At 48.8% G+C, this 144,179-nt stretch overlaps 5 protein-coding genes across 9 annotated transcripts; 2 read left to right on the top strand and 3 right to left on the bottom strand.

The window, feature by feature from the left end:
* Window positions 1-26,940: 26,940 nt before the first annotated feature.
* LOC136620326 (golgin subfamily A member 6-like protein 22) lies at window positions 26,941-28,899 on the bottom strand. Its single transcript, XM_066595024.1, has 3 exons — window positions 28,874-28,899; window positions 27,372-28,581; window positions 26,941-26,961 (listed from the first exon to the last, which is right to left on the bottom strand). Exons 1-3 carry the CDS (start codon window positions 28,897-28,899, stop codon window positions 26,941-26,943), a joined length of 1,257 nt encoding a protein of 418 aa, XP_066451121.1.
* Window positions 28,900-66,630: 37,731 nt separating this feature from the next.
* On the top strand, window positions 66,631-88,021 carry LOC136622014 (uncharacterized). 3 transcript variants are annotated; one of them, XM_066597975.1, is made up of 5 exons: window positions 66,631-66,908; window positions 83,156-83,530; window positions 83,904-84,161; window positions 85,796-85,959; window positions 87,066-88,021. In XM_066597975.1, exons 1-5 carry the CDS (start codon window positions 66,854-66,856, stop codon window positions 87,108-87,110), a joined length of 897 nt encoding a protein of 298 aa, XP_066454072.1. In that variant the 5' UTR covers window positions 66,631-66,853; the 3' UTR covers window positions 87,111-88,021. The 3 variants fall into 3 exon arrangements, with proteins under 3 accessions (XP_066454072.1, XP_066454073.1, XP_066454074.1); XM_066597976.1 differs by lacking the exon at window positions 66,631-66,908 and adding an exon at window positions 69,414-69,555; XM_066597977.1 differs by lacking the exon at window positions 66,631-66,908 and adding an exon at window positions 71,368-71,566.
* Window positions 88,022-99,633: 11,612 nt separating this feature from the next.
* Window positions 99,634-104,184, bottom strand: MMACHC (metabolism of cobalamin associated C). 2 transcript variants are annotated; one of them, XM_066597973.1, is made up of 4 exons: window positions 104,067-104,184; window positions 103,160-103,354; window positions 101,777-101,929; window positions 99,634-100,880 (listed from the first exon to the last, which is right to left on the bottom strand). In XM_066597973.1, the coding sequence occupies exons 1-4, from the start codon at window positions 104,142-104,144 to the stop codon at window positions 100,569-100,571; spliced, it is 738 nt and encodes a 245-aa protein (XP_066454070.1). In that variant the 5' UTR covers window positions 104,145-104,184; the 3' UTR covers window positions 99,634-100,568. The 2 variants fall into 2 exon arrangements, with proteins under 2 accessions (XP_066454070.1, XP_066454071.1); XM_066597974.1 differs by lacking the exon at window positions 104,067-104,184 and adding an exon at window positions 103,790-103,850.
* Window positions 104,185-104,293: 109 nt separating this feature from the next.
* CCDC159 (coiled-coil domain containing 159) lies at window positions 104,294-115,786 on the top strand. Its single transcript, XM_066597972.1, has 12 exons — window positions 104,294-104,435; window positions 105,125-105,228; window positions 106,142-106,175; window positions 107,597-107,760; window positions 110,006-110,087; window positions 110,646-110,841; window positions 111,226-111,293; window positions 111,370-111,446; window positions 111,522-111,622; window positions 111,846-111,928; window positions 112,932-113,075; window positions 113,512-115,786. Exons 2-12 carry the CDS (start codon window positions 105,163-105,165, stop codon window positions 113,628-113,630), a joined length of 1,134 nt encoding a protein of 377 aa, XP_066454069.1. The 5' UTR covers window positions 104,294-104,435; window positions 105,125-105,162; the 3' UTR covers window positions 113,631-115,786.
* Window positions 115,787-119,078: 3,292 nt separating this feature from the next.
* PRDX1 (peroxiredoxin 1) lies at window positions 119,079-126,972 on the bottom strand. 2 transcript variants are annotated; one of them, XM_066597969.1, is made up of 6 exons: window positions 126,867-126,972; window positions 123,601-123,717; window positions 122,802-122,955; window positions 121,598-121,720; window positions 121,293-121,423; window positions 119,079-119,372 (listed from the first exon to the last, which is right to left on the bottom strand). In XM_066597969.1, exons 2-6 carry the CDS (start codon window positions 123,704-123,706, stop codon window positions 119,287-119,289), a joined length of 600 nt encoding a protein of 199 aa, XP_066454066.1. In that variant the 5' UTR covers window positions 123,707-123,717; window positions 126,867-126,972; the 3' UTR covers window positions 119,079-119,286. The 2 variants fall into 2 exon arrangements, with proteins under 2 accessions (XP_066454066.1, XP_066454067.1); XM_066597970.1 differs by lacking the exon at window positions 126,867-126,972 and adding an exon at window positions 125,467-125,593.
* Between the last annotated feature and the right edge of the window lie 17,207 nt (window positions 126,973-144,179).

Genomic DNA, 144,179 nt, shown 5'->3' with positions numbered 1-144,179 from the left:
GTTCCTCCACCCTCAACACAGACCAGCCTAGGAGAGAAGTATACGTCTAGTAATTACTAATAATTAATGCTGTTTGAAGTCTGAATGTTTTAGTTGCTTATTAATATCTTAGCTACTGTTCTGTTTCATAGAGATAAAATTCAGTGTCATAGAAAGGAAGAAAGACGCTGATGAAATAAGAAACTTGTAATGAATTATGTGAATTATACGGTCTTAAAATAGAGAACATAGGGATTTTAGGATATATTTTTGCTTTTTTGGGTAAATGTCAGTTCTGTAATTGGTTGGACGTCTATATCACTGCTAAATGCTGTTAGTACTGCACTGTCTCTGAGAGAATGTTCTGTAGGAGAGACATGCAGACGACCAGCATCAAGGGGTGGAGCTAGATAATGTAAAAGTAGGTAATGTTTCATCCTTCTTTTGTCTACAAAAGGAGGGGGTGAGGAGCTTGGGCAGTTAGGAAATTTTTTTCTTCTTAAATTTGATGAGACATTGCAGGCAGGATCAGATTAATAATGAATTTGCTTAAAGAATATCATATTCCAATATGAATACATGTTTGTGGATTATTCTGCCTTGTTGTAATTCATGTCTGTTATTTGTACTAATATCTTACAAGCCTTATCTGCATCCATCAAATTTTCACCGGATGGATCGGTACGGGTTGAGACCTCAAATGACAGTTCAGAGGAGGTTTTGTAAACTAACTGCTCTCTTGGTAGATCCGGCTCATGCATTTGTCTTGATAGCTACTGCAGAAACTCAGCTTTCCGCAGGTCCTGACAAATAGTAAGCCACCTCCAAGACAAACTCCAATTCCTGAGTCATTGCTTAGCACAAGGAACTGGATATCTGACATAGGTGATCCAGGTATTGCAGGTCAGCAATTTCAAAATTTTTAAATTTAATTTTTATATATTTTTTTTTTTGCAACAAGGTTCTGATCTATTTTAATAGAATACCAGCTTGATTATCTAGCAGTAATTGGTGCAAGGGGTTTCAGGAATGCCAATTCAGCTGGCAGAAACTGAACCACTAGAGGTAATGTTTAAAGGGTCATGATGCCTCATGCGCTTCCTTGTGCTGGAAAGTCCTGAAAGCATATTGGGAACCGAAATGATGGGATCCTTGGGATCTTGTATCGAACTTCACTCGTCCGGTGAGGCTCGTATACACCCCAGGTCTGAAAGTCACCCGACCTTCGGTCGGATGGCAGCAGACCTAGCGACACCTTTCCCTGTCTTCACTTTTACGCACGCAGAGAAACAAGTTCTTAGTGTCGTTCCTTCGAGCCTTTGGGCTACCAGTCAGACGGACCTCGACAGACTGTCTGTATTTGTTTGTATTTAATTTCAGAGGGAAGCAGTACTGTTGGATAGTGCTGCCACAAGGGGCACAGTATAGCCCAATACCAGTTCACCAGATTCATGAAACTGGTATTAGACGCCTGGCCAATTCGCGAGGGCACCGCCCTCTTGTAATATGTTGATGATTTGTTTTTATTTTCTTTTATGTACTGCTGACACAAATAGTTACCTCAATGCATCACTAAGCCTTTTGTGTTTCCTCCATCAGAGTAGAATGGCTGCAAAGCCAGCAAAGAGAAACTTCTTAGATCACACCATGGTGATCTACACCCCACATGACATACATGGTATCCTGACACAGGTAAGCCGTAGACATCTGTCTCTTGCTAGACGGATCAAAATGGAACTTGCATTTACACTCTTCATCCAATGTCTCATTTCAACGTTGCACCACTTTGAATCCGGCCACCTTATTGCCATTAGGTGACACTGATTCAAATGGGGGAGTAAGTACAGAGGACCAGCTCTTTGCAAATTCTCTGACTGATGATGAAGAGGAGGCCTTTGACGCAGAACACCAGCATGATTGTGACAGCTGGGTTCGCACATGTCACTGACAAACCCCTCCTAAACCCCCACCTTGAAATGTTTGTGGATGGATCTAGATACCTGAATGACAAAGGAAGGTTTGTAACAGGTTTTGAAGTAGTCACACTGAATGAGATGCTTGTACAAAAGCCACTGCCGCCATACATGTCAGCGCAGGAACTGAGGCCTGTACGATTGAAAAATATACTACTACTAATATCTACACTGATTCCAGGCTCGTCTTTGGTACTGCACACGATTATGGACCCATTTGGCGGTCCAGGAGCTTTCTCACGGCACAAGGCAAGCCCATTAAGCTATCATGTTGCCAGGACAGGTGGCCATAATAAAGGTTAAAGCACACACGCAGGGGCAGTCACCAGAGAACAAGGGGATAGGGCAGCCAAGGCTGCAGCTCTCCTAGGACAGGACGCAAGACCCCTTGTGCTGTAAATTGGATCTTGGTCCCACCACTCTTGTTGATTTGGGATTTGGCGTCCTACGGGACGTAGATGATGTACCAGCGGCTGCCTACACCCACCTCGCCGTCCTAGCTCACGGGAAAGTGCATGCCTCTCGGAATGCCATGGTTTCTGTTATGGACAAGGTATGGTATGCTCCAGGGTTGGACAGGTTGGCGAAGGCATATATGAAGGCATGTGAAGTGACCACTGTATCCTATTCAGAGATTACAAATCGATTACATCCAGCTTCCCAAATCAGGCAGGTATGAGTACGTCCTTGTGTGCGTGGACCTGTTCAAAGCCACCGCACAATGTACAGTGGCTAAACTTGTGTCAGAACTTGTATGTAGATTTGGGGTACTAGAGACAATTGAGAGTGACAGAGGTACACAATTTACAGGTTAAGTGATGCGAGAGGTGATGTCAGCCTTGGGGTGGAACAAGCGTTTTACACTCCATACCACCCGCAGAGTTTAGACAAAGTTGAAAGAACTGAAATGATATGCTTAAGTTAAAAGAAGTGTTTGGCTCTATGCCAAGATTAGGCCTGTACCATCCACAGGCCCTACAGCAGGGGTGTGATAAGGTTATTGAATATGTACAAGAATTATGTCGTAAACGGAAAATAACACCCGATCTAGTGTTTTCCCCAATTCCAGACCCTGACAACCTAGAGGGGACTCATTTCTTGCCACCTGGAGATTGGGTGGTCGCAAAAAGACACGTAATAAAGGCCTTGGACCCAAAGTTTGACGACCATACCAAGTTCTGTTGTCAACGCCTACTTCTGTAAAAGTGGATACATGCCTCCCACTGCAAGAAAGTTCCCGAGCCAGAGGAAAAGTGATGGGTGGGATCCCGGCGTTGTTTGGGTGGGGGAGGTAATGGACATTTTGATTTTGACTTCTGCATTTGTCTTATTGGACTGTCTTCTTATTGGGAAACACCACTACGAACGATCCACATGGAGAAGCGATGGACTGGATGGGCAAATATTTCCCACACGTGTATGCCCAACCTCAGGAGTGGAGAGGACATTTTGCGGACTTGTCTATTATCTGTCCCTACTCCTGTAGAGACTTTTTGAGACATACCCAAAAATACACCCCTTTAAGTGTCTAATATGACAATGACGATATTGATGTTGATAAATCTAAGATTACTGTATTGTAAACTTGATTGACTTGCAATATTTGATATTATGTCTTCATATCTTGATGGACATAGAGTGCACCATTCCTACCTGGGAACCCGGCACCTATGGGTGACAGAACCAGGAGATAATGGTGGCTCTGATGTCCAAATGGGGGAATGATAGGGGTCAATCATTATTAATCAATAACCTAACATAAGAAAGATAAGGAAACAGTGTAATAAATGTGACATTAGTTATTTGGTTATATAATGTTATGTATTATATGTAAAACATTCCGGAAGTTGCTAGTAGAATTTGGATATAGAATCATATGTAAAAAGGTATATTCAAGCGTTTATTTGAATATTGATTTTAAAATACTAAATGTATGATTAATTAGATTTTATTCAGCTATCTTACTGAATACCAACTTACCAACTTTGTGCTGACTCCCAGTAGGTGGCTGGACCAGTTTTGTCTATGTGAAAAGTAGAAACAATGTCCCCTCTTTTGATGTGCAAATTGTTGATGGATCTTTAAGATTACATTCTGTTTAAGTAGGTACTCAGCCAGCCAGGAGACAACCTTTATTATCACATATAATTGTTTTATGTATAGTTCAAACAGCTTTGTTGATACCTTTTGTTTAAAAGGCTTTTGATTTACAGCCCTATTGTAATCTGTTGGAATGAGGGTTTGGTCAGCAAAAGTAGAATGAAACTAGGTATTGGAAACGCCTTCTTTCCAACTTACATATAAACTAGCAATGTACAACAATAAACAGGATTCATTCTGATTTACTAAGTCTGTGTATAGTGGGTCATTATGGTTCTCAACTATGAGTACTCTATATAATATTTCCTCTTAATTTGGATACAGGCAACATTCGCATTACGGTCTGCGTTCCAGACCCCCCACAATAGATAGGAGATAGATAGATAGGAGATAGATAGATAGATAGGAGATAGATAGATAGGAGATAGATAGATAGATAGATAGATAGATAGACAGATAGGAGATAGATAGATAGGAGATAGATAGATAGATATGAGATGGATAGATAGATAGATAGATAGATAGATAGATAGATAGATAGATATGAGATAGATAGGAGATAGATAGATAGGAGATAGATAGATAGGAGATAGATAGATAGATAGATAGATAGATAGATAGATAGATAGATAGATAGATAGGAGATAGATAGATAGGAGATAGATAGGAGATAGATAGATAGATAGATAGGAGATAGATAGATAGATAGATAGGAGATAGATAGATAGGAGATAGATAGATAGATAGATAGATAGATAGATAGATATGAGATCTATTCTATATAAAGAATAGATCTCATATCTATCTATATCTAAAATAGCGCAGTCCGCAGCAAATCGTGGAGATGAGCACCCTTAGATTGTGCCGGCAATATTTGTATTGTAAACCCGCCTGCTTTAGTAAATCCTCGCAGCCGTAAAGTAACAATTCTATTCTGCAGGATGTAACATTGTAGCAATAATCAGCTGCAGTCACAACACAGAGCTGCTACGGGGCTGACAACTGCGAGCCTGAGAATCGCAGACCTCCTTCACCTGGATTGGGGGTCTCTCACCCCACTCTGTCCGTGTGCGTATCTGCCGCAGGAGCGCGCAGCGAGTACGCAATAACCACATACTTGCTGCGTGCCGACAACCCCCACACACTATCTTGGTTTGCGTGCCGCATTACTTTTTGCATGTGCAATTCGTGCGCCATGTCTGAGATGCAAAATTTCAAGTCAGGGCTCCTTCACGCAGGCAAAAACGTAATCACGCTTCCCAGTGGAGGCGTTCATTGCGCTCTATATGGAGCCCCATCCCGTCTTCTGGAGAGCGGATCCACGCTCCTTGCTGCACTTTCCCCGCTGCTGACCCTGTTCACATCGGCACGGGACACATACACACCATAATGAGTAGGCGGGCCAGCCTAATTAGTCGCTGATGTTATCGATTAATACGGCAAAATTGTATTGTGAATAGCGTAACTTCGTTCGGAACAGGTACGCACCGCACAGACGCCTATGGAGCCTCGGGTGCGCAAATACAGGCAAAAATAGAGCATGTCGGGTATTTTCATGTCCGGTAAAAATGCACCACAGAGATTAAGCCAATATCAGTGAAATCATGGAAACCTACGAGATTTTATAGTTGCGGTTTCTGCATCCTATGTTCTGCGTGCAAAAAACGTGCGCAAAATCGCCCATATGAAGGGGCCCTTAATGTGAGATTGGTGCTGCGTATTAGGCCAGGCTCAGATGGACGGACGCAGTTGCGCAGGCATTGAAAGGCGTGTACTTTAGCTGTTTTTGTACACTTGTGGATAAAAACTGCGTATTCTGCGAGAGGAAAAAATACACAGCATGCTCTATTTTGCCACGGACGGCCTCCCGCATACGGAATATGGTTCACCCATGGAAGCCCAGCCTTACGTGATAAAATACACTCATGTGTGAAAAGTCATAACGCGGGGAAGAGAATTGACTTTAATGGGTTCATTTGCACTTTTTTCGGGGGGGGGGGGGGGGTGCAAATAAATAGGACCTGCCCTAACTTGTGCATGTTTGCCCACCAAAGAGCCCCATAGGGGAGGCATGCACACACATATCTGCCCTTTCGGGTATGCGCTAAACGCTGCCTATAACCGCGATTACTGGCACCATAAGAAGCTAATTAGCTTTTGAAATCAGGGCAGGGTGATTGTCCGGCCCGTCTAAACAAATATTGTCTGAGCAAATGCGCTCTGTATTTTTGCGCAGGAATGAACCCTAAATATACTCGTTCATTGCAAAAAAATAGCGTATTGCCTAACATGCTTGTCTGTAAAAGCCGTGGCAAAGTCTGGCTACAAAACGTATGTGAGGCCCGTGGTCTCCAATGGGTTCTTGTAGCCTGAGTTCACATGGGACAGAATTGCTGTGGTATTTCCATGCGGCGATTCCGCCCACGGCTGCTGATCCCGGGATTAGCCAGCCAGGTGGACGGGGCAGCCTATCCGTTGCGGAAAAGCCGGGCAGAAACCGACATAAGGCACGGAATTCAATTCTTTATAGGGAGAGAAAGCCACAGCGGAATACCGGCAGCCAAGCTGCTCCAAGCGAAATGCCACGAGTTTTGAAGCTGCGTCTCTCCCACGGAATTCTCACGGAATTTGGGTGCAGTCATTCCGTGAGAATTCCACCGGCAATCCGCCCCTTGTGAACCCAGCCTTATAGTGTCAGACTGTGAAAGGGGGCTCAGCCTATTGTAGCTAAACAGTTACATGGGGGCACAAAGACCCAACATGCCCTGAACAAGGTCAATGACAAAAGACAAAGCAGATAATCACATAAGGAACCATCAGAGCAAGGAGCGGAGTAGAAGGGAGGTCAGATAACCCCATGTGTATCGCTAGTGGCGTCAGATAACCCCATGTGTATCACTAGTGGCGTCCCGGCTTCCCCTTATGTGCTTACTTCTGTATATAAGATGATGTATCTCTGGGAACTCCTAGTTTAGATATCTCAGGGAACATGCATGTATAATCGGCGGTGTTATCTCCACCTTTGTACTGCGGGGTGATTGCTTTATTATTTGGACTCCTTCTATATTGTAGGATTGGGTTGGAGCAGGCGGCCCTCATCATGGGGGTGACCTGGGAATATGGGATGTATTCAGTATCATCCTTTGTGGGGGATATTATTTTGCTTTGTTCATGCGCTGAAATAAGATTTGACTAAAATTTTAACATACTAAGGCCCCCTGTCCACGGCCGTTGCGGAATATCGCCAGCGATGTTCTGCCGCGGGGGACAAGGTGGGAGCGCTGACAGGTCTCAGCAGTGAGCCTATCTAACAGGCTGACTTCGGAGGATTGCAGCAAATCACGGCATGCCGCGATTTAGATCCTGCAAGCGAAGAATCACTATGATTCTCTGCTCGTGGACACCGCAGCTACACTTTCGATAGCAAACCTATGGAAAGCTTCACACAGCGTGATCCGCAGATTCATGCCTGTGGACATGCAGCCTTATTGAAGTAGTGGATATTATTGCATCTTGTCACCACCAGCAGAATGGGTGGAGAGCTAGAGATGGGCTGTATACGCTCAGTGCACACCCATACGCTGCTGATTGGCAGTGTGCAGCTAGTGATGGGCTGTATCCGCCCAGTGCACACCCATACGCTGCTGATTGGCAGTGTGCAGCTAGTGATGGCCTGTCTCTGCCCAGTGCATGCCCACACGCTGCTGATTGGCTCTGTGCAGTTAGTGATGGCCTGTCTCCGCCCAATGCACGCCCATACACTGCTGATTGGCTGTGTGCAGCAAGGTCCTAGCAGCGTGGGGATTTACTTAATACTGGGATGGAGGCTTAGGGTTAGGGCTTGTTTCTGTGTTGGGGTTACCTTATTAGGTATAAATCCTTCTATGTTACAGTGGCCCCCTGAAATTAAAGGGGTTGTCTCGCGAAACCAAGTGGGGTTCAGCACTTCTGTATGGCCATATTAATGCACTTTGTAATATACATCGTGCATTAAATATGAGCCATACAGAAGTTATTCCACTTACCTGCTCCGTTGCTAGCGTCCTCGTCTCCATGGTTCCGTCTAAATTCGCTGGCAGCTTGCTTTTTTAGACGCGCTTGCGCAGTCCGGTCTTCTCCTTCCAGCAGGAGCCGCTTCAGTGTGCTCCCCGCTACAGCTCTTCTGCGCATGCGCAGACGAGCTGTCACTGCTCGGGAGCGCGCTGGAGCGGCCATTCTGTGCCTTCCTCTGTTAGAGGAAGGTGCAGAGCTGCCGAGCTGTCCGGAGAAGCCGCCCAGCTGTCCCGCCGTCCAGCTGTCCTGGTAAGTGATGGGCCGGGGGGGCTGCCGCTGCGCCGGGCTGCGCCGGGGGGGGGGGGCTGCCGCTGCGATGGGGGGGGCTGTCGCTGCGCCGGGGGAACTAGCGCTGGGCCGGGGGAACTAGCGCTGGGCCGGGGGAACTAGCGCTGGGCCGGGGGAACTAGCGCTGGGCCGGGGGGGGCTGCCGCTGTGATGGGGGGGGCTGCGCCGGTTACCTTCTGCCTGGCGGTGGGTGACTGGTCGGCCGTGTTCACTCCAGGGGTCCGGTCGGCGGCTGCGGGGCGTCTGGTTGCCATGGAGACACAGCTGGTAGCGTCTCGGGAGCGCGCACGTCGGGCTACAGCAAGCGATGCGAAAAGAGCTGGCGGCCATCTTGGGAAAAAGTTTTATAAGTTGCTGAAACGCTGGAACGGTAAGTAGAAACCAGCTAGGAAAGTCATTTACAGGGGTAATTAGTAATGTATGTTTAATTAGGGGGACTGGGCAAAAAAAAAAATTCACTGCTTCCTCGAGACATCTCCTTTAAGCAGGGCATGCGCGCATGAAAAATACAGTAAAATACGCACAGGCGTGCGCAAGAACGCTACATGCATCGTGCAAATACACAGTAAATACACCCATGTGAAGCTCGTCTTACATGGGTTCCCCTATCAACAGGATAAGGAATAACTTGCTGATAAGTGAGGATCTCACTGCTGAGACCCCCACGGACTGAGAATGGGACTCCTGTTTCCCACTCTACCTGTCACTGGGGGGGGGTTCTTTCTCCAACCCCCCACCCGCGCAGTGAAGTCATTGTGAAAGGAGCCCTGACCAAGTATACGTGGTTGGCCCTGCGTAGCTCAGGACCCGACCTCGTTACTGCAAGGTGAGATCACAAAGGGGTGATTACCTGTAGTCCTGCTTGTCACGTGTGTTAGCCGTGAGACCCGTGTAGATAGGGGATAACGTGTAATTGTGGTACCATCTCTTTACGTATACAGTTGGACTGAAAGGCACAGTTCACTCCACATTTCCATAGAGTAGAGGTAACTGTATATAGAGCTATACTGGCCAAGTGTCTGCCAAAGGGACCCTCTTCTGGCATTAAGTCAGGATTCATATACAGTATATACATGCCAATGACAACTATGCACCCAGACTTGGAGGGGATTGAGCCTTAGGCTGTTTATAGCTGCATATTAAATTGTTATCATTATCATATTAGTTTGCTATCTCCTATCTATCTATCTATCTCCTATCTATCTATCTCCTATCTATCTATCTATCTATCTATCTATCTATCTATCTATCTATCTATCTATCTCATATCTATCTATCTATCTCCTATCTATCTATCTATCTATCTATCTATCTATCTATCTATCTATCTATCTATCTATCTCCTATCTATCTATCTATCTATCTATCTATCTATCTCCTATCTATCTATCTCCTATCTATCTATCTCCTATCTATGTATCTATCTATCTATCTATCTATCTATCTCCTATCTATCTCCTATCTATCTATCTATCTATCTATCTATCTATCTATCTATCTATCTATCTCATATCTATCTATCTATCTCCTATCTATCTATCTATCTATCTATCTATCTCCTATCTATCTATCTATCTATCTATCTCTCTATCTCCTATCTATCTATCTATCTATCTATCTATCTATCTCCTATCTATCTATCTATCTCCTATCTATCTCCTATCTATCTATCTATCTATCTATCTCCTATCTATCTATCTCCTATCTATCTATCTCCTATCTCTCTATCTCCTATCTATCTATCTATCTATCTATCTATCTATCTATCTATCTATCTATCTATCTATCTCATATCTATCTATCTATCTATCTATCTATCTATCTCCTATCTATCTCCTATCTATCTATCTATCTCATATCTATCTATCTATCTCTCTATCTCCTATCTATCTATCTATCCATCTATCTATCCATCTATCTCCTATCTATCTATCTATCTCATATCTATCTATCTATCTCCTATCTATCTATCTATCTATCTATCTATCTATCTATCTATCTATCTATCTATCTATCTCCTATCTATCTCCTATCTATCTATCTATCTATCTCATATCTATCTATCTATCTATCTATCTATCTATCTCCTATCTATCTATCTATCTATCTCATATCTATCTATCTATCGATCTATCTCCTATCTATCTATCTATCTATCTATCTATCTCCTATCTATCTATCTATCTATCTATCTATCTATCTATCTATCTATCTATCTCATATCTATCTCATATCTATCTATTTCATATCTATCTATCTATCTATCTATCTATCTATCTCCTATCTATCTATCTCCTATCTATCTATCTCCTATCTATGTATCTATCTATCTATCTATCTATCTATCTATCTCCTATCTATCTATCTATCTATCTATCTCATATCTATCTATCTATCTCCTATCTATCTATCTATCTATCTATCTATCTATCTATCTATCTCTCTATCTCCTATCTATCTATCTATCTATCTATCTATCTCCTATCTATCTATCTATCTATCTCCTATCTATCTCCTATCTATCTATCTATCTCCTATCTATCTATCTCATATCTATCTATCTCCTATCTCTCTATCTCCTATCTATCTATCTATCTATCTATCTATCTATCTATCTCATATCTATCTATCTATCTATCTATCTATCTATCTATCTCCTATCTATCTCCTATCTATCTATCTATCTCATATCTATCTATCTATCTCTCTATCTCCTATCTATCTATCTATCTATCCATCCATCTATCTCCTATCTATCTATCTCATATCTATCTATCTATCTCCTATCTATCTATCTATCTATCTATCTATCTATCTATCTATCTCCTATCTATCTCCTATCTATCTATCTATCTATCTATCTCATATCTATCTATCTCATATCTATCTATCTATCTATCTCATATCTATCTATCTATCTCCTATCTCTCTATCTCCTATCTATCTATCTATCTATCTATCTATCTATCTATCTATCTATCTATCTCATATCTATCTATCTATCTATCTATCTCCTATCTATCTCCTATCTATCTATCTATCTATCTATCTATCTATCTATCTATCTATCTCCTATCTATCTATCTATCTATCTCATATCTATCTATCTATCTATCTATCTATCTCCTATCTATCTATCTATCTATCTATCTATCTCCTATCTATCTCCTATCTATCTATCTATCTATCTATCTCATATCTATCTCCTATCTATCTATCTATCTCCTATCTATCTATGTATCTATCTATCTCCTATCTATCTATCTATCTATCTATCTATCTATCTATCTATCTATCTATCTATCTATCTCATATCTATCTATCTATCCATCTCCTATCTATCTCCTATCTATCTATCTATCTATCTATCTCATATCTATCTATCTATCTATCTATCTATCTATCTCCTATCTATCTATCTATCTATCTATCTATCTATCTATCTATCTATCTCTCTATCTCCTATCTATCTATCTATCTATCTATCTATCTATCTATCTATCTCCTATCTATCTATCTATCTCCTATCTATCTCCTATCTATCTATCTATCTATCTATCTATCTCCTATCTATCTATCTCATATCTATCTATCTCCTATCTCTCTATCTCCTATCTATCTATCTATCTATCTATCTCATATCTATCTATCTATCTATCTATCTATCTATCTATCTATCTATCTCCTATCTATCTCCTATCTATCTATCTATCTCATATCTATCTATCTATCTCTCTATCTCCTATCTATCTATCTATCCATCTATCTATCCATCTATCTCCTATCTATCTATCTATCTCATATCTATCTATCTATCTCCTATCTATCTATCTATCTATCTATCTATCTCCTATCTATCTCCTATCTATCTATCTATCTCATATCTATCTATCTATCTATCTATCTCCTATCTATCTATCTATCTATCTATCTATCTCATATCTATCTATCTATCTCCTATCTATCTATCTATCTATCTATCTATCTCCTATCTATCTATCTATCTATCTATCTATCTATCTATCTCATATCTATCTCATATCTATCTATTTCATATCTATCTATCTATCTATCTATCTCCTATCTATCTATCTCCTATCTATCTATCTCCTATCTATGTATCTATCTATCTATCTATCTATCTATCTATCTCCTATCTATCTCCTATCTATCTATCTATCTATCTATCTATCTATCTCATATCTATCTATCTATCTCCTATCTATCTATCTATCTATCTATCTCTCTATCTCCTATCTATCTATCTATCTATCTATCTATCTATCTATCTATCTATCTCCTATCTATCTATCTATCTATCTCCTATCTATCTCCTATCTATCTATCTCCTATCTATCTATCTCATATCTATCTATCTCCTATCTCTCTATCTCCTATCTATCTATCTATCTATCTATCTATCTATCTATCTATCTATCTCATATCTATCTATCTATCTATCTATCTCCTATCTATCTCCTATCTATCTATCTATCTCATATCTATCTATCTATCTCTCTATCTCCTATCTATCTATCTATCCATCTATCTATCCATCTATCTCCTATCTATCTATCTATCTCATATCTATCTATCTATCTCCTATCTATCTATCTATCTATCTATCTATCTATCTATCTCCTATCTATCTCCTATCTATCTATCTATCTATCTCATATCTATCTATCTCATATCTATCTATCTATCTCATATCTATCTATCTATCTCCTATCTCTCTATCTCCTATCTATCTATCTATCTATCTATCTATCTATCTATCTATCTATCTCATATCTATCTATCTATCTATCTATCTCCTATCTATCTCCTATCTATCTATCTATCTATCTATCTATCTATCTCCTATCTATCTATCTATCTATCTATCTCATATCTATCTATCTATCTATCTATCTATCTATCTATCTCCTATCTATCTATCTATCTATCTCCTATCTATCTCCTATCTATCTATCTATCTATCTATCTCATATCTATCTCCTATCTATCTATCTATCTCCTATCTATCTATGTATCTATCTATCTCCTATCTATCTATCTATCTATCTATCTATCTATCTATCTATCTATCTATCTATCTATCTATCTATCTATCTATTGTAGCAGTGCAGTATCAGAATGGCCTATAGAGGGTGCTACACAGGCATTCTAAAATCTGCAAAAGCAATAGAGAGGGTTAATACCTGATGGGTGTAGCAGGAATTGGTTGCATATAAGTCAGTTCCTGCTAGAAGCAAGGGGAGAAGTGACAGCTTGACAGTGCTGGGCAGGCTGTAAGCTAGGGTCCATTGACTCGGACAGGGACGGCAACCCCCGACTCAGACCCGGGTGGGGTGCGGACAGTATGGGCTTTATGTTAGACTGTTGTATGCGGTGTCTACATTTATGCTGATGAACAAATGCTGGCAGGCACCAGATAAAGAGAATCAATGTTTCCTGAGAGTTCCTGCCTGGTTGGTGGCCATTCCAGTCCAAGAGGTTGGCGATCCAGTGACAAGTGAGCCCCTGCTTCGCTGCACTATCTATCCTATATCCATAGAAGCAGTGAGACCTTTTAGAAATGACCACTTAAAATCACATTGATAAAGGGTCTTCTGGAGGGGCGTTCCCCCGAGACCAAAGCCCAATACACATAGATTTTCAATGACCATATATCCTATCACCATTTTCAGTAGCAAACCTCTAATTAACCCTTCCATGGCTGTATTCTTAATTTAGAAGGAATGGCTATAGATGTTGAACACGGGGATTTCACAGCCGGACTTCCCTGTAATAGTTAATAGAAGAGGATGGAGAATATTGGAACATATGACCTAGAATGAAATCCCTGACCGAGTCCTATCATATGACTTTTCTGTGGTGTCTCGGAGTTTTATAATATCTCTCCCTGGTATTTATATATAAAGTCCGGTGATAGTTCCTGCAAAATATTCAGCATCTGTAGTTCTCAAGAACACAACATGATATATAACGGAACAGACATAAAAGGATATTGCCTGTCTGCCTGTCTGTCCATCCTGATGCATTAGTCCTTCCTGTTAGTAAGTGAGGACTTCTCTCCACGCGATGCTGGAAGGACCCCTCATGGTAACTCCTGCAGATGACAGTTGGATTATTCCCAATAAATGGACAATTCCTTGCATCCCGGTATCTTCTAGATGAATGAAGATTCGGACACAGAACTCCATTCATGCTGACATCCAGGAAGATGGACCTGCCTTTAGTCATGTGCAGGGATGAGCTGATCTCCTCTGAAGAGTCAGTCCTGGAAGGAGGAGAAGACATCTCCAGGGCATCCATCCTGGAATCAGTGCAGACTCGCCCCGCTCAGGTCCTGATAGCAGCTGAACTACTTGTCTACGGAGGTGTGTGAGTCAGAGATGGGCTCCGCTCCTATCTGCTGCCTGCTGATCCTCCCCCAAGGGTGCTGATCCCCCTGATCAGTAACGTGTTGATCCTCCCCCAAGTGTGCTGACCCCCCTGATCAGTAACGTGCTGATCCTCCCCCAAGTGTGCTGATCCCCCTGATCAGTAACGTGCTGATCCTCCCCCAAGGGTGCTGATCCCCCTGATCAGTAACGCTATGCAGCCCCCTACTCTACTCTTCCCACTGCTACTACTGTAGTCCCCTATTACCAGACAGCATCAGGCTGTTACTACTTGTATCCAGTATGCAAAATAAAGAAAGCCAGAATTGTAACAATTGTTTCATTTATTTGGAAAAGCAAACAAACAAATCCAGGGTTAAACGATGATGTATAGAGTGTGTGCGCCACCTAGTGGTCAGAAAGTGGGGATTTCCAATCACTGTTTCTGAAATAGAGAATTCCTGTAGAATGTGAATCAGTGTTAGGCCGCCTGCAGACGAGCGGGTCGGATCCGGCAGCGAGAATTCTCACCGCGGGACCCGACCTGAGAGCCTGCAGGGACGAGCGCGTACTCACCCGCGCCTGGCGGCCCCGGCTCTCTCATGTGCCGGCTGCCGCGCAGCCGGCGCATGCGCAGACCGGAGCCGGCGTCCGGGTGAGTGCATGCCCCGCACAAAAATAGGACATGCCGCGGTTTGTTTGCCGCGCGAGATTTCGCGCGGCCAAACCGTGGCCGTCTGCATAGGAGTGCGTATTGTAATGCACTCCTATGCAAACTTTCAGTGGCGGAAATCCCGCGGCGGGATTTCCGCCCGTGTGCAGGCGGCCTAAGTCTATGTTGTGGGAATGTCTATACCTATATACCATGTATGTGCATTCCCATTCCTCTCTATGAGAGTTTGCGGCCATCGCTGCATCCAATCTGACGTGACTGCAGGTGGGAGACGCATCCCCACAGTGACAGAAGAGGGGGATGTGGGACCCTAGTTCTCCAGAATTGTGGTGGTCTCAGCATTGAGCCCCCATCAGACTTTTATCAATTTAGCCCAAAGTCCTGCAGTTTCCCATTTCCCACAGTGTGTCATTCCAGTACTCCGTCCTCCCTTTGGGATACTACTTCATATTTCACTGCCATGTTTGCATTAATGCCCTCCAGGTCTGCAGTCGTCTGATTGAGAACCACAATGACCAAGTGTTGTCATGTTCTGGAGAGATTATGACAAGACCAAACTCAATGCAAGAAACCAAAGTTGTCAGACTTAAAGGGAAAAGAGGAAGCAGATGATCATAAGAGAAGGCTGAAGAGGTCACGGACAAAGCTGGTCCATCTCAGGGGCAAAGTTGGTGCAACCCCCAGGGCTTGGCTGGCATCAGCACCTGGCTAACCCGGACAGCTGCTGGGACTCCCTGTCTCTGGGGGCCACTCAAGGGAGGGATTGATCCTGTCTTTATTCTTCTAAGTTAATTGTTGCCATGTCTTTAAGGTCTCATGCCCACGGCCGGGTCGGATTCCTGCTGCAAGATTCAAGCAGCGGGATGTGACCCGTGCCCTGGCATTGACCTCATACTTACCCGTCCGGCGTCTTCTCCTCCGCTCTGCGATGTGACGGCTGTCGCACAACTGTGCATGCACAGATCGGAGTCGTGCGTCAGCGGTGACATTTCTGTGCTGGTTTCTGCGAGGCCCGCACAGAAATAGAACATGTTGCGATTTCTTTACCATGCGGATTTTCTTGCGGTCAAATCGCGGCTATGAGCATAGGATTGCATAAACTAATGCAACCCTACGTACAGCGTGCCACGGCGGAAATTCAGCGCGAAAAACTGACATGGAATTCCGTCTGTGGGCATTGGGCCTAAGACACAGATACAATTCACTATGCAAGCAGCACTACAATAAGCCACGCACTTCCTGTTCCGCTGCTCGGTGTCTTCTCTGTCACACCGGGTACGAAGATTTCATCATGCTGCCTGTGGCATTCCACATGAGCTTGGACAAAAGAGGCCAACACAGAGGATGGGGGATGCCGTATGATGGTGATGGAGGTGAGTGGGCCTATAAATAACTTGGGGGGCACAATGGGGCCTTATTAATGACTCAGGTTATGGAATGGGGTCTATAAATTAAGGTGGCCCACTGAGACTTTGTTGCCCAAAGGCCCATGTGAACCTAGAGCCGCCCTGGCCAAGGGTCTGGTTCTCTCCCCTTGTGCACTCATGCTGCAAGAGTCCAGTACAAGTCCATCCATTTTTTAATGTTTTTATTGGGTAGAGCGTTATGGAGGTGGGGGACAGGAGGAAGATTGGGGAACAGAGCCGCTGCACTGCAAGGAATGGATTAACATTTGTTCAATGTTGTTTCAGTCATGACTGCCCCTTGCCTCTCATCACGCACTCCACCAAACGTGCCCCCAGGATTGGCGACCCCACGTCACGTGCCAGCGCCCCAATAAGGACAAGCAGAGTTGCAGACAGCACAACCTTAACCCCATAAGGGATGAACTGGTAAATTGCAATCGCCGCAAGGAAATGCATCCAAATAATTTCCAAAGTAATCCAAGTATGTAGAGAAAACAGCAAACCAGGTGCAGATAAAGGATGCAGAGCGTTATTCCTCCACAAGTCACAGATACAGGACGTTTCGACACAAAGTCTTTTTCAAATGCAATGAAAGCCAAGGTACAACAGGGTATATATGCAGTCAAACAGCCAATCAGTTGTTAATTGCAAATTAGTACCTCATGTGGAGGGTTCAGAATTAGAGATGAGCGAGCGTACTCGTAAAAGCACTACTCGCTCAAGTAATTTGCTTTATCCGAGTATCGCTGTGCTCGGGTCTGAAGATTCGGGTGCCGCTGCGGCTGACAGGTGAGTCGCAGCGGGGAGCAGGGGAGAGCGGGCGGGAGAGAGGGAGAGAAAGATCTCCCCTCCGTTCCTCCCCGCTCTCCCCTGCAGCTCCCAGCTCCGTGCCGGCACCCGAATCTTCAGGGACGAGCACAGCGATACTCGGATAAAGCAAATTACTCGAGCGAGTGGTGCTTTTCCGAGTACGCTCGCTCATCTCTATTCAGAATCAATGCATGGATGCTTGTGGGCACGTCCGGCATCAGGCGTCGTCATGGAGAAAGTCATGTGATAGAACGTCATGATGTCACGACGTACCACGCATAGGGGCCTCATACAGCGTGTCTACACTGTCACGTGAACACACGTCATCGAATGCGCCACATGTGCGCATCAGAATAAGCGCTTCCAAATAGGGCGCATAAATTAATCGCAAATTTGTGAAAAAGGGCCTGCGTGTCAAAATGTGCGTTCCCAAGCGGGACGCATAAATACTACGTATTCAACGCGAAAAAAGGTCGAAAAAAGCCGAAAGTGTCAACAAGAGTCCGTGCATTAATTAGTCAAATACAAGAAATAATACAAACAGTACGGGAGGAACAAGGGCAAAACACAGAGCAAACATCCAAATATGGCAATGTATGGAAACATAGCAGATATAACAGCTGGGATCAGTGGCACCAAGAAAAGGATGCAGAATATACAAACCACTACAAACCGCGGTATATGAATATGTACAGAATGTGTTTGCTAATAAAGGATGTAAGTCCCCATGTGGGGCTCCAAGTTCACTCCGGTAGATTCCAATATCCAACATCTCAAACGAATACATATTTCACCACTATAACAGAAGAAAAAAGTATAAATAAGCAAAAATATGACAAACATATCAAAATAAATACCAAATACAAGAAATGCAAAAGTAAAAGTAAGACAGATCCGGTGAGGATCAGCAGCACTATAGATATGGCCTGATATTGTAATCTATATTGAGGCCATGTGGTGTCAGTGTCTAAAGTATGGATCCAGCGGAGTGCTTTTTTAAGGAGAGTTTTTTCCCGATCGCCCCCACGTGAGAGAGGGGGCACACAGTCGATCACCCTAAATTGTAGTTGACCGACCGTGTGACCGCTCTCCACAAAATGGCGCGAAACAGGTAATGACAGGTTCTTGGTACGAATAGAGCTTTTGTGTCCATTAATTCTAGTACGAACTTCAAGCGTTGTTTCTCCCACGTACTGCAGTCCACATGGACAACACAAAAGGTGAATTACTTAAGAAGAGGAACACGTGAATAAACCTTCAATCGAGAAAGCGGCACCCGTTGATGAATGGTGAAATGTATCACCCTTAAGCATATTATTGCAGCAAGAGCACCCAAGGCACGGGACATTACCCGGGCGGCGGGGTGCTAATAATGTTTGCTGTAATCCTGATTTCTTTTCATACAATGAGTGTACCAAGATGTCTCGCAAGTTCTTACCCCTTTTGTAGGACATCATGGGGGGATTAACAAACTCCTCAATGTTATTGTCGGCCATGCGTAGCAATGACCAATGTTTTCTGAGAATAGCAGATAGTCGTGTACTTACAGGATTGTATACCGATACAAAAGGGATCCGTTTTGGACCCTCCACCCTGGATCTAGGGGACAACAAATCGGCACGTTGAACATTATTCAGGGAGAGGTAGTAGTGATTGAATGCATTTGTTTGCAAGATGAGGACAGTTGCATCATACGCGTTATCTCCTGGTGTGAACGGTGTGCATCCTAGTGCAATGTATCCGCAATTTCCTGAACTCTGTAACGGCACAAACATTGTGTGTGTGGTGAATCATAGGCATTTGAATGAGAGAGACAGACTTGACCGCATGGATGGATGAGAGTTAATGACCCGTGTTCAGACTGTGATGAATGTAAGATGTGTGATGCAGATATTGACTGGGGATACAATTTCCCCTCCTCCCCCCCTGCATATGCAGACTGTAAATTTTCAATGTGGATAGATGTTTGTAGAATATTCATGTCTCTGTTATTGGCACTGATATCTTACAGGCCTTATCTGCATCCATCAAATTCCCACCGGATAGATCGGTACGGGTTGAGACCTCAGGTGCCAGTTCAGAGGAGTCTTGTAAACTAACTGCTCCAACAAACACCCCTCTTCTTCCAGTCCAGAAAAGACGCTGAAGGGTCAGCCAGACACCTACCGCATGTAGGCGCTGTGTGCTGTCGGCACTGTGTGATGTAGGTGCTGTGTGCTGATGAGGTGTCAGTCAGACACCTACGGCATGTCGGCGCTGTGTGCTGATAATTTGGAAGCCTACCAACAGGCCACAATTTCACTGTTAATTTTTCTTGCAGAAAATGTCTGTAAAGCCTCTAAGGACAAACTCCAGTCCTGCAAAATAAAGGTTGTTCTCCAGGGTCATTGTTTAGGCCAAGGAACTGGACATCTGACATAGGAACAAAAAGCTGCTGTCCAGGCCATACCTGTATCTACATCTGTTGCCAAACTCCGCACCTTTCTGGGCCTTGTTTCATACTGCTGCCCATGAATCCCCTCGGTTTCCTCTCTCATGCAACCACTCCATGACTGTCTTTCAATTATTCTTTTCTCTCTCACCTCTGAAGCAGCTTTCTAGTCTTGGGTATTCCCAACTACTCTTTACCCTTTACTCTTTTCTGTACTGAACTTTCTAGCCATGTGATGGCAGTGTTGACACAAAAGCACGGAGGACAACCACGGCCACTTGGATACTACTCCATGAGGCTGGATCCAGTTGCTCGAGGAGCTCCCTCATGTGTTTGTGCGGTGGCAGCAGTACAGGCAATGGTTGACAAACCTTCTGAGTTGGTATTGAACTACACCCCCTTCCCCCCCCCGCCCCCCCATTCCTTAGTGGTCCTCACCCCTCATGTCATTCGGAGCATACTCACGCAAGTGCAACCCAAGCACTTATCTCTGGTCTGTCAGATCCGGCTACAATGTGCTCTTTTGAACCTGGCTACTCTTCTTTTAATTGAGTATCCTGGTTCACAGGGGGGAGGAGAAGGCATAGGTGATCTAGGTATGGCAGATCAGCTATTTTTAAATTGTTTGCAACAAGGTTCTGATCTATTTGAAATAGAATATCAGCATGATTGTCTAGCAGTGATGCAACAAGAAAATGTAAGTTTTAAGAGGTTACTGAAGCCCCTGTTAACAATGCATATTTTGAGTTGTTTTTTAAAGATGGTCCCAGGGTGAGGATGGACGACTCCACATCGGATATACACAACAAGATGTCCTAAAAGCAGAATGCCTCTGCATGTTTCAGGACAAGAAGCGGTACTGAAGGCCCTCACTGGGGCGTGTAGAGTGGTAGAAGGTAAGATGGCAACCTTTTACACTGACTCCCGGTATGCATTTGGCATAGCTCATGATTACGGCCCAATATGGAAGGCCAGACAGTTTTTTACCTCAGCAGGACAGCCAATTAAGAATGATGCAGCGGTGCAGAGCCTCATGGAGGCCCTACTACTACCTGACAAAGTGGAAAGCTCACACCAATTCCTACACCGGAGAAGCAAGAGGCAACGCCATCACAGGCCACACAGCAAAGGCAGCGGCCCTCAAGCCGTGGAAGAAAAGAAGAATTTGACAAAAATCTTGGACTTTGATAAAAACTTTGGACTTTGATAAAAACTTTGGACTTTGATAAAAACTTTGGACATTGATATGCTAAGGACTTTACAGTTACAAGCCAGCAATGAAGAAAAAAGACAAATGGACTAAATATGGGAGCAACAGAACAGGGCGGCGTATGGCGGACAGTCAACAGCACTTGCCTACCACGGTCTCTGTGCCCCATGATGGCCCAGCTGATGCACAGAAAGACGCACCTCTCAAAGCAGCAATGATTTCGGCGCTTGAACGAGGACGGATGGCTCCTGGGTTTTCTGTAGCTGCTGCATCATTTGTCCAGTTTTGCATGATCTTTGCCGTAAGCAACAGGGCAGAAGTAAAATTTGCCACATAACACTTGCCTAGACCACTCTACCCATTTCAGGGATTGCAATTTGGCTACATTCAGCTCCCACTTGTTGGGAAGCATGAATATGTGCTTGTTGTTGTTGATGTTTTATATATATTACAACCAGCAGGGGTTCGTGAGCTATACAAGAGATGCACTTTAGGGGCTTGCTGATCAGTTGGGCCCCACAGCCACCATGGCTTTCCGGAACCGAGTGGCTCTGGATATGATGCTAGCCGAGAAAGGTGGTGTTTGTAAAATGATTGGTGAGACTTGCTGAACGTATATTCCAGATAACACAGGGCCCTACAGGTAAAGTGACTATCGCAATAAAGAAATTGGCCACATTGTCAGAAGAGCTGAAGCGTAATTCTGGGATAACTAACCCCTGGGATGAGTGGTTTGCATTGACCGGACAATGGAAACAATTCTTGATGCAGATAGGAATAGGGATTCTGGTTACTCTTATCATACTCCTGCTACTTTCTGTCTGTATTGTGCCCTGCATAAAACGCTCCTGTGCTAAGCTTACAGACCAGATGGTACCTGTCGCCCCCATATACGTAGATGTAGAGACCCCAGGCGATGGCTATATGCCTATAATACAACAGAGCGATTTGTCCCCTTATGGAGCTGTCTCAGCAGAAGCAGGGGTGACCACTCTAGTTTCCCAGCCATTAGAATAGAGTAGCATGTGTGTTGTAGATCCCTTCTGTGTCTATTAGGTCTTCGTGTTTAGTTAGTTAGGATTAGTTGTCGGGGAAGGGATTAGCCCTTGGACAGCTGACCAACAATGATAGGTAGGGCATAGATCATAAACTAGAGATAGGGAAAGCAAACTTTACCCCGCCCTGTAGAAGTTATAAGGTATTGTTTATTTTGAGACAGTTTCTAGGGGGGTTTGAGAAGGTACAGGTCCATAAAATGGAAGAATCTGTCTCAAAATGGCCGCTAGATACAAAATGGAGCATTATAAGATGTTAATAAGCTTGTGTGTAGTGAAACAATAATTCAAGTAGAAATAACTTTAGAGCATGAGATTCGGTGCAATGTGTAATGATTTTTTCTATTCATCCGAGAACATTTGCCTGGTACAGTCGCTATCAGAAGAGACTGCCCCACGTCCTGAGCTTTGGGAAAAGAGCAAATCGTGCTGATAAGATGCTGCGATCATCCAAACTCACAAGGGAGGAATAATCATTTGAAGGACATTTCCCATAGATATTCTCACTACGCTGATTGTTGAACAATACACGATTCTTGATGTTTTTTCTAACCCAATAAGATTAACCCCATGACTAATAACGTATTCCTTTCCTGTATTAGAACTATACCAAGTGAATAAACTTTAAGTGTACGCGCCTTAAGCAGAGTGGGCTGTATACTTGCCGCTGCTCATCTCTACGTATCTGTGGGAACTAATTACTATAAATCATATAGTTTTTGGCCTCTCTGATGCATTCCGGTTACAAACTAATTTGGAACCCAAGGCTTGAAAGGTTAATGTGACCGGTCATGTGTAACGGTCCTTAACACCCTCCACCCTGGATCTAGGGGACAACAAATCGGCACGTTGAACATTATTCAGTTTTTGTGTGGCCATAGTGATTACATTGTGAGGATATCCACGTGATAGGAATTTAGTGCACATCTGTGAAAAACGAGTATCAAGTTTGTGGTCAATGGTAATTCGTTTAACCCTAGTTAACTGGCTCCACGGTAGAGACCTTACCATGGAGCGAGGGCGAAAGCTATTGTATTCTAGTAGACTATTACGGTCCGTTTCTTTAACATAAAGATCGGTTTCCAATCTACCACCAACATTGGTTACTAGAACGTCCAAAAATGCAATTTCGTTTCTTGAATATTTCAAAGTGAATTGGAGTTCTGGCCAAATGCCATTTAACTCCGAGTGGAATGACATCAAGTCCCTCTCATTGCCACACCAAGAATATGTCATCAATATAGCGGTGCCAGGAGACCACCATGGGCCAGAATGCAGACGCATACACAAATTCTTCCTCGAATCTGTTCATGTAAATATTTGCGTAGGTAGGCGCTCCGTTCGATCCCATGGCGGTCCCCCGGCACTGCCTGTAGTATTTGCCTGCAAAAAGAAGATAATTTTTGGACAGAATAAGTTCAAGTAAAGATAGAACAACATGTTCGCATTCGGGAGATATGTCAGACGATGCTAGTTTGTATCTCACTGCCTCTAATCCCTTCTCATGGGTAATTGACGTGTACAACGATGTCACGTCAAATGAGGGCAGAATCACATCGCCTGAAATAGTCATTTTACTCAGGATCGTTAAAAAATCACTGGTGTCTTTAACATAAGAGGCACCCGAGGTAGCAAACCTATGCAGTACCTTGTCCAAAAAAATAGATGTGTGATTAAATAATGATCCCCTCCCCGAGACGATCGGGCGTCCGGGGGGTTTACAAGAGATTTGTGGATCTTAGGTAATGTATAAATAGTTGGCACCACTGGTGTGATTACGTACAAGAAATCATAAAGGGCTTCATCTATGTTGCCCTCCATGACGGCGTCAAACAAAATGTTCCGTAAAAGAGTCTGATACTGACTGGTGGGGTTGTTAGATAACGGTTCATATACGCTGAGATCTGCTAGCTGTCGATACATTTCAGCCTCATACTGGATCGAGTCCATCACCACCACGGCTCCACCTTTATCGGCGGGCTTGATGGTGATGGACTCGTCACTTGACAGCGCTCTGAGCGCCCGACGCTCCTCACCAGAAAGGTTAGATACAGATTTGTAGGATACATTACGCCTGCGTAATTTATTAATATCAGCATACACCAGGGAGATGTATGTCTCAACAATGTGGTTAGTATCCGGTGGCTGAAATTTGCTCTTATTGTAAATGCCACACTTGCGTAAGGTGAAAGGTACTTGTCCAATAGGGTGAGAGTCACCATTATTGTTAGAAGTGTCCCCATTCGATTGTTGAGAGAAGAAGGATTTAAGGCGCAGTCTCCTTAAGAAGCCCCATAGACTCAAATCAATCTCAAACTAGTCTATTTGAGGGGTTGGACAATAGGACAAACCTTTTGATAGAACTGTGGTTTCGACCTCCGAGAGTGTCCTAGATGAGATGTTTACCACTAGGTGAGTTGCATCGTCGCCTTTTTGTTGCTGGACCGTGTGGTCCTGCTTAGTGACCCTTTTTCTCCATCTTGCGTGTTTTCTTCCACCTCTGCGAACCGATTTGTAGTGGCATTTTTCATTCTCCCACGATTGGAAGATCCCGATCCTAAAAAATGAACTGATCTATTAGAGCCCTGTGAGGATTCATCGGTAGATTCGGAACCGGCCGAGGAAAAACCAAATGTAGACTGCCTAAATTGCTTTCTTCTAGATGCATATCGACCACGTCTAGGTGTACGCATATTACGTTCACTTTTAGTCATGCGCCAACTATATATGCAACCCTTTTCGTAATCGTCAAGGTCGCGAAACTACTTCGTCCGTTTAACTGACTCCATGTCCTCTTTACATTTGTGCAGTGACCCATCAATCTTTTTAGGCCCTGTAGTCCCCTGTGCAGCGGATATCTCGGTGGTGATCTGTTGTTCCTCAATGCTCACAATGTTGTTCAAACATGTAGTAGCTTCATGACGTCATCACGCACTCCACCATACGTGCCCCCGGGACTAGCGACCCCACGCAACGTGGGAGCGCGGTGACGCACGGGAACGTTTAGAGACGTCATTACGTCACCTACACCTCCCCTCTCCTCTTTCTTCTTTTAAGGATGAAAAAAACGTCAGAACGCAGCGCGAGCGCACAATATCATCGATGACACAGGGATGAATTGGCTAAGAGTGAATGAGGTCATTTTTTAAACTTTAATTATAAAATGTCAATGGAACTTCGGAAGTGAACGCCCAAAGAGGGGGCGGTACAATATTGATTTCCCTGCCCCCTCCTTGTCTATTCACTATAAATACAGGTATATGTTGACACAACATGTATGCTTAAAAAAGGCTTAAGAATAAGCCGAAACGCGTTGCAATAAATCCACTGGGATTTTGGGATGGGGATGGGGGACCGGAGGCAATTGGGATAGGGAAAGATTTATGGTGTGGGAGAGGGGAGAGGGTTATGTGGGTGGGGTGGGGGGGAGGGGGATTAGGGGAGGCAGGTAGCTTCAGCTGTCCTCAGATGTTTTGCAGGTTCGGCAGGAAAATAGTTGTCGGAAGGCTCTAAAGGAAGAAGAAAACAAGTGTGAGTCACTGGGAAATACTGGAGGATGGAGCCAAAGCCTGCCTTCCATGAACAACAAAGAAGAAACCTCTAAGACTGAATGAATGAATGAATGAATGAATCTTGTATTCACCTCCTAAATCTCTTCCATCTGCCCGGCGTTGTGCTGTTGGAGAAAAATATACATGATGAGAAACGAAATGTCCAAAAACAAAACTAAGTCATTATATTCGGTGGCGTCCATGACGGACCATGAACTACTGATGTCATGTGTTGCAATGATTGAATGATGGTGTGGTGGTGCAATGAGTGCTGCTGGTGGAGGGGCACAATGGCAGCTGCTGGTGGAGGGGCACAATGGCAGCTGCTGGTGGAGGGGCACAATGGCAGCTGCTGGTGGAGGGGCACAATGGCAGCTGCTGATGGGCCTCTGTGTACATTGTCACTAGATTATCCCCGGGATGACTGTCAGCGCCTCTGAGCCCAACAACCGTCCGATATAAAAGGGCCGTTTGGTATAATGTGTGCAGATCATCTGCTCCTTGTCCCAGAATTCACACTCACCTGTTCCGCTGCTCCTGCCGTCTCCTGTGTTGTTCTTCCTCTATAGCCTGGATTCTTCTCAGCTGCTGTTGTACTTTAAGCTCTTGTTTCAGTCTTTCTATTTCTTCTTCTTTCTCTCTCCTCTCTTGTTTAAACTTTTTTCTAATGAACATAAAACATAAAACTCCTGATATACCAATAAAGTCACATTTTATAATGGAGACGTTCATTATAAAGGGCTCTTGGTCCAGCAGCATTGAGGTTGAGGGACCCGGGACTCCAGCAGTGGAGAACCTCATACACTTACATCGCCTCCGCCTCCTCTTTTGTGACTTTTATAAGTTCTGTCGTCCTACAATAGAAAATATAGTGGTGGTTAACTGGAAGCCCCCAACACTTCAACCCGTACACCCCTCATGTCACTCCCATAATCCCCCACATCTGCACCTATATACCCGTCATCTCTAACGCTAAAGAAATAAGGTGGTTATTCTGTGCTTACCATGCGTAAGGCTCCTCCTCACGGGCTGAATACCACGTTCTAATGGAAGAATGAGAGGACAAGTATTACTTATACAGGTTATGGCAATCCTTCTGAACACAAATCATACAATTGGGCCTCATTTGCACGGTCTACAGCAACCAATCAGATCACTACTTTTATTTTCCTATAACTCCTTGAGAATGAGGAGTCCAGGAGGATGACCGCCATATATTGGGGTTATTGGACAACATACAAATTATTGTAGAGAGAGATACGTACGTTACTTCTACAAAGTATTCTTGCTCTTCTTTCTTGTTCTCCTCCAGATGTTTATGCTTATCTTGCTCCTCCACCGTCTCCTCCTCCTTCACCACATCCTCCTCCTTCTCCAACACTTCCTCCTCCTTCTTCTCCACCTCCTCCTCCTTCTCTTCCACCTCCTGCTCCTTCTCATCCTCCTCCTCCGCCTTCTTCTCCTTCTTCTCCTCCTCCTTCTCCTCCAGTTGTTGCCTCTTCTCCTCCTCCTCCAGTTGTTGTCTCTTCTCCTCCACTTCCTCCGTCTCCTCCTCCTTCTTCTCCTCCTCCTCTGTCTCCTCCCTCTTCTCCTCCAGTTGTTGTCCTCCTCCTCTCTCCTCCTTCTCCTCCTCCTCCTCCTCCTTCTCCTCCTCCAGTTGTTGTCTCTTCTCCTCCTCCTCCTCCATCTCCTCCTCCTCCTCCTCTGTCTCTTCCATCTCCTCCTCCAGTTGTTGTCCTCCTCCTCTCTCCTCCTTCTCCTCCTCCTCCTTCTCCTTCTCCTCCTCCAGTTGTTGTCTCTTCTCCTCCTCCTCCTCTGTCTCCTCCCTCTTCTCCTCCAGTTGTTGTCCTCCTCCTCTCTCCTCCTTCTCCTCCTCCTCCTCCTTCTCCTTCTCCTTCTCCTCCTCCAGTTGTTGTCTCTTCTCCTCCTCCTCCTCCATCTCCTCCTCCTCCTCCTCCTCTGTCTCTTCCATCTCCTCCTCCAGTTGTTGTCCTCCTCCTCTCTCCTCCTTCTCCTCCTCCTCCTTCTCCTTCTCCTCCTCCAGTTGTTGTCTCTTCTCCTCCTCCTCCTCCATCTCCTCCTCCTCCTCCTCTGTCTCCTCCCTCTTCTCCTCCAGTTGTTGTCCTCCTCCTCTCTCCTCCTTCTCCTTCTCCTCCTCCACTTGTTGTCTCTTCTCCTCCTCCTCCTCCATCTCCTCCTCCGCCTCCTCTGTCTCCTCCATCTCCTCCTCCAGTTGTTGTCCTCCTCCTCTCTCCTCCTTCTCCTTCTCCTTCTCCTCCTCCAGTTGTTGTCTCTTCTCCTCCTCCTCCTCCATCTCCTCCTCCGCCTCCTCTGTCTCCTCCATCTCCTCCTCCAGTTGTTGTCCTCCTCCTCTCTCCTCCTTCTCCTCCTCCTCCTCCTTCTCCTTCTCCTTCTCCTCCTCCAGTTGTTGTCTCTTCTCCTCCTCCTCCTCCATCTCCTCCTCCGCCTCCTCTGTCTCCTCCATCTCCTCCTCCAGTTGTTGTCCTCCTCCTCTCTTCTTCTTCTCCTCCTCCTCCTCCAGTTGTTGTCTCTTCTCCTCCACCTCCTCCTCCTCCTCCTCCTTCTCCTTCTCCTCCTTCTCCTCCACCACCTCCTCCTCCAGATGTTGCCTCTCTGCCTCTCTCACTATCACCTCCAATACTCTGTAAATAAATTAGGAGTTTAAAAAACAGAAATAAACTTTTCTCATTTAGACAAGATCTATCTACAATTTGTAGCCGCATCTCAAAACCTGTAATTATTTGCCATGTCTAATCTATACCGGCTTTAGAGCTGCAAACTCTTATTCCCCTATACCCCTTACTGGTCATTGTCCCCACCTTATATGGCCACTGAGGACCTCATTGTTATCTGCACCCCAAATTGACCTTTTGGGGTGATGGTTCCCTCTTGTCTATGACCAGCTATAGGATAACATGTATGCGATGTACTTACCTCAGACTCGCCAATACACTGCCCATCTCTAAATATATATATAACTCTTGAACAAACTGAGAAGAAAATAAAGCAGAGCGTTACTTAAGTGTTTTCTTGTTTCATCAGATGCTGAGACATCTGACATCACTGAGGAACCAGTTTTAAGCCTCCTACAAAGCGGTTTCTGTTTCAGTTAATAATTATATTTCAACCTACATATGAAAATGATGATTATTATCAGCGGTTTGGTGTAATTGGTTAATTGTATAATCTTGCAAAATCCCTGTTTTTGGAGATAAGGGCGGCCGCACCGAATATTGATGGGATTACATTTCTCTTTTGTTCAGTCACTTTGAATTTTGTTAATTGACCAAAATAAACTATTCACATTTCTATTTTTGAAATCATTCTTACTTTGCAGCATTTTTTCCTCACCTGCCTAAAACGTTTGCACAGCACTGTATGTTTTATTGCAAAATCCGCTGCGTTTCAGAAAAAAACATCCTTAGAAGGTTTACTGGGAGCTCCGAGTCTAAGAGGTGGTCGGCTCCGGGCTCCCCCTGTCTGCAGCATCACGACTAACAGCCTTACCCTTATATACAAGCAGGGAGTAGAGCTGGGGAGAGCCCGAGCCCCCAACTGGAGAGCTCTGCGAGTAGAACCCTAAGTCAATGATTTATGTGTGTTTTTTTCTGAAAATCAGGGTAAAAAACTAAAAGACACATGGGCCAAATGGTCATATCTGTCCCAGGGTTGATGCTGCTGGTGGTCCGGACACCGTGGAGCTGGTGACACTTTTTCTTTAATTACTGTAGCAAAGTATCACCAACTAAGGGGAGCAGAGAAATAAAATGGCTCGATGGATAGCCTAGGTGTAAGTGTAGGGGCTGCAAAGGGTGCGATCACACCTGGGCCCAGGAACATAGTAACATAGTTCGTAAGGCTGAATGAAGACAATGTCCATCTAGTCCAGCCTGTCTAGCCTCCTGTTTTGTTGATCCAGAGGAAGGCAAAAAAACCCAAGAGCAGAAGCCAATTAGCCCTTTTGGGGGAAAAAATTCCTTCCCGACTCCCTAATGGCAATCAGACTGTTCCCTGGACCAACCCCTAAGGCCTCCTTCCCACGAACGGATTTCCGCCGCGTAATTCGCGGCGAAAATCCGCTGCGTTGCCCGCAGCTATTAGGTTCTATTGAACCTAATAGCACAATGCTCACGATGCGTAATTCCACCGCGGAATTACGCACCGCGATTTCTCCCGTCCTCACTCGCAGCATGCTCTATTTTCTGCGGGTGAGGACGGGCTGTACGCACTGACGGCTTCCATTGCAGTCAATGGAAGCCGTCCATTCACGCTATCTCCCGCTGTAACCAGCGGGAGATAGCGTGAAAAAACGCTTTCCCGCCCACCGCCGAGCGTCATATGACGCCAAATGACGCGGTCCGGCCGCGTCACGTGACACGGCCGGCCGTGCACGTGACACGGCTGGTGACGCGAGGGCGGTGGGCGGTGACGGGCGGTGACGCGCGGCGGTGGGCGGGGAAGCGATTTCACGCTATCTCCCGCAGGTAAGTATAGGGGCTCTGGGGGGCGCCGTGACGGGCTTCACAGCGGAATATTACGCTGCGGAGCCCGTCACGCTCGTGGGAAGGAGGCCTAATAGTTCCCACCTGCCTGTATACCCGGATTAACAATTAACCTAAGATTTATAACCTATAATGTCCTTCCTCTCCAGAAAGACATCAAGTCCCTCTTAAACTCCTCTATGGATCCTGCCATCACCACGTCCTCAGGCAGAGAGTTCCACAGTCTAACTGCTCTTACAGTAAAGAATCCCTTTCTATGTTGGTGATGAAACCTGCTTTCTTCTAGACATAGCGGATGCCCTCTTGTTACCGTCGCAGTCCTGGGAATAAACAGATCCTGGGAGAGATCCTTGTGTGGGCCCTAAGGGACCCATAAATTCTCTTCCCCATATTGCAAACCACTAATATCAATGAAGCTTTATAGTGGGGGGCCCAGTTCCAGATTTTGCAGTGGGGCCCCGCAGCTTCAAGGTAAGCCTCTTGGTGGGATGGATGATGGGTGAGCAGCTGATGATCTACTCAAATTTACACCAAGAAGAACAGATGTCTCGCCTCTCACTGGACTTTTCAAAAGAGTCTAGAAAAGGGGGCGGAGTCGAGTGGAGGGAGGTTCTGGTTTGTTGCTGGCGGAGTTGTATTATTTAATGGTAACCTACCATATAATGTATTGGAAGTCTTTTAAAAAGGTCTAAATGGGCCGAAATGGGGAAAAAGAAACTTAACTGCACCATTTACGTGGGAGAATGGGTGGGGAAGCGGGAAGGGGGGTGGGGGGAGATAAAAGGTGTTCCCAGTGCAGTAAAAATGACACAGAACTGACAGCAGCATTTAAAGGGTTAACAGCCATGATCACCGCGCTCTCTGCTGCAGGCGGTTGTTGGCTGTTAGAGACAGCTGATACCCGCCGTGCATGCAGTCGGTTGGGCTCCCAACTTCCTCCATACATGGCATGCGCTGCGGACAGCTATTTACATCCTAACTGCACATTGTATGTAAACTGTCAGATGTGTGTCAGGATGGGGTTAAAGATGCAACAAATGTATCAACATCAAATTTGACACATTTGTTTCATATTTAAACTGAAGGAGGGAAAAAACTGCTGGAAAAAATAGAGTAAAAAGAATCCCTGATGATAAATTCCCTCCAATGAAAGTTCAGATATGAAAGAAGGGAAGATAATGAGGAGGACGGAGAAGTCAGACTGACGGACATTGTCCGAGGGAACATAAGAGGAGCAAAAGACTGGGTGCACTTACCTCTCTCTACCACTAACTGAAAACGCTCTAGTGAGTGTCAGCTCTGCGGATCCTTATATATGTGCGTGATGTCATAATACGTGATGTCATAATAATGATGTTATAATATGAAGATCGGAATCAGATCACACTGCAGCAGCTTTTTTTGTTTGTTTGTTTCAATAATCTTTATTTAAATTTTTACTTTTCGGAACAAAATACAGCAAATTAAATAGCAGGTTAGCGATCTATATATATAAAGGTGAAAGCCCTCACTGACTGACTCTCCACTAATTCTCTAACTTCCCGTTGTCGTACAAACATGAAATTTAGCATGACCTTTGTTTAGGTCTTAAATAGGAAAAGTAAAGGGGGCACAACTTGATCCGATGCTAAGTGCAAAAGTGTTGGCGCCCCTGTGTAATGGACCAAAACATCGCTAATGTGAAGAAACCCATTGGAAAACATAGGTTTCACAAATGTGCGTTTTGTAGCGCTGTCGCATCGCCGGGACAATCGCCTAAGGCTGCTGTCACGGCTGCGTTAGGGGCAGATCAGGGTTTCCGTCTCTCTGCACCATTTTTAGGGGAGAGAAACTGAAATAAAATGCATCCGTTTTTTTCCCCATTGATTTCAATGGGGTTTCCAAAAAAGTGGGAAGAAACAGAAAGGCTTCTGTTTGTTTCCATCCCATCAAGTAGCCATTTGTTTGGATGGAAATGTAGCGCAGTCTGCAGCATTATTTAAAAAAAAGGAAATCTGACGGAATGGAAGCAAATAGAAGGCTTAACCAGGATTCCTCCAGCAGTCCGCCGAACAATTGGGGTGTATCATACTGTCGGGGTGCGATCCTCATTAAAGTCCTACATTTAGGTGCTCTGTGGGTCGGAGATGGAGCTGCTTCCCCTCTTTATCACTACATGTTTAGGCCAACTCTTTCTCGCACTCTCTTTTTTGGAAGTTAGCACGATAATGTAATAAAGTATGTAGAGGCGTTAACCCTTTCATTTCTTTGTAGACTGTTTTGAATACAGTTGGGCTACCCTTGAATAATAAAAGTTTATGCAAAATAAGAAAATGTTGTACTTGTTGCAATTGTTCCCTGATAGTGAGATCTTATCTGTTCGAATGGGACAAGAGATTCCTCCAGCAATAAGTCTGCAAGATTAGAAGTAAGGAGCGAGTTCCACTTTGATATATTCAAGTACGGGAAAGCATATTGAAGCAAACCTAAAGAAATGTAACCCTTTGGAAGGGCACTCTGGGGTTTCCCATAACCATGGCATTTTTTTCCATGGCTTGAAGGATGTTACTTAAGGAAATTACAAGTGGAGTCTTGGTTGAAGCGGTAGAGCCTGGATAATGCTCTATATGGACCATGTTTCTGGGTATCGGACCTCCGCCGTGGAGCTAGTGGGGGATGTGTGTGGCTAGATAATAATCTTGTAGGTCTGGCAGGTCTAGACCCCCAAACCAACTATCTCTAGAGAGAATTGTCTGAGCCACGCGAGGTCTGTGTTGGGCCCAGACAAACAGCGACAAGATCTTACTCCCATCTATAAAGAAACGTTATGACAGTTGGATGGGGAGTCTGCGGAAGAGATCTAGTAGTTTGGGCAATTAAAGCATTTTAAAAGAAGCCGTTCTTCCCACCCACGAAATCCCAAATTTAGATCATCTGTGGGATTCTTCCATTTTTAGCAAGTTGTAGTGATAGTTTTTTGTGTGACGCGGATATAGTTATACCCAAGTATCTTATACCCTCACGCTGCCAGTCGAAGGAGCGCTTGTTTTGTAGATAAGGTAATAGGTCTTTAGAGATATTCATAGGCAAGATGTGAGACTTCTGTCTGCTGATCTTGTAATAAGAGGTTTGTCCAGACTCTTCTATTACCTCTGTTTTCTGGAGAAGATATGGAGTCTGCAAAATAATATCATCTGCATATAGCAAGATTAACTGAGAGCATCTCCAATCTGTATGTCTTTGATTAAAGTACTATCCCCAAGGGCTTGCACCAAGGTTCTAGGGACAGTATAAATATCATCGAGGACAATGGACAGCCTTGCCTGGTACCATTTGTAATATTTGTTGGATGATTGGATACAAGGCTTGAAGGATACAACGTATTTATAAGAAACAGACCTAAGAAAAGGGGAGGAGGTGTTGTGTTGTATGTTAGGAGAACATTCATCTCCACAGAGATTCAAGCTTCAGAGCTGGGAGTTCTGTAGAAACTGTTTGGGGAAGAATACAAGGAGAGAACAACAGAAAGGACACCATTGTAGGCATTTACTATAGGCCGCCTGGACAAGCAGAAGATATGGAGGAACTCTTTCTACATCAGATGGCCAAGCTCTCAAAGAAGCCCAACATAGTGATCATGGGAGATTTTACCCATCCAGACATTTGTTGGGAATCTCTCAGGTAAAAGTAATGGATCCAACAGATTCTTATCCGCTCTTGCTGACAACTTTATCTTCCAGAAGGCAGAAGAGAAAACAAGGGGATCTGCTATCTTGGACCTAATTCTTACCAACAGGGAGGGAATGGTTGAGGGAGTAAGGGTGGCCGGGACCTTAGGAGGCAGTGATCATGATATCCTTGGATGTTGGATAACAAGGGGAGGAAGACCTGAGAAGACTCAGACCTCAAGGTTGGATTTCAGAAAGGCGGATTTTAATGGACTCAGAAAGAGGAGAGGAAGAATCCAATGGCTGGATGTTCTTAAGGACAGAAATGTCCAAGAAGGTTGGGAAATATTGCAAAATGAGATTCTCAAAGCACAATCGTTACCAATCCCTAAAAGAAGGAAGAATGGGAAGCATTTAAAGAGACCCGGATGGATGAACACAGAACTTGTACACATGTTAAAGAGGAAGAGAAATATGTTTATCAAATGGGAAGAGGGGGAATATCTAAAGAAGAATATAATGTGGTCTGCAGAAACTGTAGGGCAAGTGTCAGAAAAGCTAAAGCTAATAATGAATTGAGGCTTTTAACAGAGGCCAAAAGCAATAAAAAGGATTTTGTGGGGTCAAAAGCAAAAGAAAAGTCCAAGATGCTATTCAGTGCTTACAAGATGAAAATGGTGAATTGGTTAAGAATGATGCTGAGAAGGAAGAACTTTTAAATTCCTATTTTGTATCTGTTTTCTCTCAGAAAGTAGATGGAACATCAGCTGATCTTCCCCGTAATATTGGGGGAATAAAAGAATGCAGGCTATCTATAAGCAGAGAGATGGTGAGGGAAAACGTAGCTGACTTACATGAATTCAAGTCTCAAGGTCCAGATGAATTACATTCTAGGATACTAAAGGAAGTAGCAGAGGTGATTGCTGAACCACTCGCCATAATCTGTGAAAATTCCTGGAGAATTCCTGGCACCTCAGCCAATCACATTCAGTTATTTCAGCAGACAGGGATTTAAAATCCCCGGCTGCGGATAGATCAGCAACACAGTGCAGAGGACAGCAGGAGAAGACACGGCTGTGCCCCGGCAGCTGAAGGGAGGTGAGTATCTTTTTTTTTTTTTTTTTTTTTTTTTAAACAATTTTTACTTTCAGGGAAGGGCTTATATTTAAAGCCTTTCCCTGAAATCAATTGCCGGCAGCAGAATCCTCTACCGCAACTGACATGTGTGACAGCTGCAGTAGAGAATTGAAGAATTCCTCTGCTGCACCTGTCACAGATGTGGCAGAGGTAGCAGCAGGGAATTCTTTTAACTAGCAGGGATGAAGGAAACAACTGCCGCATGCGGCAGATGTGTTCTTCATCCCCGCGGGGGACACAGCAGCGGCACAGAGGTAAGTATATTTTTTATTTATTTATTTTATACACTAAAATCCTTCTTTTTCAGGGAAGGGCTTATATGTAAAGCCCTTCCCTGAAAAAGAATGCAGGGGAGCTGGCAGAGGTATTCTTTCCAATGGAGCCACCGGCAGCAGCTGCAGCTTTATTGAAAACAATGTGTGCATTCCCTATTGTGCACGCACGTCCTATCTTTGCAGGAACAATGCATGTAAAGCACGGACATGTGAACACAACATAGGGAATGCATTGTTGCAAATAGAAGCGTGCTTTTGTGCGTGCGTGAAGCCACCCTTGACAAGGAGAAATGCAAAGTCCTACATCTGGGCAAGAAAAATGAAAAAAGCGCATACAGAATGGGGGGGATTGGGCTAAGCAGCAGCACATGTGAAAAAGACTTGGGTATACTAATAGATCATAAACTGAACATGAGTCAACAATGTGATGCAGCAGCCAAAAAGGCAAACGCAATTCTGGGATGTATTAAGAGAAGCATAGAGTCTAGATCACGTGAGGTCATTATCCCCTCTACTCTTCCTTAGTCAGACCCCATCTGGAATACTGGGTCCAGTTCTGGGCACCCCACTTTATAACAGACATAGACAAACTGGAGCAAGTTCAGAGAAGAGTTACCAAGATGGTGAGCGGTCTGCAAATCATGTCCTATGAGGAACGGTTAAAGGATCTGGGAATGATTAGCTTGCAGAAGAGAAGGCTGAGAGGAGACTTAATAGCTGTCTACAAATATCTGAAGGGCTGTCACAGTGCAGAGGGATCAGCCCTATTCTCATCTGCACAAGGAAAGACTAGAAGCAATAGGAGGAAACTGAGAGGGAGGGGACACAGATTAGATATTAGACAGTGAGGGGGATCAATGAGTGGAACAGGTTGCCACTTTATTTGAGCCCCCCATCTAGTAGCGAGTCGGACCTCCTTTGGCAGCAATATCCTATAGCGTAGATTCTACTAGGTCTTAAAATCGATCTGCAGGAATATCGGCCCCTGCGGACAGGGAGCTGCTTGTAGTTGCTGCAAATTAGATGGCAGTGCTGACATGTTCTGTACAGGAAGGGGTCATCGATTCATGCCGCTTGCGCAAAATTCTGACCTCCCATCAGCAACAGAAATCTGGATTCATCTGACCAGGTGATGTTTTTCCGCTGCTCAGTGATATATGTTTTGACCCCCTGGAGTCTCACCTATCTGTTTCTCTTAGACACAATGGCGCTGGAACTGGTCGCCCGCTGTTATACTATCCGTGCTCCTAGGTGTCAGAATGATAGAGACCCCACAAATGACCCTATTTGAAAAACTACACCCCGACATGAATTGCCGGACACATGCAAAGGAGCCAGGGAGCCCAGGAAATGTAAAATCTTCTTGCTCCTGACGACCAACGGTCCCTGAGAGCCTGGAGCAGTGGCCTCATTGAGCGGTCCCCGGTCACGTGATAAAAAGGTAGTGATCTACCTTAGGCCAGTCTCACAGTAATACATGGGTCAATCAAATGCATTGGATTACACAATTCCACTCACATTAGCAGTTCGGAAATATGTAATCCACTCGCAGAAAAGAGAAGGCAGCAAGTTCTATTTTACCGTGGATATCAACAACATAGAGCCCATTGTGCTCCATGGTCACAGATATACCCGCAGCATTGGAAAGACGGAGGCCAGACAGTTTGTGCAGGACAAAACTTTTGCCTGAGGCCACATGGTAGGTATAATGCTCCTGCAACACTTGGGCCTGAGGCCACATGATAGGTATAATGCTCCTGCAACACTTGGGCCTGAGGCCACATGGTAGGTATAATGCTCCTGCAAGACTTGGGTCTGAGGCCACATGGTAGGTATAATGCTCCTGCAACACTTGGGCCTGAGGCCACATGATAGGTATAATGCCCCTGCAACACTTGGGCCTGAGGCCACATGATAGGTATAATGCTCCTGCAACACTTGGGCCTGAGGCCACATGGTAGGTATAATGCTCCTGCCAGACTTGGGCCTGAGGCCACATGATAGGTATAATGCCCCTGCCAGACTTGGGCCTGAGGCCACATGGTAGGTATAATGCTCCTGCCAGACTTGGGCCTGAGGCCACATGATAGGTATAATGCCCCTGCCAGACTTGGGCCTGAGGCCACATGATAGGTATAATGCCCCTGCCAGACTTGGGCCTGAGGCCACATGGTAGGTATAATGCTCCTGCCAGACTTGGGCCTGAGGCCACATGATAGGTATAATGCCCCTGCCAGACTTGGGCCTGAGGCCACATGATAGGTATAATGCTCCTGCCAGACTTGGGCCTGAGGCCACATGATAGGTATAATGCCCCTGCCAGACTTGGGCCTGAGGCCACATGATAGGTATAATGCTCCTGCCAGACTTGGGCCTGAGGCCACATGATAGGTATAATGCCCCTGCCAGACTTGGGCCTGAGGCCACATGGTAGGTATAATGCTCCTGCAACACTTGGGCCTGAGGCCATATGATAGGTATAATGCTCCTGCAAGCCTTGGGCCTGAGGCCACATGATAGGTATAATGCTCCTGCACGACTTGGGCCTGAGGCCGCTCTCACGCAGGACGCTTTTTACGCTGTAAATCGCCTCCATTGGGGCTTCTCAGATGAGTTTTTAAGGCACCATATCACCCATTGTAATGATGGGGTGAGTTAAAAACACGTTATAATGCAGCATTTAGGACGCAGCCTTCTACCATACGCCTGTGTGAGTGTAACCTCACAGTCCTGAACATGACGACACACATGACCCCGTGCCCAGCCAACCCTTTCATTCTTTCCTCTTCCTGTAGTCAGTAGTTTTTCAAACTGCACAAAATTTAAGTGTTTCAAAAAATGTTGCATTTCACAAAACTTGACCCACTTGAGCGCGATAGCCGAACCCAGGACCTTGCCAAGTGGTGGGAAACCAGGATTCAATTGGCTGCCCACAATTTATTAGTATGCCGGTTCTCCCAATTTCTATCCTCGTTGGTGATACTCCGGATGTACAAGGCATTAGGAAAGTCTTCAGACTCTTCACTTTGAATGTTCGCTATATTGTGGCCCCGTCTGTCCCCATCATTCTGCACTCTGTACTACATAATGACAAAATGAAGACAGAATGTCACAAATCTTCCCAGTTTTCTTTTAAATGAAGAACTCCCATTTAGCATTGCCATAAGTATTCACACCCCGCACCCAGTACTTTGTTGGCGCACCATTGGCAGTGATTACAGCCTTCGGTCTGCCTGGGTATGATGCCACAAGGTTTGCACACCTAGATTGGGGGATTTTCTGCTATTCTTCCCTGCAGATCCTCTCAAGCTGTCAGGGTGGATGGGGGCCGTCTGTGGACGGACTTTTTCAGGTCTCTCCAGAGATATTTGATGGGTTCAAGTCAGGGATCTGGCTGGGACACTGAAGTGCATTGACAGATTTGTCCCTAAACCACTTCTGCATCGTCTTGGCTGGGTGCTTGGGGTCATTGTCTTGTTGGAGGGGGAACCTTCTGCCCAGTCTGAGGTCCTTTGCATTCTGCATCAGATCTCCATTAAGAATCTCTCTGTACTTTGCTTCATTTAGTTTTCCAACAACCCAGACCGGTCTCCAATTCCCAACTGCTGAAAAATGTTCCCACAGCATTAATCTGCCACCACCTTGCTTCACTGTAGGGATGGCATTGGGCAAGTAGTGAGCAGTGAGACCAAGAAGATCACCCTTGGTTTAATCAAACCAGAGAATATTGTTTTTCAGTCTGAGGGTCCTTTATGCCCCTCTCCCCAGATTAGTTAATTTGGTGCGTCGGCCAGCTATAGGAAGGGTCCGGTTGTTCCATAGTTCCTGCATGTAAGATGTATGGAGGCTGCTGCGCTCTGGGGAGCTTCCAGTGCAGCAGAAATTGTGTTGTAGTCTTCTCTTGGCAGTTCTTTCCTTCTTGTGGCTTGGTTTTGGCTCTGATATGCATTGTGAGCTGTAAGACCTTATATATACAGGGGTGTGTCTCGGACTCCAATTAAGGTGTAGAAACATATCGAAGATGATCAACAGAAATGAGAGGCTCCAGAGCTAAATGTCAAGTGTCGTTCCAAAGGGGGCGAATACATAAATGCCAAATGTTAGTCTTTCATTTTCTCTTTATTACAAAGGTTTCTAGCATTCTATTTTCACTTTGTCATTATGGGGTATTAAGTGCAGAATTTGGGGGGAAACTTGATTTTTTCTAAAGTTGCACAAGGCCTCAACATAACAAAAGGTTAAAAACATGAAATGGTCTTAAGATTTTGATTATCGAAGTAGATCCTCAAACGTGTTCTGCGTCTCCAAATCACTGCAGACCAGAAAGCTTTCCTCCAGATCTTCATCACGGTCATAAAGGTAGAAAGTCGTCACTTGGGTCGTCTGTGGTAGTTCTAGTTTCTTCCATAGTTTCTTGATAGGAATGTCCTTTGTCTTACCGGCTGTTGTCAGGACCGGCGCACCTCTGGTCCTATCACCCGGGCTGCGGCACATGGGGGCCCCGGTTTTTGTGACCTTCCCTCGTCACCGTAATCCTGGATGATGGCTCCGGGCACGCACTCCCGTGCACAGGGAATGGGCGCCTAGGTAGCCGGGTAGCTGGGGACACGGCGGGTGCCATCCCTTGCCATGACACCCGAGCACACTTGCTCTGTCTCTGCCTGACTTTAGCATGCGCTGGGGGGCTGTTTCTCCCAGCATCCCGTGATTGTGTCCTGCTGCTGTCAGGCTCCCCGCCCCAATCAGCTGCTCGGGGGTTCTGACAGCATTTAAACTGCTCAGTTCCCTTCTGACCTTGCCAGTGTTTGTTTGGTCTCCAGCTACACCCGCGTACCCTGAATTAACCCTTTGTTTTTGACTCGCTTGCTTTAGACCTGACTTTGACCTCGCCTGACCCCTTGTACCGCGTTCTCTCCAGTCTCTGACCGGATTGCCTGACCTGCTTTGTGTTTGTTTGTTTCCCTGTATTTGTCTGTTAGTCTGACTCCTGCCCCGCATCCCTGGTGAGCCCAGGGACTGTCGCCCAGTTGTCGCCCTAGGGCCTAGCCTAGGGGGGCAAGCAGGTAGGCACAGGGGGTTGTGGGTAGGACTAGGGATTTCCACCTGCCCGGACTCCAGTCGTGACAGCTGTACTTCTTTCAAGCACATGTTGCTCCGGTACAGGAGACAATAGAGAGATCTCTTCCTTGCCCGGTGTAAGGGCCGACTAAATGGACCATCTGGCCTTATTCTGCCGTCAATTTTCTGTTTTTCTGTTTGCATCAGTAACGTTTTAGGAAACATTTGTGAACATAAGTTCTTCTTTCAGAGTTCTTCAATCTTCATGGTAGAAATCTGTATTAGTACAAAGTGGATGAAGCTTGTACAATGTGGACCATGTACTTCTAGAACCATCTGCTTCAGGTTGTCTCCATATTAGCCAGTTTGGATGAGGCAATGGGAACTTCTCCTGGACGGCTGATGATGGAGACACTTCTTCCAGCGGGATGTAAATCCCTGTACAAACAGCAGATGGAAAGAATTAAAAAGTATCATTTCTGTTCCGTTTTTTCATAAATTCACAGACGTTTTGTTGAACATTTACAGATAAAATAGGGAAAGTACCTTGAAATCCCGATACTTCCAGGAATGAAGACATTTTATTATGGACCACCATGAGGAATGGGATACGATGATTACAGCTGCTCACAAACACCTGAAGGTTCTATTACGAGGCACCGATCCTATTCCACACCCTAATGGAGACACATTATGGAGATACCGAACCTCTTGTATCCTTGATTCTCGCTATTTATCACAAGAGGAATAAACCCCCCGGGCTTCATCGCTGAAGAATGGGCAAACATATAAGATGTTCTTAGACAGTTTGGGACAAAGGTACCTAATGAGGGCGCACCTGAGATGCTCTGCCACGGGGTTGGTCTCACAGACTGAATACCAATGTGGGCTCTGATATATTGGCTATAATGGACAGGGGTCATAGGTCACATAGGGGGGATTGTAACCAATGATAACTGAGATCACTGAGAATAACATGAAGCATTTAGCCGCCTCCTATTACCGCACAGCCTAGAATGGAGCGACCACAAGTGATGGACAAGGGGTTAAACTGACCTGCTAATAAGGAGAGATCTGCACAAAGTGATGGATGTTCTGAAATACGTCCGTGAGGTCCGTCCAATACACCAAATTAAAGCATCAAACCGGCTCTACTGCGGGATCTTAGAGAAAAGAAGGCGTTTTACCATCAGATAGTTTTAGTGGGATTTGTCATATACATATATATTAATCAACGACACAAAATACATTTCATAGGACACAAACTTGGTCCCCATCCCCCACACCGTAACCCCATCTTCCCTTATAAAGATATGAAGAAGGTGCATCACTATACTTACTGGAATATTTGGGGCTCTTGTCCCTGTTGACCCATCCCCTGGATCGTACCTATGGCTTCTGGAGTCTCTACATGTATACTTGTACAGATGGAATCAGGGTTGGTTCTGCTTTAAAGGGCCCCAACAGTGAAGACACATTTTCCATCATTGCATCCCTCACCTCATTGTCTGCTACACTCTAGAACATGTATCTACTTCCATGCAGTGCAGCCTCCTGTTTGATACACATCAGGCACCATCTTGATGTTTAGCTTTCTCTTGCCCCATGCTACCAATCCCATGATGCATCAGCACATTATCAATATTACCTTTATTTAAAGGGTCCATGAGACCAGATAAAAAGATGATGATGAAGATGATGACCGTAGAAAGCCGAGGTCTTTAACAACTTCTGCCGGCATTCTGCATTCTTGCAGCGGTATCGTCTGAATGCTCTCCTGTTCCTGTCAGGATTGTACCAGCACAGCGATGGGATCGCTCGGATGACGGATGACGAAAGGTTTCATCAAAAGTGAGCAATTTACCCTGACATTACATGGGGCGTCACGGATGTCAGTTAGTGGCTGAATGTAATGTAATGTAATATAATGCTCCCACAACATCAGCCAAGGAGCAGGGAGGCAGTAAGCAGCCCACTACCCGGGCAAATGTAGATGGTTGTAAATGACAGACACCAACACGACGGCTCGTTAGTGCCCGTCTCATCCGCTGAGCCGCTGTGTTCGTCATGGATCAGTACTAAATTCTGTTCAGGAAATAGATAATTAGATCATTTCTGGCAAAAGGCCCGGACGCCAGTGGGGTTGTGAAGAATGTTACCATGGCTAGAGATGTACCCCGGCAGGTGAAGGCCCCGCTCATCATTGGGTTTTCAGGATGGTTTCTTCGTGCCTGTGACTTGGGTTGCGCATGGGTTAAATATGTTAATTCTATGAAATTACATTATTCTGTAGTTCCCAAAAAAATTGCAAAAGAAAGAGAAGAAGGTGAAGTAGTGCAAAGAGAAATCCCTGAAGGGGGGATGAGGCATTATTTGGTTGACTTTTTGCATGTAGGTCCTCCTATAGGCAGATTATGTAGAGGTTTTAAAGGGTTTTTGCTGAACAATGGAATTTTTTGGTGTCCCCCTGGCACATGAGAAAACGCCCCCCATTTATCAGATGGAATTCCTGGGTATTGTAATTGATAGCTATGCTATGGAATTAGTTACCACAAGATAAATGAAGTCATTTATACACAGCCACTGAAAACGGCCCAAAACGTACTGACTCAGGAGGGCAAACGTGCAACACCTCAGCATGCGGGCAGCAAACTGCCAAATGAGGGAGCCAATTACACCTGTGAGGGACACCGATGAGACGGCCACTCGCACAGCCTCCTAATATATAATAATAATCTGTATTTGTATAGCGCCAACATATCCTGCAGCGCTTACATAGACAGGGGGATACAGAAAGACAAAAGTACAAACATTACAGAACCAGGGATACATAGTAATCGGCTGATGGAGACAATGGGGTGAGACTCCTGCTTACAGAAAGTAAAGGGCTAGAGATGTACACAGTATGGCGGGGTGGAGTCTGAGGGATGCTATACATATAAACAATGGTCAGACATTTAGCCGTGTGATGGCAGAATCGGTATGACTGCAGGGGCTGTTGATGGTGGCTAGCAGGGATTGCAGTCAGTAGGTCAGGGAGCATGTTATCAGGCGGAGTACAGAGGGGTTTGTTTAGGGGATGCGGTATGCCTCCCTGAAGAGGTGCATTTTTAGAGCACGCCTGAAGTTCTGCAAGTCCTGGATTGCTCGGGTAGCCTTTGGTAGTGCGTTCCAGAAGACCGGTGCTGCTCTGGAGAAGTCTTGGAGGCGGGAATGAGAAGTTCGAATTAGAGGGGCGCTCAGTCTAGTTTCATTAGCAGAGCGGAGAGCCCGGGCTGGGTGATGGATTGAGATGAGGGAGGCGATATAGGGGGGGCGCTGCGCTGTGGATGAGGGATACAATATAGGGGGCGCTGCGCTGTGGATGAGGAATACAATATAGGGGGCGCTGCGCTGTGGAGGGCTTTGTGGATGAAGGTAGTGAGCTTAAATTGAATTCTGTATTTAACAGGCAGCCGCTGCAGTGACCGGCACAGGGCAGAGGCGTCCGAGTAGCGGCTGGACAGGAAGATGAGCCTGGCTGCCGCACTCAGGATGGACTGGAGAGGGTAGAGTCTGGTGCGGGGGGGCGATCAGCAACGAGTTGTAATAATCGAGCCGGGAGTGGATGAGGGCGACAGTGAGCGTTTTTAGCGAGTCCACAGTGAGAAAAGAGCGGATTCTTGAGAAGTTCTTGAGGTGCGGCTGACATGTTCGGGCCAGAGATTGGATGTACGGGGTAAAGGAGAGATCAGAGTCATATATAACCCCAAGGCAGTGGGCATGCTGGGAGTTATGGTGCCACACACTGAGATGGAGATGTCAGGATGAGGTCGGTTAGTGGAGGGTGGAAATACCAGCAGGTTAGTTTTAGAGAGGTTCAGTTTTAGGTAGAGAGAGGACATGGTGTTAGAGACAGCGGACAGACAGTCGGTGGCGTTCTAGAGGACCGGTGCTGTGATGTCATGAGAAGAGGTGTATAACCGGGTGTCATCAGCATAGAGGTGGTATTGGATGCCAAAACTCCTGATTAGAGATGAGCGAGCATACTGATCCGAGTTTCATGCTCGTCCGAGGATTAGGGTACTCGAGATGCTCGTTACTCGAGACGAACACCACGCGGTATTCGAGCCAATTCCATTTCCTTCCCTGCTTGTTTAGCGCCATTTTCTAGCCAATAGACATGCAGGGAAGGCATTACAACTTCCTCCTGTGACGTGCCAGCCCTATCCCACCCCCCTGCAGTGAGTGGCTGGCGAAATCAAGTGACCGCCGAGTACTTAAAGCGGTCCCGCCCGCGGCTCGCCACAGACACACACTGGGAGAGATAAGGGAAAGTGCCGCTGAGGGGAAAGTGTTAGTGTAGGATCCTGTCCTCAAGAACCCCAAAGGTCCTTCTTAGGGCCACATCTGACCGTGTGCATTACTGTTGTGGTTGGCTGGGAGCAGTAGTGCACAATTCTTTTTTTTTCATCTCGGGCTGTGCAGGCCATTACAGCTATAGCGTTCTCAGTCTGCAGTCAATTATACAGAGTATAGGGGCAGTACTGGTGAGGCAGGGACAGTGGTAGTGTAGGATCCTGTCTACAAGAACCCCAACGGTCCTTCTTAGGGCTACCTCTGACGGTGTACATTTTACTGGGTGGCTGCTGGGAGTTGTAGTGCTTCAGTATTACGCAGCTAGGCCTGTTTGCAGCCTTCCGTATAATTTTTTTCTGGCTGCAGTTTGCGTTACAATATCGCTGTCAGTGTGAAAGTGTACACAAATAATTCCATAATTATTTATACCATTCTGTGTCTGCAGTGCATTAGACAGAGGTCTCACCGCTAAACAGTACTGTAATATTTCCTGGGCCACTGCAAAGTATTTCAGCTTTGCCGCTGTGCAGAGCATCCCACAATACCCTTTCCTTGGTGGGGTTGAGATCGCCGCAGTTACCAGCACTATCCACTGGCTTTACAGTCTTCTCCCACTCCACACAGCCTCTATTATCTACAAGTCTCTGCGAGCAGTAAATTACCCCTAGGTATCAGCGCAAGACAGCGGGTTAATCTTTCCTAGTCACAGCATAGAGCCTCCGCTATCTACAAGTCTCTGTGTGCAGTGAATTAAGGCCCAGTTGTCAGTGCTGTACAGTGGGGTAATGTATTTGGTCCTGCTCTATTCGTAATCCGCCATGATGAGGGGTAGGGGTAAGGGTCCAGGACGCGGAGGTCCAAGTGAGGGTGTGGGCACAGGCCGAGTTCCTGGTCCAGGTGAATCGCAGCCGGCTGCTGCGGGATTAGGAGAGAGGCACGTTTCTGGGGTCCCCAGCTTCATATCACAATTTACGGGTCCACGTGGTAGACCTTTATTACAAACAGAGCAGTGCGAGCAGGTCCTGTCGTGGATGGCAGAAAACGCGTCCAGCAATGTATCGACCACCCAGTCTTCTACGACGTCCACTGCTGCAACTCTGAATCCTCTGGCTGCTGCTCCTCCTTCCTCCCAGCCTCCTCACTCCATGAAAATGACATATTCTGAGCAGGCAGACTCCCAGGAACTGTTCTCGGGTCCCTGCCATGAGTGGGGAAAAACGGTTCCTCTCTCACCTGAGGAGTTTGTCGTGACCAATGCCCAACCTTTAGAAAGTTCCCAGGCTCCAGGTGATGAGGCTGAGGACTTCCGGCAACTGTCTCAAGAGCTTTCAGTGGGTGAGGAGGACGAGGATGATGAGACACAGTTGTCTATCAGTGCGGTAGTAGTAAGGGCAGTAAGTCCGGGGGAGGAGCGCACAGAGGATTCGGAGGAAGAGCAGCAGGACGATGAGGTGACTGACCCCACCTGGAGTGATAAGCCAACTGAGGACAGGTCTTCAGAGGGGGAGGCAAGTGCAGCAGCAGGGCAGGTTGGAAGAGGCAGTGCGGTGTCCAGGGGTAGAGGCAGGGCCAGAGCGAAGAATCCCCCAACTGTTTCCCAAAGCGCCCCCCTCGCGCCAAGCCTCCGTGCAGAGGGCTAGGTGTTCAAAGGTGTGGATGTTTTTCAGTGAGAGCGCGGACGACCGAAGAACAGTGGTGTGCAACCTGTGTCGCGCCAAGATCAGCCGGGGAGCCACCACCACCAGCATGCGCAGGCATATGATGCCCAAGCACCACACAAGGTGGGACGAAGGCCGTTCACCACCTCCGGGTCACACCACTGCCTCTCCCCCTGTGCCCCAACCTGCCACTGAGATCCAACCCCCCTCTTAGGACACAGGCACTACCGTCTCCCGACCTGCACCCACACTCTCACCTCCACTGTCCTCGACCCCATCCAGCAATGTCTCTCAGCGCAGCGTCCAGCTGTCGCTAGCGCAAGCGTTGGAGCGAAAGTGCAAATACGCCGCCACGCACCCGCACGCTCAAGCTTTAAATGTCCACATAGCCAAATTGATCAGCCTGGAGATGCTGCCATACAGGCTTGTGGAAACGGAGGCTTTCAAAAACATGATGGCGGCGGCGGTCCCGCGCTACTTGGTCCCCAGTCGCCACTATTTTTCCCGGTGTGCCGTCCCCGCCCTACACCAGCACGTCTCCCGCAACATAAATCCTGCCCTCACCAATGCGGTTACTGGGAAGGTCCACTTAACCACGGACACGTGGACAAGTACTGGCGGGCAGGGCCACTATATCTCCCTGACGGCACATTGGGTGAATTTGGTGGAGGCTGGGACCGAGTCAGAGCCTGGGACCGCACACATCCTACCCACCCCCAGAATAGCAGGTCCTTCCTCGGTGCTGGTATCTGCGGCGGTCTATGCCACCTCCTCTAAACCCTTCCCCTCCTCCTCCTCCTACGCAACCTCTACCTCTCAATTAAGAAGTGTGAGCAGCACGTCGCCAGCAGTCGGTGTGGCGCGGCGCGGCAGCACAGCGGTGGGCAAGCGTCAGCAGGCCGTGCTGAAACTACTCAGCTTAGGAGAGAAGAGGCACACGGCCCACGAACTGTTGCAGGGTCTGATAGAGCAGACCGACCGCTGGCTTTCGCCGCTGAGCCTCCAACCGGGAATAGTCGTGTGTGACAACGGCCGTAACCTGGTGGCGGCTCTGCAGCTCGGCAGCCTCACACACGTGCCATGCCTGGCCCACGTCTTCAATCTGGTGGTTCAGCGGTTTCTAAAAAACTACCCACATTTATCTGACCTGCTCGGCAAGGTGCGCCACATGTGCGCACATTTCCGCAAGTCCACCACGGACGCTGCCACCCTGAGGACCCTGCAACATCGGTTTAATCTGCCAGAGCAACGACTGCTGTGCGACGTGCCCACACGGTGGAACTCTACGCTGCACATGTTGGCCAGGCTCTATGAGCAGCATAGAGCTATAGTGGAATACCAACTCTAACTTGGGCGGCGTAGTGGTAGTCAGCCTCCCCAATTCTTTACCAAAGAGTGGGCCTGGATGGCAGACAAACTTTGAGGAGTCTACCCAGATGGTGAGCAACGACGCTGCAATCATTAGCGTTACCAGCCCGCTGCTATGCCTGCTGAGAAGTTCGCTGCAAGGCATAAAGGCCGACTCTTCAGGGTTGCAACAGGAGACGGGGGATGACAGTATGTCGCTTGATAGCCAGACCACCCTCATGTCTATATCTCAGCGCGTTTTGGAGGAGAAGAGGGAGGAGCAGGAGGAGGGGAAAGAGACAGCTGGGCCCACTGCAGAGGGTACCCATGCTGCTTGCCTCTCATCTGTTCAGCGTGTATGGGTTGTGGAGGAGGATCCTGAAAGTCATCTTCTCAGCGAGGACAGCCATGTCTTGCGCACTGGCACCCTGGCACACATGGCTGACTTCATGTTAGGCTGCCTTTCTCGTGACCCTCGTGTTAGACGCATTCTGGCCAACAGGGATTACTGGGTGCACACCCTTCTCGACCCACGGTACAAGGAGAACTTTTCCACTCTCATTCCCGAAGAGGAAAGGGGTACGAGAGTGATGCAATACCACAGGGCCCTGGTGGACAAAGTGATGCTTAACTTCCCATCTGACAGTGCTAGCGGCAGAAGGCGCAGTTCCGAGGGCCAAGTAGCAGGGGAGGCGCGGAGATCAGGCAGCATGTTCAGCGCAGGAAGGGGAACACTCTCCAAGGCCTTTGCCAGTTTTATGGCTCCCCAGCAAGACTGCGTCACCACTCCCCAGTCAAGGCTGAGTCGGAGGGAGCACTGTAAAAAGATGGTGAGGGAGTACGTAGCCGATCGTACCACCGTCCTCCGTGATGCCTCTGCTCCATACAACTATTGGGTGTCAAAGCTGGATACGTGACATGAACTTGCGCTGTATGCCCTGGAGGTGCTGGCTTGCCCTGCCGCTAGCGTCTTGTCAGAGAGGGTGTTTAGTGCAGCTGGGGGAATCATCACGTATAAGTGTACCCGTCTGTCAACTGCCAGTGCCGACATGCTTACACTCATAAAGATGAACAAAGCCTGCATTTCCCCAGACTTCTCTTCTCCACAGGCGGAGAGCAGCAGAAGCTAAAGATTCTTTTCGCTGCAACCGCAGATAAAAGCACTTTTTTCTATCACCGGAAAAATTGGGCATTTAGCTTTGTCAATCTGTCTCTGACATTACTCCTCCTCCTGCTACTCTTCCTCCAGAAACATGTCATCGCGCTGAACTACCAATTTTTTTGCAGCCCAAAAGGCTCATCTAACAATTTTTTTACAATTTTTAAAAGTTTCAAAAGTATTGATACTTTAACATGAACCAATTTTTTTAACAGGGCTGCTTCCAGGCTCTGTTACAAATTAAGCAACAGTGAGCTGTATCCTTCAAAAAATATTTCTGGGTTTCACCTGCCCTCTCGGTTGAGCAATTTTGCAGGGGTGCACTTGTATTCTTGGTACACTAATTTTTCTGGCCCTCACCTATACTCTTATCCAACTAATTTTTCCGGCCTTCGCCTACACTCATGGTACCCCAATGTTTCAGGGGTTGGCCTATACTCTTGCTACAGAAATTTTACTGGGGTCTGCCTGCCTATACTTCTGCCATATTAATGTTACAGGGGTCTGCCTATACTTCTGCCATGTAAATGTTACAGGGGTCTGCCTATACTTCTGCTACAGAAATGTTACATGGCTCTGCCTATACTTCTGCCACGTAAATGTTACAGGGGTCTGCCTATATGTCTGCCACGTAAATGTTACAGGGCTCTGCCTATACGTCTACTACAGAAATGGTACTGGGGTCTGCCTATACTGCTGCTACAAAAATGTTACAGGGGTCTGCCTATACTTCAGCCACATGAATGTTACAGAGGTCTGCCTATACCTCTGCTACAAAAATGTTACAGAGGTCTGCCTATACCTCTGCCACGTAAATGTTACAGGCATCTGCCTATACTTCTGCCACATAATTGTTACAGGGGTCTGCCTATACTGCTGCTACAGAAATGATACTGGGGTCTGCCTTTACTGCTGCTACATAAATGTTACAGGGGTCTGTCTAGACTTCTGCTACAGAAATGTTACATGGGTCTACCTATACTTCTACTACAGAAATGTTACTGGGGTCTGCCTATACTTCTACTGCAGAAATGGTGCTGGGGTCTGCCTATACTGCTGCTACAGAAATGATACTGGGGTCTGCCTATACTGCTGCTACATAAATGTTACTGGGGTCCGCCTATACTTCTACTACAGAAGTGGTGCTGGGGTCTGCCTATACTGCTGCTACAGAAATGATACTGGGGTCTACCTATACTGCTGCTACATAAATGTTAGAGGGGTCTGCCTATACTTCTCCTACAGAAATGGTACTGGGGTCTGCCTATACTCCTGCTACCGAAATGTTACAGGGGTCTGCCTATACTTCTGCCACATAAATGTTACAGGTGTCTGCCTATACTTCTGCTACAGAAATGTTACAGGGATCTGCCTATACTTCTGCTACAGAAATGTTACAGGGGTCTGCCTATACTTCTGCTACAGAAATGTTACAGGGGTCTGCCTATACTTCTGCTACCGAAATGTTACAGGGATCTGCCTATACTTCTACTACAGAAATGGTACAGGGGTCTGCCTATACTTTTGCTACCAAAATGTTACAGGGATCTGCCTATACTTCTACTGCAGAAATGGTGCTGGGGTCTGCCTATACTGCTGCTACAGAAATGATACTGGGGTCTGCCTATACTGCTGCTACATAAATGTTACTGGGGTCTGCCTATACTTCTACTACAGAAATGGTGCTGGGGTCTGCCTATACTGCTGCTACAGAAATGATACTGGGGTCAGCCTATACTGCTGCTACATAAATGTTAGAGGGGTCTGCCTATACTTCTCCTACAGAAATGTTACAGGGGTCTGCCTATACTTCTGATACAGAAATGTTACAGGGGTCTGCCTATACTTCTGCTACAGAAATGTTACAGGGGTCTGCCTATACTTCTGCTACCGAAATGTTACAGGGATCTGCCTATACTTCTACTACAGAAATGTTACAGGGGTCTGCCTATACTTCTGCTACCGAAATGTTACTGGGGTCTGCTTATACCTTTTCCACTGTAATGTTACAGGGGTCTGTTTATACTATGGGTGCACTAAGTCTTCCCATCAGGGTGTTTTACCTATCTGGCCCAAAAACACTGACTGACTAGGGCATGAATTGTGGGCCGAGGCCAATATGTATTTTCTCTGGCGTTACCCCAGTTATCCGGGGTACTGCTTTGGCCCAAACAAGAAAAGCGATACTACACAAATGAGACGTTCAGAGCTGCACTAGCATCGGAGTCCGCTCTATGCCCACGATTGCTGAGGGTTTGTGCAGAGGCCTATGTCCTCGGCGCTGTGAAAGTCTGCCATGTTTGGGCACTCTGATTTCTTCATGGTTCATGTCTTGGGTTGCCTAGGACCCACCTATGCTGTGGGTGCACAAAGACTTCCCATGGCGGTGATTTACCTGTCGGGCACAAAGTCACTGACTGACGTGGGTAGGGGGCAGAGTGCAGATGACTTTCCCCTTGCGATGTTGATTGAGCAGTGCGACACCTACACAGAATGAATAGTGTGAGGGGACCCGGATTGCCCATTGCTATGTCAGTCGCGGCACCTTGGGTCACACAGTGTGTTTGCTGGGACCGAGCCTGACCAAGGGCCCACTCACATACTTCCCACACAGACTACAGCGGGTCCTGGTCATGGTGTCTTGGCCTTGTAAGGCCACCTCCTCCTCCTGCTTGGGGTCAGGGGATCATCACTGGGCATCATGTATTTGCTCTCGTGTTACCACAGTTATCTGAGACACTGGTTTGGGCCAAAGAAGAGGAGCGTTACTGCATTAATGAGACGTTCAATGCTGTACTAGCATCGGAGTCCGCTTCAGGCCCGCGATTGCTAAGGTTGTGGGCCGAGGCCTATGTCCCGGGGGAACTGCAACTGCTCCAGGTTGGGCCTGCGGAACTTTTTCCTGGCTAATGCAGTCTTTGGAGCGGTGAAAGAAAACGTAAGTGATTTACTGAGACATTCACAGCTGTACTAGCATCGGAGTCCGCTCTATGCCCGCGATCGCTGAGGGTTTGTGCAGAGGCCCATGTCCTCGGCACAGTGAAAGTCTGCCATGTTTGGGCACTCTGATTTCTTTATATGTACTGCCTTTAAGTTCCTTGGACCCACCCATGCTGCGGGTGCACACAGACTTCCCATAGAGGTGTTTTACCTGTCTGTCCCCAAAACACTGACAGACTCGGGTAGGGGGCAGAGTGCAGATGGCTTTCCGCTTGCGGTGTCGATGAGGTATCCGACACCCAAACAGAATGAGTAGTGTGTGGACACCTGGAGTCCCCATTGCTATGTCACTCGCAGCAGCTTGGGCCACACAAGGTGTTTGTTGGGACCGAGCCTGACCCTGGGCCCGCTCACATACTTCCCACACATTGCTGCATTGTGGAGATGTGTAGAAGTGCTGGGCTGGCACCTGAGTCCCCTTTATGCCCACGTTTGCGGCTCGTGACATTTTTGCGGGAATGATGATCGTACGTCAATTTATCATCGATTCTCTACAGCATTGTGGGCTATCACCTACCCCTTTAGAAGAGGGTCGCTGCCTGGCCCTGCCAACCCTCTGCAGTGTGTGCCTCCGGTTCCTCCTCATTGCAGACACACTTATAAATAGACATGAGGGTGGTGTGGCTATGGGGCCAGCGTGTGGCATGAGGGCAGCTGAGGGCTGCGCAGGGACACTTTTGTGTGCGCTGCGGACGCAGGGTTGTGCGGGGGATTGGACAGCATGTAACCCTGGAGAAGAGGCAGCAGTGTGTCCCGCAGTCAGTGATTGTGCTTTGTTGGAGGTAGTGTGGTGCTTAGCTAAGGTGTGCCTTGCTAATGACGGTTTGACCGAAGTAAAAATTGTTAGGGGGGGGGGCACTCTTGCCCCTATTGTGGCTTAATAGTGGGACCTGGGAACCTGAGATGCAGCCATGCATGCTACCCCTGCCCTTCCCTATCGGTTTCTGTGGTGTTTCCATGACTTTTGGATGTTTTCTGGATTTTCACAAGTGAAGACCTATGCGGAGCATGGGTCATATACAAAAATGCTTGAGTCACCCATTGACCTCAATGGGGTTCGTTACTCGAAACGAGCTCTCGAGCATCGTGGAAAGTTCGACTCGAGCAACGAGCACCCGAGCATTTTGGTGCTCGCTCATCTCTACTCCTGATGGTCTGTCCAATAGGGGCTGTGTAGATGGAGAAGAGGAGGGGGATGAGGACCGAGCCCTGGGGGACCCCAACAGCAAGGGGAAGAGGAGGGGAGGTAGAGCCAGCAAAGGAGACGCTGAAGGAGCAGTCAGATAGGTAGGAGGAGAACTAGGAGAGGGCAGTGTCCTTTAGGCCGATGGAGCAAAGCATAGTGAGGAGGAGTTTGTGGTCAACAGTATTGAATGCTGCGAAGAGGTCGAGGAGGATCAGTAGGGAGTAATCGCCCCTTGATTATATCTTGGTGCGACTGACTGTCACCATCTATGGCATTTTTGGCGGTTGTCACTGTTGACCAGTCAGGATCCTGGGAGGCTTCTCCATTTCTTGCTATATTTGGAGCTGAGGAAATAGAAAGAGAAAAACTTTCAATTATCTGGAGCTGAACTAGGAGAAGACAGACACGGGGCTTCCCAGCGCGGCCCGCCGCAGACTTACAAGACGTGGAATACAAAATTTATTGACAGAAGCCACATTCAGTGACAATGACATGTCTCAGTGCTGAACTAATGACTTCCTCAGGCACATTCTGCATCTGTCTTCTCCTCACACCTTTGTGTGAGCAGCGCTGGCCACCACCTATGAGCGCAAGTTTCAATTACCGTATATACTCGAGTATAAGCCGACCCGAATATAAGCCGAGGCACCAAGTATTTCCCCAAAAACTGGGAAAACGTATTGACTCGAGTATAAGCCTAGGGTGGGTTTATACTCAAGTGAGGTCCGTGCACCATTGCTTTCAATGGGGCTGCTGCTGCTGCCGGCAGCCCCATTGAAAGCAATAGGCTACATGCAGTGATTTTCGGGGAAGGGCTTTAAATATAAGCCCTTCCATGAAAATCATCCGTAACATTTGTAAAAACTACAAAAAAAGAAATACTCGCCTCTCCGCCGCTGTCGGCTCAGGTGTGTCCAGCCGCTTGGTCCTCCGCCAGTGAAATGAAGTTCTTTCAGCAGGCAGGGATTTAAAATCCCAGCCTGCTGAAAGGGCTGTATCTGATTGGCTGAGTGATCAGCCAATCACAGGCAGCAATTAGCCATTCATTATATGACAGCTGAGCGCTGCTGTGATTTGTCACAGCGCTCATCCAATCACAGGTAGCGCTTGGCCATTCATTGAATTCAATGAATGGCCAAGTGCTACCTGTAATTGGCTGAGTGCTCAGCCAATCAGATACAGCCCTTTCAGCAGCCAGGGATTTTAAATTTCTGCCTGCTGAAAGAACTTCATTACACTGTGGGGAGAACAAGCGGCTAGATGAGACGAGCCCCGACAGCGCGGACATCACCTGTGTTGATGATGAGATGACTGCTGAAAAGTTTGCTCTGCTGAACAGTAAATGTCAGACTATAATGAGGCTCACAGTGTGAATTACAAGATGTTATTGTTCCTTCCACAGGTAACGCCCAGAGTCTCGGGATTGGCTGATCAATAGGGCCAACCTCCAAGTAGGCGTGGCCTAGGGCTACTTAAATGGGTGGTTTTCAGACGGCTCTTCATTCCCTTGCCTACCATCAAGGCGATGGGACCTCTCTTTGTTATTTTGACATTCTAAAGCCTGCTATTATGCTTAGGGAAACGATCTATGCTATATACCTCGCTCCTCTAGACCTTTTGACTGGGGTGATTGGGCCTTTAAAGACACCAGCTTTTACCTACAGATTCTATCTGGGCAGTTTGGCACTTTAGGAGGATTGACTCTAGGCGTATATAGCCTTTGGTGCTAGCCAACGAGTGTTAGAATTGACTCCCAGACTTCCAAGCTATTTTTTGACAATTGCATAAATGGAATGCTTAAGTCTGTGAGAGTGAGATAATCCGATTGGTCTCAGCTTATATACTGGATCGGTTTCCCCCAAAAGGAGACTTTGGCTTGTTGCATCTTTTTCTAGAAGCCGTCTTACCTTTTGTTCATAGGCACAAGCATGAGCATATATTGCATCTAGGACTCATAACTTTGGTATACATCACTTGGCTCTTCACCTTGATCACAGTGATTCACCTTTGCAAACTATACGACTTATTTAGTACTATCACTCCTGATGATCCACATTTACGAGCGTCGAGATTATAGTACGATGCAATAATCCGAGACCAAAAGTGTGATGCAATAAACCTAAGAACAGTGTACCTAATGAGAAAACTCTGTAGTTCTTGCACTAAGACGCGCAAGTCCTTACTAAGTATTTTGTTACGTTAGCTACATATGGAGACGTGACCGGGACACTATCTGAGCAAAGAGTGTATGATCATCTTATCCTCTGGTTGAGGATTTATCATTCCCATACAGTGACACCATCCATAGTTCTAGTCCCAATAAGTATATCTCTCTAAGGGCGCCCACCCACTGGCGTTTTTTTTCACTGCGAAATTCGCAGGTTTTTACCGCGATATCGCGATTTTGCGCGATCGCGATTTTAGCTTTGCATGTCCCATAGCCCAAAGACCCCTGCAGAAAAAAAAAATGCTGCGAATTTCGCAGTAAAAAAACGCTAGTGGGTGGGCACCCTAACAAGAGTATTTTTGTAGCGGACGACGTCTTGTCCTAGGTTGGTCGGAGGCGCTGCCACCTGGTGGCTTGACCACCCTTGAGTGGCTGCAACATCCTTCCCAACTCTTTGTTTTGTGTTGTGTCTCTTTTTAAATTATTCTAATAAAGATTATTATTTTAGCATAAGTCTTTCCTGTGAATAGGGCTGAATATTATTGGATAACAGCGATCATGTGAAGTAAAAAAAAGTGTAAAAGACGCTTAAAAAGTTTAAGTTTCATCTCCCCTCATGGATCATATGTGGGTAGATAAAATGATGCACCTAAGGCCACCGGATTTATCCGCGGACCTTACCCCAGCTTCTGCACACACGCCCGTTGCCGTAATGGCAGACTCATGCACAAGATCCATGGATTATGGGGGAATTTAAAATCTCCCTGCTCCTGTCTACCAAGCGTAGCCGAGAGCCTGGGCACTTCACAGGGGGCCGCGGCCTCTGGTCATCTTTATCCGCGAACCTTTCCCTAGTTTTGGCGCATGCACCCATCAGTAAAGTGGAGGACGCAAGTGCAGGAGCCGGGGAGGGCCCGGGAAATCTCAAATCTCCTTCCTCCTGGCTACTAGAGGAGCAGTGACCGAGGGCCGCGACGAGCGGTCTCCAAACACATTATCGCCGTTATCCAATGAATAATGGTGTTTACGTAAAAGTTATAAAAACATTGAAATTTATGCGATCGGTGAGGGGAGATAAAACTTCATACCGGAGGACACCGCATTTGAAACCCAATGCGATTCCCCTCCACGGATCTTCCCCAGCTTCTGTGCATAAACCTACTGGCAAAATGCCGAACACATGCGCAAGAGCTGGGGAGGGCCCGAGAAATTTAAAATTTCCTTGCTCCGAGAGCCTGGAGCGACCGGCAGCCTCGTCCAGCGGTCCCCGGTCACATGATAAAAAGGTAGCGATCTACCTTAGGCCGGTCTCATGCGACCAGATAGTTACTGCAGATTCCGCATGCGTGTGAACCCCAGTGATACGCGGATCAATCGAATGCATAGATTACACGATTCCGCTCACATTAGCGGGTCGGCATTCCATAATCCACTCGCAGAAAACAGAATGCAGCAGGCTCTATTTTACTGCAGATATCAGCAATATAGAGCTCATTGTGCTCCATGGTGACAGATATACCCACAGCCCATATGTGACTACATTGTATACGGGCTGCGGGTACCGGGTCATCGCTAAGCGACGGCGCGGGAAATACAAACAAAAAGAGGTGTACTGCGCATGACCGCCTGTGTGAGTACCCAGTTATGTGCAGTACATTACACGGCCGTACGCAGGGCCACCGCGGGCTCACAGCTGGGATCCACTGCCGGCCTTCACAAGCGGATTACATATCCGGCCGATATGATGGGATGTGCTGCAGAGACAATGACAGGAGAAGAACTCTGCATCCAGAAAAGCTCTTTATTAGACATATTCTCAAGCCGTACATAAAGGAGGCACAGGACAAAACCCCGCCGGGCAGCAGCCAATACTCCAAAACTTCCCCAATAACTTGGCTGAACCCCACAGCTCCACCAGTTCATGGATCCTCGGAACATACAATAAATATTACCAGAAAAATATCTCAATATGCAGAAAAAGAGAAAAAGGAAAGGACATCACAAAAATCCCATGGACTGAATGAGGGGTGGAGGGCTGTAAGGCATATTAAGACCCCTGGGCTGCAGCACATCCAATTCAAGACCCACTTCATCTCGAGTGGCTTTACATCCCCCCCCCCCCCCCCCCCTCAATTTGAGGGGTACTGCATCAATGACACAATATTTCAATTGGCTAATCGAGCGGCCGGTATCAGCGAAGTGTTCAGCCACCGGAAGATCCAATTTGCGTGTTCTAATCGTACTTGTATGTCCAGTTATCCTACATCTCACCGCTGTAGATGTTTCACCGATGTGACCATGTAGACGGCAAATCTCGTATTACATGAATACCGCCCCTCAGGAAGCTTACGGAGCCTCACAGAGCGCCACTACTTACACCCCATCCCTGCCGCTGAGGTCCAGAGATACCCCCCAAAAAAGTGTTGGGTTTACAGCAAGCATGGGGGGAGAAGTGATACCCGGATGATTGCCCCATGTGCCCATCCAAGCAGGCCTCCATAATTACCCGTCTTCAGACATACCACACAGTTTGTATTATTACTTTTAACTAAGATTTAGGAAATGCAAAAAGGAAGGGAGTGGATTTTTTTTCTGCGCAAGTGAGTGATTGGGCCTGGAATGTGTTCAGTTTTCCCCTCATTACAGGCCTGGCGATGTGCCCTGTCAGTAGATTGGGGCCACAATGCGTATGTTTCTGAACACAGGACAGAGGGGGATCCATTTTGGGGTGAAGGTCTTTATTCCTGTGTACACTGTACAAGAAAACTGTTTTTAAAATGATACAATTGCAAAAAAGATGAAAATCGTGGTTTGTTCCTTCTGCTTTGCTTAGATTCATTCAAAAACTGTGGGGTCAAAATACACAGTGCGCCCCTAGAGGAATGCGTTAAGGGGTCTAGTGTTCAAAATGCGGTCATTTGTGAGAGTTCTTCATCGTTATGGCCGCTCAAGAGCTCTACGAGAGGGCAATATCCCGATTTTGGCGCTTTTAATAAATATACACAAATTGAATCGGTCTATTTTAGCCTGATATCTATCTATCTATCTATCTATCTATCTCCTATCTATCTATCTATCTATCTATCTATCTCCTATCTATCTATCTATCTATCTATCTAGCTCATATCTATCTATCTATCTATCTATCTATCTATCTCCTATCTATCTCCTATCTATCTATCTCCTATCTATCCATCTTCTATCTATCTCATATCTATCTATCTATCTATCTATATAGCTCATATCTATCTATCTATCTATCTATCTATCTCATATCTATCTATCTATCTATCTATCTCCTATCTATCTCATATCTATCTATCTATCTATCTATCTCCTATCTATCTATCTATCTATCTCCTATCTATCTATCTCCTATCTATCTATCTATCTATCTATCTATCTATCTATCTCATATCTATCTATCTATCTATCTATCTCTTATCTATCTATCTATCTATCTATCTCCTATCTATCTATCTCCTATCTATCTATCTATCTCATCTATCTATCCATCTCATATCTATCTCCTATCTATCTATCTATCTATCTATCTATCTATCTATCTATCTCCTATCTATCTATCTCCTATCTATCCATCTTCTATCTATCTCATATCTATCTATCTATCTATCTATCTCATATCTATCTATCTATCTATATAGCTCATATCTATCTATCTATCTATCTCATATCTATCTATCTATCTATCTATCTATCTCCTATCTATCTATCTCCTATCTATCTATCTATCTATCTATCTATCTATCTATCTATCTCCTATCTATCTATCTATCTATCTCCTATCTATCTATCTATCTATCTATCTCCTATCTATCTATCTATCTATCTATCTATCTATCTATCTATCTATCTATCTATCTATCTCCTATCTATCTATCTCCTATCTATCTATCTCCTATCTATCTATCTCCTATCTATCTATCTCCTATCTATCTATCTATCTCCTATCTATCTATCTATCTATCTCCTATCTATCTATCTCCTATCTATCTATCTATCTATCTATCTCCTATCTATCTATCTATCTATCTCATATCTGTCCATCTATCTATTCCATATAAAAACCCGCCTGCTTTAGTAAATCCTCGCAGCCGTAAAGTAACGATTCTATTCTGCAGGATGTAACATTGTAGCAATAATCAGCTGCAGTCACAACACAGAGCTGCTACGGGGCTGAGAACTGCAGACCTCCTTCACCTGGATTGGGGGTCTCTCACCCCACGCTGTCCGTGTGCGTATCTGCAGCAGGAGCGCGCAGCGAGTACGCAATAACCACATACTTGCTGCGTGCCGACAACCCCCACACACCGCCTATGGGTTTTACTAGTAACGGTTGCTTCTACCTATTCTCTGCTCACAAAATCACCCGTATGAAAGCACCCTTAGGCCTCAGTCAGACGGGCGTTTTTTCGCGCGATTTGCGCATGCGTCCGGCAATTTTATAGAACCATTGCTTTGCCATGGTATCGGACACATGAGCGCTTTTTATGCGCTCGTCCGATAAATTATAGAACAGAAGTCGCAGATCGCACCTATCTGCGATTCCTGTTCTCTTCTCTATATGCGCTCAATGGGGCCGGCGGCAGCAGCGCCGACCCCATTGAGAACATATAGAAGACAAATCATGCTCCTCTGCCACAGCTGTGACAGCTGTGGCAGAGAAGAACGATGTTTGCCCATTGAATTCAATGGAGCTGGCAATACAGCCAGCTCTATTGAAAGCAATGGGCTGCCGGCGAGCGCGGGATGAATTTTCGGGAAGGGCTTAAACATATAAGCCCTTCCCTGCAATTCATCCAGAAATGTGTAAAAAAAAAATATATATATATATATATACTCACCTGGTCCCGGCAGACGGAGTTCAGCCGCGGCGGCCGGCAGTTCTCCTGAACTGCTCTGAGTAGTATTCAGCAGCCAGGGCTTTAAAATCCCCGCCTGCTGAATGAGCTGCCTCTGATTGGTCACAGCCTCACCAATCAGAGGCAGCTCTCAGCTGTCAATCAGAGGCAGCACTCACTCACCCATTCATGAATTCATGAATGGGTAAGTGAGAGCTGCCTCTGATTGGTGAGGCTGTGACCAATCAGAGGCAGCTCATTCAGCAGGCGGGGATTTTAAATCCCCGGCTGCTGAATACTACTCAGAGCAGTTCAGGAGAACTGCCGGCCGCCACGGCTGAACTCTGTCTGCCGGGACCAGGTGAGTATATATATATTTTTTTCATTTTTACACATTTCTGGATGAATTTCTGGGAAGGGCTTATATATTTAAGCCCTTCCCGCAAATTCATCGTGAGATCGCCCGCAGTGCATTGCTTTCAATGGAGCCGGCTGTATTGCCAGCTCCATTGAATTGAATGCACTGGACAGCTCCAGCCCGTTTCTAATGAAACACGGCTAGGAGCAGTTTTTTCGGGCGATTCTTCGGCCCCGATCACGCGATTTGCGGATGCGCATCCGTCAGGCGATCCGCAAATCGTGGCAAAAAACGCCCGTCTGACTAAGGCCTTAATGTCAGATTGGTGCTGCGTATTAGGCCAGGCTCAGACCGACAGGGCTGAATTGCGCAGGCATTGAAAGGTGTGTACTTTAGCTTTTTTCATTCACACATTTGAATATGAATTGCGTATTAAGTGAGAGTAAAAAAAATCGTAACATCACTCAGCGATGAAATACAAACATTGAAAATAACAAACTGTACTGCGCATGATGGATGGGGAGCCGCCTCTATCTGTCTATCTATATTTCATAGAGGCGCTGCGGAATACATTGGCGCTATACAAATAAAGATTATTATTATATATACCTATACATAGCTATTAGAGCGCCCCCTTGCTACAGTCCTGGGTATAATAGATGATGGAAGAGATCTCTGTCCTGACCCCTGATATATTATACATAGTTATTAGAGCGCCCCCTTGTTACAGTCCTGGGTATAATAGATGATAGGAGAGATCTCTGTACTGACCCCTGATATATTTACACATAGTTATTAGAGCGTCCCCTTGTTACGGTCCTTGGTATAATAGATGATGGGAGAGATCTCTGTACTGTCCCCTGATATATCTATACATAGTTATTAGAGCCCCCCCTTGTTACAGTCCTGGGTATAATAGATGATGGGAGAGATCTCTGTACTGACCCCTGATATATCTATACATAGTTATTAGAGCGCCCCCTTGTTACAGTCCTGGGTATAATAGATGATGGGAGAGATCTCTGTACTGACCCCTGATATATCTATACATAGTTATTAGAGCGCCCCCTTGTTACAGTCCTGGGTATAATAGATGATGGGAGAGATCTCTGTACTGACCCCTGATATACTATACATAGTTATTAGAGCGCCCCCTTGTTCCAGTCCTGGGTATAATAGATGATGGGAGAGATCTCTGTATTGTCCCCTGATATATTATACATAGTTATTAGAGCGCCGCCTTGTTACAGTCCTGGGTATAATAGATGATGGGAGAGATCTCTGTCCTGACCCCTGATATATTATATATAGTTATTAGAGCGCCCCCTTGTTACAGTCCTGGGTATAATAGATGATGGGAGAGATCTCTGTCCTGACCCCTGATATATCATACATAGTTATTAGAGCGCCCCCTTGTTACAGTCCTGGGTATAATAGATGATGGGAGAGATCTCTGTACTGACCCCTGATATATCTATACATAGTTATTAGAGCGCCCCCTTGTTACAGTCCTGGGTATAATAGATGATGGGAGAGATCTCTGTACTGACCCCTGATATATCTATACATAGTTATTAGAGCGCCCCCTTGTTACAGTCCTGGGTATAATAGATGATGGGAGAGATCTCTGTACTGACCCCTGATATACTATACATAGTTATTAGAGCACCCCCTTGTTCCAGTCCTGGGTATAATAGATGATGGGAGAGATCTCTGTATTGTCCCCTGATATATTATACATAGTTATTAGAGCGCCGCCTTGTTACAGTCCTGGGTATAATAGATGATGGGAGAGATCTCTGTCCTGACCCCTGATATATCATACATAGTTATTAGAGCGCCCCCTTGTTACAGTCCTGGGTATAATAGATGATGGGAGACATCTCTGTACTGACCCCTGATATATTTACACATAGTTATTAGAGCGTCCCCTTGTTACGGTCCTGGGTATAATAGATGATGGGAGAGATCTCTGTACTGTCCCCTGATATATCTATACATAGTTATTAAAGCGCCCCCTTGTTACAGTCCTGGGTATAATAGATGATGGGAGAGATCTCTGTACTGACCCCTGTTATATCTGTGCATAGTTATTAGAGCGCCCCCTTGTTACAGTCCTGGGTATAATAGTTGATGGGAGAGATCTCTGTACTGACCCCTGATATATCTGTACATAGTTATTAGAGCGCCCCCTTGTTACGGTCCTGGATATAACAGATGATGGGAGAGATCTCTGTACTGACCCCTGATATATCTACACATAGTTATTAGAGCGCCCCCTTGTTACGGTCCTCGGTATAATAGATGATGCGTGAGATCTCTGTACTGACCCCTGATATATTATATATAGTTATTAAAACACCCTGTTGTGACAGTCCTAGGTATAATAGATGATGGGAGAGATCTCTATATTGTCCCCTGATATATTATACATAGTTATTAGAGCGCCCCCTTGTTACAGTCCTGGGTATAATAGATGATGTTAGAAATCGCCTTATTGTCATCTGATATATTATACATAGTTATTAGAGCGCCCTCTTGTTACAGTCCTGGGTATAATAGATGATGGGAGAGATCTCTGTACTGACCCCTGATATATCTATACATAGTTATTAGAGCGCTCCCTTGTTACAGTCCTGGGTATAATAGATGATGTTAGAAATCGCCTTATTGTCATCTGATATATTATACATAGTTATTAGAGCGCCCTCTTGTTACAGTCCTGGGTATAATAGATGATGGGAGAGATCTTTGTACTGACCCCTGATATATTATACATAGTTATTAGAGCACCCCCTTGTTACAGTCCTGGGTATAATAGATGATGGGAGAGATCTCTGTACTGACCCCTGATATATTATACATAGTTATTAGAACGCCCCTTGTTACAGTCCTGGGTATAATAGAGGATTATAGAGATCTCTGTACTGAACCCTGATATATCTATACATAGTTATTAGAGCGCCCCCTTGTTACAATCCTTGGTATAATAGAGGATTATAGAGATCTCTGTACTGAACCCTGATATATTATACATGGTTATTAGTGCGCCCCCTTGTTACAATCCTGGTTATAATAGATGATGGGAGAGATCTCTGTACTGACCCCTGATATATCTACACATAGTTATTAGAGCGCCCACTTGTTACAGTCCTGGGCATAAAGGATGATGGGAGAGATCTCTGTATTGTCTCCTGATATATTATACATAGTTATTAGAGCACCCCCTTCTTAAAGTCCTGGGTATAATAGATGATGGGAGAGATCTCTGTACTGACTCCGGATATATCTATACATAGTTATTAGAGCGCCCCCTTGTTACAGTTCTGGGTATAATAAATGATGGGAGAGATCTCTGTACTGACCCCTGACATATCTATACATAGTTATTAGAGCGCCCCCCTCTTACAGTCCTGGGTATAATAGATGATGGAGAGATCTCTGTACTGACCCCTGATATATCTATACATAGTTATTAGAGCGCCCCCTTGTTACAGTTCTGGGTATAATAAATGATGGGAGAGATCTCTGTATGACCCCTGATATATCTATACATAGTTATTAGAGTGCCCCCCTCTTACAGTCCTGGGTATAATAGATGATGGAGAGATCTCTGTACTGACCCCTGATATATCCATACATAGTTGTTAGAGCGCCCCTTTGTTACAGTCCTGGGTATAATAGATGATGGTAGAGATCTCTGTACTGACCCCTGATATATCTATACATAGTTATTAGAGCGCCTCCTTGTTACAGTCCAGGGTATAATAGATGATGGGAGAGATCTCTGTACTGACCCCTGATATATTATACATAGTTATTAGAGCGCCCCCTTGTTACAGTCCTGGGTATAATAGATGATGGGAGAGATCTCTGTACTGACCCCTGATATATCTATACATAGTTATTAGAGCGCCCCCTTGTTACAGTCCTGGGTATAATAGATGATGGGAGAGATCTCTGTACTGACCCCTGATATATCTATACATAGTTATTAGAGCGCCCCCTTGTTACAGTACTGGGTATAATAGATGATGGGAGAGATCTCTGTACTGACCCCTGATATATTATACATAGTTATTAGAGCACCCCCTTGTTACAGTCCTGGGTATAATAGATGATGGGAGAGATCTCTGTACTGACCCCTGATACATCTATACATAGTTATTAGAGCGCCCCCTTGTTACAGTCCTGGGTATAATAGATGATGGGAGAGATCTCTGTACTGACCCCTGATATATTATACATAGTTATTAGAGCGCCCCCTTGTTACAGTCCTTGGTATAATAGATGATGGGAGAGATCTCTGTACTGACCCCTGATATGTCTATATATAGTTATCAGAGCGCCCCCTTGTTACAGTCCTGGGTATATTAGATGATGGGAGAGATCTCTGTACTGACCCCTGATATGTCTATATATAGTTATTAGAGCGCCCCCTTGTTACAGTCCTGGGTATAATAGATGATGGGAGAGATCTCTGTACTGACTATTATACTTCGTTAATAGAGCGCCCCCATGTTACAGTCCTAGGTATAATAGATGATGGGAGAGATCTCTGTACTGACCCCTGATATATTATACATAGTTATTAGAGCGCCCCTCAGCCTTCTTTTTCTTAAACTTAATAACCCCCAGTATGATAACCTCTCTGGGTATTGTAGTCCACCCATTCCATTTATTACTTTAGTTGCCCCCTTTGTACCCGCTCTGGCTTGATATGTGCATCTTGAGTACCAGCGCCCAAAACTGTCCACAATATTCCATGTGTGGTCTGACCAGTGACTTGTACAGAGGAAGAACAATGTGGCCGTACTTGGTCATTTTTCTCTAGCGCCGCTCTGGGTTTCCAATCCGCCATGAACATGGGCCCCGGCGATTAGCATTGATGCTTTGGTGATCTAGTGATTTTTATTGAGGACCCAGCGATCCAGTGATCTGTAGTGAGGCTCTGGTGATCTAGTGATCTATAGTGAGGATCCAGTGATCTGTATTGAGGCTCCAGTGATCTAGTGATCTGTATTGAGGCTCTGGTGATCTAGTAATTTGTAGTGAGGCTCTGGTGATCTAGTGATCTGTAGTAAGGCTCCGGTGATCTAATGATCTATATTGAAGCTCCGGTGATCTGTAGCAAGGCTCTGATGATCTAGTGATTTGTAGTGAGGCTCCAGTGATCTGTATTGAGGCTGCGGTGATCTAGTGATCTGTATTGAGGCTCCGGTGATCTGTAGTGAGGCTCTGGTGATCTAGTGATCTATAGTGAGGCTCCAGTGATCTGTATTGAGGATCCAGTGATCTAGTGATTTGTAGTGAGGTTCTGGTGATCTAGTTATCTGTATTGAGGCTCCGGTGATCTAGTGATCTGTAGTGAGGTTCCAGTGATCTAGTGATCTGTATCGAGGCTCCGGTGATCTAGTGATCTGTAGTGAGGCTCCGGTGATCTAGTGATCTGTATCGAGGCTCCGGTGATCTAGTGATCTGTAGTGAGGCTCCGGTGATCTAGTGATCTGTATCGAGGCTCCGGTGATCTAGTGATCTGTATCGAGGCTCCGGTGATCTAGTGATCTGTATCGAGGCTCCGGTGATCTAGTGATCTGTATCGAGGCTCCGGTGATCTAGTGATCTGTATCGGGGCTCCGGTGATCTAGTGATCTGTATCGAGGCTCCGGTGATCTAGTGATCTGTATCGAGGCTCCAGTGATCTAGTGATCTGTAGTGAGGTTCCGGTGATCTAGTGATCTGTATCGAGGCTCCGGTGATCTAGTGATCTGTATCGAGGCTCCGGTGATCTAGTGATCTGTATCGAGGCTCCGGTGATCTAGTGATCTGTAGTGAGGCTCCGGTCCTGCTCATCCGGTAGTTTCTGTCTCGGACTCTCTGGGACGTTTCTCACTTTGCTTTTGCTCCCTATAATAAATCCACCAATCAGGCGGCCGGGTGGGGCAGTGGGCGGGTCTGCCGTGGTGCTTCGTCCTATCAGCGTGGAGTGGGCGGGGCCAGACAGAGCAGTCTTTAGTCGCCGTTGGTACCGTTCACACTGGAGCGAAGCGGCGGCCGTGACGTCACGCAGGGCCGGCATCAGCGTGACGTCACACTCGGGTCGGAAGGAGGCTCCTGTAATACGTAACTGGAGTGCAAACTGCGCCCTGACGTCATAGTCGAGGGGATTTCGTGACGTCACAGCAGCCTCCCGGACACACGTGGCGGCTCCTCAGCTGTGATGGGAGGCCGGAGGGTGAGCGCGCTGCTGCTGGGGCTCCTCAGCCTGATCTCCGGTGAGTGTGGCATGTGAGGGGTGTAAGGGGTTAACAGTGGGGGCTGGAGTATAACGGGTTAATGAGGTCAGACCTACCAGGATACCGATGTGGCATGCAAGGGGTTACTGCTGCGTGGTGTACAAGGGGTTAACCAGCAGTGACAGCAGTCACATGACCGCTCTGCTCCGCTGCAGCACTCAGAGGGTTAATGATTCGGCTGCTTTGTGGTCCTGACAGGGTTAATTTATACTTGGCAGGAAAAGGGGAGAGAAGTCATGAAGCTCCGCCCTCTGTCCGCACGAACTACAAGCCTCAGCATGGCCAATCTGGGCAGCAGCTTATATCAGAGTGGGGATGCTGGGAGTTGTAGTCCCCTGACGCACTGCAATCATCAGCCTCGCGATTAACCCCTTCAGTGGTAACAGAAGGGCTCTAGAGGGAAGCCCCCCCCCCCCACACGCAACTTTCACTGTTTGTGTCCCATTAACCCCTTATCCGCCAGCCTCAGTATCTGGGAAAGCCGGTGACAACCAATATGGCGGACTCTGCGGCTGCCACTAAGCGGTTGTCAGGTGGGACGGATTGGTCTGATTTCCGGTTTGCGGCGCCCGTTAACCCTTCGTCACTGACATATTGCAGTAAAAGTTGCGTTTCGTCACATAAAGAGCCGCGGCCCCGAGTCTGCGGACATCGAGAAGTCGTCATCGTCGGTTTATGTCAACGATGCAACCGCATAAACGTCCGCGGGGGATGGGAGAGACAGATGGCGCACCGAGAGGCATCGGGCGTGAGAGGGTTAACATGTCAGAGACCGCGGGACACCGAGGGGCATCGGTAGGGAGAGGGTTAACATGTCAGAGACCGCGGGACACCGAGGGGCATCGGTAGGGAGAGGGTTAACATGTCAGAGACCGCGGGACACCGAGGGGCATCGGTAGGGAGAGGGTTAACATGTCAGACCGCGGGGCATCGGTAGGGAGAGGGTTAACATGTCAGACCGCAGGACACCGAGAGGCATCGGTAGGGAGAGGGTTAACATGTCAGAGACCGCGGGACACCGAGAGGCATCGGGCGTTAGAGGGTTAACATGTCAGAGACCGCGGGACACCGAGGGGCATCGGGCGTGAGAGGGTTAACATGTCAGAGACCGCGGGACACCGAGGGGCATCGGGCGTGTGCGAACCTGCAGCCCGAACCCTGACACAACCGCAACTATGTATCCAGAGAGCGATACTAATTATAGCAACAACCTCCTCCATGCTTTACACTGCAGCTCTGATCCATTAGGACCAAGCTGTGATTAGTGATTCTGGCTCCTCTACAATCCCCTCCGGCCTCATCAGCGGCTCCGGCTGCTGACCCTCCCTTCTCCCTACTTTGCACTGCAGCTCTGCTCCTTTAGGACCAAGCTGTGATTAGTTACCCCGGCTCCACTACATTATCTTCCCTTTGTTTCCCTCTGCTTTACATTGCAGCTCCTCTCCATTAAAGATTGTTTCATACGGCCAAGCGCGATATCGGATAATGAAACTCGGCCCGATGTCGCGTTCGTGCGCCGTCCCCGCGGGTGCGAGGCATTTGTGTCAGACGCCTCCCATAACTGCTTTCGGCCCGTGTTTCCCCTTGTTGTGTGATGAGGGTTCCGGCGCCGTTGACAACGATGCGTTCTGAGGGAACAAGCCGCCATTTTTTTTTCTGCGCCACAATGCTGGATATGACTTCATTCAAAAGAATGGCGATCGTATTCGCATGAGATTTGTGCGTCTCGCAACAACCAGATTGTGTGAATCCGAGGTAAGACCTGGAGTCTGACATGTCCCTCCTGACCCTCCCCTGTTACTTTATACTGCAGCTTTGCTCAGTTACCCCAGCTCCACTGCATGGGCTGCTGGAGTCTGACATGTCCCTCATACTTTGCACTGCAGCTCTGCTTGTTCAGATTGCCTGCTGTGCATAGGCAGAAGCTCAGGAGAAAGGGGGAGGAGCTTTAGTGACAGGGAGGAGCCTGGCAGCATCCCTGTAGATTGCCCTGCTGCTCCTGCAGATGTGGAACTACAAGTCTCAGCATGGTGTGCTCCAGTGACTGTGGATGATGGGACTTGTAGTTCTCCAGTGGCTGCTGTAGGATGTTATGCTGCCCCCCTGTATCTCACGTAGGAGCCCCGTCCCTCTACGGCTCCGGGCCCCGCCATCTGCTGTGGGGCCCCTTCTCATTGTTGCGGGGGTGAATCTTTTTGTGCCCCGCAGAGGTCTGTTAATGTCTGACACTGGAGAAGACGTGTGGGATGACCGCAGCGACTTCCCACAATCCATCACTCCTGGAGTCGCCCCCTACAGCCGGGTGGTCTCCCGTGATATTAGCAGTCTAGGCCGGTCGGTTGCTTCCGTCGCCCTCGCACCATATTTGTCGTGTCGCAGGTTTCCTGCTCGTCCGAGTCCCAACCTGCCGGGATAATCGTGTCTCCGCCGCCGCCGGGCGAGAAGTCTGCGTGTTCTTACAAGGAGGCTTCTCGCCCCTCTCTTCCCCCCGTCATGGCCGCCGACGCTTCCATGACATATCGGGAGGTTTGTGGTGTGAAGGTTTAGTTCACACCTCCCTGCCAAAGCTGCAAGACGAGCGTTCAGAGATCCCGAGAGGCTTCTATATGGATGAGAAGGACGAAAGGTGACAGCGAGGCGCAGCCGCCACATGTCCGAAATGTCACCAAGTAGCCTCCAGGATGGTCACCTTACCTGTTCTGTGGAAGACAGCCGAGCCGTGTATCTAATCCTATCCTGTGTGATACTGTCTGCTGAGCCGTGTATCTAATCCTCTCCTGTGTGATACCGTCTGCTGAGCCGTGTATCTAATCCTAACCTGTGTGATACTGTCTGCTGAGCCATGTATCTAATCCTATCCTGTGTGATACTGTCTGCTGAGCCATGTATCTAATCCTATCCTGTGTGATACTGTCTGCTGATCTGTGTATCTAATCCTATCCTGTGTGATACTGTCTGCTGATCTGTGTATCTAATCCTCTCCTGTGTGATACTGTCTGCTGAGCCGTGTATCTAATCCTATCCTGTGTGATACCGTCAGCTGAGCCGTGTATCTAATCCTCTCCTGTGTGATACTGCCTGCTGAGTCATGTATCTAATCCTATCCTGTATGATACTGTCTGCTGAGCCGTGTATCTAATCCTATCCTGTGTGATACTGTCTGCTGAGCCGTGTATCTAATCCTCTCCTGTGTGATACTGTCTGCTGAGCCGTGTATCTAATCCTCACGTGTGATACTGTCTGCTGAGCCGTGTATCTAATCCTCTCCTGTGTGATACTGTCTGCTGAGCCGTGTATCTAATCCTATCCTGTGTGATACTGTCTGCTGATCTGTGTATCTAATCCTCTCCTGTGTGATACTGTCTGCTGAGCCGTGTATCTAATCCTCTCCTGTGTGATACTGTCTGCTGAGCCATGTATCTAATCCTATCCTGTGTGATACTGTCTGCTGATCTGTGTATCTAATCCTATCCTGTGTGATACTGTCTGCTGAGCTGTGTATCTAATCCTATCCGGTGTGATACTGTCTGCTGAGTCGTGTATCTAATCCTATCCTGTGTGATACTGTCTGCTGTATCTAATCCTCTCCTGTGTGATGCCGTGTATCTAATCCTATCCTGTGTGATACCGTCTGCTGAGCCGTGTATCTAATCCTCTCCTGTGTGATACTGTCTGCTGAGCTGTGTATCTAATCCTATCCTGTGTGATACTGTCTGCTGAGCCGTGTATCTAATCCTATCCTGTGTGATACTGTCTGCTGAGCCATGTATCTAATCCTATCCTGTGTGATACTGTCTGCTGAGCTGTGTATCTAATCCCATCCTGTGTGATACTGTCTGCTGTATCTAATCCCCTCCTGTGTGATACTGTCTGCTGAGCCGTGTATCTAATCCTCTCCTGTGTGATACTGTCTGCTGAGCCGTGTATCTAATCCTCTCCTGTGTGATACTGTCTGCTGAGCCGTGTATCTAATCCTATCCTGTGTGATACTGTCTGCTGAGCCGTGTATCTAATCCTCTCCTGTGTGATACTGTCTGCTGTATCTAATCCTCTCCTGTGTGATACTGTCTGCTGAGCCGTGTATCTAATCCTCTCCTGTGTGATACTGTCTGCTGAGCCGTGTATCTAATCCTCTCCTGTGTGATACTGTCTGCTGAGCCGTGTATCTAATCCCCTCCTGTGTGATACTGTCTGCTGAGCCGTGTATCTAATCCCCTCCTGTGTGATACTGTCTGCTGAGCCGTGTATCTAATCCCCTCCTGTGTGATACTGTCTGCTGTATCTAATCCTCTCCTGTGTGATACTGTCTGCTGAGCTGTGTATCTAATCCCCTCCTGTGTGATACTCTGGTTGTCCTGACCTGTCCGTCTTCTCTCATACTGAGGTATATTCCTTTTCTCGCCCTTTAAGTGCGGTTTCTGCCCGTTGCCGCGGAGATTTGCCCCGGTTTGAGGCTGATACATTATTTATGGGCTGACGTGAGATGGACATTGGAAGTGACAGCGTTCGCAGGAGCGGAGCAGCGCTCCCGTCGTGTGTCCCTGAGGAAGGCGGCGTTGGGTTGGCGCAGTGCACCTCCCAGGAATGGCATCCGCTTCCAGCTCGTTGACGCCGCGCCAAATCCATGGTGCAAGGAGGTGAGAGGTCTCTGGTGTCCTCCTGAACTGGGTCACGGTACAAAGGATCCGTGTAAAATCCAGGTCATGGAAATGCGTCACGTATGAGACCGGCGCTAATTCTCCAAGATTTCAATACAATCTCATTTAAAGGGCCAGCCCCAACAACCCCTCCCCCACTCTGCCCGATCTTCCGTCGCGCTTTATAAACCTCACGGAATCCCTAGATGATAGAAAATAACCCCTAAATTATAGAAACTCTGGGACGGCGGCCATGGAGGTGATAAGATTGTCAGCTCCGCAGGCTGGGAACAACTATATGTTCAGAGAGCACCGTGGGTGAAGAGGGCAGCACTGAGTCTGATAAGTAATGTCATGGTATGTGATATCAGCCGCTCCTCTTATAACGCTCCAGTACTGATAGAACCTCCTGAGACATCATATATGTGATATCAGCTGCTGCTGGATAACAAGGGGAGGAAGACCTGAGAAGACTAAGACCTCAAGGTTGGATTTCAGAAAGGCAGATTTTAATGATCTCAGAAAGAGGGAGAATCCAATGGCCGGATGTTCGTAAGGACAGAAATGTCCAAGAAGGTTGGGAAATATTGTGGAATGAGATTCTCAAAGGACAATCATTACCAATCCCTAAAAGAAGGAAGAATGGGAAGCATTTAAAGACACCAGGATGGATGAACACAGAACTTGTACACATGTTAAAGAGGAGGAAAAATATGTTTATCAAATGGAAAGAGGGGGAATATCTAAAGAAGAATATAATGGGGTCTGCAGAAACTGTAGGGCAAGTGTCAGAAAAGATAAAGGTGATAATGAATTGAGGCTTGTAAGAGAGGCCAAAAGCAATAAAAAAGGATTTGGGGGTCAAAACCAAAAGTAAAGTCCAAGCAGCTGTTGAATCCTTACAGGATGAAAATGGTGAATTGGTTAAAGGGGTTCTGACATGAAAAAAAAAAAATGTACTCACCTTGCCTGGCCAGGACCGATCACCAGGCATGTCCCCTCCATCTGGCATCTTCATCTGCGGCTTGTAGAAGCAGAGCAGGAGCGGTCAAAATGACCGCTTCCTGCTCTGTTCCGTCCGTCAGCCACTTCCGAGGTGAACGGACGGGCCGCTCACAGCAAGCACGTCACAAGCAGTGCTTGCTGTGGGCGCCCCGTCCATCCTGGCTGAACTCGGAGATTCTGCGCGTGCGCAGTGGAGACTTGGCCCGTCCTGACTCCTGTCAGAGGGCACCTCTCCACTACGCATGCGCGCAATCCCGGTATTATTGACTGAGGGGCCGGAGTGACAGACACTGTTATGGGCCGGCCGCAGAGTGCAGAAGAACACGGCGGCGGCCTTCCCCCCCCCCTCCACCTCTGCGGAATTTCCTGGTGGTGGCGGAGAAGCGCACTCAAGCTCTCACTGGAGGACCAGCCGCCAGGAATCTGACAGTGCCGGCGGAGGAGCAGAAGCGCGGAGCTGGCAGCGGGAGAGCAACAGCAATAGAGCAGAAGCGCGGAGAACGGCAGCTCTGAGCGGGGCAGCGGCCAACAGCGGCATCTATGAGCGGGGGACCTCACGGTAAGCCTTACATTACTTTGTTGCAATACTCTATCCCATTGTAATGCTGCCATGTTACAGTGCTAGCATGGCAGCATTTTTGCAGGACCTTGGTGCAGGAAGAAGAGAGCCTGCTGGGAGATGACCTCCCTGATGACAACAACAACAGAACACAAGGTAAGTATCATGTTTTTATGTTTTAACAGCCAAAAATCGTGGGTTCCCTGTGTCCATTAGGCAGACCAGGGAACAACGGCTGTTAAAGCATAAAAAAATGTTTTATGTCAGAACCCCTTTAAGAATGATGTTGAGAAGGGTGGACTTTTACATTTCTATTTTGTATCTGTTTTCTCTCAGAAAGTAGATTTAGCATCAGCTGATCCTCCCTGTGCTATTGGGGGAATAAAAGAATGCAGGCTATCTGTAAGCAGAGAGATGGTGAGGGAACACTTAGCTAACTTACATGAATCCAAGTCTCAGGGTCCAGATGAATTACATCCTAGGATACTAAAGGAAGCAGCGAAGGTAATTGCTGAACCACTCGCCATAATCTTTGAAAATTCCTGGGGAACAGGAGAAGTCCCAGAAGATTGGAAAAGGGCAAATGTTGCCCTTATCTTCAAAAAAGGAAGAAGGTGGATCCAGGAAACTACAGGCCTGTGAGCCTGACTTCTATACCGGGAAAGATCTTTGAACAGATTATTAAACAGCATGTGTGCAAGTACTTGGATGAGAATGGAGTAATTAACCAGAGCCAGCATGGGGTTGTAACAAACAAGTCATGTCAGACGAATCTAATTTCCTTCTATGACAGAATCACCGACTGGGTTGATCAGGGAAATGCGGTGGATATAGTATATCTTGACCTTAGTAAAGCATTTGACAAAGTATCTCATACCATACTAATTGAAAAAATGACCAAATCTGGGATTGACAAGGCAACTGTTAGGTGGATCCACAACTGGCTGAGTGATCGTACTCAAAGAGGGGTCATAAAGGGCTGCACATCCAAGTGGAAGAATGTATCAAGTGGGGACCACAAGGCTCTGTCCGAGGCCCAGTGTTGGCCAACATGTTTATAAATGATCTGGAGGAGGGAATTGATGGGAAACTGATCAAATCTGCTGACGACACAAAGCGAGGAGGGATAGCTAACACTAGGGAAGAGAGAGAGGATTCAAAAAGATCTAGAAAAGCCTGAACAGTGGTCAGCGACTAACAGAATGGTATTTAACAAGGAGAAATGCAAAGTCCTACATCTGGGCAAGAAAAATGAAAAAAAAGCACATACAGAATGGCAGATGTGAAAAAGACTTGGGTATACTAATAGATCATAGACTGAACATGAGTCAACAGTGTGATGCAGCAGCCAAAAAGGCAAACACAATTCTGGGATGTATTAGGAGAAGCATAGAGTCTAGATCACGTGAGGTCATTATCCCCTCTACTCTTCCTTAGTCAGACCTCATCTGGAATACTGGGTCCAGTTCTGGGCACCCCACTTTATAAAAGACATAGACAAACTGCAGCAAGTTCAGAGAAGAGTTACCAAGATGATGAGCGTTCTGCAAATCATGTCCTATGAGGAACAGTTAAAGGTTCTGGGAGTGTTTAGCAGAAGAGAAGGCTGAGAGGAGACTTAATAGCGGTCTACAAATATCTGAAGGGCTGTCACAGTGCAGAGGGATCAGCCCTATTCTCATCTGCACAAGGAAAGACTAGAAGCAATGGGATGAAACTGAAAGGGAGGAGACACAGATTAGATATTAGACAGTGAGGGGATCAATGAGTGGAACGGGTTGCCACGGGAGGTGAGGAGTTCTCCTTCAATGGAAGTCTTCAGAGGCCGGACACACATCTGTCTGGGATGATTTAGTGAATCCTGCACTGAGCAGGGGGTTGAACCCGATGACCCCGGAGGACCCGATGACCCCAGAGGACCTGATGACCCCGGAGGTCCCTTCCAACTCTACAATTGTATGGCATCATATATGTGCTATCAGCTGCTCCTCTTATAACCTCCAGAGATTACATATATGGACTGATGTATTTGGGGGTCCTTCAGGGCATCCATGAGATAAGTTATTCCCAGAAGGGGCCTGTCCCATTTCTGTAACCCTGGCAGCAGACGGCCCCCCGGTGTCGCGGGGTTTGGTGTCGGTTTTTTCTCTGTCTGTCTAGATCCAGACTTGTCTTTGATCTGCCTGTACAAATATTTATATCGTCTTCTCGGCGTGCGTCACACAGGAGCGCTGGGCTCTTCCTATTAGGGTCTGGAGCAGCGGCTGCGGCGCGGCCCTTCCTGGGAATCTGCTTCCATATGTGACTTGGCGCTCGCTGGAGCTCCCCGCCTCGGTCACACGACCGCCGAGGTGCAAATTATATAAGGATGTGTGTGAAGTTCGCGGCTCGGCGCGTTTATCTTCTGCTGCAGAAACCTCTTCACACCTCAGATTTTTATAGGCAGTGATACATTCCTGAGGTGACACCGGCTCCTGCGCCGCCTCCACTCTGCTACATCCGTGCAGCTTCTCTTTTTATCAGTTAATTATACGTTTTTAAACGTACACGGCGCTCGCCGTCTCATCACAAGCGCCGGTCCTCCCGTGTACAGGCTCCGCCTACAACATCCACACCCACTGTCCTGACATCCTCCGTGCTGCGGGGGCTCAGCTCCTACTACCTCGTGGCGCTCGGTCTGAGACGGCCCATAAGATCTACACCTCCATCTGCTGAAGTGCTCGGCGCTGCTGGGGGATCCCGTTCCTCCCACATGGTTTGGACATCCTGAAATCCTCTGCGCTGCCGGCACGCGCCTCCTTCCACTATGCACCTCTTAGGGCTCATGTCCACCACCAAGATCCCACCATGTATTACGTGTGCGTCGCACGGCTGCGGGGTGAATGAAGTCGATGGACTCTTATTGTTCCATGCACATTTGCGGGTGGATACGCACGAGAAATGGATCACGGCATGCGTCCTACACATCGCCATACGCTGCGATACACTGGCCATACGTGATACATTGTGTAAGGGCGCCATTTTCAGACGCATCCCCGTTCTTATTTTATAAGAAATTAAAAACGGTCAATATTAAGACCGGCTCCTACGGCCGTAAGCGTAAAATGTGCCGCCGTCACGCAGTGTTTTTTCGCTATGGAATCGACAGTGACACGGACTATCGCCGTGTATTGCAGCGTATCTCGTGCGCGCTGTCATGCGCACGGCAGCGTATTTTGCGCACGTATCTCGCGCACGCTGTCATGCGCACGGCAGCGTATCTCGCGCACGCTGTCATGCGCTGGCCACCAGTATTTTGTTTTTATTTTCTGCGCCAGAAAACGTATGCTCCTAGGAGCGCATGAATGAGGGGCGGCAGAGTGTTAGATCATACGAGTCTGAATACCGCAAGCGAAATCTGCCGCCATTAATATAAGAAACTAACAAAGAAGAACCGAAAATATTCAAGACGTTCCGAACAAAAACCAGTTTGAGGCAGAATTCCGCGATCTTGTATAATTTGCGCCGTTCGTTATACACACCTCGTTGTATTATTATTGGCCGTATATTCTGCTCGTGGCATTCTGACTCGTCTGTATTTCCTCCGCCTGCAGCCCTTCATTCATGCGTTCTTTGAGTGTCCGTTTTTTGAGGCCGTTACACGTTCCGCGGTGGTTTAGCCCTAATCTCTATCTTTCGGCCTGGCGATCGGCGTTTGTGACACGTCTGTAGAGATCTTATTCTTCGTTATGATGGAGCAAAAAAGAAGAAAGACCCAACATCTTCTCTATCTTTGACTTACTGGCGCGCTTTACGGACATTCTGAAGGAGCCGCGGCCTCGAAATGCGTTAATATGGACTGTGTTACACCCAGTTGGAAGACGTCTTGTGTGCGGGTTGTGCCTCTCAGGCCACATTTCTTACATTTCCGTCTGCGACGTCCCATAAGATCCGTCCTCCCCTGACATCCTCTGCGCTGCGGGGGTCGTGTTCCTGCCACTAGGGGCTTTACTCCTGACATCCTCTGCACTGCGGGGGTCATGTTCCTGCCACTAGGGGCTTTACTCTTGACATCCTCAGTGCTGCGAGGGTTGTGTTCCTGCCACTAGGGGCTTTACTCCTGAAATACTCCGTGCCGGTAGGAAGGAATCTCGGACCCTCCATAAGATCATGCTGGTCCTGAAATATCCCTCATAAATACAGGATCCGCCCGCTGTGTAGCTCGTAGGGCAGTATCACACGGGCGGAGACGTATTTGTGCATCGAGTGCGGAATTCCGTGCGCTACGGCATTTTTACGATACAAGTCTTGCACAATTGCGCGTATAGAAGGATCCGCACCGATGGAATGGCCAATCAGTGTAAGGAGTTCAAGACGTCTTCTTTCCCTGCGTACAATAATAGCGCCTACTGTGCCCTTATCTTGCACGACTGATTTGTACGCACCAAATACACGCACTAACGCTCCCATTGGAATCAATAAGTTCTATTTTCTGCGCACAAGTATTTGGTGTGCAAATACGTAAACGCACCCCCCCCCCATGTGACGCTGGCCTGTATCCCCCCCATCAGATCAGCGCTTTCCTGACCTCCTCTGTGCTGCTCTTGCTGTACTTCAGACTTCGGATTCAGACTTGTTTCCTTCTCAGGTGCGGCGCCCCCTCTCCTCGTCCGCATCCCACTCTATAGGGTCCTGTATAGCTGGCGCACTTTCCTCCTTGGCACGGGGCAGAGCTGAAAGGGTGCAGTGTCTTGTGGTTGGGGGCAGGATATTCCTGTGTGTTTACCCGGCCGCTCGCATGAATGGAGCAGTGTGTGTCTATTATTAACACGTTCCCATCTAGTGACCCCGGAGCAGAGCGTCCTGCAGCGACCGCCGCGCACAATCCGCTTTTCATGGGGAAGGAGGGGGGTGAACAGTACGGTGAGCATCCGGGAATATCCCTACAACTCGTCATCTGTGTACCACACTATTTCCTATCTGCACAAGTTCAGTCCAAAGGGGCCAGCTAAGGGCCATATATATAATGTGTATAAGGAGTCACTGCAAGCGTTCGATGTTAATAATGGTGTAGCTGTTTTGACCCTCTCATGTGCCAATACGCTGTTAGTGTTAAAAAGCGAGGGGGAAGGGGCCATGCACGAAACCTATGCAGAAGAATATAGACTTCTATATAAAAATAATACTATAATACTGCCCCCTATGTACAAGAATATAACTACTATAATACTGCTCCCCTATGTACAAGAATATAACTACTATAATACTGCCCCCTATGTACAAGAATATAACTACTATAATACTGCTGCTATGTACAACAATATAACTACTATAATACTGCTCCTATGTACAAGAATATAACTACTATAATACTGCCCCCTATGTCCAACAATATAACTACTATAATACTGCCCCTATGTACAAGAATATAACTACTATAATACTGCCCCCTATGTACAAGAATATAACTACTATAATACTGCCTCCTATGTACAAGAATATAACTACTATAATACTGTCTTCTTTATACAAGAATATAACTACTATAATACTGTCTTCTTTATACAAGAATATAACTACTATAATACTGCCCCCTATGTACAAGAATATAACTACTATAATAATGCCCCCTATGTACAAGAATATAACTACTATAATACTGCCCCCTATGTACAAGACTATAACTACTATAATACTGCCTCCTATGTACAAGAATATAACTAGTATAATACTGCCTCCTATGTACAAGAATATAACTACTATAATACTGCCCCCTATGTACAAGACTATAACTACTATAATACTGCCTCCTATGTACAAGAATATAACTACTATAATACTGCTCCCTATGTACAAGAATATAACTACTATAATACTGCTCCCTATGTACAAGAATATAACTGCTATAAAACTGCCCCCTATGTACAAGAATATAACTACTATAATACTGCTCCTATATACAAGAATATAACTACTAAAATACTGCCCCCTATGTACAAGAATATAACTACTATAATACTGCCCCCTATGTACAAGAATATAACTACTATAATACTGCTCCTATGTACAAGAATATAACTACTATAATACTGCCTCCTATGTACAAGAATATAACTACTATAATACTGCCCCCTATGTACAAGAATATAACTACTATAATACTGCCCCCTATGTATAAGAATATAACTACTATAATACTGCCCCCTATGTACAGGAATATAATTACTATAATACTGCCCCCTATGTACAAGAATATAACTACTATAATACTGCCCCCTATGTACAAGAATATAACTACTATAATACTGCCTCCTATGTACAAGAATATAACTGCTATAATACTGCCCCCTATGTACAAGAATATAACTACTATAATACTGCTCCTTATGTACAAGAATATAACTACTATAATACTGCCCCCTATGTACAAGAATATAACTACTATAATACTGCCCCTATGTACAAGAATATAACTACTATAATACTGCCCCTATGTACAAGAATATAACTACTATAATACTGCCCCCTATGTACAAGAATATAACTACTATAATACTGCCTCCTATGTACAAGAATATAACTACTATAATACTGCCTCCTATGTACAAGAATATAACTACTATAATACTGCCTCCTATGTACAAGAATATAACTACTATAATACTGCCCCCTATGTACAATAATATAACTACTATAATACTGCCCCCTATGTACAGGAATATAACTATTATAATACTACCCCCTCTGTACAAGACTATAACTACTATAATACTGCTCCCGATGTACAAGAATATAACTACTATAATACTGCCCCCGATGTACAAGAATATAACTACTATAATACTGCCCCCTATGTACAAGAATATAACTACTATAATACTACCCCCTATGTACAAGAATATAACTACTATAATACTGCCCCCTATGTACAAGAATATAACTACTATAATAATGCCCCTATGTACAAGAATATAATTACTATAATACTGCCCCCCTATGTACAAGAATATAACTACTATAATACTACCCCCTATGTACAAGAATATAACTACTATAATACTGCCTCTGTGTACAAGAATATAACTACTATAATACTGCCCCCTAATGTACAAGATTATAACTACTATAATACTGCCCCCTATGAACAAGAATATAACTACTATAATACTGCGCCCTATGTACAAGAATATAACTACTATAATACTGCCCCCTATGTACAAGAATATAACTGCTATAATACTGCCCCCTATGTACAAGAATATAACTACTATAATACTGCCCCCTGTGTACAAGTATATAACTACTATAATACTGCTCCCTATGTACAATAATATAACTACTATAATACTGCCCCCTATGTACAAGAATATAACTGCTATAATACTGCCCCCTATGTGCAAGAATATAACTGCTATAATACTGCCTCCTATGTACAAGAATATAACTACTATAATACTGCCCCCTCTGTACAAGAATATAACTACTATAATACTGCTCCTTATGTACAAGAATATAACTACTATAATACTGCCCCCTATGTACAAGAATATAACTACTATAATACTGCCCCTATGTACAAGAATATAACTACTATAATACTGCCTCCTATGTACAAGAATATAACTACTATAATACTGCCCCCTATGTACAAGAATATAACTACTATAATACTGCCTCCTATGTACAAGAATATAACTACTATAATACTGCCCCCTATGTACAAGAATATAACTACTATAAGACTGCCCCCTATGTACAAGAATATAACTACTATAAGACTGCCCCCTATGTACAAGAATATAACTACTATAATACTGCTCCTATGTACAAGAATATAACTACTATAATACTGCCCCTATGTACAAGAATATAACTACTATAATACTGCCTCCTATGTACAAGAATATAACTACTATAATACTGCCCCCTATGTACAAGAATATAACTACTATAAGACTGCCCCCTATGTACAAGAATATAACTACTATAATACTGCCCCCTATGTACAATAATATAACTACTATAATACTGCTCCTATGTACAAGAATATAACTACTATAATACTGCCCCCTATGTACAAGAATATAACTACTATAATACTGCCCCCTATATACAAGAATATAACTACTATAATACTGCTCCTATATACAAGAATATAACTACTATAATACTACCCCCTATGTACAAGAATATAACTACTATAATACTGCCTCCTATGTACAAGAATATAACTACTATAATACTGCCCCCTATATACAAGAATATAACTACTATAATACTGCTCCTATATACAAGAATATAACTACTATAATACTGCCCCCTATGTACAAGACTATAACTACTGTAATACTGCCCCCTATGTACAAGAATATAACTACTATAATACTGCCTCCTATGTACAAGAATATAACTACTATAATACTGCCTCCTATGTACAAGACTATAACTACTATAATACTGCCCCTATGTACAAGAATATAACTACTATAATACTGCTCCCTATGTACAAGAATATAACTACTATAATACTGCCCCCTATGTACAAGAATATAACTACTATAATACTGCCCCCTATGTAGAATATAACTACTATAACACTGCCCCCTCTGTACAAGAATATAACTACTATAATACTGCCCCCTCTGTACAAGAATATAACTACTATAATACTGCCCCCTATATACAAGAATATAACTACTATAATACTGCCTCCTATGTACAGGAATATAACTACTATAATACTGCCCCCTATGTACAAGAATATAACTACTATAATACTGCTCCCTATGTACAAGAATATAACTACTATAATACTGCCCCCTATGTAGAATATAACTACTATAATACTGCCCCCTATGTAGAATATAACTACTATAATACTGCCCCCTATGTACAAGAATATAACTACTATAATACTGCCCCCCTATGTACAAGAATATAACTACTATAATACTGTCCCCCTATATGCAAGAATATAACTACTATAATACTGCTCCCTATATACAAGAATATAACTACTATAATACTGCCCCCCTATGTACAAGAGTATAACTACTATAATACTGCCCCTATGTACAAGAATATAACTACTATAATACTGCCCCCTATGTACAAGAATATAACTACTATAATACTGCTCCTATGTACAAGAATATAACTACTATAATACTGCCCCCTATGTACAAGAATATAGCTACTATAATACTGCCCCCTATGTACAAGAATATAGCTACTATAATACTGCCCCCTGTGTACAAGAATATAACTACTATAATACTGCCCCCTATGTACAAGAATATAACTACTATAATACTGCCCCCTATGTACAAGAATATAGCTACTATAATACTGCCCCCTGTGTACAAGAATATAACTACTATAATACTGCCCCCTATGTACAAGAATATAGCTACTATAATACTGCCCCCTGTGTACAAGAATATAACTACTATAATACTGCCCCCTATGTACAAGAATATAACTACTATAATACTGCCCCCTATGTACAAGAATATAACTACTATAATACTGTTATGCTGATCATGGAGGGGATGTATCTAGTCTGAGTGCAGATGTTTGCCGTTGGTCGTTGTGTCGGTGGACGGTAGTGACTACAGTCCGTGTCCTTCTGTATATGGTCTTACTGCGCCATTCCCTGATAATGTCCTGCGGGGGGCGGTGTTCTCAGCTGTATGTTGCGTCGCTGTTAGTTTTACCTTGCAGTTCTGCAGAGGGTTTCTCCAGGGTGCAGCGGCAGGTAGCAGTGGATTGTGGGTGGGGGGTGATGGGGGGGGTCTTTACCGTCTTTAGCCTTTTTCGCAGAGCTGAATATGGGGGCCGGGAGGTTTCTACGCTTTCTGTCATCCCTTTGAAGATCCAGTTTCTTACCAGCCCTAAATGGCTGATAACAGGGAGCAGTTGATTGGGTTCTGTAGTTGGCCTCTCCCTGACCTGAAGTGGCTGACAGCAGAGAGCCTTCGATGCTATTTGCCTGCACAGTGCGTCCCTCAGTTGTTCCTCCTGTCATTTGATGTGTTTTCTTGCAGGAGGTGCTCAGGAGGAGACGAGCCCCGTGGCCACCTCTAGTCCACTCCTTGTCAGTTCTGCAGACTTCCCAGATTCGAGCGTCAGCTCTGGGGCCTCGGGACCTCCAGACGCTACATCTGAGGCTCCAGGTAATGAGAAAGTCACTGAGCCGCTCGCCCCTTCGCTCTCGCCCTCGGTCGGCATGCTACAATCCGATGGTGCAGGTGGGAATGTTACTGCGGACCTAGAAGACGCCACCGCAGCGAGCAATGAGACGACGCATGACCCCAGCAAGACACTCCCTCCGACTGACGGCAATGAGACAGCCAGCGCCAACGCCACCCCGCCCCCTCTGCCCACCCAGCCACCACCTGCGGCAAACAGCATGACGGCCGGTGAGTGATATTTCCCCTTGGATCCCTGGTCCTGTTGCCCCCTTGTCAGCAGTCGGGTCAGGTTGATGGTTTTTCTCAAGGTCCAGTCTGGCAGCCCTTGCCGTGGGACTCAGTGGACCACTAGAGGCATCAGTAGAAGTTTGGGGGTGACGATGCACAGATGGAGACCACCAGTAAGTTGTCGCTTAAGGGGAGACGGAAGATTCTGATGTCTTCTGTTGGTAGAAACAGTCAGCAATGCCGAGGCTTTGTGCTACATCCAGCCACCCTCTAGTGGCCGGTCAGGTCTATTACATGTAGCATACCATCCCTCTCTCGCAGTTATCAGCTGCAGTGCCGCGTTCTGTATGATTCCTCTTCTCGCCCTCTGCAGACGCTGCAACTGAAACGCCCTCACTCCTGGCCACCCTCAGGACGACCGCAGCAGGCAGGACACTGCCCAGCAATGACTCCACCCCCTACGCGACGACCTCCATGTCTTTACACTCCACCTTGATATCTGCGGTTACCACCAGCCTCTTCATTACCACCACGGTGACCTCCCCCGAACCGAACAGCACCGCCACACCGTACACAACCAGGGCCGAGGTGCAGAGGGGGTCGGCCGTGCTAAAAGTAGAGGATGACAAAGGTGAGTCCAGGGGCTTCATCACATAAAGTTCATAAGAGGATGTCCAGTCCCGACCTACAGCTGAGCGATTGTTACAGTGTATCAGTTTAAGTCAGAGTTGAAAACCTTGACTTTAGGACCAGAATTGCCTACTCTGTAACATATAGCACCAGTATTGTACCCCAGAGCTGCATTCACTATTCTGCTGCTGGTGGAGTCACTGTGTACATACATTACTTATCCTGTCCTGCCCCTGAGTTACATCCTGTATTATACCCCAGAGCTGCACTCACTATTCTGCTGGTGGAGTCACTGTGTACATACATTACTTATCCTGTACTGCTCCTGAGTTACATCCTGTATTATACTCCAGAGCTGCATTCACTATTCTGCTGCTGGAGTCACTGTGTACATGCATTACTTATCCTGTACTGATCCTAAGTTACATCCTATATTATACCCCAGAGCTGCACTCACTATTCTGCTGGTGGAGTCACTGTGTACATACATTACTTATCCTGTATTATACTCCAGAGCTGCACTCACTATTCTGCTGGTTCAGTCACTGTGTACATTACTTATCCTGTACTGACCCTGAGTTACATCCTGTATTATACTCCAGAGCTGCACTCACTATTCTGCTGGTGGAGTCACTGTGTACATACATTACTTATCCTATACTGATCCTGAGTTACATCCTGTATTATACCCCAGAGCTGCACTCACTATTCTGCTGGTGGAGTCACTGTGTACATACATTACTTATCCTGTACTGATCCTGAGTTACACCCTGTATTATACTCCAGAGCTGCACTCACTATTCTGCTGGTGGAGTCACTGTGTACATACATTACTTATCCTGTACTGCTCCTGAGTTACATCCTGTATTATACCCAGAGCTGCACTCACTATTCTGCTGGTGGAGTCACTGTGTACATACATTACTTATCCTGTACTGACCCTGAGTTACATCCTGTATTATACTCCAGAGCTGCACTCACTATTCTGCTGGTGGAGTCACTGTATACATACATTACTTATCCTGTACTGATCCTGAGTTACATCCTGTATTATACTCCAGAGCTGCACTCACTATTCTGCTGGTGCAGTCACTGTGTACATACATTACTTATCCTGTACTGCTCCTGAGTTACATTCTGTATTATACTCCAGAGCTGCACTCACTATTCTGCTGGTGGAGTCACTGTGTACATACATTACTTATCCTGTACTGCTCCTGAGTTACATTCTGTATTATACCCCAGAGCTGCACTCACTATTCTGCTGGTGGAGTCACTGTGTACATACATTACTTATCCTGTAGTGATCCTGAGTTACATCCTGTACTATACCCCAGAGCTGCACTCACTATTCTGCTGGTTGTTACTGTACGTGGATAGACACCTTCTAACTACTTACCTGAGCTTCTTTAATGGGGGGGGGGGGGGGGGGGGAGCAGTTTGTTTCTACAGAATGAAATGCTTCTCAGAATGTATTTCCCCAGAGTAAACTCTCCGCAGCCCATGAACAAGCAGGGAATACTGACAGATTTCAGCTCTGAAGCTGTTGAATATATCTGCAGTTTGTGGGGATTGTAGATGGGGTCGGCAGCCTTATGCATTGAACCTCTGCCTGCTGTCGTGTTCCCCTCGTAGGTCCTGCAGATTACCACTCCCGGAGCAGCTCCAACCCGCTGTTCGTCATGATCGTCTCCATCTTCACCATCATGGTGGTCATGGTGGTGGTTGTAGTCGGTTTCCATCGATATAAGAAAAGGAACAGCCGCACCGAGTTCAGACGCCTGCAGGATCTCCCAATGGTAAGACGTGAAGAGCGTGCGGGGTCCCCAGCCTCAGGAAACCATCAGCATGTCAGCTGCTGACGGAGCTTAGAAACTGATTTTCGGGTTGTAGTTCTGATTTTGCACGGGCCTTGGGGCGGTGCAGCTCATGTAGACACTCAGTGCAGTCAATATAGAGACGCAGATCCGTTACCAGCAGCTTGCTGACAGTTTCCAGCTTTTTTTTTAACCCCATCACATTGTATGATGTAAGTTTACGTCCCGGGTGGCTGGTACTCGCTGCAGCAGGATGTAAGCCTGAGTATGGCACAGCCTCCGCAGCCGACTGGATGGTCCCCTGCTGCAACAGCAAGATTGGGGAGAGCACTGATCCCCGCTGTTAACCCCCTCCAGCCCCCTCCACAGGGAAGCAGCTCGTCCGGAGACCCTGATCAATATTAAAGTCCACATTTAAAAGACAAAGCAGGACTGCTGCTACTTGTAGTTCACTCAGATAAATGAAAGTAGAACATACAATTCACTAAAGACAAACAGTATCACCAGAGCACCGACCGCCACCAGGACTGCTGGGCCGCTAGTGCCCGCCTGGTGCCCGCGCTCAGCCCCACATACCTGCTTTAGCACAGGTGAGGTGAGGGGTTAATGTGGGAGCGCGGCGTCCGCACCGCCAGCAGCTTTATATGTGTCTGGACCTCGTATTCGGATCTCTAGATACGCGCCGCTCTCCTGCTGCAGCGATCGCGCCGCCATGTCACCTGATAACGGATATTCGGGTGCCTGCGCCTATTTGCTTTGTGCGCGGCGTGTTGGCGGCTCCCAACTAAAGCAAATAATTGGCGCGTTTTCTGCAATCTCGCAGGACAAGAAATGTCGCATCGTTCCTTCTTACAGCATCACTGTGAGAGGAAAGCGCTGCAAACAGCGAGCTCTGTTCCTGTACGAGTTTTGCGCATCTCACAACGCACAGAACTCGCCCAGGAAACTCATCATTCAGGACCCTCAAACAACTCCTAGGAGGTTTCTAATACATTTTGCCATTTTCAGATCCCTGCTTGCTGTCAGTGAGTGGAGATCTCCTCCGCTTGTCCTGCTCTGCACTGATACACTTTCTCTCTCCCTTGCAGGACGACATGATGGAGGACACGCCGCTCTCGCTGTACAGCTACTAGCCCCCCGCGCCACCCGGAGCCTTACCTCGCACACAACGCCTCTCCGTAGTGGACACACCGGGCGCAGCTAGACAGAGCTGCGATCTCTCTGTGCCTTTAGTGGGGGCTGCCCACAGTTTTGGGGGGACTTTGGGTGAACGAAACACAAAATGGATCTTACTATGGAAGCCCCGCCCCCGTCGGCACGTTTGGCCTCCATTGCGTGGTTTTAGCGGTTGCCTTTAGTCATGTTTGCGATCGGCGCCCTCCAGCGCATTGTGGGGTAATGATGTGAACCCCCGTAGCCCCCTGCTGCTGATGGAGCTGCAGATAAGACGCCGCCATGGATCGCGCCAAAAACGTTATTAATGTTTTCGTATTTATGTTGAGATTGACTTCCAAGAGGCCAAAAGTAGCCGCCGCCAATAATACAGCGGGGGCTCCTAAAGGGGCCACTATAGATGCGCCCAACGCCGGGACCATCAGACGCGCCATATTTAGTGTTCGTCAGGGGTAAGATCACTCCTAGTCCCGCCCAGTTGTCCGACTGGCTCATTTCAGACTCCGGTTGATCCGTTATTTTTCTAGTGTCCACAAGATTTGGGGGGGGGGGGGGGGGGCTTGAGGATAAATAATCACGTTCGTGCGTACAGTAGTGACATCACAGAGGCGCCGCACTCTTCATAGTTTCTTACTGCATTGTCTGCACTCAGGGTAATGTGTCTAGTGGGGGATGGGCGTTGACCTACCAGATAGACGGCCGCGCAGGATACAGCAGGTGCCGCCATATTGCGCCATTTCTGTGTGGAGTAGCCGCAGCAGGGCCCGTTCCTGTGTGTTCTTCACCTCCGGCAGAAATGAACATTGTGAAAGTTGTACTGAAAATGGTTTTCTTGTTCGTTTTGTTAAATAAAGTTTTATTTTCCCCAGTACGAATATTTATTTTTGTGTCCCCGACACGTTTTCACTGCACCGCAGAAAACATCGGCCGCGGCCCAACACGTCACTGACGGCCGCAGAATGTGACTTCACCACTAAGATGCTTAGATGTCTTATATATCAAGTTCTACTCCGGTCGCATCCAAAGCTGCTGGCGTCACCAGAGAGAAGTGCATTAACCCCTTACCCGCCCCAGGACGTAAACTTACACCTTGGGTGGGACACCAATCCTGAAAATGGAGGTAAGTTTGCGTGTGATGGCTGCCACAGACTCGGAAGCAGAACCCGTGCCATCCACAGCGTGACTGGCAGCCAGCCGCCCACTGTTAACCCCTTACATGCGGAGATCAAAGCAGATTGCGGCATGTAAATGGTCCACAAAGGAATGTAATCGCGGTGGGCCAATGGGTTGCCATGGCAATTGGACGCCAGACCATAACATGAGGGGTCTGCCGGGGCCTGTGAGAAGCAGTAATGCCAAACAGAAGTGCTGCGCAGCGAGCAGAGACCAGTGACTTCATTCCCGTGATGTGAGAGTGTGAAAATATAGGCGTCCGGTCGCATCTGCGAGCAAATGACACTAGAAGCTCATTAAACGAGCGGAAGTGCGCAAATGTGAAGGAAACCTGCGTATTTAGGCTCAAAATGCGGGTTTACTCTCATAAATAACACTTATCGCAGAGGATTTCCAAAAGCAGAGAAGCGCAAGCAACTACGTGTTTACGGACATAAATACGCATACGCCGTGTGAGCGCCCCAGAAGGCCTCCTTCAGGCTGAGCACGGCCATATTGGTGAACCATGCCCTGATCTCACGCTCCCCACCATGTGAAGCCCCTGCATGCCAGGCGGCTTTAGTTCCCCCATTGCTTTTATTGCGTCTGCCGCCGACCCCGCTGCGAGCAACGGGCCGTAGCGCGAACAGGAAGGAGATGTTGGGAGGTGTTTTCCGCATCGCGGTGCCATGCAGGGCAACAACGCAAATGTGAATGAACCCAATCAGGAGAATGGGATATCTGGGCGTCTCACAACGAGAGTGGAGGGAAAAAAACAACGGAGGTCATTCAGGACGAAGTGTTTGGGGGGCTTCGCTCCCATCGCAGGGGGTTCTTCTGGGAACTCAGACTTTGAAACCGTTAGTCCCAGACGAATGGAAGAGGCTGAACGGCGGCACCAGAGAGTATGAAGATCAGCTCCTCCTAGCTCCAGACGATGCAAAATCTTGGCTTCAGGTCCAAAAACGTCCGGCCGACCCGACAGAAGAGCTGATGGGCGTCTCAAACGGGAGAGGCTGCGACTATTATGTTGGACACAAACATTGCTGCTACATCTGTTCGATGTCCACGCCGACCCCAGAAGAAGCTGTCGTTGGCCTGTAACACCCGTCCTGCGGCTCCATCTCAGGCAGATCTGTAGATGATGAGAGTTGTGGTGATTAGATGAACCGTCACTGGAGGCCCTAAAACTGGTTCCCGCTTGGCCTATAAGAGGCTCTCGGAGGCTCCTTGTGTGTAGTGACCTCTTCTTCCGCTTGTAGAGCTTGTTGGCCACTAGACGCCTCTACGGTGCAGAAAAGAGATTTCACCCCGTTACGAGAGGGGGGCGCATTATTGGGGTGTGAGAAGCTAGATGGTCATATGAATAAATTGTCCCCCACCGGGCCGTTCTGACCAGGCTGTTAGGGGGTGTTGGGACCAGTGGATGTGTGAGGGCACACAAGTTGACCGGGCTCAGAACGCCCCCTATGGACCACCAGTAGAGAGGAGCATCTGACCAAACTGTCAGGAGGTGTTGGGACCAGTGGATGGGGGCACACAAGGTGACCGGGCTCAGGACCCCCGACAGACCACCAGTAGAAAGGAGCATCTGACCAGACTACTAGGGGGGTGTTGGGACCAGTGGTAGGTGCACACAAGGTGACTTGGCTCAGGACACCCCCTACAGACCACCAGTAGAGAAGAGCATCTGACCAGACTGTTAGGAGGTGTTGGGACCAGTGGATGGGGGCACACAAGGTGACTGGGCTCAGGATGCCCCCTACAGACCACAAGTAGAGAGGGGCGTTTGACCAGACTGTTAGGAGGTGTTAGGACCAGTGGATGGGGGTGCGCAAGGTGACCGGGCTCAGGACCCCCGACAGACCACCAGTAGAGAGGATCGTCTGACCAGACTGTTTAGAGGTGATAGGAGCAGTGGATGGGAGCAAACAAGGTGACCGGGCTCAGGACACCCCCTACAGACCACCAGTAGAGAGGATCGTCTGACCAGACTGCTTGGAGGTGTTGGGACCAGTGGATGGGGGCACACAAGGTGACCGGGCTCAGGACGCCCCCTACAGACCACCAGTAGAGAGGAGCGTCTGACCAGACTGTTTAGAGGTTTTAGGACCAGTGGATGAGGGCACACAATGTGACCGGGCTCAGGACGCCCGACAGACTACCAGTAGAGAGGAGCGTCTGACCAGACTGTTAGGCGGTGTTGGGACCAGTGGATGGGGGCACAAGGTGACCGGGCTCAGGACGCCCCATACAGGCCACCAGCAGAGAGGAGTGTCTAAACAGACTGTTAGGAGGTATTGGGACCAGTAGATGGGAGCACGCAAGGTGATTGGGCTCAGGACGCCCCCTATAGACCACCAGTAGAGAGGAGCGTCTGACCAGACTGTTGGGAGGTGTTGGGACCAGTGGATGGGGGCACACAAGGTGACAAGGCTCAGGACCCCCTACAGACCACCAGTAGGGAGGAGTGTGACCAGACTCTTAGAAGGTGTTGGGACCAAGGGATGGGGGCACACAAGGTGACCGGGCTCAGGACCCCTGACAGGCCACCAGTAGAGAGGAGCGTCTGATCATCCGACAAGCACCATCAGCTTCAACTGTTTTGTTGTCAGCCATCCAGAGACAGGGGGCGCCATTGTTACATCCCTGTGTCTGTCTGAACCATTTCCAGGCACTTGGCTGAAGGACATTTCATATAAATGTACGGCCTCCGACACCCAGTGACCTTAAATTGCAGTGACGCCATGAACGATGAAACCGGCCGCTACGAAGGGAATTGTCTTCAGCAATTAATCCAGGCTTAGTTTTGGCGCTGATGACGACCGTGTTCATGTCTGAAGACCTTGGGGTGATCGCCTCAATCCTGCCCCCTGCTGGTGTGATTGTCTGGGGGGGCCATCGCATACAACAGTTGGACTCCCTAGTAGTGGTACGAGGGACAATGACAGCTCAGCGATATGTTCAGGACATCCTGCAGCCACATGTGTTCTTCTCATGGCGGCTTCCAGCAGGATAATGCTTGGCCGCACACACAAGGGGGTCACAGGAAGCCCCCACAACATTGTAACACCTCCGTGGCTGCCGGGCTAGAGACGGTAGAACGGGGCACTCTACGCCCGCATCACATCTTGTATCTAAGCTAGGGGAGGGATGTTACTGACAATGAGCGAGTGTGTGTGTACACACTCACTCACACACTCACTCACTCACACTCTCCTTCTGGGGGAAATGTTACTGATTGTGAGTTACATTTGGGTAGAACCGCCTGAGTTGCACATAAGATAACAGCAAGCCCAGATCTGGTGGAGCGTCGGCCGCTGCTGGAATCCGCCACCGGCTTTCTGGCTGCCGCGGAGTCGGTCAGATTTGGGGCAAAAGGATCAATCTTAAGTAGTTCTGCACAAAGAGCTTTATGGCTTAAATATTGAAGCAAACAAACATCTTCACGGACGGGTCGTATTCGCCCCTCCAGGGTGGACGTGGATTTGGCCCGGAGCGTGATAACATTCTCGACATTCTAGAAAGCGGCTGGTAATTTAAGGTTGGAGATCAAAAAAGCAGAAGTAACTCAGGAGGCCGGAGATGTCCGAGAGGCGGGGGGAATTGTGTCGTCAACCAGGACAGCCAGACACAAAGCAGCGGCCGGCGGGGAGGGGATGATCTGTGGGCTCCGCCACTCGCTGCCTCCGGTTAGAAGAACTTACCCCTCATCCTACTAGGAGATTTCCAGTAACGTCTCAGGACTCTCACATTCTGCAACAAGAGTTAGAGGAAGGGACGGACGACTTCTTGGCCTTGGTGCCATCGCTGCGCACCCCAGAGAGGAACAGCGACTGGGACATCACGTAACTTTACGCTTAAGAAACCCTCAACGAGGCGCAGCTCTTACTTTACACTTAAGATGGAGATCGTTAAGTCCACAGTAATTAGTAGAACGGTCCATGCTAGCACTTGTTATTCAGGGGTTAATGCAGTGGATATTGGACTGTAAGTGGGGGAAGCAATGCAAAAAAATAATTTCAAAAAGGGGTTTTATGGCGCCAAAGTTGAAAAACTGTAAAATAAATACATTTTGGTTGTAATTGTACCGACCCCCCCGAAAATGTTATAATGCCATCTATGCTGCACGATTACCGCTGTAGAAAACAACAAAGAAATGAAAAACATTGATAGAATTTAGGCGGTTTTTCTCCCGGCCCTACAAAAAAAACGAATAAAAGTTTTACAATACATTATATGTACCCCAAAAGATGTTACCAATATAGACTATAGCGCTCGCCACGCAAAAACCAGCCCCCACACGGCCGTGGCGATGGGAAATAAACAATTAGGGCTTTTGAAAAGTGGAGATAAAAAATGCCCAAAAAAATCGTTGCGTCCTTTGGACCAAGTAGGGCGTGTCACTAAGAGGTTAAGGGAGCACCGAAGACATTTTCACGTGTCATCTAGAAGGGAGGAGCTAAACTGGGCGGCGACTAACAGAATGGTATTTAACAAGGAGAAATGCAAAGTCCTACATCTGGGCAAGAAAAAATGAAGAAAGCGCATACAGAATGGGAGGAATTGGGCTAAGCAGCAGCACATGTGAAAAAGACTTGGGTAAACTAATAGATCACAGACTGAACATGAGTCAACAATGTGATGCAGCAGCCAAAAAGGCAAACACAATTCTGGGATGTATTAAGAGAAGCATAGAGTCTAGATCACGTGAGGTCATTATCCTCCTCTACTCTTCCTTAGTCAGGCCTCATCTGGAATACTGGGTCCAGTTCTGGGCACCCCACTTTATAAAAGACATAGACAAACTGGAGCAAGTTCAGAGAAGAGTTACCATGATGGTGAGCGGTCTGCAAATCATGTCCTATGAGGAACGGTTAAAGGATCTGGGAATGTTTAGCATAAGAGCACGTCGTACATTTAGAAGCCCAAATCCTGGATCTAAATGGGCAACTGGCCACACAGAGCCATTGACATCATGGAAAGGAGTTTGGCGCTCACTGAGCAGGCACTCCCTGGGGTAGAGGCGGGGGCGGATGGTAGTACGGAAGAGCAGGGGGAGCAGGCAAAAAGCTGGGTGACAGAAAGAAGGAGGGATAGAGGGAAGAGAACCAGGGAGGCCAGTCCTGAACTGGCACAACCCAACAAGTTTGCAAGATTGGCAGATGAGGGGGGTGCCATTACAGAGCCAGCACCGCTGCAGCACGACATGCCCTCTGAACGCCAGGGGGATGACTGCTCCAGTGAGAAGGGGACGGGGAGCGTAGGGCAGGCTAGACAGGTCCTAGTGGTGGGGGACTCAATTATTAGGGGGACAGAGAGGGCAATCTGCCATAAAGACCGGGATCGTCGAACGGTGTGTTGTCTTCCTGGCCCTTGAGTTCGACACATCGCGGACCGGATTGACAGATTACTGGGAGGGGCTGGTGAGGATCCAGCGGTCATGGTGCACGTTGGCACCAATGAACAAATTAGAGGTCAATGGAGGGCCTTCAAAAATGATTTCAGGGACCTAGGGTCCAAGCTTAGGGCAAGGACCTCCAGGGTAGTTTTCTCGGAAATACTACCTGCACCTAAAGCCACACAAGAAAGGCAGCAGGATCTTAGGGAGGTAAACAAGTGGCTCCGGAGTTGGTGCAAGAAGGAGGGATTTGGGTTCCTGGAGAACTGGGCTGACTTTGCTGTCGGCTACAGGCTCTACCGTAGGGATGGGCTGCATCTTAATGGGGAGGGTGCAGCTGTGCTGGGGGAAAAGATGGCTAGAAGACTAGAGGAGTGTTTAAATTAGGGACTGGGGGGAGGGTAAAATGAGAAATAGTGGGGTAGCCAGTGTAGATAGCGACCTGGGTCAAAGAAATGGGAATGGGGGTCGAGCACGGGGGTGGGGTTAGTACAGTTAGAAATGTGAGGTCAGCCATAAGTACGAATAGCAACAAAACGAATTTAAAAAACAAAAATAACGATATCAATTGTATGACGACAAATGCACGAAGCCTGATTGGTAAAGTGGGTTAGCTTGAAGAGAGAATGACCGATGAGAGTTATGATGTAGTTGGAATAACGGAAACATGGCTGGATGATAAGTGCGATTGGGCGGCGAATTTATAGGGGTACAATCTCTTCAGAAGAGACCGTGGGGAACAGAAAGGGGGAGGGGTATGTCTGTACATCAAATCGAACTTAAATCCGAGACTACGGGAGGATATAGGGGTAGGAGACGAACAGGTGGAATCTCTGTGGGTAGAAATAAAGGGAAGAAAAAATAACAAAATCCTGATAGGGGTCTTCTATAGACCACCAAAAGCAACAGAAGAAACTGAGAACTTACTATTAAGGCAGATAGAAGAGGTGTCAAACCACAACGAAGTAATTATCATGGGGGACTTTAATTACCCAGATATAACATGGGAGAACGAAACCTGCAAATCTCACAGGGGTGATAAGTTCTTGAGAGTAATTAAAGATAATTACCTGAACCAACTAGTGCAGGAACCAACAAGAGGGAGGGCCATTCTGGACCTAGTACTAACAAACCGGAACGTATAAAGGGGGTGCAGGTTGGGGGGCACTTGGGGAACAGTGACCACAATATAATCAACTTCCAGCTGTCATTCAATAAGAAGCCTTATCAGGGAGCGACAAAGAAACTAAACTTTAGTAAAGCACAATTTGATGAGCTTAGAACTACTATCAGTAACATTAATTGGGACAACACCCTCAAAAGTATCAGTACAGAGGACAAATGGGAGGAGTTTAAAAGGATCCTAATCACCTCATGTGAGCAGTTCATTCCCTTTAAAAATAAAAGAATCTCAACCAAAAGGAAACCAATGCAGATCGACAAGACGGTAAGAGGGGCAATAAACGAAAAAAAGAAAGCGTTCAAACTACTAAAGCAACAAGGCAGCGAAGAAGCGCTAAAATCATACAGGGAAAAAAACAAAATATGCAAAGATAAGATCAAAACTGCCAAGGAGGAAGCAGAAAGACTGATCGCCAAAGAGAGCAAAAACAACCCAAAACTGTTTTTTCAACTATATTAAAGGGGTTGTCCCGCGCCGAAACGGGGTTTTTTTTTTTTCAACCCCCCCCCCCCCCCCCCCGTTCGGCGCGAGACAACCCCGATGCAGGGGTTAAAAAAGAACACCGGAGAGTGCTTACCTGAATCCCCGCGCTCCGGTGACTTCTTACTTACCTGCTGAAGATGGCCGCCGGGATCTTCACGCTCGGTGGACCGCAGGGCTTCTGTGCGGTCCATTGCCGATTCCAGCCTCCTGATTGGCTGGAATCGGCACATGACGGGGCGGAGCTACACGGAGCCCCATTGAGAAAAGAAGAAGACCCGGACTGCGCAAGCGCGGCTAATTTGGCCATTAGACGGCGAAAATTAGTCGGCTCCATGGAAACGAGGACGCTAGCAACGGAGCAGGTAAGTGAAAAACTTCTTATAACTTCTGTATGGCTCATAATTAATGCACAATGTACATTACAAAGTGCATTAATATGGCCATACAGAAGTGTATAGACCCACTAGCTGCCGCGGGACAACCCCTTTAACAGCAAAAGGATTTGCAGGGAGAGCACTGGCCCTTTAACAAATAATGCAGGAGAAATCATTGAAGATGATGGAGGGAAGGCAAATCTATTAAATAGTTTTTTTTCAAGCGTATTTACAAACGAAAAGGAAATGCCACACGAGATGCAGGGGAATAAAATAAACCAATCGCAAAATATGTCATACCTAACGCAGGAGGAAGTGCGGAAGCAATTAAAGAAGATTAAAATCAATAAATTGCCCGGCCCAGATGGAATACACCCAAGGATACTAAGGGAACTAAGTGACGAGATAGCTAGGCCGCTATATCTAATATTTCTAGACACTATCAAGACCGGCGTTGTACCATTGGATTGGCGCATTGCCAACATGGTTCCAATTTACAAAAAGGGGACCAAAAGTGAGCCTGGTAACTACAGGCCGGTAAGTCTCACTTCAGTAAAAATTTTCGAGGGGATTCTGAGAGACGCCATCGATGAGCACCTCAAGGAGAACAAGGGAATAACTCCTCACCAGCATGGGTTCATGAAGGGTCGATCATGTCAGACCAATCTGATCAGTTTCTACGATGAAGTAAGCTCTAAGCTGGACCTGGGAGAGTCTATGGATCTCGTATATCTGGACTTCTCTAAAGCATCTGACACCGTGCCACATAATAGGCTAATATACAAAATGAGACAGCTCGGATTGGGTGAAAACGTGTGTATCTGGGTAAGGAACTGGCAGAGATAGAAAGCAGAGGGGGGTAATAAATGGTTCGTACTCTGATTGGGCCACTAGTGGGGCCACAGGGTTCAGTATTGGGCCCCATTCTGTTCAATATATTTATCAACGACCTGATAGAGGGGCTGCACAGCAAAATATCAATATTTGCAGATGATACAAGATAATTAATACATCGGAGGACAATGTGCGGCTACAAACAGACCTGGATAAGCCGGGGGCTTGGGGAGAAAAATGGGAAATTAAGTTCAATGTTGATAAATGTAATGTTCTGCACATGGGCAGGAGAAACAGATGTCACCAATATGTACTAAATGGGGTACAGCTAGGGAAAAGTGATATGGAAAAAGACCTGAGGGTACTAGTGGATTGTAGACTAAACTGGGGTAACCAATGCCAGTCAGCTGCTGCAAAAGCCAATAAAGTCTTGGGGTGCAGTAAAAGAGGTATAGGGGCGAGGGCCGAGAACATTATCCCCCCACTATATAAGGCACTTGTCAGGCCTCATATGGAATACTGTGTACAGTTCTGGTCACCGGGGCTCAGGAAAGATGTTACAGTACTGGAGGGGGTTCAAAGAAGGGCAACTAAACTAATACATGGAATGAGAGGACTGGAATACCCAGAGAGGCACCAAAACTGGGATTATTTACCCCGGAAAAAGGATGGCTAAGGGGCGACCAAATAACTCTGTATAAATACATGAGGGGACGATACAAGGATCTCTGCCAGGATGTTTATACCCAGGACTGCGACGGTAACAAGAGGGCATCCGCTACGTCTAGAGGAAAGCAGGTTTCATCACCAACACTGAAGGGGTTCTTTACTGTTAGAGCAGTGAGACTGTGGACCTCTCTGCCTGAGGACGTGGTGATGGCAGCACTGGCGTACGGTGGGGGGGGGAGCAGGGGTCGCAACCGCGACCCGGCCCTTGAGCTGAGGGGGCCCAGGGGCCCGGCGCCAGCGGCCGCATGATGGCTGAGAGGGGAGGAGGGAGAGGAGAGGGAGGGGAGGCAGCGCCGCAGGTCGGCAAGAGCAGAGGGGAGGGCTGTTACAACTGGAGTCGGCAGCCAATTACAGGCTGCAGACTCTCACGGCGCGGCCCTCCCACTGATAGACTGCAGCTGCAGCCTATCAGTCTCTGCCAGCCAGCGATTACCAGGGGGGGGGGGAGGGGGGGTTGGTGCTGCTCTACTCACTTGATCAAAAGACGGGGGGACTTTCCATTACAGGCTGCCCAGAGACTGCTGCAGAGGTGAGTAGAGAAGGAATTGTAATTATATATGTATGGCTGGTATAAGTTATACCAGCTGTGTATATATAATTATATATAGGAGATACACAGGTTACACCATCATGGGACATACCACTATATACAGGGGGATATACATCCTGTATATAGTGATATGCAGCATGCTGGTGTAACCTGTGTATCTCCTGTATAGCGCCGTCGCTAGGAGATGACGCGTGTGCCTGCGACTTTTCCGCAATGTCAGGGCGGCGGGTCGCACGGCTTGCATTGAGTTCAACGGAGGCCGCCCGGGCAGAATCTGCACTAAAATACAGCATGCCCGGATTTTTCCTCTGTGAGCGGAAAACCGCAATTGCTTTCTGCTCGTGTAGAGGAAAAAACGCTTTTCCATAGCATGCTGGGCGGTACATACTGCGGAATCCGTAGGCGGATGCCAGCTCGACATTCCAGAATGCAGATCTAGCCGTGTGCAGCCGGCCTCAGGCTAATTTCACACGAGTGAGTCTGATATTGGGCCGTGAACATATGCCCCCTATCACACTCGCCAACGTGTGCCGCCCCCGCGGATGTGAGGGGTTGTGTTATAACCAGCTCACATCACATCATCATATTCTCATGTGTTTGACTGTATTCAAAACAATGGGGTTCATATTCATGTGCGATCTGTACGTCTTGCAACATACAAATCTCACGCAATTTTTGCGACCGTGTGAAAGCAGCCGCAGACATTACCAACAGGTTTTTACGTAGTCAAGGAAAGGAGTCGTAATGAGAAGGCTTACGCCAAGGGGCTAGATCATGTATGTAAATGAGCAGGGTTTAGGTATAGGTACGGGTACAGATGGAGGGGGGGGGGGGGGGGCCCAGCTGAACTTTTGCACCCGGGCCCCTTAGCCTTTAGGTACGCCCCTGGATGGCAGGATCCATAGAGGAGTTTAAAAGGGGACTTGATGTCTTTCTGGAGAGGAAGGATATCATTGGTTATAAATCTTAGGTTAATTGTTAATCCGGGTATACAGGCAGGTAGGAACTATTAGGGGTTGGTCCAGGGAACAGTCTGATTGCCATTAGGGAGTTGGGAAGGAATTTTTTCCCCAAAAGGGCTATTGGCTTCTGCTCTTGGGGTTTTTTTGCCTTCCTCTGGATCAACAAAACAGGAGGATAAACAGGCTGGACTAGATGGACGATGTCTTCATTCAGCCTTACGAACTATGTTACTATGTTACTGTGTTAAGGCTGAGAGGAGACTTAATAGTTGCCTACAAATATCTGAAGGGCTGTCACAGTGCAGAGGGATCAGCCCTATTCTCATCTGCACAAGGAAAGACTAGAAGCAATGGGATGAAACTGAGAGGGAGGAGACACAGATTAGATATTAGACAGTGAGGGGGATCAATGAGGGGAACAGGTTGCCATGGGAGGTGGGGAGTTCTCCTTCAATGGAAGTCTTCAGAGGCTGGACAGACATCTGTCTGGGATGATTTAGTGAATCCTGCAGTGAGCAGGGGATTGGACCTGATGACCCTGGGGGTCCCTTCCAACTCTACCATTCTAGGACTATTGTACTCTCAAGGGCGACCAACAGCGGGTTTCTTTTTTTTTGTTAGGCAGCTCTGGCTGTGATGCAAGGCCCCAGTTCTGGGATGACATTGGGGTATATTACCTGCTGTCACTCCGACCCGCCGCTACAGGATCTTGTTTTCAGCCGTCCAAGATGGCCACTACGATGTTCTAGTTGCCTAATGTGCACCGCCCCCATGGTTCACCTACAGCCCCTCCCCCCAGTGAACAGAATGGCAGCGGCAGAGAACTTTTTTTTATTAGAATCTACTTATAAAAATAAACATTTTTCGTCTTTTGCTCTAACTTTTACTAATAAATAATCTTAAAGCTACAAAATAATTTAAATTCCTGGCAGTTTTATAGATTGGGAATCGCCTTGTGGGCGCGGTCACACAGGCGGAAACGCGGACGAATTTCCATAACACTTCTGCATTCAAAACAGAGTTAAACTACGCAGCATCTTCCGCCGCCCTTCCCCTCTCTTCACGCCATCAGTGGCGCCTTTCTCCGGGTACCGGGCGCCGCACTGCTGGTCAGGTGATGCGGAAGGCGCTGCGCTCCGTAGAGGCCGCTGGGTGGAGGAGGCGCTGACAGCGAGAAAAATTCGCAGGCGACGGTGCGGATTTTAACTCTACACTGGATGCGGGAACGCTGCGTAATCTGTATTTCCGCCCGGTGTGAACGCAACGTAAAGCGGTTTTACCAGTACAGACACTTAGCCACGGGACGGGATAGGGGGCAACGATCGGCGCCCCCCAGCGAACAGCGCCCCAGATGGAGCGGCAGTGTGCATGTGTGACTACCACCTGTACACCCTCCGCCTGTACCACGAAGCGAATGCAGCGGCGGTCAGGGATGCGCACCGCTACCCTGTTCACATGGCGCCGTTCTCTGAGGGTCCCAGTGATCTGTTGTGGGGGGATAAAGGTCTTTGGTGGTAAAACCCCTTTAAATTAAAGATGACAGCCCAGAAACGATCACCAAGTACCGGCCGTGTAATGTCCTGCATTCAGGGAGCCGCTGACCTGCGCCATTTCATTACAAAAATAGCGCACATCAAAAATTGCACTTTTTAACCTTCTAGACCTGAGACCCCGCCCTCAGAACCGCGGGGGCGGGTCCCTCCAATGATGCTCTATGAACACAATGTACGGAGCCGAGGGGCCGCCGCAGTCAGCAGGGAGCCGTGGGGGGGATCTGACCCCAGAGTTTCAGCAGCTTCAGTCTCTCCGCAGGTGGAGTAGCGAAGTAGAGCGTCTGCTCGGTGGAATACTTCTCCTCCGCGGGCAGCGCATCCCGGTACTTCCCGTCCCTCCAGTTGTAGTTGAAGTTCTCCAGGAGGCGGATCCTCTCCTCCCTTCCTGGGACGCAGTCTATGGGCAGCGTCTGCTCCAAGCCCGCCGCCCGGACATCAGCGAAGACCAGCACAGCGCGGATGGCGAACCAGCCCCCGAAGCGCGGATGAATGCAGACGCCGTACATCTTCTGCAGGAAGGAAAGACAACAAAGGACTCAAGACAAGAAGATTCCAGACATCTTTAAAAAAAAAAAAAAAACAGGAAAGGGTTAAAAACACACTGCGGCCGCGGGCACACCGGCGCGGACGGACAGATTACAACCCGCGTTTATTACTTTAACCTCCGTGTCTCGTCTGGTTTTTGCGTGTGGAAGGCGGCGCGACTTCTTCTATCATCGTATAGCCGCAACCTGAAAAAAACGGATTGCACAAGGACGCCCTCCCCGCCCCGTTTCTGGCTGGTCCACCGGCGCCGCTCCCGTCTTCACCGCCAGCGTGCGCAGGACAGGGACTGGTTGAGGTTACATGTGACTGCTGTAGGCCAAGTAAACAGATCCCATAGGGGCGGACGGGAGCGGCGGTGGCGCTGGACCCGCGGGGCAACGGAGGCGCGTAACTTCAGGGATCATTGACACGGACAGTTATGGACTTCACAGGCGAATTCCTGCGGGACAAGAAGCAGAATCCGCCGAGAGAAAGTCCCCAGTAATCTGCAAGAAGCCAAGGGTTCATGCAGCCGAATAATCCAATAAACCGGCACCAGGCTGACAATGTCACAGTGGCCCCTCCCCCAGCCGCGGCTCCGCCCTGTAAGTTACTAACCCGATCTTTCCACATCCAAGAGGTTCTGCAGAAGCGGTGGCATCACCTTATGACACACCACAGCTGCTGTAGAAGTATGATAGACGTGAAGTTTTCTGTTAGCAGTGAGTGACATGTCCACCTTCTGAAGAGGTTCTGCAGCAGCTGGCACTGTATACATAGTATCTTACTATGCAGAACCATCACCCTGCGGAGGACGACCTTATAATGACCAGGAGCCCTCAGTCCCTCCTCCTGGGCGGTCATTATTGCAGACACTCACCCTCTTCCCCCAGGGATCCGGCTCCACGTCCTTCCTCATGTAATAGTACGCTGCTCCTGACACGTGCGCCGCCGTCTGCATCAGCGCCTTCGGACGGCGGTTCGGATGAAGTTCGTAGTCGTAGAGGACCTCAATATTGTGCAAAGGAAATCTCTGAGAAAGAAGCAAAAATGTATTCAGACTCCAGATGAACGACTAATACTCTTTCCCGCTTAACCCCTCCCCCCTCCAGGCCTCGCCCACACAGACCTAGACCCTTTCCCCGCCTAACCCCTCCTCCCTCCAGGCCTCGCCCACACAGACCTAGACCCTTCCCCTGCTTAACCTCCTTCCTCCAGGCCCCGCCCACACTGAGACTCTTTCTCTGCTTAAACTCCATTTTTCAGACCCCGCTTAACATCTTCCCTCCGGGCCCCACCCACATCGGTCCAGACTATGCCCCCCCTTTAACCTCCTTCCTCCATACCCTGCCCACAGTGATCCAGACCCTGCCCCTGCTTAACCTTCTTTCTTCAGGACCCACCACCTCTGATCCAGACCTTGCCCCCACTTAATCTCTTTCTTACAAACCCCACCCCTGCTTAAACTCCTTCCTCCGGGGCCCAACCAACTCTGATCCAGACCCTGCTTAACTCCCTTCATATAGACCCTGCCTACATTGCTACAGACTCTGCCCCTGCTTAACCTCCTTCATCCAAATCCAACCCATGAACAACTGTCTCCATATAAACCAAGCCCACATCCTCCAGGCCTTACAGACACCTCTACAGTTCACTACTACTTCTCCTTCCTCCAGGCCCCACCCACACTGATCTAGACCCTGCCCCCACAACCTCCTTCATCCAGGCCCCACCCACACTGATCTAGACCCTGCCCCCACTTAACCTCCTTCCTCCAGGCCCCACCCACACTGGTCTAGACTCTGCCCCCACTTAACCTCCTTCCTCCAGGCCCCACCCACACTGATCTAGACCCTGCCCCCACTTAACCTCCTTCCTCCAGGCCCCACCCACACTGATCTAGACCCTGCCCCCACTTAACCTCCTTCCTCCAGGCCCCACCCACACTGGTCTAGACTCTGCCCCCACTTAACCTCCTTCCTCCAGGCCCCGCCCACACTGATCTAGACCCTGCCCCCACTTAACCTCCTTCCTCCAGGCCCCACCCACACTGGTCTAGACTCTGCCCCCACTTAACCTCCTTCCTCCAGGCCCCACCCACACTGGTCTAGACTCTGCCCCCACTTAACCTCCTTCCTCCAGGCCCCGCCCACACTGATCTAGACTCTGCCCCACTTAACCTCCTTCCTCCAGGCCCCGCCCACATCTAACCACCAGTATCCCCCCACTTCATGTGCTCTCCAGCAGCACTCGCTGCACCCACCTCCTTCGCCAGCGTCATGTGGTGGGCCACACACTGGTCAATGGGGTCCCGGAGGCTCTGCAGCTCGTGCTGAGCAAGAAAAGGCTTGAACGACTTCTCAAACATGGAGGGTGCACTGAGCACGACGAACGCCAACGTGTCAGGAGGGTAAGTGAGATGGAAGACGGGCTCCAGGACGCCATTGTACCAACCAACCTGCACAGGAAATAAGAAGCTGTAGTAATTACAATGTCTAGGTCTCCTACTCATTGAGTCACGCTGGTGATACCCCGTACTCCTGCGCATCCACCTCTGTCACACAGGATGGGCAGTTGAATTCCATGTTTGTATTACATTCTCTTACCCACTGAGCCTACTCCTAGCTCTACACGATATATACTAATAGATCCCCGTTCGCTTACTCACCGAGCCTCATGTGTTGGGTTTACTCTCTAGTCTAGTACAGACTGAGCCTCCGGCAGCTGTACACACTCCTTGGTGTCTTACCCACTGAGCCTACTCCTAGCTCTACACGATATATACTAATAGATCCCCGTTCGCTTACTCACCGAGCCTCATGTGTTGGGTTTACTCTCTAAGTCCAGCACAGACTGAGCCTCCGGCAGCTGTACACACTCCTTGGTGTCTTACCCACTTATCTTGGGCGTGTTCTCTAGTCCAGTACCAACTGAGTCTCCAGTGGCTGTAGTAGTTGAGCAGCAGCTGGGACCTTGTCCTAGGGAAGGGGGCATTGTGGTAAGCCCCGCCCCTGACCACACCCTCTCCCCGCCCATGACCACACCCCTCTGTCCCACTTTGACCCTGGGAAAATCTGGTCCCCTTCTCCTAGGTCATAGCTGCTCTCCGGGGTCTCTTACTCACTGAGCCTCCTGCACTGTTCAGCCGCGGGTCACACACGTCCGCTTACCTGGAAGGGGTGCACTTCGAAGCCCCGCGGCTCTAGTGCCCCCCGCAGCTTCTCTAGGATCCCCACGTGTGTGACCATGACACCTCCAGCCGCGGCGCCTCATGGGACTTGTAGTGCAGGGGCGGGGCTGGAGTGACGTCTACAATAATACGGCGCGGTGCCTCATGGAATTTGTAGTGCAGGGGTGTGGTTGGAGTGACGTCTACAATAGCACAGCGCGGCGCCTCATGGGACTTGTAGTTTCCGTTGAAGCCTGCTCTGTTCTACAGGCAGTAAACAAAACTACACATCCCGGCGTCCTCTGCGGCATCTGCCGTTACCGAGAGCTGGACGCTGCTGGTGCCCAGGTGATGGGTCCAATGATTGGAGGTGAGAGGGGCCGGAGGAGCTGCGGCTTAGGGAGGCAGGGAGTAAGCTGGGGGACCAGGGGTGAGTGGGGGACAGGGCGCAAGAGGTGAGAGGGTAAGAAGGGCCCGAGGAGTTAATCCTGGCCCACAGGCGAGTACGGGTGGGGGGGCGAGCAGCCCCCCCCCCCCCGGTAGGTCTGCTGGGGTTTGGTTCCAGTTTTGGGGTGCGTTCACACAGTGCGGTGACCTTCATATAACGGCTCCTCCCACCAGTGTGATTACGCCGCAGGATACACGGTGAACGGAGTCCATGGAGGTAGATTGGTTTTCGTAGATCTCACATTTGCGCGGCGCGCTCCTCTTCCCCGGTTGTTCCGTGCGGATGGCCCTATTGTTCTCTATGGCTGGAGTATGCAACGCTGTCCGTACGCAAAACACTGCAGCGGCGCTACGGGACGCAGCGGGGGGGTCAAAATCAACCAATCGCAGCGTGTGTGAGATACGCCGCCATATCCTCCCGCGGTGGTGAAACACTGCGTGATCCGAGGATGCGAGCCCAAAGCGCTCTTATGGCCTTCCTCACCATCTATAAGATCTCTGCTTGCTGCTACCTCACAGCTGGCGGTTGGTTACAATGTATCGGGGGGATTGCCCAGACTGGATACAATGTAACGACTCCGCAGCTCCGATACGTTTTCTCTCCTCCTGCAGGTATTTCCCGTGTTTTATGTTGAGGATTCGCTGCCGCCATGAACTGGGAGTCTAAGCTGGACAGCGTCCTCACGGCGGCGGACGACAGCATGGCGAAGATCAAGGTGAGGGGCTGCGCCAGGATCCTGGGATGCGGACCCCCCAGCGGGGAGGATTGTGGGCTGCGGACCCCCGGCGGGGAGGATTGTGGGACGCGGACCCCCCAGCGGGGAGGATTGTGGGACGCGGACCCCCCGGCGGGGAGGATTGTGGGACGCGGACCCCCCAGCGGGGAGGATTGTGGGATGCGGATCCCCGGTCAGGAGGATTCTGGGATGCGGACCCCCCAGCGGGGAGGATTGTGGGACGCGGACCCCCCGGCGGGGAGGATTGTGGGACGCGGACCCCCCGGCGGGGAGGATTGTGGGACGCGGACCCCCCGGCGGGGAGGATTGTGGGACGCGGACCCCCCGGCGGGGAGGATTGTGGGACGCGGACCCCCCGGCGGGGAGGATTGTGGGATGTCTTGACCTTATGGCCGCCTGCAGACGGCCGGGTCGGATCCTGCTGCGAGGCCCCTGCGGCTCACCCGCTCCCGGCGTCTTCCGTCTCCTGCTATGCCCCGGCTGCTGCCCACCTGGCTCATGCGCAGAGCGGAGCCGGCCCGCCACTACTGCATTTCTGTGAGCCCTTAGGACAGTCTTGTTGGGCCTCATCCTCGTCCGCAGTGATGCGTCGGCACGTTTAAGGCTGTCCGCTTGTTTGCGCCAACTTGTAGATAATATTAGTAAATAAGCCCCAAAGTTGTTAGAAAAGTCGTATTCTGGACCGATTTACAAGGTAGAAAACATGGCGACCGCGGCGTTACTATGCGGTTTACCGTCTCGCTGCGTGTGCCGCCGGTGTCTGATCGTCTAGGTGTAGGAGCAGTAACAGCTGGGGGTCCGAGTCTCGGGGTCCCGCAGGGGAATATAGTCATTCAATGGCGGCTGCAGTTGTCATTTTGCGCATGTCTGACGCTCGCTGTGTTCTCTGCAGGAGAGGCTGCACACCCGCGGAGACGCCGCCAAAGGTAAGACCCCCAGCATCTCCGGCGTCCGGCCCCCCAGTCCAAGAGACCCCTCACACGGGCCGAATATTCCTGCAATCTGCACCAAAAGACGCCGAAAAGTCTGCACGTATAAATGCGGGAAAACGGAGCGCAAATATGCAGCAGTGGGGTCGGCTGCGGCTTTAGGTTCATCTCGGGTGTAAAAAGGGGTTTATTGTGCCAATGTACCAAAAATTGTTATTTCCATAATTGTATCGACCCCATAAAATGCGCATATTGTTTATACGGCGCAATAAACGGAAGCGAAGCCGAAATGCTGTTTTTTGTCTGCAATGAAAAACGATCAAAAAAATCGGTCGCCCCAAAATGGAGATCCGGACCCCGCGGGGCGGGAAATTAAAAATGCGTTGTCTCTCGGGACGCGGGGAAGCGAATACAAATATTATTATTTGTGTTTATTGTAGAAACTAGTAACACAACAACCCCCCCCCCCTGCACGTAGTATGACCGTAATCATGTGACCGCGGAATAAAAGTAGCGCATTGTTTATACCGTACGAAGAAACCCGGAACACACAATGGCGCAATCTCTGGTTTGTTTTTTTTTTACATCCCCTCCAAAAACCACGAGTAAAAGTGTCACGATAGATTATATGCCGCCCAGCGTGGCGCCGTTAGCGGATACAAGGCGCCCCACAGAAGGGAGGTCTCACGCGGCCGATGAAATATATATATGTTGTGGCTCAGGTCCTCAGTTGTCGGTTGCAGCCGAGAACCCAGAGGAGAAGCGTTCTATCGGTAACCGTGACTTCTACACGCAGAAGCATCGCGCCGTTCACTTTCAGTCGGCATAAAAATGGTCGCCGGATCGCTGACTTCTCGCTGCGTGTAAACGCTCGGTGTGTTACATGGAATGTGAAGCGCTCTGCGGTAATCAGCGGTGATCCGCCCGTGTAAATGCTCTGCAGGAACCAGCGGTGACATCAGCACTCGTGCAGTCGCCCTGTGTAAACCCAGCAGAAGGGGTTAAGAGCTGAGACTCCGCCCCTTCCCGCAGCGCTGGAGATCTGCTTCATTGTTGCTTTCTGTTATACATTAATTTTTCAGTTTCCTCTATTTTCAAGATCTCTGCTTGCTGTTAGTAGATGGGACCACTCTTTGTGCAGATGCCGCCATCTGTAGTCCAGCTGAGGGTTTGTCACAGTGTGTCAGGTCACAGAGCTAAACACAGCAGATCACTTGCTATAGTTACCATGTAGGAGAAGGATGAGGTCAGAACACGGATGTTCCCCAACAGCAAGCAGAGGTATTGAAGATGAAGAATTAAAAACCCGTGTTTATTCGGTTTCCTCGGACCGCCTCCGCCGCGCTCGCAGCATCCGGTAAGATGACAGAAGGCAGCAGAGGGTTCGGATATTTTGTTACATCCGTTTATTCTTGCAGATTTTCGCTTTGATTTGGCGCCCGTCAGGAAAGTAGCGCCATATGACGACACGTCGGCCTGTAAACCCGCCTCCCTGTACGCACCGCCCACATACCTGCACGCCGTCCAGGTGACCTCTGAAGACATGGTGAATCTGAGCAGTCAGCTGTTGTCCCAGGCCAAGGTATGATGTCATCACCCCACAAGCCGCGCCATTGTGTGCTTCACCATCCGTGTGCCCGGCAGCTCGGCCCATTCAGCTTGGACTCTTTGTTGATGGGTGGGGGTCCCGGGGTCAGACCCCTCTGATCAGTCACTGAGAAGGTCTAACCCACGTATCGTATTGGTCCGGTTGAAGTGAACCGCAGGGGAGGGTGGCATCTGTGCAGCGTGCGCAGGACGACGGGGGAGGGTGGCATCCGTAGAGCGTGCGCAGGACGACGGGGGAGGGTGGCATCCGTAGAGCGTGCGCAGGACGACGGGGGAGGGTGGCATCCGTAGAGCGTGCGCAGGACGACGGGGGAGGGTGGCATCCGTAGAGCGTGCGCAGGACGACGGGGGAGGGTGGCATCCGTAGAGCGTGCGCAGGACGACGGGGGAGGGTGGCATCCGTAGAGCGTGCGCAGGACGACGGGGGAGGGTGGCATCCGTAGAGCGTGCGCAGGACGACGGGGGAGGGTGGCATCCGTAGAGCGTGCGCAGGACGACGGGGGAGGGTGGCATCCGTAGAGCGTGCGCAGGACGACGGGGGAGGGTGGCATCCGTAGAGCGTGCGCAGGACGACGGGGGAGGGTGGCATCCGTAGAGCGTGCGCAGGACGACGGGGGAGGGTGGCATCCGTAGAGCGTGCGCAGGACGACGGGGGAGGGTGGCATCCGTAGAGCGTGCGCAGGACGACGGGGGAGGGTGGCATCCGTAGAGCGTGCGCAGGACGACGGGGGAGGGTGGCATCCGTAGAGCGTGCGCAGGACGACGGGGGAGGGTGGCATCCGTAGAGCGTGCGCAGGACGACGGGGGAGGGTGGCATCCGTAGAGCGTGCGCAGGACGACGGGGGAGGGTGGCATCCGTAGAGCGTGCGCAGGACGACGGGGGAGGGTGGCATCCGTAGAGCGTGCGCAGGACGACGGGGGAGGGTGGCATCCGTAGAGCGTGCGCAGGACGACGGGGGAGGGTGGCATCCGTAGAGCGTGCGCAGGACGACGGGGGAGGGTGGCATCCGTAGAGCGTGCGCAGGACGACGGGGGAGGGTGGCATCCGTAGAGCGTGCGCAGGACGACGGGGGAGGGTGGCATCCGTAGAGCGTGCGCAGGACGACGGGGGAGGGTGGCATCCGTAGAGCGTGCGCAGGACGACGGGGGAGGGTGGCATCCGTAGAGCGTGCGCAGGACGACGGGGGAGGGTGGCATCCGTAGAGCGTGCGCAGGACGACGGGGGAGGGTGGCATCCGTAGAGCGTGCGCAGGACGACGGGGGAGGGTGGCATCCGTAGAGCGTGCGCAGGACGACGGGGGAGGGTGGCATCCGTAGAGCGTGCGCAGGACGACGGGGGAGGGTGGCATCCGTAGAGCGTGCGCAGGACGACGGGGGAAGGTGGCATCCGTAGAGCGTGCGCAGGACGACGGGGGAGGGTGGCATCTGTGCAGCGTGCGCAGGACGACGGGGGAGGGTGGCATCTGTGCAGCGTGCGCAGGACGACGGGGGAGGGTGGCATCCGTAGAGCGTGCGCAGGACGACGGGGGAGGGTGGCATCCGTAGAGCGTGCGCAGGACGACGGGGGAGGGTGGCATCTGTGCAGCGTGCGCAGGACGACGGGGTAGGGTGGCATCCGTAGAGCGTGCGCAGGACGACGGGGGAGGGTGGCATCCGTAGAGCGTGCGCAGGACGACGGGGGAGGGTGGCATCCGTAGAGCGTGCGCAGGACGACGGGGGAGGGTGGCATCTGTGCAGCGTGCGCAGGATGACGGGGGAGGCTGGCATCTGTGCACCGTGCGCAGGACGATGGGTGAGGCTGGCATCTGTGCACCGTGCGCAGGACGACGGGGGAGGGTGGCATCTGTGCAGGGTGCGCAGGACGACGGGGGAGGGTGGCATCCGTGCAGGGTGCGCAGGACGACGGGGGAGGGTGGCATCCGTGCAGGGTGCGCAGGACGACGGGGGAGGGTGGCATCCGTGCAGGGTGCGCAGGACGACGGGGGAGGGTGGCATCCGTGCAGGGTGCGCAGGACGACGGGGGAGGGTGGCATCCGTGCAGGGTGCGCAGGACGACGGGGGAGGGTGGCATCCGTGCAGCGTGCGCAGGACGACGGGGGAGGGCGGCATCCGTGCAGCGTGTGCAGGACGACGGGGGAGGGTGGCACCCGTGCAGCATGAGCGGGGGGAGGGGTCATTTTCTCTGCATATGCAGAACATTTCGTCTTTCTCTCCGTCAGATGATCACCTCCTTACATCAGGCCATCGGACGCCTGGAGCGAGACCGCGACCTTCATCTCCAGCGGATACAGAGCCTTGAAGGTAGGATCACTGCTACCTGTCAGGCAATAAGCTTGTAATGGCGGACGTACAAGTACCAATAATAGATAAGCGGACGGTTACTGGACTCTTCCTGCAGCCCCTCTACCGCCGGCGCAGATCCTGTCTGTGAGGTCTGGAGGCCCGTTTACACGTAACGATTGTCGCTAAATGTTTTCAGACAAACATGCAGGCTAATGGTTACGGCTGAACGTGAGGCCGCCGCGCTCTGGTCGCTTACTCTTAGTTTGTCGCTCAGTTTATGTCAGCAGGTTCCCCCGCTGCGTGTAAACGCCCCCGCTGCGTGTAAACGTGGAATGTGAAGCAAGAAGTTGGCGGTTCTTAGCGCTGATCTGCCTGAACCTCCTGACGAGCGCCAACAACTAGCGGTGGCGTCACCCGGTCGTGCGCTCGTGTATCGAATGTCGTCCCGTATAATTCGCACATCTTGTCGTAGTATCGCCATCCCGCTGCTCCTTTCGGTTGAGCGCTGCCGGTGGGCCGTCATGCGGACCCTCTCGCCCCGGGGTGAGCGCTAACAATGTCTCCCGCGATACACAGATGAGGTGCGACGGTTCGGAGCCTCGCGTGGGGCCGATGTATCAGAGTCTCACCTGGAGAGGAAGATAGAAGGACTGCGCCAGGAACTGTCCAGCGAACTGCGCCACCTGGAGGACAGAGTGAGAGATTCCGCCACCCGCGGCTCAAGTCCGTCACTGCGCTCCGCCGCCAGCATCTTACAGGAAGTCAATGAAACGTAAGTAAAAGCCGCGGTCTCGTCGCTGCAGTCCGTGTGTCACCATGCTGAATGATTCCGAAAAGCAGAATTGTGAGTGCAGCTCTGGATGCGAATAGAAGAGATCTGTGTGAAGTCCACTGAGGAACTGATAACAGAGAGTAGTAGATTGTATTCTAAGGCCGGTGACGCACTGCCGTATTTTGGCTCCGTGTTTGCGCCTGTAATATGGAAGGGCGCCCGGACTGACAGCAGGAGATTGGAGGTCGGTTCAGGACGCAAACATGGTCTTAAAGTGAGCCTCTCCTCAGTCTGGAGTGGCTGATAACAGAGAGCAGTAGGGTGTACATCTTGCCCCCAGCTGTTATAAATGTGATGATTAGTTAACGTTTCTGTCACTTGCAGTAAAAGGCTGATCTGGAAGGAGTACGAATGTCTCCGGCGAGACTCCGACTACATGCGCCAAAGATTACGTGAGTGTCCTGTGCGGGGGCGGGGTGATCGCGTGTACGGTAGCATCCAGGAAATCACGTCTCCTCTCTCCTATAGGCCGACAAGAGGACGACGTACTGCGCCAAATCTCAGAGGGGCAGGAGCTGAAGCGGGTGCAGGAGAAGAACGCCACAGTAAGTGGGCGGCGGGATTCTGCGACCGTGCCGCTTATCACTGCCGGTCATGTGTGACGCTCGTGTCCTCCGCAGGCGCTGGAGCGGATACTGAGCAGCCATCAGGCGCAGACGCAGGAGATGGACCGGACGCGGTCGGACACGCAGAGCTTACAGCGAGATCTGCAGCACATCAGGTACATCTGCAGTGTCCAGTCAGCGCCCTGCTGCGCCCTCAGAGCAGCGCTCCCCGCTGCCGCAGAGCGGTACCATCAGCCGTGACTTCTCTGGTCAGTGCCGGATGACCAGACATTCCAAACCATTGGACGTGCACATAAGTACCTCCACTATGGCTGCACGGCGCCGGACCACCAGGTGACCGCTCATTAATGGGGGGACTGTTTATTGTGTCGTCCGCAGATCGGCGATCGGAGAGCTGCGGGAAAACGTGAGGAGCCTGGAGGGGAAGGTCTGTGCCCAGCGGGCGAGGAGTCAGCGGCCGGGTCAGTACAAGCCTGCCATGTATAATAGAACTGATAGCGGGAGAGCGCTGATGTCACTGATGTATAATAGAACTGATAGCGGAAGAGCCCTGATGTCACTGCAGGATAATAGAACTGATAGCGGGAGAGCGCTGATGTCACTGTTGTGTAATAGAACTGATAGCGGGAGAGCGCTGATGTCACTGATGTATAATAGAACTGATAGCGGGAGAGCGCTGATGTCACTGATGTATAATAGAACTGATAGCGGGAGAGCGCTGATGTCACTGCTGTGTAATAGAACTGATAGCGGGAGAGCGCTGATGTCACTGGTGGATAATAGAACTGATAGCGGGAGAGCGCTGATGTCACTGCTGTGTAATATAACTGATAGCAGGAGAGCGCTGATGTCACCGCTGGATAATAGAACTGATAGCGGGAGAGCGCTGATGTCACCGCTGTGTAATAGAACTGATAGCGGGAGAGCGCTGATGTCACCGCTGGATAATAGAACTGATAGCAGGAGAGCGCTGATGTCACTGCTGGATAATAGAACTGATAGCGGGAGAACGCTGATGTCACCGCTGGATAATAGAACTGATAGCGGGAGAGTGCTGATGTCACTGCCGGATAATAGAACTGATAGCGGGAGAGCGCTGATGTCACCGCTGTGTAATAGAACTGATAGCGGGAGAGCGCTGATGTCACCGCTGGATAATAGAACTGATAGCGGGAGAGCGCTGATGTCACCGCTGGATAATAGAACTGATAGCGGGAGAGCGCTGATGTCACCGCTGTGTAATAGAACTGATAGCGGGAGAGCGCTGATGTCACCGCTGTGTAATAGAACTGATAGCGGGAGAGCGCTGATGTCACCGCTGGATAATAGAACTGATAGCGGGAGAGCGCTGATGTCACCGCTGGATAATAGAACTGATAGCGGGAGAGCGCTGATGTCACCGCTGTGTAATAGAACTGATAGCGGGAGACCGCTGTGTAATACAATGTATGTAACCCTCTGCAGAGCGCAGGCTATCTGCTCGGAGGCGGGAGCTCAGTCGGTCGTCGTCTTCTTCCTCGGATGATGATCGCTCACAGATCTGTCTGGCAGACATCAGCTCTGAGGACACGTCGTACAGTTTTGGCGCGGCCGCGGAGGTCTCCAGAGGTATGGCCCCTCCCCCATGTTCTGACATGTCTGTGATTGTTGCTTTAGCGGTGGTGGGACTACAACCCCCAGCATGCCTTAAAGCAGTGTTCGCTGCTGGACGACCCCCCACGTGGTAACCCGGTGTCCGCAGTCGGGGTTCATACTTCACTGTTTTGCTGCGGCAGTGTCCACAATATAATGCGTTCTTTGGCGCAGACTTGCTGGGGGTTTCATGCCTTCAATTGACAGGGTAAAATTCGCCGCATGTCGTTCTACACGGACTGCACCACCAGGGGGCGCCCAGGAGCTGTGTCCGTGGGGCTCATGCTGGCGGCTGCAGTATGACCACATTGCTAGCTTCCGTGCAGAATGAAGTCATGTGATTAGAGTCACGCGCTGTAGACACGCCCGCCGCGCTCACGTTTGTCCCGTTTTTATTGTTTTGCTTCTTTAGCTTCCAGAGAACAATCCATCGCGAGCAAAAACGGAAGTCGCCGCAGCGCCCTGAGCGACGACGACGGCCTGGACGAGCCTTCAGACAGCGGCCCCGAACTCAACTTCAGTGACCTCTGAGGGACAGTAAATGCTGCCACAAGGAACAAGTGCCGCACCCCTACAATGGCCGGCGGGGAGCGGGGGAGGGTCAGCTATTAACCCTTCGCTGCTGCTTGCCGATTTCCACCATTTTAGTGAAAGTATGAGTTTAAAGTCTCTAGAAAATGCCAAAGAACGTTAACGATCGCCGCGGCGCACAATTTGTTTACCCTAATGCGGGAAGGGCCGCCGCCCCCCAGAGACTTGTCCCCGGGCCGCCGCCCCCCAGAGACTTGTCCCCGGGCCGCCGCCGCCCCCCAGAGACTTGTCCCCGGGCCGCCGCCGCCCCCCAGAGACTTGTCCCCGGGCCGCCGCCGCCCCCCAAAGACTTGTCCCCAGGCCGCGGCCCCCCCAAAGACTTGTCCCCGGGCCGCCGCCCCCCAAAGACTTGTCCCCGGGCCGCCGCCCCCCGCTCCGCGGGACGTGTTTTATAGCTGCAGATTTTACTTTTTTACAATAACTACATTTTTAAGAATTTTATAGACAAAGGGCGGCGCCTCGATGTGCGGGGAAGGGGCGGGGCTTGGGCCGTGTACCCCCATCTACTCAGGACTGCAAAATTTATGGGGGTCGTATGCTGCAGTGATTGGCCATGTGCAGCCGTGCTCCACATCCTTCTGTCCGCACATCGGTGATCACTGAGGCTTCTCACCCGGCGCCGGCGCTCTCGCATCGTGCTCTGTGCAATATTGCGCGGTTTTTCGTGGTAATATCACGATTTTGTAGCTCTCTTTTGCTAGAATTTTTTTAGGGAGGTGGGCTTGCAGTGATAAGCCCTAGCTGCAGAAAATAAAAGCCACGTAACAGCCGCTGTCCGCTCCGCCGCACGTCTTCTCTGCGGCTCCGTGCTACTTGTCTTTAGGCAACACTCCTGGGCAGGGCTTGGAAAAACCCCGCCTCCAGGAAGCACTGCCTCTGATTGGTTCTTGAGTGCTGTGGCTCAGTCAAATCAGAGGCAGTGCTTCCTGGAGGCGGGGTTTATAAAAGCCCTGCCCAGGAGCGCTGCCTGAAGATGTGCGGCACAGCAGCTGTTAGGGCTTATTTTAGGGAAACTATTAGGACTTCTTACTGTAGAAGTTGCATCGCCGGGAAACGAGGGCTACAAAACTGTGAAATCGCGCCAATCTTCAGCAACACACAATTTATTTTCTTCCTTGTAATGTAGCCGCCACCAAAACCGGGTAATGTGTAGGGACCCTAGGAGCGCGCCGGCTTCACATACGTGCAGCCCAAGGCCCTATTCACAGAGCATGACAACGGGGCGGCAGACGGTGATGCAGTTTTGCATAGGAGCTTTGGTGGAAGCGGGGAACCTGTTAGGCCATGTCCCCAGCATGACGGCCATATTGAATGCCGCCATCTTAGATTCAACTAACTTTCCCAGTGTGCGGGTCGGTGTGTGTGATGTATCAGACTGGCGGGGAACTTCACCAGAGAAACAGCGGCTTCATTGTAATGTAACTATTTGTTCCCACGGTAACAGAGATCGCTCTTCTTTCCAGGGAGGGAGGTTGACGGCGGTATCGCCGGCAGGACGTAGCGAGATTGTTTGTATGACCGCCACCCGATGCGTCGGTACCCGCTGGTCCGGCCTCGTTCATCTGGAACCGTTTTCGGTCGTCCTGATTTTCGGCAACAGAAACTTAGTTTCAGAATTTGGATAGAAATTTCTCCACTGCATTGTGGGTAATGGGGGAGGGGCATTGGCTGAGGTCTGCAGCAGCGATAGGTGTGCGTCAGTCACTGGTCATAAGGACGTTCCCAACGCGATCTGCCAGAGCATGTCCTCAATCGCACCGCAGAACAACCGCTGTTACCGTGGGAACGGATAAAGTTATGTTATAATGAAGCCGCCAGTCTGATACATCGCACCGACCGTCCCGCTGCGAACATTAGTTGAATTTAAAATGGCCGTTATGTTGGTGTCACGGCCGTCCCGCGTCCCCCGCAGCTTGTGTGCAAACTTGGATCACCGTCTGCCCAAATGTTTTGATTCTATGTAGCCGTTCCCGCAGTGTGAGGCGCCCCGTATTGCACCCGGGACTGCAGAGCTGCGCCCACGTGATGATGGAGGAGAAAGTAGCGCGTGCGGAATGACTGATGGAAGCAATAAACGGACTCCTCTCTGGTCTCATGTTTGATGCATCATTACCTCCACGCTGGATTGTAGGCCGGGGAGCGCCGGATAGACGGGCGGACGCAGACTGAGAGTCACATCGCTGCAGCCTGATAACTCGGTGGTCAGTAAGTAGTGGGGTGCCATGCTGGGTGATGCCAACCTAACATCGTGCTGCCAATGTGCGCTAGAGGTGATTGGCTGTTGGCACCACAAAAGGATGACACCGTGTGGCGCTCAAATGGCAGATGGATCAGTCCAATTCCCACAGCGGCGCCAGCCCCTCGCTTCCCGATCATTTCTGAGCGTGTCCATTGGTCAGGCCCGGTAGCGCTCCTGATGGGGGGTCCTTGGTGGGGGTCTTCACCAGAAAGCTGCCTCAGCTCCTCTATGTGACACTGTTTGTAGTGATATGAGCGTGTTCAAATCTGTCCGTGCCCAGCGTGGTGCCAGCTGTGGATTGTGACGCCGGGGGTCTGCGCTCCCATCCCACTGTTCATTCTGATGACCGCCGTCTCCACCGTTGTGGAGCCCTAAGAGATTTTGCTGCATTACAACACCAAGACCAACAGGACGGCTGGAGCGCCACGATGAAGACGTTAGTATGATGTAATGGCGCTTGATGGCAGCTTCACTCCTTAAAGGGGTCGTACCCAGAATGCCTGTATTGGCTATCCACCGGGCCCGGGTCCCACTCTTGTCATTGCACCCACCATGCTGTCAGATTGAATGGAGGGGAGAGGGACATGCATGGGGCTGCGGACGGACGCTCACATATCTCAAGCAGTCCTACTGACCATGACTGGAGGGGTGCGTGACTGCGGGGCTGGAGTGGGGGATATGGGACCCCTGTTCATGATTAATAGGGGCTTCAGCAGTGCGATCCCCACTGATCCCTCATCCCGTGGCCCGGTGATTAGCTGCTCTTAAGCCCCATTCAGACGGGACTGTTGGGCAAATGCTGCCCGCCCCTCGTCCCCGCACATACGTATTTGCTCCGATGCTGCACTGTAGCGGGTATCCCTGGCTCACAGCGGGGCGGCGGCAGATTTCTCACCCCCCCCCCCCCTCTCCTCCTCCATTCACTAACAGCAGCCGATCCCTACTGACTGATCATTCAGTGTCCTAACTCATCCCACCAGCCTCTGCGGCCGCCGGCAGTTCTGTCCTTTTATCGGCTTCCAGATCACTAAACTGCAGCGCTCTATAGATCTCGTGTATCCGACGTTACAGAACTGCTACGCACAGTCCACTACAGGCACACTGCTGCTGCTGGCCTGTTGTACCAGCAGGGGGCGATGCAAGGCTTCTGTCTGTGCAGTCCTGACCTGGAGTCCCCGCAGGGTTTCCCTCCCTCCGCCCGCAGCAGCTCCCCCCTCCAGTCAATGGGTGATTTCGGGTCCATTCACTACATTTTTCTTACACTGCTTCTGCGCGATTCTGCCGCCCCGTGACGAGGCGTGTGTTGTACTGGCTGCACGCCGCGGGGCATCTGGGGTGTAGAAGTCATTACTGATTGGGAAAAAGGACCATAAACTCGGCCCTCGTTTCTACAGCGTTCACCAATCAGGAGAAGCACTTTTTTTTCTTCAGAGCAGCACGATTACTGCGAGAGCGAACACATGGATCCTCACCGGCTGGGGTGGTATGTGCGACTGTGTGTCCCCGAAAATAAGCCCCAGCTACACTATTGACCAAAAAAAGCCATACGTTACCAAGCAGGTGCCGTCCGGGCCCCTCCCACTATGCGCCAGAGCGCTTGCTTGCAGTTTTCTGCTGCCAACAAAAGATCACTTATTGGTAACGAGGTTTGTAAACCCCGCCTCCGGCAAGCAGTCGCTCTGATTGGTTCTCGAGCACTGTGGCTGAGCCAATCAGAGCCATTGCTTGCTGGAGACAGGAGTTTACAAACCTAGTTATCAAGTGATTTTCTGGTGGCAGCAGAAAACTGCAAGCAAGCGCTCTGGAGCGCAGTGGGAGGGGCCCGGATGGCGCATGCTAGGCATGATAAAGATATCCTCTGAAAATATGACCTAGCTCCTCTTTTGGGGTGAAAAAATATAAGAGCGGGTCCCATGTTTGAGGAAATGTTTGGCATTTTATCCATTTAGAAAGTGGTTTTGCGATCCGCTTACAGGCCGCTATCGACTGCGGCACGGAAGGGGTTAAACTGCCCGCAGCGGAGGCTAAACCACCACTTCTAGAAGATGTAACTGCAGGTCAGAGAAGGGGTGGATTGGCCATCACTAAGGGGTTAACATGATTTTGGTCCGAGATTCCTAAACAGATTTAATCTCATCCACGAATCCCGTTCTATAATCCACAAAGTCGCGGCGAGCGGAGCGCCAAACACGAGGCGCCTCAGGAACACCGCCACCATGCATCCTTAGGGTGGGCACATGGCCCCGGTGGGCGGGAATGGTGCAGAGCTGTAGAAGTTCTGTCAAGTGGAAACAAATCAGATGTTGCGCTAGGGGCGGGGCTACGCGGTGACTGTCCGCAGCGGAGATCGTGTAGTAAGAGACGCCGGTCTCTGAGGACGTGATGCAGGTTGTCCTACAGTGCCGACACACGGCGCTCTCACCACAGCCGATGGTGCGACCAGAGTCCGTGTCTAGCACCGGTCAGATACTGGCACCTCTCATTATACCGCTGCTATAGAGGGGGCGCTGCCACTGTCCTCGCTACACGAGCGCCTGAGATACTCCGGGCGCCGGCGAGTTTAAAAAACAGTGAAGATTAATGGCCGTCTGTGCACCAGAAGTGGATTCGTAAAAAGAGGAAGTGTATAAAGGACGGACAGCTGCTCCCCGTGTGCGAATCCGGCCGCGGTCACAGGCGGAGCTGCTTTGTTTTTCCAGATACTTAGTCGCATGGGGGAGGGGAGGGGAGAAAAAAGCGTGCCCGGCCCATTTTGGTTATTATTTGGTGATCTAAGCCAGAAGAGTGACGGGGCGGCCCAAACACAAAGCTGCATTAAACAACGGTCCTTCCCGCCTCCTTTCTCCGGCGCTCGTTCAGACACCGCATGACCTCCACCGCGAGACTGAGCCGCTTCATGGCAGTCGTGGCATAATTTTGCGCACCGAATTCCGTTCTTACGTTTTTGGTCACCTGACAGGATCCCCCCTAAATATGACAGCCCAGGACCGTCTCCAGCGGGCACATTCGCCGTTTACCCCACCTGAGGGCAGTTATGATGGGGAGGCGACACACAAACGTACTACGGCTTTTCAGCCAGTCCCAAGCGAGTCGCTGCGCCAAACACAGATTTTTTTCTGCTTTGTACGAAGTCACACAAAACCAAAAAGTGAGATTATTGTGGCGGCCAAACAACTTTAATTGGTCTTTACAAAAGCTGCTGGTCAGCGGGAAGCGACGTTACAACAACTCACCGCCGCCCCGCGGGAGGGGATCGGCGCTGCGGCGGCCGCCAACTTCTACATTAGAAAAGGTTCCTAAAAATACATAAATTTTCTACACGGAGACCGCGACTACGGCGAGCAGCAGCTCCGCCCACTACTTCTGCTTGGAGAAATACTCCTTGCTCTTCTTGACGTCGGGTTTGATGGTGTCGCTTCCAGGTTTCCATCCGGCCGGGCAAACTGCGAAAACACAAGAGGGCAGAAGTTACGGCACAAGGGTTTATTAAAGGGCCGGAGCAGTTACATGGATAAAGCTTAGAAGGGGGCTGCTCACTTATCCACCGTCCGTGGGGCAGGAAGGGAGCGCCAGCTGTTACCCAACCGGTCGGCGTACCCCATGTGAGCGGAGAGGCGCGGTGGATTCACTTCTGTGGGACGGGGCGGTCTGAGTCACATGGTTCACCCTCTGTAGAAGTGAATGGGTCAGTGGTCCCATGTGAATGGAGGGGCACGTGTGGCATTTTGGCTGCACCTCCAGATCTCTGGGGAGCCCTGCATTAGGACCCCCAGCAATCAGACCTTTATCCCCCTAGAGGGGTCCATACTATATTGTAATGGTTGCAGCACACCGAATACCTTATACTCACAAGGGAGCAACGTCTGGGCTGTGAGGCACGCTTAGCAAGATGGGGCCTCGTCATCCACTATGCAGTCAGTGGTCCGCAGCATCGGGGGCAGTCAGTGGTCCGCAGCATCGGGGGCAGCAGATTACAAGAATCGCTAACTCATCCTTATTGCTCCAACAATGCATACAGCAGCGTTTCAACTGCTCACCAGCAGTCTGTGAAGCCAATGAACACGTTGCACACACCCTCCCTAACCACCACCAACACCCCTGGAGGGGTCCTTACCTGCTCACAACCTAAGGGGGTGAGAAATGTAAAGGGGTATTCAAGACTACACTGCTGGCTCAGTGTGGATTTCATGACAAGACGGTAGCCATTCAATATACAGACATTCCTCACTGAGCCAGCAAAACAGGGAATCGGCCCCTGCGGACTGCCCTGGAGCATCAGATTTCTATGCTGCTCACTCACTTCAACCTACTGACAGCTAGACCGGCTGCCTGCACCCCTGGCTCTGTATCCTTCCTTGCATGACAGGACTACGGCGATCTGCGGCAGCGCTCACACCTGATGGCTGAAGCATGTAGACGCCAGCAGGTTACACAGGGCAGAGCGCCAGTAGGGACTACATGCAGGACTACAGATGGAGGGGGGCCAACGGCAAGACTGGACAGTGTGCTCTTCAGTAACTGTAGAAATATCCGGCCAAAAGAGCTAAAAACACTGGAGTACAAGTTGGAAACATTTCATAAGTTTTTATAACTTTATCCTGCAGGCCGAACCCCATTAGAAATACCAAAAAAAAAGCGCTGATCTTCGTTAGGCTGCTGCAACGTATCAGTCTGGATTCCCGCCAGTTTCGCTCGCAGAGCATTGTCTACACTGATACAATGTATCCACTGCTCAGCAGAGGGCAGGAGTACCTGTGCACAGGAATACTGCTCTGAAAAGAAATGGATTCTCATTCACTGGCAGCAAGCAGAGATCTTGAAAATGGGGAAGAAATAAAACAAACTCCTTTAAAATGTTGAAGAACCCCCAAGACAGTTGGAGCGGGGACATGAGAATGGTCGTTATGCCCCCCACCAGACGTCCTGGCCATCACACAGAAGGGTGCGGAGGATCTGAACTGTGCCCCAATTACTGAGTCACACCCGACACACCCAGCTGCACCCTTATGTCCAGGAGCCTAGAGAGACACAGACTCCTCACTAGGGACGTGTTGGTGATTGTGGCATTACGGTGATGCAGCCCCCAGTGATCTATGGCATTCCACACCCAGAAGGGAAGAGCGGAGGTCACATTAGATTCAGTCAGTCATTTGCAACATCTCTGCTTGCAGTCAGTACATCACACACAACTGACTTGAGAGCGTTCGACACTAAAACAAGAACTGTCTATTCAGACAGCAAGCAGAGATCCTGGAAATTAGAAACAGTGTTAGAAAGCTGCAAAAACTAGAAGATTAACCCCTTTATTGCCTCTGAACAGGGAGAAGGGTCCTGGCGGTACACACATGAGCAGGACCACTCACCTTCACCGTACTTGTCTGTATGCTGGAAGGCCTGAACCAGCCGCAGCGTCTCATCCACGGAGCGGCCGACGGGCAGGTCGTTAATGGTGATCTGACGCAGGATCCCCTTCTCATCCACAATGAAAAGTCCCCTAAAGAGGAAACCGCAGTCAGAAAACCTGACATTTAAGAGGAGCCCTTAAATAACCCTTACAGAGGAGGTGATGCGACACCACAGCAAACCCCTGGAAGTTTGTCGCAGGTCCAAGGCCCAAAACCTTGGCAAGATAAGCTGGCTGCCCATGGCGGCCCCACGACAGCCTCACCTGAAGGACAGCCCCTCGTCCTCCTTGAAGACGCCGTAGTCCTTAGAGATTGTGTGCAGATTGTCGGCTACCAGGGGGATCTTCATGGGGCCCAAACCGCCTTCTTCTCGTGGATTGTTGGTCCTGAGCGGCAGACACAGAAGGGTTAAGAGTGGAATACAGGAAAAGATGCACAGCGCCAGGATGACACATGGCAGCGCACACACCCAGAGGGTGCCACCATCCACACGCCGGCGTCTTATTGGGTGGGTGGAAGCCCATCCAGACCCCATCCGGCTCACCCGAGGAGCTGGTTACATTGTATGGATCTAGACCAACAGCTCCTCCCTGCACCGATACACTGTAACAAACCAACAGCTACGGGAGCAAATCCGGGAAATAAACAATATGACCATCCACTGACAGCAAGCAGAAGTCTTAGTGAAAGTGGCAAGAAACCAGCAGGATTAGGAGGGTGCAGGGCTGTCATTAAAACCAGCCCAACCCCTTAATGCTTCTGGGTGCAAAACCCCCGGCGCTCCATAACATATAGCTGACACCCACGATCAGCCATTGCAGCCGTTAACCCTTTAAATGCTGCTGTCCGTTTTGATCAGAGCTCGGGGGACAACCCCCACAGCTGCCATGTATGTCTGCCCCTCAGCATGGGTCTGTCCTAATAGACTACAGGCAGAAATACCATGCATCGTAATACTGAAGTATTGCAGTGTAGGGTATCCCTTTGGGACTAAAGAGCGGAAATAAGTGAAGGAAGATTAGGATTAATGACATTCCACGCGGCTGAGAATCCCGGCGCACATGAATGGAGTCGTACACACGAGCCATGTTTTGCTGCATCGTTGTCCCATCTGCTCACGCTCCTCGGAAAGCATCAGCCATTGTTTTCAGTGGGCCGATCCGCTAACGAGCCTGAAGGTCACGCTGGAGACGCTACTTCACAGATGTGATGGGAGGAGTTTAACAGAAAAACGCATCGCATAAGCGTGAAAACACGCTGGCAAGCGCCATTTGAAGCCCGTTTCTCCTGAGATCGCGCCCGCCCAACAAGGAAAACCAAGTGATGAATACACCTCCCGAAAGGTCAGAACAAAAACCTCCGAAACACGTTTATCGCTGCGTCCGTAAGAGTCCAAGAGGGGAGCAACAAACTGCAGGTCGGCCGCGCACAACCCCATCGCCAGAGCCACGCAGACCGCGGACCTACCAGGCGAGGTGGCAGAAGTGCGAGTCCACGGACGCAGCGATGACCTCACAGCTTATCTTCCTGAACTCCTCCACGCGGTCACTGAAGGCGATGATCTCCGTGGGGCAGACGAACGTGAAGTCCGCGGGGTAGAAGAAGAACACAACGTACTTTCCTGCAGGTAGAAGACAAGAGGCAGACGGTGACCGGCACGCCACCCAAATGCAGCCCCCCACACATGACTCGGGGGGGGGGGGGGGGTTCTCCAGCCCCCCACACTAACGCCATCAGCTCTGCTCAGTGGCCACCAGGTTCAGCAGCAATGACCATCCCCGTGTAGCTGACGCTGCTGAGAACTGCACTATAGGATGGCACACGGTCTGCCGGACAGGAGCCGTTCGTATAGACCACAGGGGGTCCCGGGTGGGGGTCCCCTCTATGATGTTCTTATACCCAAACAGGCCATAGGAGCGGGATGCCACTTCACACACCTTTAAGAGGTCCATCAGCACCATTCACATGCTGGGATATCTTCTCTAGTGTGGGGGAGGGGAGTGACAACTCCTGCGCACCATTCTGTGTTACAGCCGAGGTTGTCAACTCTTCGTTTCCTCCACGTGCAGAGGGTCCCCAACGGGGAGCGGCGTCTAATGACCTGACCAGACATCACACAGGTCATCCATGGGGGCCGTATACAACTAGGCAAAACCGCTGCTGGGGGACCTCCTACGTACAGCAGTCGCCAACACCAAGTGGTCGTTATAGGTGGGGGAGGGGCAGGGGGGGCATTTACTGTATTACCACCCAATGAGCCGCGCACCTCTGTAGTCTGACAGCTTCAGTTCCTTGAATTGCCCGTCAGGCATCACAGCCATAGCAGTGAAGTCAGGCGCAAGTTTTCCGATCTTCGCGTTTCCGGCAGACATGATGATTCAGTCTAAGAAGAACGGAAAAAAATAAGCAAATGCATTAATTTGCAATAATTCGCCGCCGGCGCAGAATCCAGCGCCACCGAGGATGAAGAGCGGAGAGGAAATGTCACTAAACATGTGACCCGCGAATACGAGGAATCAGCCGCAGCTCAGGATGACAGTGATTGGGGGCGCCGTACCCGCAGATACACACAGCGGAGGACGAGGTCTTCCCTGGATACATCCTACTCCAGTTACATCACAAGCTGCACCCAAGTAAGCCATGGGGGGCACACTAGAGCGCGGCAACCCACAGCGTCAGACCCCAGCGGCTAGCAGGTCTCAGTCGGACCCGTGTACAGAGCTGCTTAGGCCGGCTGCACACATGCGAGCCCGCAGCAGAATCCAGCTCTGCACTTGCCCAGCGCCCCCCCGTACCCCCTCTTTTCTGTATGGCGGCTGACCACAGACACTCAGCGGTGAGGCGCAGTACAGAGCTTTTTTTTTTTTTTAAAAAAAAACACATTTGTTTTTCCTGGGCGGTTGCTAGGCGATGAAGCGGGCGCCCGCGACGTATCCGCAAGTCCATTGCCGATGGGCTGCGAGTCGGACAGCGTCCATTGGCTTCAATAAAAGCCGTCCGTGCGGATTGCGCACAAAGATACAATTTGCTGCGATCTTCAGTCCGCCGGCGACAAGCCAAGGTGACATTTATTGTCTGGGTGCAGAATAGCGCGTATTGTCCCCGTGGGTGACGGTGGGCTGCAGCCGCCCCCAAAGGGTCTGGATACATTGTGTCAGGCTGCATTATGCAAGGAACCAGGATGCTCCAAAATACAAGCACAGGGGAAAGGGATTTAAAGGCGCAGCGCACCCCACCTGAAGCATCCGGCGCGGCGTGGAATCTGCGGACAAAACCCTCGCACTTCAGATTTACGGACGTCATTTCCTGTGAGGACGAGCGAGTGACTTAGATATAGATCCCCCCGCCCCCCGTATATACGCTCGCCTCCAGATACACTCCTGGGGGGGTCTGAAGAGACACAGCAATGGGAGACAATCTAGACAGCTCATTTACAGAAAGGGACAGTCCGCAGACGCTAGACAGATGTCAGCCGCAGAGCCGCCCCCCAGTACAGCCCCCCAGTACAGCCCCGGGACCCTCCGACTAATCCAGGTTTACAGTCCTACAACGTCCCATCAGAACATTCAGCGCCAACTGCAGAACCTAGGAAGCTGGAGAGGATCGTGGGGGCGGGTGGGCCGAGCGCCGGGTGCAGACCCCACTGAGACATGTCAGGAGCCGCCGTCAGCTCCACTGCAGGGCGATATTAATCTGCGGGGCCCGGAAGGGCCACAGATCTGAGACAAGAGGGCTGCAGTCACGTCTTCTGCACCTCAAGTATCAATATTTGGGGGGACACTGACTGCAACAGAACATTTAACCCCTTAGGTTATTGCTACCATTTGGAGAGGTGGAATGCGTTTGTCCCTTTAGGTCCCTGCAGGGACGTGAACCTGCACTCCGATCATCGCTCTGATGATACACTGCAGTACTTCTGTACTGCAATGCATTATCACTGATCATCACAGTCCACGGCAGAGCTGGACACCTTTGTCCGCCATCCGGTTGCCATGACAAACCATTGACCTCCATGGATACATCATTGATCGTGGCAGGTAGGTGGTTACCGGCGGGGATCGGCTGCTGCGCCGTCCGTAGGACACACCTTTAGGTCTGTTCGGGAACCTCTTCCCAGCCAGAACCAGCTTACCTCCCGGGCAGGAAGGGGTTGTCGTCTAGAAGGGACGCTCAGTCTTCAGAGAAGACGTTCTGCAGCTTCTCCCTCGCCTCGTGTCTCACTTCCTCATCAGTTCGGATCTGATTGCTGGCAGTGAATTGATCGCCTCCTCCCACACCAGAGGGTCACACAAGTCACATAAGTATCGATAGCCGTAAGACGGGGGTGGGGCTCTGTGGGGGGCGGGGCTCTGTGGCCCCTGATCAACAATCCAAAACGGTGAAGTTTAGAAGGACACAGCCAAACGCTGCATGGCCCCGCCCACTACGGTCTTACGGACGCGTTCAGACCGGCGCCCTGCTGTCCGCGGAGCCGAGCAATGAACTACCACATCAGATACGCCTGCGTGAGGGAGGCCTTGGGGCGCGTTCACACGGGCGCATGCCTAAACATCGCAGCGCTGCACCGCCGCATCTACAGCGCATGTTACACGCAGATAAACCCGCGAGCAGAAGAGAGCCGAGCGCGGCTTTACATGCCCAGCAGCACACGCCATAAACAGCGGCACGCACCATACAAGCCCGTAGAGAAGCGGGCTCTTACACGATGCAATAGAGCGCAGAAGATACCGCCAGAGTCCGCAGAATCAAGCGCAAAAACCTTCCCGCAGGAATCCATCGCTGCCGACCCCAAGAGTCAACGGGGAGAGGTGACCGAGCCGCGACCGACACCGTAGAAACGGCGCAAGACGGCGGCGCAGCCGCAACACCAGCGGATATAAGGTAACGGAATGATCTATAGAAAGCCCCAAACCCCACAGCGCCGGAGCGGCCCGAACCGCTCACCACCACCGGGCCCCCGGGGCGCTCACCACCACCGGCCCCCCCGTGCCCCCGGGCGCTCACCACCACCGGCCCCCCGGGCGCTCACCACCACCGGCCCCCCGGGCGCTCACCACCACCGGCCCCCCGGGCGCTCACAAGTACTTAGGACTTGGTTGCCACCAGCAGAAGGAATCCCCGTCTCATCACCACTGCAGGACGGGGCCCTCACAGAGCAGATCCCGGGGGGCCCCCCTCACAGATACAGTATAGGATGGGGGGGTACCTACTGATTCAGGACCCTCTTATAGGGAGCAGTATATACTGTATATAGGAGGGGTGGAGGACGAGATACATATATACACTCCACCTATAGAGAGCAGATGTATACAGCCCCCCCCCCCCCCCCCCCCCCCCCCCCCCCTCAGAGTATACGGGGGTCTCACTGGGGACCCCCCTGCAGCACCCGGGGGTCTCCCATATACCGGCACCAGACTGTATAAGTATATATATATATATATATATATATATATATATATATATATATATACGGGGGGAGATAGTGACTGCAGTCCGGCAGCATTAACCCCGCAGCTGCCGGCAGGTACTTACAGCTCCGGCGGTCGGTACAGCAGGCGGGAGGAGAAGCCGCGGGAGCTCCTTATATCCTGCCGGCTCCGCCCCGCCCCCTGCAGAGCATCACTTCCTCCTCCTGCCACAGAGCATCTGATCCCCATCACTTGCTACGGAGCATCTCGTCTGCTGCACGGCATCTGATCTCCCATCACTTTCTGCAGAGCATCTGATCCCCCATACCTGCTGCAGAGCATCTCACCCTCCTCACCTGCTGCAGAGCATCTAATCCCCCATCACCTGCTGCAGAGCATCTCACCCTCCTCACCTGCTGCAGAGCATCTGATCCCCATCACTTGCTACAGAGCATCTCACCTGCTGCAGAGCATCTGATCCCCATCATTTGCTAGAGAGCATTTTGCCTCCTGCAGAGAATCTGTTCCCCCAATGCCTACAGCAGAGCATCTCACCGTCCTCACCTGGTGCAGAGCATCTGATTCCCTATCACCTGCTGCAGAGCATCTCACCCTCCTCACATGCTGCAGAGCATCTCACCGTCCTCACCTGCTGCAGAGCATCTGATCCCCCATACCTGCTGCAGAGCATCTCACCCTCCTCACATGCTGCAGAGCATCTGATCCCCCATCACCTGCTGCAGAGCATCTCACCGTCCTCACCTGCTGCAGAGCATCTGATCCCCATCACTTGCTACAGAGCATCTTGCCTCCTACAGAGAATCTGATCCCCCAATGTCTACAGCAGAGCATCTCACCCTCTTCACCTGGTGCAGAGCATCTGATTCCCTAACACCCGTTGCAGAGTATCTCACCCCCTCACCTGCTGCAGAGCCTCTTACCCGCTGTCCATGGGACAAGTGCATTTGATGCGATTATCCCGGGAAGTAAAGAGATTCTGGAACAATTTCCACCGATTTTTGGTGCTTCCTTGTAAATAATCCGCACTCTGCTCACCGGCCCCGATCCCGCAGGAAAGAGGAGGATCCGCCGCACCGCCTGACAACAGAACGGCGCCAGAAATCAGAGTGTCAGACCGGGAATACGGAAATACACGTGGGAATACGATGTGCGAACACGGCTTTATAAGGGTGACGACTGACTAGCGTTTGTGAATTTGCTGCGTTTTTTCCCAGGTGTCTATGGGGCTCTCTAATGTTAAAAACGCAACGCGGCAAAATCACAATTTACCGCAAAATTGCGATTTTAACATTACAAGTCCCATAGACCCCAGTGAGAAAGACCTGCAGTGGGTAGGCACCATTATATATATAGACCGCTGTATAATATATATATATATACTCCTGTGTAGGAGAAAAAGACCTGCAGTGGGTAGGCACCCTAATACTGTCATGGGTTATGGCTCTGGTTCCCCCCTCCCCCTCTCCAGGATGTTGGGGTACGCGAGGAGTGCGGCCACGGATATTACATTTGGATCGCTGGTTCACACTAACATTCTTCATGCTTGTGCAGCTGCTGCCTGACATTGAGAGCCGCTGCTTACTGCTAACCGACTGTGCAAATAAGTAACAACACACCGCAGAGGATTACTAATCTTAGTGTAAACGTATCGCAGACGTTCTGACCGTGCGCCAGATTCATCACAATGCCTCCTGCTGGATGATGACTTTGGCGCACTTCTGTCTGTTACGTCGGCTATCAGTTCACTGATCATCCGCCCCCTTTACACGGACCCTCCGAGCGGATGACGCCATCACCAGTGAGTCCGCGCTCTTCAGGCTGCGCCGCTCAGTATCGCACCTTCCTATGAAGGATCAGCGATTAACCTGCGCAGTAAGTGAACGCGCGGCGCTGATATTTCTGCCGGCTGACACCCGCCGTCTTCGTTCCCTCGTTTATCATTCGGTTTCGCTCAGGTGATTCTCATAAGTTTACACCAATAGACTGCCAAACCTTTGTTCCGTTTTGGGGCACGTTCTCACATTTTCAGCCGCCCCCTTTTTCTCCGAATCTGAGGCGCGTAAAGGTTCCAACAAAGAGTACGTACAGAACCCAAATAAATAGTGCATACATAAGGTGATCAGATTTTCCCATGGTCAAAGTGGGACAAAGGGGTGTGGTCAGGGGGCGGGGCTTATCACAATGCAAAAGTTTTATTGTTATGAAAAGTACAGGGCCGGTTCAAGAAAAGTCAGGGAGCAAATACCACAGCATTTCTGCATCCAAAAAACACTCAATTACTATCTGCAGCTGATATCATACTTCCAGCAGTAGTGATCCCTACAGTAGTCCTCAGTAGTAATAGTGACATCCCACAATGGCTCCAGTATTAATAGTGACCTCCCCCCACAGTGGCCCCAGTAGTAATAGTGACCCTGCACAGTGGCCTCAGTAGTAATATCGTGCCCCACAAAGGCCTCAGTAGCATTAGTGACCCCCACAGTGGCCCCAATAGTAAGTGACCCCCACAGTGGCCTCAGTAGTAATAGTGACCCCCACAGTGGCCTCAATATTAATAGTGTTCCCCACAGTGGCCTCAGTAGTAATAGTGACATCCCACAATGGCTCCAGTATTAATAGTGCCCCCTCCACAGTGGCCCCAATAGTAATAGTGACCCCCCCACAGTGGCCTCAGTAGTAATAGTGACCCTGCACAGTGGCCTCAGTAGTAATATCGTCCCCCACAGAGGCCTCAGTAGTAATAGTGACATCCCACAATGGCTCCAGTATTAATAGTGCCCCCTCCACAGTGGCCCCAATAGTAATAGTGACCCCCACAGTGGCCCCAGTAGTAATAGTGACCCCCACAGAGGCCTCAGTAGTATTAGTGACCCCCACAATGGCCCCAGTAGCAATAGTGACCCCCACAGTGGCCGCAGTAGTAATATTGACCCCCACAGTGGCCTCAGTAGTAATAGTGACCCTTACAGTGGACCCACTAGTAATAGTGAGCCCCCACAGTGGTCCCAGTAGTAATAGTGACCCCCACAGTGGTCCCAGTAGTAATAGTGACCCCCACAGTGGCCCCAGTAGTAATATTGACCTCCACAGTGGCCTCAGTAGTAATAGTGAGCGCCCCACAGTGGCCCCAGTAGTAATAGTGACCCACAGTGGCCTCAGTAGTAATAGTGACCCTCACAGTGGCCCCAGTAGTAATATTGACCCCCACAGTGGCCCCAGCAGTAATAGTGATTCCACAGTGGCCCCAGTAGTAATAGTGACGCCCACAGTGGCCTCAGTAGTAATAGTGAACCCCACAGTGGCCTAAATAGTAATAGTGACTCCCACAGTGGCCCCAGTAGTAATAGTGACCCCGACAGTGGCTTAAGTAGTAATAGTGATTCCACAGTGACCCCAGTAGTAATAGTGACCCCTACAGTGGCCTCAGTAGTAATAGTGTCCCCAACAGTAGCCTCAGTAGTAATAGTGACCCCCATAGTAGTCCTAGTAGTAATAGTGACATCCACAGTGGACCCAGTAGTAATAGTGACCCCCCCCCCACAGTGGCCCCAGTAGTAATAGTGACCCCCATAGTAGTCCTAGTAGTAATAGTGACATCCACAGTGGCCCTAGTAGTAATAGTTACCCCCATAGTGGCCTCCATAGTAAAAGTGACCCCCACAGTAGCCTCAGTAGTAATAGTGACCCCCACAGTGGCCCCAGTAGTAATAGTGACCCCCACAGTGGCCCCAGTAGTAATTTACAAAGCACCCGGATAAATAGTGCACACAAGTTTACAGCTACTTCTGTCGCCAACCATAACTGGACAGTTTCCCTCCTCAGTCACGCTGCTCTTGGTCCGTCCCCCTAACACTGGTTGTGATTGGTCTCTATATAAATCTTTCACCGACAGCCGGATGCGATATTACAATATATACAAACTGATAAAAGGAACTTAGAATTAGTGTTATCAGCCAACCATATACTGTGCTGGTGACTTACATGTATTACTTCCTGTTATCAGCCACTTCAGGGAGAGGCTGACTATAGGACAAGCGTGTGTAATCTAACCTTCTCTATGTGACTAATATTGGCCGCTCCTCTGAGGCCGCTCCTCTGACGGGCGAGTGCGGATTCCTCAGAATCTGGCTGTGACCGCGGTCGGTGACATCTGCGTACCTGCTCGATTTGTTTTTCCCGCGCCATTGCTAGGCGATGACATGGGCACCCGCAGCCTATCCGCAATGCCTATGGACTTGAATGGAGGCCGTCTGCGCAGAGTCCGCAGAAAATAGAGCATGCTGCGATTTTCCCTCCACTCGCGAAAAACACGAAGGAAAAAGCGATGTACATATTCTTCAAAGCATGCTATTTGCTGTGGATCCTGCGTGCGGACGTCGACCGCGGATTCCACTGTGAACATCCGGTCATGTGAAGCCGGCCATCAGGCTGCTCTCACAAGGGATAGTAAAACGCAGATCTGCTTTGTGCGGCGCTCAGAAACAACGCAGGCAAAGCAAGCCGCCATCACCATCATTGTCCCTCCCGGTTGCATAGAACGCTGCAGTTAAAAACGCGGTAAAACACAGTACACAGCAGACTGACGCATTTTTGATAGCGTTCAAAACGCTCCCCATTTATTTCAATGGGCGACGCATCATGTTTAAAAACGCTGAAACGCCCCAAAATAGAACAGGCAGCGCCAAAATCATCAAGTCCCATTAAAATCAGGGGAGGTGTTTCACAGCGTTTAGCGCTGCGCTTCAAACAACGACCTGTGTGAGAGCGGCCTTCGTCTGCGTCCGCCCGGGGGCTGATCTGCAGAGGATCGGCTGCATCGGTGTACTCCAGCAGATCAGCAGCCGGGTTTGGTGCCAATTTTTAAGCAGGTTTTTCACGTATTCCTGTGTGAATCCCGTAGCAGAAACGGCGATAAAATTAACACACAGCAGAATTGATTTCTGCGCCGCATGTCATTTTTTGCTCGGTTTTGTGCAGATTATTTCCGCAGCTGGTGGACAAGATTTTCCACTTTGCTGCTTGGGTTACTGGCCCTTTAAAAAAACTTGATGAGTCAGAACTCTCAGTAACTCTCTGCTTGTTCTGCTCTCACAGTAGGAGGATGATGGGAGTTACAGGAAGACGCCAACCCCCACCCTGTTGGAATGCATCGGAGAGTAGAAAGGTTTCAGTTTCGTTTCTGCATTAATAAGCCGCAGGCAGCACAGGACTTGGAGATGTGAGTGTCAGCTCCTGTGCCGAGAGCGGTCCTCAGCCCCTCCCTGCTCTCCAGCCTGCACAGCCAGCATGACTTGCACTTTGCTGCAGTAGCCTGCAGTCCGCCTCGTCCGCAGCATCACTCATGTCGTTTTTCCTCCGTTGCATCATACACATCATCATTCAGGCTTCTCTGCCCCGGAGCTTGTCGCTGCTCGCTCGCTGCGAGGGAAAAGCGGAAAAACCTGTTTTATTTGAATATTGGGAGATAATTTCCTTGTTTGTTTCACCGTGGATCAGGATGTAAAGATGAACCTTCCGGGAATCGTCCCATTGTGTCAGATGGAAGGGGGATGCCGGGACTGAAACTGTATATATATATATATATATTAGAGATGAGCGAGCGTACTCGGCCACGCCCCTTTTTCGCCCGAGCACCGCGATTTTCGAGTACTTCTGTACTCGGGTGAAAAGATTCGGGGGGCGCCGTGGGTAAGTGGGGGGTTGCAGCGGGGAGTGGGGGGGAGAGGGAGAGAGAGAGGGCTCCCCCCTGTTCCCCGCTGCTCATCTCAATCCATCACCCAGCCCGGGCTCTCCGCTCTGCTAACGATAACAGACTAAGCGCCCCTTTAATTCGAACTTCTCATTCCCGCCTCCAAGACTTCTCCATAGCAGCAGCGGTCCTCTGGAACGCGCTACCAAAGGCTACCCGGGCAATCCAGGACTCACAGAACTTCAGGCGTGCTCTAAAAACGTACCTCTTCAGGGAGGCATACCGAATTCCCTAAACAAACCCCTCTGTACTCCTGATAACATGCTCCCTGACCTACTGACTGCAATCCCTGCCAGCTGCCATCAACCGCCCCTGCAGGCATACTGATCCTGCCGTCACACGGCTAAATGTCTGACCATTGTCTATGTGTATAGCATCCCTCACACTCCACCCCGCCACACCGTACACATCTCCACCTCCCCACACCGTGCACATCTCCAGCCCTTTACCTTCTGTATCCCCCCATTACTTGTAGTATGTAAGCTCGTTGGAGCAGGACCCTCACCCCTATTGTTTGGTTGGAGCAGGACCCTCACCCCTATTGTTTGGTTGGAGCAGGACCCTCACCCCTATTGTTTGGTTGGAGCAGGACCCTCACCCCTATTGTTTGGTTGGAGCAGGACCCTCACCCCTATTGTCTCCATCAGCTGATTACTATGTATCCCTGGTTCTGTAATGTTTGTACTTCTGTCTTTCTGTATCCCCCCTGTTTATGTAAGCGCTGCGGAATATGTTGGCGCTATACAAATACAGATTATTATTATTATAAGGACCCCAAGTCACAGCTTCCTTATTTTTCCGTCGATGCGGCCGTATGAGGGACGTTTGTTTGTGGTGAGCTGAAGATCTTATTGGCCCCATTTTTGGGTTCATAAGATGTAAATGTAGTTCATCGTTTTGAAGGGCAGAAAGAAAATCCCCTCCTTCTGCCGCCGTTGTTGGTTTTTTTGCAGCGTTAATAATGCAGCATAACTGGCGGGATACATTATTTCTGGGAATCGCTACGATTATGACAAAAATCATATATTTCACTTCAGGTTTTTGTACTTTTCCACAATAAAAACCCTTTTTTGGAATAGTATTTTTTTGCACTGCCTCATTCAGAGTCCCAGAACGTCTTGATTTCTCCACAGACAGAGCTTTCTCCTTTTTAATGCTGAGATCAACATTGATTGCAGCATGTAGGGGGTTAACAGCGGGGATCAGTGTTCTCACCGGCCAACAGCTACAGTGGGTGGCGCTAGCTCAGCGCCTGCCCCATCCAAAGTGTGTATGTTTGTGGGAACCCTTGTACAGTTGGGTTTATGGGAAGGGGTTACTAATGGCGACCTATCCTCAGGAAAGTCATCAATAGTTGGTTGCTGGGGGTCAGACACGCGGGATCCCTGCCGATCGGCCAGGTACTTACCCCGCTGTCAGTGTGGACAGAGCAGGAAGCAGATAGCGCTGTTCATAGTGCAGTGGCCCATTTAATATTGCAGGCGAAGCTCCACTAATGGGGTCCGCTGCACTATGACACAGCGGTCTGCAGTAACGGCTGATCAGTGCGGGTCGCTGGTGATGGACCCCCGCCGATCAGCTACTGATGACCTATCCTCAACAAACCTCTCCAATAGTAAAGTCCTGGAAGACCCCTTTAAATGGCCGGTGGTCAGGCGCTCCGGTTCCTGCGGCTCCGCTCCTCTGCTGTACATCAGACATCCACAAGAATCCCACAAGGCGCTGTTCATTCTGCAGCGGTAACCATCTATGCCGCAGGAAATACCTGCAGATCTGAAAAAAAGCCGAGCAGATATGAAATAACGAGGATAATAAGCCCCATGGGATAACATTAGGCTGCAGAACTGTCCTCCAGGACAGAGGAGTAGCTAAAGGCTCAGGGGCCCAGGATGGGGGCCCCACAACCTTTCTCTGCATTGTTTGTCTCTATAAACTAGTAGGCAGGGCTAAATGTAGGGGGCCCCAGTGCAAACTCTATACCAGGGCCCCCCAACCTCCATGGGCCATTTATAACACTGGTGCTTTCTTAGATGATAGAGGGGCCTTTATGCCCCCCTAAGCCTGCAGGGTCCGGTAACGACTGCTACCGCTACACCCCCTAGGCCTAGAGCTACACCCCTGCTCATGGACAAATTCCACTAAGCAATAAGGAGCCCTTCCTGGGAAAATTGGGATTTCACCAGTAAAGGGATCTGCAAGAGTTGTCACTCAGCTTTTCCCAAGATCCTGAATGTCAGTTAGGCCGCCTGCACACGGGCGGATTTGCAGTGCGGAGTCTGGGGAGGGCGTCCGCATCCGGGTTACACAGCAAATACCGCGCACAGCATGCCATGGATAAGTGATTCTTCCTGCAATGAGCGGAAAGCTACTGCGATTTCTGCTCCCTGAAGAAAAATCCCATCATGCTCTATTTTTGAGCGGATTCTGAGCAGAAGTCAATGGAAGCCGCCCGACCCGCAGTCCGTTCGCAAATAACATTGCAGAAAGGTCGCAGTACCCGTATCATCGCCTAGCAATGGCATGGGAAAATCTGTACTGCACATGTCTGACGGCGTACAGGAAAAGACGACGACTGACGGGTGCGCAGGGTCACCGGCCACGGTCAGGGCCGCATTCCGTGTGCAGGCGGCCTCATGTCAGTGGCCAGCCTGTGCGTTCACAGTCGCTGAAATACGCTGCGCATTTACTGCCCGTGTATTGCGTCTTTGCTGCATATTTAGGTCGGATGTGATTTCTTTTGCGCACAATTCATTTTTTTTTTCACGTGAGCAAAAAACTATGTAAGAAGGACCAATTGATTCCACAATTTTTTTAAACACTGTCCCCTGCCAAAATGCGTAAAAGCGTAGTGAATGCCCATTCCACTGCGTATTTACTGCGCATTTACGCGATCCCATAGACTTTAATGGGCACTTTTGGTGAGTGAATACGTACAAAATAGGACACGTTATGATTTTTTTCACATAGTCGAAAATCATGTGACATATACGCTAGTCTGAATACCCTCATGCAAATCAATGGGGCTTATTCTGTGCGCACTACACGCATTGTGAATGAGCCCCCACTGTTTGCATCTGCAGAGACGGGACCAATAGAGTCAGGTGACTTTTCCCATTCGCTTTGATTGAACCAGAGTCCCATCATGTAATCAGAATCCCTTTAACCCCCCCACTCCCCCTAATTGTTCTAAACAGCTGATGGGGCCCTCACAGGACCTTCCTCTGGGGGCCCCAAGGTTTTGCAGTGCAACAAATGGGTAACTTGAAGGAGGCAGGCAAAATCTGTAACAGAGCCCCTAAGTATGTAACACACCACTGTGGGGCCCTCAGACTCCGGGGCCGCCTCCGCCCCCAGCATTCAGCCTCATCTTGCTATCACTGCGCTCCGCCACCTGCAGCCGGTTGCTTTAACTTCCTCTTATTCTAATGACAGAAGTAACTTGCGATGAGCCGCGGCGCCCGGGCGGTGGCACGACTATGATCTCCTGTAGACGTGCTTGGCATTTGCTCGGATGAATGCTTCCATTGTCATCGCCGCTGCCAGAGCGAAAATATTTCAGGAACTGAACAGATCAACAAAGCAGAAAAAAAAATCAATGCTTCAAGGAGCAGAAGGTCTCCATTGTGTCCCCACAAGGCTGAATGACCAGCGGGCGAAGAACTTGTCACAGCAAATCATCCTATCTGTTCTCATGGTGCGTCCGGTATTTATACACCCGGACTCCCTGGGAATCCGAGCAACTAAGTGCCGAGATGCAGCTCAGCTGCTGGCGGCATCCGGTGTAACCTGCAGCAGCATGAAGCTGGTACCCTGGTCCTCGTTTATCAGAAGCATCTATCAGTAAGACGGTCCTCGTCGCCCACTACAACCAATCACAGAGCAGCTCTCATTTCTGAAACTGCTCAGGTAAGATACATGCTGCGTTGTGATTGGGTGGACAACAAGGACCATCTTACTGGTAAGTGACTAATGATATGTAAGAGGGGTGAGCAGTGATCTGATCTCACTACAACGGTCCCATAGCGGCTGGTGTGTCGCTACTGAGATCAACCCCTCAGTAGGTAATAGTGGCGCCCTAGGCCCTGCCGCCAGCCCCAAATGCTTGGAAACTTTCTAGAAAAAAGGGACTCTGAGCTTCGCCACAGTGAGAGGGAGAGACACGGTCAGTACTGAGGGGCAGAGCCAGCAGCAAAGAATTGTAAAGTGGCTGAGGCCGCTGTGTAGGAGAGCTGCAGGAGTTGCTATGTCTCCATGTCTGAGAGCTGCCAGGAGAGATACTGCCTGGGGCCAAGCAGAGCCCAGCATGATCCAAGAAGACCAGAGGGCCCTAATGAGCAACAAGTCATGTGGCAGAAGAGGGAGACTCCCTTCCTACTCAAGATTTGGTCCAAGAAGACTCTAACAGCACCATGGGCCCGGGACAAGGAGCCGCGCTGTTAGACATGTGAGACCGCTCTCCAGTGGACAATGTAGCATGCACAGACGAATGTGGACTGTAATATGGGCATCATGACACACTCTTTGTTTTACATACTGTTAAGGGTTAATGTGGTTTGTAAGCAAAATGCTTTGTGTAATGGGCAGTCAAAGCACTTTGTAGTAGTGGCATTATGCGCCAATGGACAGGAGTAATGTCTTGGAGATGCACTGTAAGGGTGATGCCACGGAACTCCAACATTTCAGTAAGTTGAGTGATGAAGATGGAGAGATAAGCCTGGTTTAGACACAACGATTATCGCTCAAAAGATGTCTTTTGAGCGACTTTTGAGCAATAATCATTGTGTGCCTTTACAGTGCAAGGTGATCGCTCAAACGTTGAGCAATCACTTCGCACTCCGAGTGGGGTATACAGAAGACAAGCGGGGCCGCTTGCCTTCTGCATCCAGCTGTTCTCTGCTCGGAGCGCCCGGCTATTATACAGCTAAGCGCTCCAAGCGGAGGATGCAGAAGACAAGCGGGGTTGCTGTGTTCTTCATACCCCGGCTGTTTAGGGAGCGCTCAGCTGGTATACAGCTGTGCGCTCCGTGTGGAGTATGAAGAACAGACCTGGACCGCTGTGTTCTTCATACCCCGCCTGTGTTCAGGGAGCGGGATAGAGCTGTAACAATAGCATCATCTGTATCTCGCTGTGAACTCCTGATAAGGCTCGTCGTCAGCACGCTGAAAGACAACGATGAGGGACGGCATAACGAAAACTGCAGGATGTCAGCGCAGTTACACACAACGTTTATCGCTCAAAAGACGGCTTTTGAGCGAATTTTGAGCGATAATCGTTGGGTCTAAATGGTCCTTTACAATTGAGGTTTGTAGTGCCCCGCTGTTCCGAAAGCGATATAGATGAGAATGTGGAATTCAAGTGAAAACTCGTACAATTTAAGCCCCAGTGCCTCCTGTATTGGGATATGAAGCCATTGGCTTGTTTAGTAAAGTAAATCCTGCCTCAGTCTGTAAGCTGCTGCGCCATCATGAGCTTCAAAATCGGGCGCCTACCCGCGACCAGTCATGTATGCAAACTAATACACAGTGTGCATCAGGCAGAGAAGCGCTGCAGCCATCTTTGTTTCTCCAGGACTGGAGGGTCGCTTAAATGGCAAATCTGCCTGGTTATGTAGCAGTATGGGAACAGGATGTATCGCTGTGTGATCCTGCATTGTGTAATATCAGATATCCGCCAACACCTGCTGCTCATCATACAAGATTAATGAGAATGAGGTGCGATCCCATAATGAGCGGCTGCTATCTTATCCCAAGAGACGGAGCTCCAACTCCCATCATCCGACGTCACAGCCGTCATCTCTACTAACAGTCAAGATTTCATTTCCTCTCAGAGGAGATAATATCCTGAAGCGACTCAGAGAAGCAACAAACAACATGGTCAAAAACATAAGAGGAGATGATCAGAGCCAGATGCCAAAACCAACAGGAACCCATATTCTTTCAGAGATACATTGTAACCCCATAAAATACTCTGTGCTGCTGGGAAGATACATTGTAACCCTATAAAATACTCTGTGCTGCAGGAAGATACATTGTAACCCTATAAAATACTCTGTGCTGCTGGGACGATACATTGTAACCCTATAAAATACTCTGTGCTGCAGGAAGATACATTGTAACCCTATAAAAAACTCTAAGCTGCAGGAAGATACATTGTAACCCTATAAAATACTCTGTGCTGCAGGAAGATACATTGTAACACTATAAAATACTCTGTGCTGCAGGAAGATACATTGTAACCCTATAAAATACTCGGAGCTGTAGGAAGATACATTGTAACCCTATAAAATACTCTGTGCTGCAGGAAGATACATTGTAACCCTATAAAATACTCTGTGCTGCAGGAAGATACATTGTAACCCTATAAAATACTCTGAGCTGCAGGAAGATACATTGTAACCCTATAAAATACTCTGTGCTGCAGGAAGATACATTGTAACCCTATAAAATACTCTGTGCTGCAGGAAGATACATTGTAACCCTATAAAATACTCTGTGCTGCTGGGACGATACATTGTAACCCTATAAAATACTCTGAACTGCAGGAAGATACATTGTAACCCTATAAAATACTCTGAGCTGCAGGAAGATACATTGTAACCCTATAAAATACTCTGTGCTGCAGGAAGATACATTGTAACCCTATAAAATACTCTGTGCTGCTGGGACGATACATTGTAACCCTATAAAATACTCTGAACTGCAGGAAGATACATTGTAACCCTATAAAATACTCTGTGCTGCAGGAAGATACATTGTAACCCTATAAAATACTCTGTGCTGCAGGAAGATACATTGTAACCCTATAAAATACTCTGTGCTGCAGGAAGATACATTGTAACCCTATAAAAAACTCTAAGCTGCAGGAAGATACATTGTAACCCTATAAAATACTCTGTGCTGCAGGAAGATACATTGTAACCCTATAAAATACTCTGTGCTGCAGGAAGATACATTGTAACCCTATAAAATACTCTGTGCTGCAGGAAGATACATTGTAACCCTATAAAATACTCTGTGCTGCAGGAAGATACATTGTAACTAGAGATGAGCGAGCGTACTCGGATAAGCACTACTCGCTCGAGTAATTGGCTTTATCCGAGTATCGCTGTGCTCGTCCCTGAAGATTCGGGTGCCGGCACGGAGCGGGGAGCTGCAGGGGAGAGCGGGGAGGAACGGAGGTAAGATCTTTCTCTCCCTCTCTCCCGCCCGCTCTCCCCTGCTCCCCGCTGCGACTCACCTGTCAGCCCCAGCGGCACCCGAATCTTCAGGGACAAGCACAGCGATACTCGGATAAAGCAAATTACTCGAGCGAGTAGTGCTTTTCCGAGTACGCTCGCTCATCTCTAATTGTAACCTATAAAATACTCTGAGCTGCAGGAAGATACATTGTAACCCTATAAAATACTCTGAGCTGCAGGAAGATACATTGTAACCCTATAAAATACTCTGTGCTGCAGGAAGATACATTGTAACCCTATAAAATACTCTGTGCTGCTGGGAAGATACATTGTAACCCTATAAAATACTCTGTGCTGCAGGAAGATACATTGTAACCCTATAAAATACTCTGTGCTGCAGGAAGATACATCGTAACCCTATAAAATACTCTGTGCTGCAGGAAAGATACATTGTAACCCTATAAAATACTCTGTGCTGCAGGAAGATACATTGTAACCCTATAAAATACTCTGCTGCAGGAAGATACATTGTAACCCTATAAAATACTCTGTGCTGCAGGAAGATGCATTGTAACCCTATAAAATACTCTGTGCTGCAGGAAGATACATTGTAACCCTATAAAATACTCTGAGCTGCAGGAAGATACATTGTAACCCTATAAAATACTCTGTGCTGCAGGAAGATACATTGTAACCCTATAAAATACTCTGAGCTGCAGGAAGATACATTGTAACCCTATAAAATACTCTGTGCTGCAGGAAGATACATTGTAACCCTATAAAATACTCTGTGCTGCAGGGAGATACATTGTAACCCTATAAAATACTCTGTGCTGCAGGAAGATATATTGTAACCCTATAAAATACTCTGTGCTGCAGGAAGATACATTGTAACCCTATAAAATACTCTGTGCTGCAGGAAGATACATTGTAACCCTATAAAATACTCTGCTGCAGGAAGATACATTGTAACCCTATAAAATACTCTGTGCTGCAGGAAGATACATTGTAACCCTATAAAATACTCTGTGCTGCAGGGAGATACATTGTAACCCTATAAAATACTCTGTGCTGCAGGGAGATACATTGTAACCCTATAAAATACTCTGTGCTGCTGGAAGATACATTGTAACCCTATAAAATACTCTGTGCTGCAGGAAGATACATTGTAACCCTATAAAATACTCTGTGCTGCAGGAAGAAACATTGTAACCCTATAAAATACTCTGTGCTGCAGGAAGATACATTGTAACCCTATAAAATACTCTGTGCTGCTGGAAGATACATTGTAACCCTATAAAATACTCTGTGCTGCTGGAAGATACATTGTAACCCTATAAAATACTCTGTGCTGCAGGAAGATACATTGTAACCCTATAAAATACTCTGTGCTGCAGGAAGATACATTGTAACCCTATAAAATACTCTGTGCTGCTGGAAGATACATTGTAACCCTATACAATACTCTGTGCTGCTGGAAGATACATTGTAACCCTATAAAATACTCTGTGCTGCAGGAAGATACATTGTAACCCTATAAAATACTCTGTGCTGCAGGAAGATACATTGTAACCCTATAAAATACTCTGTGCTGCAGGAAGATACATTGTAACCCTATAAAATACTCTGAGCTGCTGGAAGATACATTGTAACCCTATAAAATACTCTGTGCTGCTGGGAAGATACATTGTAACCCTATAAAATACTCTGTGCTGCAGGAAGATACATTGTAACCCTATAAAATACTCTGTGCTGCAGGAAGATACATTGTAACCCTATAAAATACTCTGTGCTGCAGGAAGATACATTGTAACCCTATAAAATACTCTGTGCTGCAGGAAGATACATTGTAACCCTATAAAATACTCTGAGCTGCTGGAAGATACATTGTAACCCTATAAAATACTCTGTGCTGCTGGGAAGATACATTGTAACCCTATAAAATACTCTGTGCTGCAGGAAGATACATTGTAACCCTATAAAATACTCTGTGCTGCAGGAAGATACATTGTAACCCTATAAAATACTCTGTGCTGCAGGAAGATACATTGTAACCCTATAAAATACTCTGTGCTGCAGGAAGATACATTGTAACTAGAGATGAGCGAGCATTATCCTTAGTGAGTACCTGCTTGCTCGGAAGAAAGGGTTTGGGTGCCGGCGGGGAAGAGCAGGGGGGAACGGAGGGGAGATCTCTCTCTCCCTCTCTCCCCCCTGCTCCCCCTGCTCACTCCGGCAACTCACCGCTCACCTGCGCTTGCACCTGAACCTTTTCTTCCGAGCGGGCAGGTACTTGCTAAGGACAATGCTCGCTCGAGCAATTGTCCTTAGCGAGTATGCTCGCTCATCTCTAATTGTAACCCTATAAAATACTCTGTGCTGCAGGGAAGGTACATTGTAACCAGAGATTAGCGAGCACGCTCGTTTAAGGCTGCTGCTCGATCTAGTAGCAGTCTTATCGAGTAGCTATGAACTCGCCTGAGCAGCATGCAGGGAGGCGGCGAGAGCCAGCGGGGGGTGAGCGGTGGGCAGCGGAGGGGGGGAGAGATCCCCGCCTGCCGAAAGAACTTTAGTGCAGAGTCGGGGACAGCAGGGACAGTTTGGCTTGTTTCTCAGGGAAGGGTTTATATGTAAAGCCCTTCCCTGAAAAATAATTGTAGAGTGTCGGCAGTTGGATCCTCTACTGCAGCTGTCATCTGTGACAGCTGCGCTAGGGAATTTTTTATTTCCCACGGGGATGAAGAAAACATCTGCCACATGTGGCAGATGTGCTCTTCATCCCCGCGGGGGACACGGCAGCGGCGGACAGGTAACTGTGTGTGTATATATATATATATTTTTTTTTTTTTATTTATTTTTTTTTAAACTAAAAGAAATGATTTTTCAGGGAAGAGCTTATATTTAAAGCTCTTCCCTGAAAAATCACTTCAGGGGTGCCGGCAGACCATTGCCTTCAATGGAGCCGCTGGCGGTAGCCGCGGCTTTATTGAAGGCAATGCACAGACCTTCACACACATGTGTTTTTGCGCGTACATGGGTGCGCACCTATGTACGCACACTCACATGCTCATTTGAAGCCGCCCTAACCTTATAAAATACTCTGTGCTGCTGGGAAGATACATTGTAACCCTATAAAATACTCTGAGCTGATATCGCACATGAGGCATGCGTAATATAATAAAATGCTATGGGCCGGTCTCAGGATGGGACCTTTAAGGGTTAAGTGTCAGAAGTGACAATGTAACGAGCATCTGTGGTTTGTCACACTGTGGATCATTATCTCCTGCTACTGTGCCTCCCTCTGATTGGTTCAGTCTGCTCCCAAGCCTCGGGGTTTAGATGGAAGTCGCTCCTCTGCTTGTCATGATGGAACATGCAGAATGCTCTGGAGACGTGCATGCGCCAGAGGGGCGAACCTGCCACCTGCGCCCGTCCGATAATCTTGGGGTAAAGAGATGCTCTTCATATAGTTGGGCGCTGCACCCCACTGTCAGTTCTGGAGCCCCCAAATCCATCTGCTCCTATAAGGTTGTGAGAGCCTCACACTGAATAGAAGATGCTGAGGCTCCTGGGCCCTAATACACAATCTGCATCAGGGGCCCCAACCACCATGTGCCATGTAACACACTGCCATCCTCATATCTGTCCGAGGAGCCGTTGGAGATGGTGACATCCTATAACCAAGTGCAGGGATCCGGGCGGAGGCCACGACCGCCATACTCGCTGCGTGGAAGGAGGTTGAGGGCTGAGCAGCCAATGAATGAACAATCGTTTTGAAGGACCATCAGATGATTTCTGGGACTAACACAGCCAACGTCTCTTCAGTGATGATCGTCTGCCATCGCTCCTTGTTACATTCACCTGATAGTTGTGTGTTACTGACGTACCGCGCAGCACAACACTTCATGCCTACTTACCTCTCATAGTAATCTATTAATTCAATGGGTCGCTTCCCTGTGCGAGTTCTGTTCATACAGCAGTTGGACGAAACTCACATGGGAAAGACGGTTGTGTATATATGGCCTTGTTGATATGCCTGCCCGAATCGCGCAAAAGTGCATTTTGGCTGGTTGGAGGCGCTGAAGATAAAGCGCGGTGCTGCTACATTCCTGGGTTTTGGACACATTTCATGTAATCAAAATCTGGATATGGTAAATTATGCAGACAGACAAGAATAAACCCCGCGGGCGCTCACTTCACGCGCCATACAAGCAAGGACACGCAGTGAGGTCCACGTATGATGCACTGTTTATTCATTAGGACTATTGTTAGTGATATAGCGCCATCATCTGGTGAGGGGAGAACATGGCGATATAACAGTGAGATCACGGCTCACTATCACCCCCTGCGGCCCTTCAGATACTTTAACAAGGGCGATTATCGACACATTTTCACTGGAAACGCTGCTTTTAGGATACATTTACACGGATTGATAGTCGCCCAAATAGTCCCTCAAAAATGTGATTATGGGGACTGTCATGCTGTGTAA

The sequence above is a fragment of the Eleutherodactylus coqui genome, chromosome 3 (genome assembly GCF_035609145.1).
Source record: "Eleutherodactylus coqui strain aEleCoq1 chromosome 3, aEleCoq1.hap1, whole genome shotgun sequence".
Taxonomy (NCBI): domain Eukaryota; kingdom Metazoa; phylum Chordata; class Amphibia; order Anura; family Eleutherodactylidae; genus Eleutherodactylus; species Eleutherodactylus coqui.
Note: the sequence above shows the minus strand (reverse complement) of the source record. Positions and strands in the feature narration are given on the sequence as shown.

Excerpts from the sequence above, each read along its gene's own strand:
- MMACHC (XM_066597973.1), bottom strand. The coding sequence starts at position 104,144 with ATGGTCACACACGTGGGGATCCTAGAGAAGCTGCGGGGGGCACTAGAG. Across the intron at positions 103,355-104,066 it reads TCGAAGTGCACCCCTTCCAG|GTTGGTTGGTACAATGGCGT; the intron begins GTAAGCGGACGT and ends TTTCCTGTGCAG. Across the intron at positions 100,881-101,776 it reads CGGATCCCTGGGGGAAGAGG|AAGATGTACGGCGTCTGCAT; the intron begins GTGAGTGTCTGC and ends TCCTTCCTGCAG.
- CCDC159 (XM_066597972.1), top strand. The coding sequence starts at position 105,163 with ATGAACTGGGAGTCTAAGCTGGACAGCGTCCTCACGGCGGCGGACGAC. Across the intron at positions 105,229-106,141 it reads ACAGCATGGCGAAGATCAAG|GAGAGGCTGCACACCCGCGG; the intron begins GTGAGGGGCTGC and ends TGTTCTCTGCAG. Across the intron at positions 110,088-110,645 it reads GCGGATACAGAGCCTTGAAG|ATGAGGTGCGACGGTTCGGA; the intron begins GTAGGATCACTG and ends CGCGATACACAG.
- PRDX1 (XM_066597969.1), bottom strand. The coding sequence starts at position 123,706 with ATGTCTGCCGGAAACGCGAAGATCGGAAAACTTGCGCCTGACTTCACT. Across the intron at positions 122,956-123,600 it reads GAAGCTGTCAGACTACAGAG|GAAAGTACGTTGTGTTCTTC; the intron begins GTGCGCGGCTCA and ends TTCTACCTGCAG. Across the intron at positions 121,721-122,801 it reads CACTTCTGCCACCTCGCCTG|GACCAACAATCCACGAGAAG; the intron begins GTAGGTCCGCGG and ends TCTGCCGCTCAG.
- LOC136622014 (XM_066597975.1), top strand. The coding sequence starts at position 66,854 with ATGGGAGGCCGGAGGGTGAGCGCGCTGCTGCTGGGGCTCCTCAGCCTG. Across the intron at positions 66,909-83,155 it reads GCTCCTCAGCCTGATCTCCG|GAGGTGCTCAGGAGGAGACG; the intron begins GTGAGTGTGGCA and ends GTTTTCTTGCAG. Across the intron at positions 85,960-87,065 it reads GCCTGCAGGATCTCCCAATG|GACGACATGATGGAGGACAC; the intron begins GTAAGACGTGAA and ends TCTCCCTTGCAG.
- LOC136620326 (XM_066595024.1), bottom strand. The coding sequence starts at position 28,899 with ATGGGCAGTGTATTGGCGAGTCTGAG. Across the intron at positions 28,582-28,873 it reads AGTGTATTGGCGAGTCTGAG|AGTATTGGAGGTGATAGTGA; the intron begins GTAAGTACATCG and ends ATTTATTTACAG. Across the intron at positions 26,962-27,371 it reads AGGAGAAGAAGGAGAAGAAG|AACGTGGTATTCAGCCCGTG; the intron begins GCGGAGGAGGAG and ends TTCTTCCATTAG.